Raw genomic sequence first — 116697 nt, forward strand, 5'->3', positions numbered from 1 at the left:
TTATTATAGTTTTTAGGGGTATAAAATTGTTAAATTAATATATATATATATATATATATATAATTATTATAGTATTTTTTAGGGTTATAAAATTATAAAATTAATATTTTGCTTATCGTGTATCGTGTTACCCACATGTATACCCGAACCAACCCGTTATCTTAACAGGTGCTTATCGGGTTACCCAATTCGTTATCATGTCGACCCGAACACCTGTTAATTTCGTGTCATGTCGTTTTGGGTTACTGAGTCGTGTCAAGAATTGTCAGGTCTAGGGGTAGGGTGGGCTATCAAATCAACAAAGACTTGTTTGGGTGGTACATAATATCATCTATGTTGGAACCAAATTTGTGCACAGGCGTGAAGGATGAAGATGTACAAATCCAAGTAACTTGTAAAACAACAAAAACCCGTGAGTTAGCCAAGGATCGAGGGGGGGAGGTGTGGGTGTGCCGGTCAAAAGTTGTTCGAAGATCAAGTTAGTAATCAATATATGACTCAAGCAGTGGTTAAAAGAATAAGTATGCAATAATTGTGTTACCAAATACTCTACAAGGGTGCATATACCAGTCGAGGATGAGACCGTTTAAGATAAAGAATCCTTATTAAACCGGGAGAATCCCAGAGAATATATAGGAAGTAGGTATTGTGTTCTCTTAGGAATGTAACTACTTGGGGCGCACGTCAATACTTAGATTGTAAAGATTCCAAGATTATAGGAAACTTATTGATTCCTTGCTGGATTAGGTTTCCGTATCTTGTAGAATAAGCATGGTCAATCTCAGCAAAGTCATAGGACTTCGCCCACTGATTCTAGAGCAAAATGATAGTGGCATCAATGCTCTGTTTATTTAGCTCTATTGTGGAGGCTGTCGAGTTCGTGACTAGACTTCTGAGGTATTTGTATTCCGCTTCGCCTTACTCCCACCCTTGAAAATTATGGTCCCACAATTGCCCCTAACTATGTATTGAAAAGACTTGTTCCCCTTGAGGATGGATATAATCCAAAGACTATGCCTTTCAGTGTAAGTCATAATACGTACCATTTTAATTCTTCTTACAATGGCATATTGGCTTCATAACCCTTAATTTTTTTACGTTCCAGATTCAGACATGCATCCTCAAGAATCATGACACATGTAGCAATGATGAAGCATGTCATGTTGCTTGTGAACATTTTATAAGGGGCGACTTTTTGCATCACCGAACATCTTCAACTTTTCAAATATACAAATCTCTAGGTGAAACCTTCCATATTCAACAATGAGATTTCTTAGTAGCTTATCTTTAGTTACTCTAGATTTGACCCTATTTTTCCAATTCATTCATTCTGAGTTCTAAGCTTCCATAAATCACTCATGTCTTTTTTATGCTTTTGCCTCAAACCCTAACTCCACTTAAAGCCTTTGATGATTAGGATATGTAACTAAGCAGTTTGCCACATCTGCATCTACTCTTGTCAAGCAAAGTCAAGTGAAATAGGGATGAGCCATAACCTTCAATAGCTAACCTTGATTCCCTACACGGCTTCCGTAGCCTCCATACTTTGCCCCACAACCAAAGGCAACATTCTCCTTGCAACTTTCACACTCGAGTTCAACTTGAAGAGAGTATAAAGACTCTTGAAAGAATTCTTCTTCATTAGAGCCTTTGCAACTTGCTCTCGATGCATTGTTCTTCTTGATAGACCTGACGACAGATTGAACCTCATCAGAGTAGATGATCTTGAAATAGCATATACATGTAAAAGTGTACAACTGGCCAGCCCAAACCATGTACAATGAATTATGGACTTGATTTATGATTTTGATTGATTTTTATAGGTTACTATCAGAACCCTGTTGAGATTTTGCATTAGAAGATCAACTTGTTTAGGTGACTTTTTTTATTTTATTTTTTATGATCAACTTCTTTCCTCCAACTTTTGATCCCCAACTATTCATAGCCATTTTTTACTCTTCAACCATCTGCTTTCCTCCAACTTTCTATCCTTACCTATTTGTCACCTGTTGAGATGTGTTAAATGGTTTAGATTAAAACTTCAATACATTACATAACTAAGATACATTGGATCTACATATTGTTAACTGAGTTAAACCAATTAATTTTTCTCATGAGATTGCAAGTAAATATTGCAAATACAAGAATTTACCACTTTAACATCTCCTATATCCCTTGAACTTTGAAAATAAATGGGTATACTACCCTTTCTCCATCATATGTGCTACTACTTATCACTTCATGAGCTTCAACAAGCTTTCTAGCATTGTGCAAATAACTTACTACGGTGTTGTATACAATGAAAATTGAATTACAGCCTCTATATTTCGTAATCGTGACCATCCATTATAAACTTTTACAAGCTTAATGTATACATGAATATTCATGTGATGAATGAGACAAGAACATGTGTACAAAATAATATTTGTATCAATGATTTGGGGGTTACAATCTCTTCTACAAATTTAGTCTCTGATTCGATCTTCGTAAGATGTAAACTTGTGGATATTTTGTTGATCCAAGGGCCGTCGAGGCTTGATCTTGGATGAACAATTGGAAGTTTCTTCAAGGGCCTTAGGGGCTTAATCTTGAAGGTTAAGGGAAGTTTCTTCAAGGGCCTTCGGGGCTTGATCTTGAAGGTTGATGGATGAATGGATCTTCAAGGGCTTTTGGGCTTGATCTTGAAGAATGGATGCGTGGATTTGTTGATGTTGTTGATTCAAATGGCCGTTAGGGCTCGATCTTGAATTAGGCTGAAAATTTCTTCAAGGGCCATCAAGGCTTGATCTTGAATTAGGCTGGAGTTTTCTTTAAGTGCCGTTGAGGCTTGTTCTTGAATTTTGTTTGAAGTTTCTTCAAGGGCCGTTGAGGCTTGATCTTGAATGAAATTGGACCACAAGGAGCTTCACGTGGTAGATCTTTGGCTTTAGTAGTGGATGAATCGGCACGTATTTTGTTGCGCTTGTTAACTTTCCCCAACTTTGATCTTGAACTGGGTAGGAGAATTTTCAGCTTTATTCCAATTGTTGACTTTCTACAGGCTTATTCTTGAACTGGGTTAGGGGGTTTCTTTTGCCAGACTTGCACCAAATGTCTGAATTTACTGTTGGAAATGTGCCCTAAAACCAATCATATGATGATACTTTACAGACATTTCACATGTTAAACTAATCTAGTTTAATATCAAGGGCAAAGATTATTGTTTGAGCCGTCTCATATAAATGTTATACGCTTAAACGATAAGTCCAAGAAATATGTGATTGGGAGAATGCGATCTAAAGAAGTTAGATTCATGAGACCATTCTTTGGTAGACACATCCTAAACGTTCCTGATCATAGGATTGCCAATTGGGCATTGACAGTCCGTTAAGATCAGTACGTGCTGTGTCTTCTCTCAGGGAGAGTGACTAGTCTCGAGTCATTGGTGTGTGTGACATCAAGACAAGCATGTAGGTGCTCAATAATGAAAATCAACGAGGAGTTCTCATACTCATGTCACATGAGAACTCATGGTTGGGATAATGCAAAGTAGTCATTTGACCTGAGGCATCATAGTTGTCTTGTGGTTAAGTCCTTGATCTTTGATTATGTCAAAGTCACTCCATCAGGCGGGTGTCCACAGCATCGTCGGGGTTAAGCCACTTAGTCATGGAGGCAAGTGAATGTGCAACAAGGGATCTCTAACCTTCAAACCGTTTGAGGGAGAATACTCTATGATACGATTAAGAATCTCTGGCCAGAGTATGAATGATATTTAGGAAGTCGTTCTAAATCACATTCAAGGTAATCATATAAGCACACGAATCACATTGGATAGTAGACATGAATAAACTATCAATCCAAACAATGTGATCAAGAGTATTGTATTAGAGAAAGACCGTATTGCATTGTAATCCTAAACTGTATAGGTTCTCCACCTCTTCTGATTAGCTTGGGTAACCATGACATACTGCTAGGTGTCACTCATGGTTTGTGGAAGCCCTAAACGTGTATAATCACTAAAGGGAGAATTGAAAGTAAGTTTCAATTCACAATCGATTTGAAATGGTTTTAATCGCCCACTGCCTCGCTAAAAGGAACCTAATGGATCGTACACCGTGTAAGGTGGAGATTGAAGAAACAATGGAGATGAGTAAGAATAATTAAATGGTTTAATTATTCATGGCAAGGATTAATTAATATGTTAATTAATCAAACGAATAAGTTCGTTAAAGACCTCGGGATAGTTTTGGACCTTAAGGCCTAATGGGCTTCGAACGTCAAGCCCATTGACTTAAGTTGTATGACAACTTAATGAATAATGATTCACAAAGGCCCAATTAGCCCAATAATACCCTAAGGCCGGCCATTTAGAGATGGAGTGAGTTTTGGACTTATTTACAAGTTTGCCACTCCAATGAATTAAGGTATAAATATGACTTTATAGCCAAAATTCATTTAGGGTTTTCTTTTGGTGAAAGGATGAGAACATAAGCTCTCATTTCTCTCTAAAGTGGCCGGCCTTCTTGGAGGGTTTAGCTAGCAATCCTACTACTCCAAGGTCACTCATTTCTTCTCCAATCTAACCTTGGTGAAGAGACTTAGAGGTTCTCAATTTTGGGAACTTGGAGAACCATTTCATCCATCCAAATCCATAGATCTAAGATGCAAGGAATGAAGGCCCTCTCTTTGGGTGATTAGCCTTTGCTTATGCAAAGAAGAATCTACAAAGGTATAATTTCTCAACTAACAAATGTTGTTTTAAGTTGAGTCAAGGTTCACCAATCTACTAGGCTTTGAATTTCATGGTTAATGTTTTGTTTTTAAGTGCATACAAGCATGATTCCGCCTTTTAATTGTTAATTGCATGCTTTAGATGTTGCTTAAATTAACATGTTTTTCACAAAATTTCCTTCATTTACTCATTGTATCTAGAGCTGAATTTGATTCAAGGGTGGTGGACACTTGATCTTGAATTGGACTTGTGATTTCTTCAAGGGCCATCAAGGCTTGATCTTGAATTTAAATGGGACACCGAGCGATTTCATGATTTGGACATATAGCAGGCAGGCAAGAGGTAAAGGCGATGGTCTATTTCTTTGTTCAATCTTTCCAATTCATATTGAAGAGGGTCAGGGGATAAGGTCAGAGGCTGCAAAAAGTTTTCTCTGAAAGATCAAGGAAGTTCGCGACATTTTCATATGAACCCCGAGCAGTTTGGTTAACGATATGATCTTCAAGAGTGGTGGACACTTGATCTTGAATTGGACTTGTGATTTCTTCAAAGGTCATCGGGGCTTTGCTCTTCGGCGACAATGCCAACGAAAGGTTATTAAAGCTTATCGAGCTCTTTGATTATAGCAACGATGACGGGCTAGGATTTGACTTAGACTCATCCGTTTGGATTATGTAGTTCTGCAGGGAAGGGGGTCGTGCTATAGTGATTTGTTCCAGCTCATCATGCTGCATCATTCTCAGCATGTTTCTTTTGCATAGCAGAAGTGGTGCGCAACCTTTTGCCTTTAAATGGTCCTTCAAAGCATCACTTCTCAGCGACTTATCCAAACTTGGCAACTTCAGTGTAAAGAGCCGACATCATATCAATTGTCCTGAAGTATTCGCTGAGGAAATTTGAGACCTAGCAATAGCTGAAGACGAGCACTCGAGAGCAATGCTAGGTAAGTAACCAGGCAAAGGTTCTGGGCAATCAGTTCCACATCAGAAGTTTGATTTCAGGTTCCGACTGATTGCTTTCTTTCTCCTTGTTCTACAGGCAAGAGCAAGGGCAAAGGAAATGACAGGGGAAAAGCATGATATAAGATACATTTGCTTTCGACCTTGATGATATGAGATACATTTGCTTTTGAAGAAGTAGCAGATGAATCAGCACATGTATTTGTTGCGCTTGTCTCCACATGCTTCAATGTATCATTTTCACTTGCCTCATCTGTTTTCCTGGCAGATATGGTATCTTCTTTGGAAGTTCATCAACGGTTAAAGATGAGTACTTGAGAGCAATACTAGGTAAGCAATCAGGGAAGGGGGTTCCAGGCAATCGGTTCCAAATTGGAAGGTTGATTCCAAGTGTCGACTGATTGCTCTCTTTCTCTTTGTCCTGCAGGGAAGAACAAGAACAAAGAAAATGACAGGGAGAAAGCATGTTATGAGATACTCTTGCTTTCGACCCTGATGATATGAGATACTTTTGCTCTTGAATAAGTAGTGGATGAATCAGCACATGTATTTGTTGCGCTTGTCTCCACATGCTTCGATGTATCATTTTTACTTACCTCATCTGTTTTCAAGGAAAATGTGGTATCTTCTTTGGAAGTACATCAACGGTTGAAGATGAGTACTTGAGAGCAATACTAGGTAAGCAATCAGGGAAGGGGGTTCCAAGCAGTCGGTTCCAAATTGGAAGGTTGATTCCAAGTGCCGGCTGATTGCTCTATTTCTCATTGTCCTGCAAGGAAGAACAAGAATAAAGAAAAGGACAGGGAGAAAGCATGATATGAGATACTCTTGCTTTCGACCTTGATGATATGAGATACTTTTGCTCTCGTGTGACTTGGTTGAAAAGGTATTTTTAGGGAGGAAAAAAACTGAGTATGTTGAGAGGTTTGGTTGTAGATGTATTCTTGGCAAGGAAGAAGAGTCATGCGTTTTGGATGTTCTTGCCATAGAGGTTGAAGGTCGACATATATAGGGATTTCCAATAGCAAGTGGTGGTGCAGATGCAGCCTTGTCACCCACGATTGTCAACAAAAGTATGGTAGTTGGAATAGTGAACTTCACGCGTTTTCAACTTTATCAGAGATCTTTGACAAAGTTGCACTTGTTATTCGACAAGTTGAGGTTGCGTCTGAAAAGTGTTGATGGACTTTATGCAGGAAAATCTAGCTTTTGAAATTCGGAGAGTGGTGTCTATTCAATTTTTGAATTAGTTGTTGTGTTGCCTCTCCTTTTATAAAGGTATCGATCACATCCAACATGCACACTTTGAAGATTGCTCGTTAGTGAAAATTGTCTCTGGTGTATTTATGAGATTTTACTCCATCCAACCCTTTTCTTTTACCATTTTTGAAAATGGTTTACTCGTCTAACATTTGCTTAGATTTGAGTCTCAAGAATGATACATATGTGCCGCGTCATGGTAATATATGGCGCCCATCCTTCTTATCTTCCAATGGCCCTCTTACAGTTGAAAACTCCATGATAAAGGATGCAACAATGGCTACAGTAGTAGCTAGGAACCTCCTCAATCCTAGAGATAATCGGTTGCTTTCAAGACAGTCCGATGAGTTGGCTGTCCAAGAATCCATGGCTTTCAGTGTTCAGTGCGCGGGTTCTGTGTCCAATATGAGCCAGAGCCTACTTGCTCAAACTTGCCAAGTTGAATCGCTGATGGCCGAGGTGGCAAATCTTAGACAAGAGATTAGACAGCTTAAACGCGAGAATAGAGATTTGCACATGCTAGCAAATAATTATTCGACGAGCATGAAGAGGAAGCTTGATCAGCTGTAGGACTCCGAAGGTCGGATTCAAAATGACCATCAGAGGTTTATGGTTGTACTTCAAAGGTAGTTTCTGCCTTTGTCATCTGGAGTTCCACCAAGTATTGAGGTGCCACATGATCAATCTCTAGTGCCTTCTTCTTTTGGGGTTCTGCTTGGTGATGAGGCTTCACATGAGCAACCTTTGTGAAGGCTCTGTCTTTTCTCTTTTTATTTATTTTTATACATATTTGTAACTTCTCAAAGATATCAATAGACAACCTTTATTTCATTCAACGTACTGTGCCAAGTACAAACAAAACATATATCTCACTAGTACAACCTTTATTTTATTTTATATTTTTTTAAGTGCTTGATGCACCATCTTCCCCCTACTTTCTATTTTTCAATTATTCTGTCGGCACCATCCCTTTTTTTTTTTTTTTTTTTTTTTTTTTTTTTTTTTTTTTACATTTTGACTTTCCAATAGTTGCATGCAATGGGCTTGAAGATGGCACGGCTGTTCCTCAATGAGCTTCCTCGCTATACTGCATTCTCCGCATACGGACCATTTTCATTCGCTTATCTGGAAACCATTATTTGCATAGTCACCGCACCAATAGTTTTTTTTTTATGATATATATATATATATATATATATATGCTGCATGGGATGAAAGGCAGCCATCTGCAGCGGGAGAGGAGGACGAAGATGGACGGAGAGCTTTGGGTGTGAGTTAACAAAATTTGGTTTTGTTAATCACATTCAAATGCAGCAGCCATGGCGGAGGTGCAGAAGCAGCTGGAGCTTGAGGCAGAGTGAAGGCGTCAAGCTTGAAGTGGAGGAGTTGCAGCGGAGGTATAGGAGAACTGTAACTGTGCTCAATGGCAAAGATGATGTCTACGGCAAGATGCACGTGACTCAACTTGGTGGCCCTGATAAAACAGCATAGATTTATCGGCCGAACCTTGTAGCAACGACCTAGATTTACTCAAATACTCGAACTGACTCAAAGCATTAACCTGGCAATGTCTCTAAAGATGATGGAGATGGATTTTATCTTGGAGCTTCTGGCGGCACTGAGGGACCTAGAGTTGCTCGTTGGGGAAGAAACCGGACTCCTTCTACTATTGTCCTTGTTGCTTGAAGACGGTGAGGACTTGGGAGAGCTGGAGTTGAACTTAAAGGTGGTGTCGATCTAGAGTTTGAGCTCAGTGGCGAAGACGATGTATGCAGTGAGATGCAGACGAAGACGACGAGGTCGAATCCGAGGAGTACTCAGCCAACGATGAGGACGAGGCCGCCATGTCTCAGAGAGAGAGAAGGCTGGAAAATCCAGGCAATAATCCAAGACCAGCTCATCCTTCAGCTCCGAGGCTGCTGCTGCAGGTCTTGGTGTTTCCGGGTGGAAGCCAAGTTTGAATCAATTGCGATGGTGCCAATCATGACATTGATTGGAGGAAGACGACTTGCTTGCTGCTCTTCAAGTCTTGATGTCGTTGACTTGAGCTTCAATCATCTCATCGGCTTTCGCCTTAACCGCAGTCGTGGACGCGTCGGCATCAGTCACAGTTCCCTCATCAAAGACCACACCTTTCGTCGAGAATTGTGGGTTGCTGCTCATTGTCTCTTCTGTCAGATGTGAGAGAGAGCTGCGGTGGGCTCATAGTGGGCTGTCAAATGAATGTGCTGGTGGTTACCAGAGAAGGTCTTGTGGTGGCGAAAGTCAGTGTTTTTTGTGACTTCCATAACTTTGAGACGTTTCAGGCTTCCTACATTTTGCACTGCATTTATGCGTTCTGCCTCCGAACTTGCTTTGGGCTACTGTCTTCGAACCTGCTTGCTGCTACTTGAAGCTTTTATTTTTATTTTTATTTTGTTGATGCACCTGCTGCTGTCGTTGCACCTACTCGCTTTTGCTACCTGCTTCTTTCTGAAATTGGTGGTGTAGAAAGAGCAGCTGGGTAGTTATTCGGTGTAGGAGATGGAGGTCTGCGATTGCTGGGCTCCTTGTTGAAGTGGACGCCAATGTTGGGGCGACTAAACTCCATCTCCAAGAAGGATTTGTTCTTTATCACGATCTCCCAGATAGTTGTCCCAGAATGGTAGCCATCATGCTTGGATTCTGTTTAGCAATTGCAGAAAAACTGAGTGAGAGAGGAAGCGGTTACATGGGTTTCAGCCGCATAGTGAAGAAAAGCTTCAAGCCCAAAAGAAAGACTTATCATCCCCATCTCCCCATGGTCTTGTATCAGAAGTAAGCCCATGATTTTTTTTGAAGCATTTTCTGGGTCCAAATTTTGTATCCTTGAGAACTCAGTTCTTGTAGCTTCGTAGGAATCCATGGCCGATAAAGAAGTTGGGTTTGCTGGTTTTGGAAGGATGGGCTGTCCCCCTTTTTTTTATATATTTTTAGTGGAAAGACCCCACTTTAATATATATATATATATATTTTTTTTTTTTATTTTACAAACAAAATGTTTGTATTTGTAATAAAAATTTACTCTTAATAGTCAAATATTTAATAAAACCTTATTTTTTATTTTGATGTGACTATACTTGAAGTTTTGATGTTTTGAAGTTTTGAAGTTTCAAGTTGCCTACGTACCCTTGGTTGAGAAGGGATCAAGTCATGACGTAGTTCAAATACATTGTTTTTTTTTTGTGCCGTACGCATTCTATGCTCTTACGGGCCAGGAGCATTTTGATGCCGTTTGCAGTTTCAGCTCGTGCAAGCATTGAGCGTTTGGTGTCGTTTGCAGTTTCAGCTCGTGCAGGTAAGGACCATTTGGTGCCACTTGCAGTTTCAGCTCGTGCAGGTAATGAGCATCTTAGTGTTGTTTGCAGTTTCAGCTCGTGTAGGCAATGAGCGTTTGGTGCCGCTTGCAGTTTCAGCTCGTGCCGTGTAGGCAAGAAGTGTCTTAGTGTCGTTTACAGTTTCAGCTCGTGCAGGCAAGGAGCATCTTGGTGCCGTTTGCAGTTTCAGCTTATGCAGGCAAAAAGCTTTAGTTGTCGTCTTTTAGGCTCGTACGAATGAGGAGCTTTGGTTGTATCCTTTTAGGCTCGTGCGAATGAGGAGCTTTGGTGAATTTGTCAAACGATTTTGGAAAGGCATTCCTTGCAATCTTCATAGCAATGAGTCTTGACCGAGTGATTGAAGAAGTCTCCGGGGAAGAAGTCGCACATCGTGATGGTAATAAACGATCTTCGTGTCTCAATTTCATTATCCTCAACGGTTTCATGTATCATTAGAGGTTGACAAGAGTTGCTTTGCCCCATTTCCTATTGGTGAACTTGTGGAGGAGATGTATGCTTCTTGTGCTGTTTCTTTGGAGTGACATGGGTCCATCCTTCAACTTCACTTGAATTAACTGACATGGTTTTAAAGCATACCCCCAATGGTTGAGGTAAAGATTTTGAGTTGAAAGAGCCAGAAGTGACGGTGGTATAGTTTGACTTCACCACATCGTCAAGATTTAGCTCGATGATTCCTTTCTGAGCCAGCTTTATGATGAGATCTTTCAACACGAAGCACTTTTTCGTCGGATGACTGATGAAGCGGTGGAATTTACAATACCTTGGAATGTCAGTACGATTCATCTCTTCCGGCCGTCTGCACTTAGGTAGGTCGATCACCTTTTTGTCAAGCAAGTCTTTCAACATGGCAACCAAATCAGAGTTGGGGAATGGATAAGTCTTCTCCTCAAGCTCCTTCAAAATGCGTCTACGCATCTCTTGATCACGAAAAGCTTCGGTTTGAATCGCCTTACCTCATGTAGAGATTTTGACGGGAGCTATGTTGACCGTCATTGCTTCCTTGGTGGGTTTACATGTAGCCTTATCCACTTTTGGCCCAAAAACTTTGTTGTTCTTGTAGTCGACGATCAGTTCTTTGTTTATATGATGGGCAATGCTTAACTCCATGTCATGGGTGCGGGTGGCTAACTCCTCGAAGGTCCGTGGTTTGATGCCTTGAATGATGTAGTGTAATCCCCATTGCATGCCTTGAACACATATCTCGATCGAGGAGGTCTCCGAAAGTCTGTCTTTGTAGTTAAGACTTTGAGTGCGTCATCGGTTGATGTAGTCAACAACTCGCTTATCCTTCCACTGCTTTGTATTCGTGAACTCTAGCATGATTACAGTTCGGCGGATGCTGTAGAAGCGGTTAAGGAATTCCCGCTCAACTGCTCTCAGCTGTTGTGGACTCAGGCTCTAGGTCCGTGTACCAGTCGAACGCATTCCCATCCAGAAAGCGAATAAACTGCTTTGTAAGGTAGTCTCATTCAGTCCCCGTGTTGTTGCTAGTCTCGACAAAATGGGCGATGTGTTGCTTTGGGTTTCCCTTTCTATCAAACTGCATACACTTTGATGGTTGCTACCCCGTCGGCATCTGTAAGCTATCAATCCTCTTGGTGTATGGCTTTGAGTACAGCAGTGCATTCTGCGAAGTGCCTCCCATCTGTGTTCTGACGGTGTTGGCAATCATGTCCTGGATATGATGTATGGAAAGATAGCCTATGAGTATCGTTGCTTGGTCTGGCTTCTCCTCGACTTTCTCCACTAGAGGCTCCTCTTATTCGTCGACTTTATTCTTTAGTGGATCAACCTTTGGGTCGCGGTCAACTTTTTCAACATGTTGCGCCTCCAATTGGTTAATGAGTACGGTGATTTACAAGTCATTCTCCTCAGCGATCCTTGTGAGCCTTGCTATTGCTTCACTTAGTTTAGCCAGTTGCTCATTGATTAAAGTCGCTTATGTGGTCATGACTTGCATGACTAAGCTGCTGCTTGAGTCAAAGTCGGAGAGTAGGGACTCGGAGTACTTCTTCGGACATTCTTCCCTTGGCACCCTTAGCGAGGCCAGGGTGATCACGGGCTCGTGCCTCAAGTGCTCTTGTTCCCTCAGCAAAGTTAATGCAGGGGTGAAAGCTGCGGCAAAGAGAGCTCTTGTCTTGCTTCGGGTTGTGATGCCTAAAGTGTCACCACTTACGGCGAGGATGTTTTGTTCTTCGTGTTGGTTGCGGGAACAACTTGAACCTTCTTTGATGTCATTTGTGTTTTTTATGGATTTGAAGATAAAGATGAGAGGTAGAGATAGTCTTACTAGGCGTGCCAAATTTGTACACACGAATATTCCTGCGATGAATGAGATAAGAACACGTGTACAAAATAATATTTGTATTAATGATTTAGGGGTTACAATCTCTTCTATAAATTTAGCCTCTGATTCGATCTTCGTAAGATGTAAACTTGTGGATATTTTGTTGATTCAAGGGCCATCGAGGTTTTATCTTGGATGAACGGTTGGAAATTTCTTCAAGGGCCTTAAGGGCTTAATCTTGAAGGTTGAGGGAAGTTTCTTCAAGGGCCTTCGGGGCTTGATCTTGAAGGTTCATAGATGAATGGATCTTCAAGGGCTTTTGGGTTTGATCTTAAAGAATGGGGATAAACGGATCTTTAAGGGCTTTTGGGCTTGATCTTAAAGAATGGATGTGTGGATTTGTTGATGTTGTTGATCCAAATGGTCGTTGGGGCTTGATCATAGGATGAATGGATGATGAACGATGAACACTTTCTTCAAGGGCCGTCGAGGCTTGATCTTGAATTGGTGGAAGTTCTTCAAAGGCCGTTGGGGCTTTGATCTTGAAGGATGAAGTTCTTCAAAGGCCATTGGGGCTTGATCTTGAAAGAGGATTTGACGAAGAATGAAGAAAGCTTTCTTGATCCTTCGGGATTTGCGTGGGAGCTTTAGAGTTTCAAAGCTTCAAGGTTGTGGTGTGATGTGAATTGGTGAATCAAATGAATGCCTTGGCTTCCTATTTATAGAATTCCAAAACTTGATTTTTGGATTTAAATAATAAGATGAAATAAATCATTTCTACCAGGTGTTGACACGTGTCCTATTTGATGACTTTTCCGATGATTTTCGATTTTTGTTGAGTCACATGATACATGTAAAATTTACGTGATAGGTGAACGTTGGAATTTTAATTATTGATCAACATTTATTTCACCGAAATTTCGATGTCTACATTTAAACTTAGAACAAATCATGCAATCCTAAGAACAAAATTTAAACTTTCAACGATCATTTCTTCGATTTTTTGTAGCTACACAACTTAAACTTCCAGCCATCATTTCTTCGTTTTGCCAAAATTTTCTTCCTCGCTATCCCACATTCTTGTGTCGTGCTTGGCACTTCAAAGAAGTCATTGTGGACACCAAACTCTATATTTAAAACCCAATAAAAGTGCATTTAAGCCTTCGATGATCAGGATATGTAACCAAGCAGTTTGCCACATTCGTATTTACTATTGTCAAGCAAAGTCAATTGAAATAGGGATAGGCCACAACCTTCAATAGCTAACCTTGATTCACTCCACGGGTTCCGTAACCTCCATACTTTGCCCAACACCCAAAGGCAACATTATTCTCGCAACTTTCGCACATGAGTTCAACTTGAAAAGAGTATAGAGACTCTTGGAAGAATTGGAGCCTTCATAACTTGCTCTCGATGCAATGTTCATCATGATCACCTTGACTATTCAAAGTAAATGATCCTGAAATAACATAAACTTGTAAAAGTGTATAACGGGCCAGCCTGAACCATGTACAATAATTTATGAACTTGATTTATGATTTTGATTGATTTTTATAGGTTACTATCAAAACTCTGTTGAAATTTTACATCACAAGAATATCAACTTGTTTTGGTGATTTTTGTTTTTCCTGTGATCTACTTCTTTCCTTTAACTTTTCATCCCCAACTATCCGCAACCATGTTTTCCTCTTCAACCATCATCTTTCCTCCAACTTTTTATCCCTACCTATTTGTCACTTGTTGAGATGTGTTAAATGGTTCAGATTAAAAGTTCGCTAAATTGCATAACTGAGATACCTTGGAGCTACATATTGTTAACTGAGCCGAACCAATTAATTTTTTCTTATGAGATTGCAAGTAAATATTGCAAATAAAAGAACTTACGACTTTAACATCTCTTATATCCTTTGAACTTTGAAAATAGATAGGTATACTACCCTTTCTCCATCATATGTGCTATTACTTATCACTTCATGAGCTTCAGCAAGCTTTCTAGCATTGTGCAAATAACTTACTAGGGTGTTGTACATAGTGAAAATTGAATTACAACCTCTGTATTTCATAATCGTGACCATCCATTACAAACTTTTCAAGCTTAAACTTAGAACAAATTATGCAATCCTAAGAACAAAACTTAAACTTTCAGTGATCATTTCTTCAATATTTTCGTAGTTACACAACTTAAACTTCCAACCATCATTTCTTCGTTTTGCCAAAATTTTCATCCTTGCTATCCCACATTCTCGTGTCGTGCTTGGCACTTCAAATAAATCATTGTGCACACCAAACTCTATATTTAAAACCCAATAAAAGTGCATTTAAGCCTTCGATGATCAAGATATGTAACCAAGCAGTTTGCCACATTCGTATCTACTCTTGCCAAGCAAAGTTAACTGAAATAGGGATGGGCCACAACCTTCAATAGCTAACATTGATTCACTCCACGAGTTCCATAACCTCCATACTTTGCCCTACACCCAAAGACAACATTATCCTCGCAACTTCGCACACGAGTTCAACTTGAAGAGAGTATAGAGACTCTTGAAAGAATTGGAGCCTTCATAACTTGCTCTCGATGCAATGTTCATCATGATCACCTTGACTATTCAAAGTAAATGATCCTGAAATAACATAAACTTGTAAAAGTGTATAACGGGCCAGCCTGAACCATGTACAATAATTTATGAACTTGATTTATGATTTTGATTGATTTTTATAGGTTATTATCAGAACTCTGTTGAAATTTTACATCACAAGAATATCAACTTGTTTTGGTGATTTTTGTTTTTCCTGTGATCTACTTCTTTCCTCTAACTTTTCATCCCCAACTATCCGCAGCCATTTTTTCCTCTTCAACCATCATCTTTCCTCCAACTTTTTATCCCTACCTATTTGTCACCTGTTGAGATGTGTTAAATGGTTCAGATTAAAAGTTCGCTAAATTGCATAACTGAGATACCTTGGAGCTACATATTGTTAACTGAGCCGAACCAATTAATTTTTTCTTATGAGATTGCAAGTAAATATTGCAAATAAAAGAACTTACGACTTTAACATCTCTTATATCCCTTGAACTTTGAAAATAGATAGGTATACTACCCTTTCTCCATCATATGTGCTATTACTTATCACTTCATGAGCTTCAGCAAGCTTTCTAGCATTGGGCAAATAACTTACTAGGGTGTTGTACATATTGAAAATTGAATTACAGCCTCTGTATTTCATAATCGTGACCATCCATTACAAACTTTTCAAGCTTAAACTTAGAACAAATTGTGCAATCCTAAGAACAAAACTTAAACTTTCAGTGATCATTTCTTCAATATTTTCGTAGTTACACAACTTAAACTTCCAACCATCATTTCTTCGTTTTGCCAAAATTTTCATCCTTGCTATCCCACATTCTCGTGTCGTGCTTGGCATTTCAAAGAAATCATTGTGCACACCAAACTCTATATTTAAAACCCAATAAAAGTGCATTTAAGCCTTCGATGATTAAGATATGTAACCAAGCAGTTTGCCACATTCGTATCTACTCTTGCCAAGCAAAGTCAACTGAAATAGGGATGGGCCACAACCTCCAATAGCTAACATTGATTCACTCCACGGGTTCCATAACCTCCATACTTTGCCCTACACCCAAAGGCAACATTATCCTCGCAACTTTCACACACGAGTTCAACTTGAAGAGAGTATAGAGACTCTTGAAAGAATTTGAGCCTTCATAACTTGCTCTCGATGCAATGTTCATCCTGATCGCCCTGACTCTTCAAAGTAAATGATCCTGAAATAACATAAACTTGTAAAAGTGTATAACGGGCCAGCCTGAACCATGTACAATGTTTTATGAACTTGATTTATGATTTTGATTGATTTTTATATGTTACTATCAGAACTCTGTTGAGATTTTACATCAAAAGAATATTAACTTGTTTGGGTGATTTCTTTTTTTCCTGTGATCTACTTCTTTCCTCCAACTTTTCATCCCCAACTATCTGCAGCCATTTTTTCCTCTACAACCATCATCTTTCCTCCAACTTTTTATCCCTACCTATTTGTCACCTGTTGAGATGTGTTAAATGGTTCAGATTAAAAGTTCGCTAAATTGCATAACTGAGATACCTTGGAGCTACATATTGTTAACTGAGCCGAACCAATTAATTTTTTCTTATGAGATTGCAAGTAAATATTGCAAATAAAAGAACTTACGACTTTAACATCTCTTATATCCCTTGAACTTTGAAAATAGATAGGTATACTACCCTTTCTCCATCATATGTGCTATTACTTATCACTTCATGAGCTTCAGCAAGCTTTCTAGCATTGTGCAAATAACTTACTAGGGTGTTGTACATAGTGAAAATTGAATTACAGCCTCTGTATTTCATAATCGTGACCATCCATTACAAACTTTTCAAGCTTAAACTTAGAACAAATTATGCAATCCTAAGAACAAAACTTAAACTTTCAGTGATCATTTCTTCAATATTTTCGTAGTTACACAACTTAAACTTCCAACCATCATTTCTTCGTTTTGCCAAAATTTTCATCCTTGCTATCCCACATTCTCGTGTCGTGCTTGGCACTTCAAAGAAATCATTGTGCACACCAAACTCTATATTTAAAACCCAATAAAAGTGCATTTAAGCCTTCGATGATCAAGATATGTAACCAAGCAGTTTGCCACATTCGTATCTACTCTTGCCATGAAAAGTCAACTGAAATAGGGATGGGCCACAACCTTCAATAGCTAACATTGATTCATTCCACGGGTTCCATAACCTCCATACTTTGCCCTACACCCAAAGGCAACATTATCCTCGCAACTTTCGCACACGAGTTCAACTTGAAGAGAGTATAGAGACTCTTGAAAGAATTGGAGCCTTCATAACTTGCTCTCGATGCAATGTTCATCCTGATCGCACTGACTCTTCAAAGTAAATGATCCTGAAATAACATAAACTTGTAAAAGTGTATAACGGGCCAGCCTGAACCATGTACAATGTTTTATGAACTTGATTTATGATTTTGATTGATTTTTATAGGTTACTATCAGAACTCTGTTGAGATTTTACATCAAAAGAATATTAACTTGTTTGGGTGATTTCTTTTTTTCCCGTGATCTACTTCTTTCCTCCAACTTTTCATCCCCAACTATCCGCAACCATTTTTTCCTCTTCAACCATCATCTTTCCTCCAACTTTTTATCCCTACGTATTTGTCACCTGTTAAGATGTGTTAAAAGTTCGCTAAATTGCATAATTGAGATACCTTGGAGCTACATATTGTTAACTGAGTTGAATCAATTAATTTTTTTCTTATTAGAATGCAAGTAAATATTGCAAATAAAAGAACTTACCACTTATCTCTTATATCCCTTGAACTTTGAAAGTAGATAGGTATACTGCCCTTTCTCCATCATATGTGCTATTGCTTATCACTTCATGAGCTTCAACAAGCTTTCTAGCATTGTGCAAATAACTTATTAGGGTGCTGTACACAGTGAAAATTGAATTACAGCCTCTGTATTTCATAATCGTGATCATCCATTACAAACTTTTACAAGCTTAAACTTAGAACAAATCGTGCAATCCTAAGAACAAAACTTAAACTTTCAGCGATCATTTCTTCGATATTTTTGTAGCTACACAACTTAAACTTCCAGCCATCATTTCTTCGTTTTGCCAAAATTTTCATCCTCGTTATCCCAGATTCTCGTGTCGTGCTTGGCACTTCAAAGAAGTCATTGTGTACACCAAAATTTCTATATTTAAAACTCAATAAAAGTACATTTAAGTCTTTGATGATTAGGATATGTAACCAAATAGTTTGCCATATCCATATCTACTCTTGTCAAGCAAAGTCAAGTGAAATAGGAATGAGCCACAACCTTCATAGCTAACCTTGATTCCCTCCATAGGTTATATAGCCTCCATACTTTGCTCCACAACCAAAGACAACAATCTCCTCACAACTTTCACATATGGATGAAAAGAGTATAGAGATTCTTCAAAGGATTCTTGTTCATTGAAGCCTTGGCAACTTGCTCTCGATGCAGTGTTTTTCTTGATCGGCCTGACGACGGATTGAACCTTATCAAATTAGATGATCCTGAAATAGCATTACTTGTAAAAGTGTACAACGAGCTAGCCCGAACCATGTACAATGAGACCAAGTGGGCTACAAGCCATGCTCTGATCCTGTCGTCCCAACCCATTTTTCTTGACAAATCTATATTGGGTCACGCCATATTTTTGTCAGCTCGTTGTGACAAAATTTTTGTCCCAACTCATCCCAATTTGGCAAAGGTATGTAATTTGATTATACGGTAATTCTCACTTCATTACCCTCAAGCATCGTGAAATTTCAACTTTCATACTTAAAAGTTTTTTGAAAATTTAACTTCCTCCTCCAAACTTATTTTTTCTAGCCTATAATCCATCATATTATTTTTATCCGAATAGAACCCAATGATTAGGATCCAACGAAACAACTTACCAAATTAAGTTTGTGTATTAGTTTTCATATTTTTTTGGATACCTAATATACCCCCAGCTAAGCCATTTATGTAATATGTATCTTAATATAGAAACTAATATGCAAGGTTTAGTAATTGGTCACGTTCACTCAAGTTTGGCAAGCATCTTGTAGCCATGAAATATGTTTCTAGTTGATGTAGGAATTAATTTGATTTTTTTTCTTTTATTTTAACAATATATTTCAATTTGAATATCCCTAATTTTATTGAAATAGTTTATCCATTAATCTTTTCTTATCACAAAAATAATGTATTTAGGGCGGTCGTCAATCTAGGATTTAGGAGGATTTTAAAAGATTTTAGAAGTAATAGATTTGATAGGATTTGAAATCTCTTACAAATTTCATATGGATTTTTAAGGATTTCTATATGGCTTTTTAAGGATTTTTATGGACTTGATTTATGGCTTTGATTGATTTTTATATGTTATTATCAGAACATGTTTAGATTTGCATCATAAGAAGATAAAACTTGTTTGGGTGATTTTTTTTTTTTTTTTTTTTTTTTTTTTTTTGTTTTTTGTGATCAACTTCTTTCCTCCAAATTTTCATCCCCAACTATTTGCAGCCATTTTTTGCTCTTCAACCATCTTATTTCCTCCAACTTTTTATCCCTACTATTTGTCACCTATTGAGATGTTAAATGGTTCAGATTAAAAGTTCAGTACATGGCATAACTGATACACCTTGGAGCTACATATTGTTAATTGAGTTGAATCAATTAATTTCTTCTTATGAGATTGCAAGTAAATATTGTAAATAAAAGAATTTACCCACTTTAACATCTCTTATATCCATTGAACTTTGATAGTAGCTAGGTATGTTGTCACTTCTATATCATATGTGTTATTACTTATTACTTCATGAGCTTCATCAAGCTTTCTAGAATTGTGCAAATAACTTACTAGGATGTTGTACACAGTAAAATTCAGATTACAACCTCTAGATTTCATAATCGTGACCATCCATTACAAACTTTTACAAGCTTAAATTTAGAACAAATCATACAATCCTAAGAACAAAACTTAAACTTCCAACTATCATTTCTTCGATCTTTTTGTAACTACAAAGCTTATACTTCAACAGTTGAGATGTCTTTCAACAATCATGATATATTATAGTGGTTCTCCAGCAACAATAGTATTAGCTCAACCTTATGGTAAACTTAAGGGTTTCGCTTGGGTTTGGGTGGTTAGAATTAGATGAGGGTAGAAGACAGTAGGAAAAATAGTTGATATTGAGCTACGCAAGGATGGAAGAAAGGTGACCCTTTTCGAGGCCAAGGTTTGATCTACATAAATAAAAGCTCCTCATTCCTTTCCCATAGATGTTTTATTTTAAACCTAAAGCCCAACATATCACAAGACTGAATATTATACGAGTGTGTCATGCCTAAAAGGATGGTTCGATTATCCAATTACTTTAAAAAAAATTGTGTCCTCAAATTTATGTTTGCTCGTTTTTCCAAAATCTTCATCCTTGCTATCCCACATTCTCATGTCATGCTTGGCTTAGCTCACCAAAATTTGTGTTGTGTTATGTTATCTCAACTTTAAACAAATTAGGCTCATGCATATTGTTGTGAAAACCTGTATTTTAAAAATAAGTGTAGTTATTGGCACTCCAAACTTTCTATATATAAAACCCAATAAAAGTACACTTATAAATAGTACACATTGACTTTTTGGAGTGCTAATACATTTCTCTTAAAAATCCATATTTGAAATGAATATTAAAATACGGGTCTTCAAGATTCTTATCAAATCGTCGTGTTGTGCACCTCCAATCTGTTGAAAGGTGTGATCAATTAGAGCAACTCCACTAGTGTCCAAATGCATAGGCAAATGGACCTTTTTCTCCAAAACTTAGCTCCACCAGTGGACAAAAACCAAGCTAGTGGAATCAGATTCAAGGGAAACCATTTTATGTCGAAAAGCAGTCCATTCATCATGGCAGTTGGGAGGCATTTCCTACACTGAAGAAAATTATTCATTTGAGAGAATCCTTTCAAGTTTGTTGTTGGTCTTGGATAAATAAGTTAATATAGCAAGGGATATATTGGTGTCATTTAAGAATCTTAAGATGAGCGTTGGCACATGGATCCTGTAGACCGCTATCTTCATTGGTGCACATTCTCGACAAGGATGGATTGCCTTGTCCTCTTTCTCATTAGTGTTTTCGAATGTTTGTGGGGTGACATTCTTGCACAAGGTGGATCGTCTTGTTCTCTTATGCACCTTAATACTCATTTGCTTGTAAGTTGTTGTTGTCTATGTTTGTTAGTCTCTTTCTTGGCTTTTGGTGTTTCCTCTACCATTTTGCCCTGGCAATGCATACCCAATTTACCAAAAAAAGAAGAACCAAGCAGGTGGTGCAACCCACGAAGCATTGGAGGATGTCGAAGCAAATCTAGCCCAAACATCTACCTATGAAGACGATGGGACTCAACGGACGTCAACGCAAGTGGCCTAGACAACAGTCTACCTCCACCGTTTAATATCCTCGTTCTTAATTTTGTCATTTCTCGCATGCCCACACATCCAACAATACATTCTCATCTCCGCTACATTAACTTTTGCACATGTTGATGTTTGATTGTCCACCATTATGTGCCGTAAAGCATTGATGGCCTTATTATTGTCCTTAATAATTGTCCCTTAAGCTTTTATATCGTACGACGATCGTACAACACCCAATGCACTCTTCCACTTCATCTAGACCTGGCATTTGTGTCGTGTTTTCTGTGTTCGTGTCGTTTTCGTGTCATACCCGATATCTTAACGGGTCGTGTCGTGTAACACCCGTTAAAATAAACGGGTAAAATGACATGACCCGAAATCGACCCGATTATATTAACAAGTAATATGACCCGACCCGTTACCCGTTAAGGAAAATATAGTTTAAACCAATAAATAATCAAATGAAAAACATAATACTAAATAAGTATATACATGCCATATTGTCACATCCAAAACATAAAAGCTCATTTTTCTTTTAAGTATATTTTCACTTACCTAAAGTCTTTAATAGTTTTTTAATTAATGTAGAAGTGTAAAAAATTATAGAAAAAATATATAAACGCTCGTAATGACAAGCTTTACAACTTTCATGAAGAGCTTAACTTCGAAATTCGCCACTATAATCATATAAATCATAGATCAAAATTTAACCGTTGATTGTTGTTTACATTTACGCTTCATTGTTCTCATCAAATTTTGTTTTTTTCAGATTTTCTTTTTTGAAAACTTGATCTATTAGAGGATGCAGGAAGATGAACGGTTTGGATCATTGATATTATATTCAGAGTTTTACAGGTAGTGAAAATATTGCTTGATGTTTATAAAGTTTCTACAAACTATATGACATCGACTCATATTTCAGTTAACCGTAAATATCGAAACGTGATACCAAAGATCTGAGCCGTTCATCTTCTTACATCTGCCAGATGATCATGTTTTTAAAAAAGAAAATTTTAAAAATGAAATTCAGTAAGAAGAATAAAGTGTAAATGACAATTGACGGTTAAATTGTATGTCTTCTTAGTTCTTGTCTATACAAATACTATATTAGTTTACTTTAATTTTGGACAACATGCTAAGTAAAATTTATCTTAGTAATGATAATAAGGAACTCTCATAATAAAAATAAATAATGACTAAAACTTTTTTTTTAAAACTTATATAGAATAATAATACAAAACTATATATTTAATATAGAATATATTGTATATATTAATGTGGCTATTGTATTTTATAATAAATCTTTTAGTAATTAAACTTTAAAATTATCAAAATAAATTTTTTCGTAACGGGTCGAAACGGGTTACCTACGTGTTATTGAGAAATAATCTTTTTCATTAACCTTTGATTATAATACAACCTGTATATATACAAGTATATGGAAAACCATCTAACAAACTTAACTTTCTATCCAATATCTAAGTAGGATCTTTATTACCTACATTTACATTTATACCCTCAATATCCCCCTTCAAACTGAACTGAGGGTGCCGAAGTGCAAGTTTGGACCGGAGAAACAGAAATCAGGATTTGGACAGAGCCTTGGTACAAATATTAGCTACCTGATCCTGGGAGCAAACAAAATGCAGAGAAAGGTCATTTGCCAAAACCTTTTCCCGGATGTAGTGATAGTCCAATTCAACATGCTTAGTGCGAGCATGGAAAATAGGATTCTTGGCAAGAGAGATAGCCGATATATTGTCACACCACAGCCGTGGTACACAGGGTAGTGGAAGACCAATATCACTAATAAGTTTGCATATCCAAGATAATTCGGCAGCAGTGTTAGCCAACGACCGATATTCAGCCTCTGTAGAGGACCGAGCCACGATGGATTGCTTCTTAGCACTCCAACTAATGATAGAATTCCCCAGAAAAATGCAGAAACCACCAGTTGAACAGCGATCTATGGAGCAGCCTGCCCAATCAGCATCGGAATAAGCAGTGATATAGGGTGGTGAAGAACTTTTAGAAAACCAAAGTCCACACTCAATGGATCCCTTGAGATAACGCAGAATGCGTTTCACAGCTTGAAGATGAGACATACGAGGACAGTGCATAAACTGGCAAACAAGATTCACTGCAAAAGAGAGATCGAGCCGAGTCCATGTGAGATACTGAAGAGCACCAACAAGAGATCGATATTCAGTAGGATCATCCAAGAGAGGAGAAGAGTGATCAAGATTTGATGTACTCAGGGGAGTGACACAGGGTTTGGCACCATCCATTTTGGCCTTGTGCAACAGGTCCAGGATGTATTTCGACTGAGAGATGAAAATACCCTGAGAAGAACGCTTGACTTCAATGCCAAGAAAATAATGTAAAGAACCAAGATCTTTGATGGGAAAGAGAACACTGAGTTGATCAATAACATGCTTGCAGGCTAAAGAAGAAGGGCCTGTGACAAGGATGTCATCAACGTAGACAAGTAGAAACACCAAGTGAGGATCCTTCTTAACAAACAATGAATGATCCGATTGTGAGCCAACGAATCCCAAGGAGAGTAAGGCACCATGTAGTTTATCATACCAAGCTCAAGGAGCTTGTTTGAGGCCATACAACGATTTATGAAGTCGGCAAACAGAGTCAGGTTGTGTAGAATCCTGAAATCCTGGAGGTTGTTGCATGAATACAATTTCTGTAAGAGTACCATGCAGAAAAGCATTGCTGACATCAAGTTGGTTGAGAAACCAATCATATTGAGCAGCCAAAGTGAGTAAAAGACGAATGGTGACAGGTTTGGCAACAGGACTGAAAGTCTCTGTGTAGTCTAGCCCTTCCTGTTGATGAAAACCCTTTGCAACCAATCGGGCCTTATACCTATCTATAGATCCATCAGGCTTGCGTTTGATACAAAATACCCACTTGCAACCTACTAAATTTTGAGAAGGAGAATAGGGAACCAAGGACCAGGTACCATTATTGAGAAGAGCGTTGAACTCTTCTTGCATTGCCTGTCTCCAGTGGGAATATTTGGATGCCTGATGATAGGTAGTAGGAACAAAGTCAACACTAAGATGAGATGGCAGAGTATGTTTAGTTGCAAGCAAGGCTTTAGGTTTGAAGATGCCAGATTTGGAACGAGTCTGCATAGGATGAAGGTTGAGAGAAGAAGAGGTCAGTGGTATAGAAGGGATATGTGGGTGTTGGGATGAAATATGTGCAGAAGAGGAATTTGGTAAGGAATGTGAATTTGGAGATATATGAAGGTTTTGGGATGGAGATGTAGATGGGGGATGAGATGAAAGTGGGAAAGGAGAGGTATGGGGTGATGATGACTGGGAAGTTTGAAAAGAATTGAATGTGAGATGAGATGGTATTGTATGTACTGGTGAGGAAGATATAGGCTGAGAGGATGCAACGGGTAAAGGATTATGGAAAGGGAAATTGTGCTCATCAAAAATGACATGCCGGGATATATAGATTAGGTGAGATAAAGGATCCAGGCATTTATACCCTCTGTGATTTAAACTGTACCCCAAGAAAACACAATGTTTGCTCTTTGGTTCTAGCTTAGAGGTAGTGTAAGGCTTCAGCCAAGGAAAGCAACTACAACCAAAGACTTTGAGAGAAGCATACGCTGGAGCTTTCTTGAATAAAGATTCCCATGGAGATACAGTATGAGCAGTAGGCATCCGGTTGATGAGATAAACTGCTGTAGAAAATGCATGATCCCAATATCGATGTGGAACTTTAGATACTGTCAATAGAGTACGGGCAGTTTCAACAAGATGTCGATGCTTGCGCTCAGCACACCCATTCTGCTCAGGGGTGTGAGGACAGCTGAATTGGTGTGTAATACCATGGTCAAGTAAGAACTGTGAGAACTTGGAGCTTAAGAATTCTCCACCAGAATCCGAACGAATAGAGATAACTTTGACACCCAACTTATTTTCAATAAGAGACTTGAAGTGAACAAATGTAGAAAGAACATCAGATTTGAACTGCAAAGGATAAAGCCAAGAATACTTTGTATAGTCATCAACAATGATCACATAGTATCGAAAACCATGTACAGAAGAAATAGGAGCTGGTCCCCAGACATCCATGTGAAGAAGCTCTAAAGGCTTGCTTGTAGTACAAGAACTAGAAACAAAAGGAAGCTTAGAGCTTTTGCTTACAGCACAATCTGAACAAAAAGTGTTATTCATAGTATGAGACATAGAAATACATGAAGTAGAAGCCAATTTATTTAAAATTTTGGTAGATGGATGGCCAAGTCTCTTGTGCCAAAGATCCTGAGAAGCCATTGTTGTAGCAGCAAACAAGTGTGGAGAACTAGGAGCAGGAGACGAAGGATGAAAAGGGTAGAATCCATCACGAACTGGTCCACTAAAAAGCATCTTCCCCGAAGAAATATCCTTCACAGTGAAGTGAAAAGGATAAAGATGCATGGAACACCAGTTGTCAAGAAGAAATTGATTCGCAGATAATAAATTTTGCTTTAAATCAGGCACATGAAGAACATTTTTCAACTGAAAACAATGGTGATCAGTATTTAAAGAAGAAGAACCAGAGTGATGAATGGGCAAACCTTTGCCATCACCAATGTAGACCTGCTCAGGACCACGATAAGGCTCAGGATTTTGCAGATTTGTGTAGTTATTTGTCATGTGAGAACTGGCGCCAGAATCAACGAGCCAAGTAGAAGCAGATGAAGTAGAAGTAGTATGAGCAACCATAGCAGAGTGAGAAGAAGATCCAGTGTAGCTAGGATTCATGCGTTGGGGACAGTCAAAAGCTTCATGATCATATTGACGGCAGATTTGGCAAGAAGGACGTTTGCCAGAGAATGACCGACCACCACGAGAAGAGCGCTGATTATTCGACCGGTAATAGGTGCGTTGAGAGTTGCCTCTGAAATTGCCCCTGCCTTGGAAATTTCTAGGGTTTGAAGAACTGCCACGATTTTAAGAGTAAGTAGAAGAACGACCTTGAGAGAAAGGCTGTGAAGAATAAACCGGAGCAGTGAAAGCCTGATGAGCCATAGGTGGTGTGGGAAGAATACCCGTAGAAGAATTAAAGCCTGGAAAGGAGCAGTGAGAGGCGATTTCTTGCGATTATTCAACTGAATTTCTTTACTCAGAAGAAGACCATGCAGTTTATCAATGGTAGTCGATCCGATACGAATTGAACAGCATCAACAAAGGAGTCATACTCCGATGATAGGCCATGAAGTGTGACAGAAATGAGCTCGGAATCGGCCACCGGAGCGCCAGCACTGGCAAGAGCATCTGCGATTTCCTCAATTTGTTGGAGAAATTGAGTAGCAGTAGATTCACCTTTTGTAATTGTGCATAGACGCGATCGAAGATCATGAATGTGAGATTGAGAAGCAGCACCCAATCGTGACTCCAATTTTGCCCAAAGTTCGCGAGAAGAATTAACTCCAACAGTGTAAGGAATTAGGGTTTCAGACAATGTGGAATTGAGCCAAATGAGAATGTTTTGATCATTTTCATACCAAGAAACATAATCAGGATTGATGAGAGACGTGCGATTGCCAGAGTCATCCAATAGCATTTGAGACGGCGGAGGCGTTGAGCCATCAACAATGCCGGTGAGATTGTAGCGGCGAAAAATTGGAGCAAACAAAGCACTCCAGGTAAGGTAATTGGTAGTGGTAAGCTTAATTGGTACCATAGATCCAATATTTTGAATTGTGATGGAGGAAGTCACCGGAGGAGAGACCGTGACAGAGGACGGAGGTTGATGACCATGAGTAGTAGAGTCAGACGAAGAAGCAGGAACCGCCATTGATGCACAGAGTTAGGGTTTGGGAGATCAAGACGGCGATCGCAAGTAGAAGAAAGGAAGAAGAAAGGTCGCAAGGCGGTGAAGCGTGTTTGGATCAGGTCGTAAGACAGAAGGCGGTTGATACCATATTGAGAAATAATCTTTTTCATTAACCTTTGATTATAATACAACCTGTATATATACAAGTATATGGAAAACCATCTAACAAACTTAACTTTCTATCCAATATCTAAGTAGGATCTTTATTACCTACATTTACATTTATACCCTCAATACGTGTTACCCACGTGTATACCCGTTATTAACGGGTTGTTAACGGGTCACCGGATAATGACCCGATAAGTTATCTTGTTGATCCGAAACCTGTTATTTTCATGTCTTTTTCACATCGTGTCAGAAATTGCCGGGTCTAACTTCATCCATCCATCTTGTACTTTACAAGGCTGCAGCAAAAAAATAATTCATTTAGAATCTGCTAATGTTTAGGCATCTAGCAAGTGATGAACTGCTTTAATAGGTAGGGCATTTATTTTTAACTCATTGTGTTCCAAACTCAAATATAAATTAGTATAGAATACCATTTACACTCGTAAAAATAAAATTTTCTAGGCAGCTATTACCTAAAAGTATCATCAGAGCACCAAGCACATAATCCTAAATGATAAACCCACCAAAGCATTGTTTGGTGGAATGAAAGACACGTGTATTAAAGACAGGTGTACTACTGGCCAAGTAAACGTAGCCTTTGTTCCTGCGGTTTTCCACAACTAACTTTGCATGTTCATCTCATCATCTCTCCCAATACAAACCTTCGGCCACAAACAAAAAGCCAATAATAATTCAGTGAATTAATAAGATGGGATCCGAGACATTCCTAGAAGTCTTGTGTGCCATTTTTCTTCCACCAGTTGGTGTCTTCATTCGCTATGGCTGCGGGGTAAGTCACATCATTCTTACCATTTGTATTGAGATCGAGTTCTTTTACATTTACTATCTCAACTAGCGATCTAGTAATCTATCTAACCGAAGTTAGAATTTGTGATGCACACATTTGAGAGAAGAAAAAAAAAATTATCATTAGGTACATACAATTATGTATCTATCTTCATTCGGTAATTTGAATGAGTTAGTTTCAAAAGTTACGAGGAAAAACAACTTTTGTTTATAAAAATTATGTGGTTATATTTCAGTCACATGATTAGAATTCATTGCATATAGTTTTATCTCTATCCTCACGTGGCTAGAGATAGTACAAAATAGTTTTATCATCGTCATTTTTATTTTGGGATATTGCAGGTGGAGTTTTGGATTGCCGTATTGCTGACGCTGTTTGGATATATACCAGGAATTATATATGCAGTTTATGTCTTGGTTGTATAAACTTGCTAATTAATTATTCAAGTTTTTATTGGATCAAATAAATGGCTTGTTTAGTTATAGGTATTAGATATAGTACAATGTACATTCATTTTTAATTAGTGATCAATTTGTGTGATGTGTGATCTGATGGACATATTTTAAGATCAAAGTCTTTCATTTTTGTCAAGTTTTCATCTCCCGCATGCTTATAAAAAACGCAAGAAGGTATGGGCTGAATGAAGCTTTGTGAATTAACCATCACGGGTGTTTCAGTAGTTGGGGAGAATTTCAGGCACACGTTGGTCTTGAGTTCGATTTCTAGTGTTGATGAATTACACACGATGTTGGTAAGAGAAATGCTAAAATGTCTCTGTAAATCTTTCCATAAAACTTACACATTATACATGTTTAATACTAATTGAATATTTTTTTCATCATTTCTTTTCTGATCAACGGATTCAAATTTGAAATTTTTTTTATACTGAGAAAAAAAAATATTACTAAACTCGAGCTACAGTAATACTGATATGATGATAGTGACAATATAAAACAATCATAATGCAAAATGCAAGTTCGTTAAGCAAAGGCATTATTTTGTTTCCTTAGCAGTTGGAGAAATGATGTAATTTACAGACAAAGATCCCCACCTCCACCCTCCTTCCCTATCTCATTTTGATCATTGTACAAGCAACAAACCAATTTACGTATAAAAAATAAAAAACCTAATCGGATGAATGGATGACTGGGCTATGATACATCAAGTTGTTGTGGACATGTACGTACTAAATGCCCTCTCCCTTTCAGAGAAGTCTTAAAGTTAAAACAACAACCGAAGCCTTAGTTTCTAGTGCAACTTTTGAGCAATGAGTGCGACTTTCCCTTTGCTTTTCCAGATCGATCTTTTGCTTTTACCTCGTTCTGTTCGAGGATATGAACAAAATTATAACCTATTTTTATGATATTTATAAACAGGCGACCTTTTGCTTCCACTTACGTTTGACATGATAGAATTAAAGAAATGAATGCACCATTCTTTAATTTATATCGACTCATGCCATGCACACTGCGAGGACACTTGACAACGCTTTGATATAATGGGAAGGCTATCTTCTTTGTTTTTTTTTGCATTTTTATAAGCTTTTATTGTGGACTAAGTTGGTTGCCCATGTGTGCGTTTGGTGAATCCTACCTTTGGATATACTGTGGGTCTTGCTTGCTTCAATAATAAGTGTGATTCAATAATAAGGAATCGCACGCCTGCGTACGAACAACTGATTGTAGCATTAGCACAAGATAATTTTGTGTTTGGTTATTCATACGAGGCACCAGACACAAGGAGGATGAGAGGTTTTGTGTGTGCAGTAAGACGATCACGTGGTCTCTGGGCGTTCACACCTAAGAATTCACTCAATGCTGTTACTTCAAAAAAATTAGAATGCTCAAAGCAAACATATACTCCATCCTAACACGAGAATATAGTGATAATAAATAACAATACTGAGATCTATGAGTTTGATCATTGGAATGACCGATTGTAGCAATAACACGAGAGAATTTTGTGTCCGAACACTTGTTTAGGGCATTAGACAAAAGGACGTAGGTTCACAAAGGAGGGGGGGGATTGAGCACTTTGAGTGTGTGATCAGAAAACAACATGATCTACCCATGAATTTCTCCAATAACGCTACGATTCATCATGCAGAAGGAACTATTTTCTAAACCAAATGCATTACTCCTTAATAACTGCACTGACTTGACAAAGCTAGAAAGCCTATAGTTTGAGCATACTAATAACTGCAAGTACAAAGTGGTTTGCCCATAATTGGTGCAATTTTTTTTTGTTGGGTGGGGGGGGACCCCATGGAAGAAAGGACCTAACTAGTTAGCTAATTACCAGCCATTTGTGTCTCGTAAACCCTAAGTAAAAGACTTAGCACATGTGATGGTTGAAAATGCATCCATAGCCTAATCAATCTATGTCTTATCAGTCATTATATATCAGTTGCATTGATCGGTTGCATTGACCAAACAAGAGTCCTAGGTCAAAGGAAGGACAAGAAAGTTCCAAGTAACAATTGGGGATCAACAAATTGGTGAGTTTATAGCATCCAATGGGCTCTAAAACCATTGAAGAAAACTTGAAAAAATTGAAGCTTTGAAACCATTGAAGAAAACTTGAAAAAATTGAAGCTTTGACAAATCCAAGTGTGTCCCAATTGCTTGTGCAAACCAGCCGTTTAGAGCTGTGGATATGTGAAGGATGATATGCCTTAATTCAATGAACTAAATTGGAAACATGGGAATTGAAAACTGAGAAGAACTAACATCTCTTCATTATTTTAAAGTAGTTATAATTTGAAAGTCTTATAAACACTATTGAAAATTGGGGTCATGAATAATCTCCGAACCTAATTAATCATGAATCTTTATTAAGTAATATTATTTCTGTCACCCCTAAGCTCTTTCACACTGGGCAGAAATATTGGGTTTGATTCTAATTTTATAAGAATCAAACTCCTGCAGTAGAACACAAAATTAGTTTTATGGGAGTAAAGGTTGGGGATTATAAAATAGTAGAAAAAATAGATGGGTTCCACTATGTTAAAATGTCCCACATCGACCGTATCAATGAGAAAATAAGAGTTTTAATATCATAACCCCACTTCAACTAACATCGAGGCCTTTTGTGATAAAACCTCACACCTGACGGATTGTGTAGGTGGTAATTACTAAGTTGGGAACAATATCGGTGTTGTTAGAAGTGGGCCGTATGGTCCGTCTCTTTGATAATTATACATGGTATCGGCCAAGGAGCGAGCCCGTACTATACTGCCACATGATGGGTGGGTCCCGTGTGTAGGGTGGCTCCACGTGGTTGTCGATGTGTGGATCTCCCATGTGTGACCCAATGTGTTGAAATGTCCCACATCGATCGTATCAATGAGAAAATAAGAGTTTAAATATCATAACCTCACTCCAACTAACATGTGGAAACAAATTATTGGGATTACCTTAAGGGTTGGTTTGGTATTGTTTGATAATTCTACATGGTATCGGCCAGGGAGCGGGCCCGTACTATACTGCCACATGATGGGTGGGTCCCCTTGGCCCCGTGTGTAGGGTGGCTCCACGTGGTTGTCGATGTGTGGATCTCCCATGTGTGACCCAATGTGTTGAAATGTCTCACATCGATCGTATCAATGAGAAAATAAGAGTTTAAATATCATAACCTCACTCCAACTAACACCTGGAAACAAATTATTGGGATTACCTTAAGGGTTGGTTTGGTATTGTTGTGCTTTGAAAAAAAAACTATTTTTGCTGTGCTATGAAAATAAGCACATTTTTGCTGCTTCACGTTTTTAACTTTTTTTCACCCAAAACTGTGAAAATAAGATGTTTTTAAGTGTTTACCAAATATTTTTTTTAGCTCAGTTTTTTTTATACCCACTTTTTATAAAAGCACCTCAGTACCAAACCAGTACGAGTACGCTATATATAATCACTAATCCACCCCATTTTTTGGATGTTGGAACTTGAATTAAGCTTTGCTCTTCACCCCAAACCAAAACTATTTGGGTAGCTGTAGCAATCACATAAGGTATACCCATGTGATTGGGGCGTGAAAAGCGTGTGAATTAATAGGCGCGTCAGGCATTGCTTTGTTCTGCTGCTCGCTTCCCTCCCTCCGCTGACAAATACAAAGAAATGGAGTAAAAGAGTGTCACTCACTTGGGAAATGGACACCCAGAAGCAGCTACCAAGCAAGCTCTAGGGTTTTCTGGCATTTTCAAAGCCAACATCTGCTAATTAGTACTATCCAACCTTTTGCAATATTAGCCACCCCAGTGAGAGGCAGAGATCTTTCTGGTAAGACCAAATGTCATGTTTTTTAATTATGTGAACGATATTCTAATTTAATCTAAACTAGGGAGCGAGGGATTCAAATTATATTTTTGTGTCATGGTTTTCATTGCAAAACTTTTCCCATTTTTATACTATCCTTTCAACTTGATTTTACTCTTATTTGTTCCCTTCTGTTGAAAATGTGTTTCCTTTTCTGGGTTTCAAGAGCTTGTTTTAGCCTATGAATTTCTGGGTCGTGTTGCCTTTTTATTGAAAATGTGTTAACTTTTCTGGGTTAATAGCCTTTTTCTGGGTTTAAAGAGCTTGTTTTAGACTGAATTTATGGGTTCTGTTGCTTTTAGTTTGTTGTTACGTTATATTTGTTTTTTGGTTTAATTTACATGTTTGGGAACTTGTGGTTCTGAATGAAAATGTGGGTTTGTGGTATTTTAGCTCAAAGTCTCTTACTTTGCAAGCTCTGGTTTCAAATGCAATCTCTGGTTTTTTTAAGAGTTACTGGAGAAGAAGAGCTTAAGCTTCTTCCTTTTCCTTAGTTTTTTTCTTTTAAAATGTTTTGGTCCAGAACATTTCTTTTTTCCTATTTTGCTAACCATGAAGCTCTGTTCCCAGATTCTCTCTTTAAGTTATTCATGTATTAATTTTCTGTAGATCTGTTGTTCGAATCCATTGTTTCGTAAATCTATGGGTTTCATTAATATATTGGTTCTGTAATTTACTATAATTTAAGAACACTTCTAATTTCATTTGCTTGCATTGCTGCTTTTTAAGGATATTATGTCCTAGTTTTTAATTTGCAGAAAAGGTTAATCAAGAAATATTTGGGTTTTTCATCAAACAAACAGAAATGGGGTTCATCTGTGCTCTGCTGGGCCCAGTATGCCCACAGTTAATCAGCTATTAACACAAAGACCCTCCTTTAATCATTGGCAATTTGGCATTATTGATGCAAAGTAAAAATTAACAAGCGGCAATCAGACGTGGCTAACTTTTGCTGGCCCCTTGTGTCTTAAATCATTTGTTTGGAACATAGTATAAAGGTGGGCAAAGGAGAAGGGCAATTGAAAAGGTTGTGATATAGCTTGCTTAATGATACTCAATGAATCTTGAAGCTGCAGCTTTCTTTCTTACATACACACACACACACACACATATATCTATTGACTGTTTTGTGGGATTGGTTGGTAGTAGTGGTGTTAGTTTTAGTGGGATTTCTTTGAAGGCAGGTATTTGTTTGTTTGTTGGGTTTTGTAGTAAAAAGGGATCTAAGGTGGCCATCTTTTGTGAGCCATTTTTCTTGTGTTTTTATTTGCATATATATATATATATGTATGATATTCTCTTTGATGTTTCTCTCTCAGCCAATGATTGTTTCTCTGAACTACTTCAGGTGTTGTGGGTCAGGGGATTTGAAAGGGAGATCGAATTAGGACAACACAATCAGCGGTTATAACAAATAGATGTCGAAGATGCAGACACCAAAAGCAAAGTAAGATCAACATCTATTTGCGTCTTTTATAAGAACATTAACATTTGTTTGTTTAATGTTGTAGTGTGCTAATAATCACTATTAGTCTTCGAATCTTATGTCCTTTTTTGCAAGTATTTTGAAACATTGGCCGTAAAAGCAACGGCGACACAATAAGGTAAGAAAACGAAACAGGATAGTCTTTAGAGTGATACATATCGTATTTGTATTTGGCCAATGCGGAATTCGTGCTATGTGCCAGTATCACCAGAATTCGTGTTATATTGTAAGAATCTTTTTTCTTTCCCTTTTCTGCCTAAATTATTCTCGCACTGTATCTGAAAGATCCTTGTTGGAGTTAGACTGCTATGGAATTTCTTCGTCATTTTCTAGTATATATCTAAGAAGCAGCTTGAGCAATGCTTGGGTGACTTATGCTTAATCAGTCCAGTTATGGGTGAATCCACTTGAAGCAAAATTGTATTTGCATCTATAAGTTGAATCTATCTTTTTTTTGTGTTTCGTGTTCTTGATGCATCAATTTGTGCAATTTCTCTTTATTTTTATTTTTTGATGCATGTCTTCTAATATTTAAATGCCTTTCCTAATCGATAGCAGAACTGGCTCTTTGGAAGTGCCTCAAAGGAGATCTCCAGTAACACCTCGAACTACCAAGACACCTGGATCAGAGCCTGATTCGATATCTTCTCCAAATATGGCAAAGAGGACTCCGAAAAACAGAAGTCCAAAAGTCATTGAGCGCAGGTCACCACAAAGCCCAGTACCTGAGGTATTCTTTTTGAGAACTTATAGCTTTGTGAATTATGGAAGGTTCTCTAGTGTTGCTTCTTATCATACTTGGAATAGCTAATGCATCCAAAACTGTTGAAGTGTATTGATCGTCTACCCTTTGATATGAAAATATCATAGTTTTAATTAGTTTACTGCCCCTTTCTCTTGTTTTGAGCTTCAGAAAAAACAACAGAAAAGAGTTTCAGAGTTGGAAACACAACTTGCTCAACTCCAAGAGGATCTGAAGAAGACAAAGGACCAGTTGAACTCAACTGAGTCACTGAAGAGGCGATCCCAGCAGGAGGCTGAAGAAGCGAAGAACCAGATATTAGCCATGTCTGCGAAGCTTGAAGAATCCCAACAGCAACTTATGGAACTTTCTACTTCTGAAGATGCTCGTCTTCAAGAACTTCGTATACTGTCTCAGGATCGGGATAGAGCATGGGAGTCTGAACTTGACGCTGTCCAACAGCAGCGTGCTATGGATTCTACTGCCCTGGCTTCTGCTATGAATGAAATTCAGAAGCTAAAGGGACAGCTCGAAAGGGTGGCTGAGTCTGAGGATGCCCAAAACAGGCATGCAGAGTCAGCATATGGTGAGATCCAGACCTTGGGAATGGAACTTTCCGAAACTTTATCTCTGGTTGAGAAATTGAAGACTGAGCTCAATGAATGCAAAGAATCTGAATCCCAGGCCCTAGAAGTTATACAAAGCACTCATATGCAATTGGAAGCCGCAAATGCAACCATAGAAATGCTCAAATCGAATGGGATGAAAGCCATGGAATCTTACAACTCCCTACCATTGGAGTTGGAGCAATCCAATGCTCGAGTTAAATCACTGGAGGGTCTTGTGAGCAAACTTCAAGCAGAACTGATTAATAGGAACGGAAATCATTTGGTAAACTCTGCAGACAATGTAAAACTTGTCAAGGAAGGTGAAGAAAATGAAGAAAGAAAACAGTTACAAGCAGAACTGAATTCTTTGAAATCCGAAGTGGGTCAATTGAGATCTGCATTGGATGCAGCTGAGGTCAGGTACCAGGAAGAATACATACAGAGCACATTGCAGATTAGGAATGTGTACGAGGAACTTGACACTGCGAAATCTGAAGCGTTGGAGAGGGAAGCTGAGCTGGCAGCAGAAATGAAGAAAGCAAAGGATCATATTGAAGACTTGAGAGCACAGCTAATGGATAAGGAAACTGAATTAGAGAGTACATCAGAGAAAAATGATGGGGTTGCCGTGAAAATTGAGAAAAGTATAACTGAAAATGAATCCAAAATTGCACTGGAGCTAAAGAAGTCGGAGACTGTAATGGTAGAGTTGAAGGCGAGTTTGTTGGATAAGGAGACAGAATTGCAGAATATAGCTGAGGAGAATGAAATGCTCAAGATGGAACTTAAAAACAAGGAAACGGAGAGGAATAAAGTTAATGACGATGCTGTTGTTTCGGCAGAAGCTGCAAGGGCTGCAGAGCGAGAGGCTTTGATGAAACTTGGCTATGCGACAGAGGAAGTACATAAAAGTACCAGGAGAGCCGCACGGGTGACTGAGCAGCTGGATACAGCACAGGCTGCAAATTCTGAAATGGAGGCTGAGTTAAGGAAGTTAAAGGTGCAGGCGGATCAGTGGAGGAAGGCTGCTGAGGCAGCTGCTGCCATGCTTTCAACTGGAAACAATGGGAAACTTGTCGAGAGAACAGGTTCTCTTGACTGCAACAACTACAATCCCTTGAGTTCACCTTATTCAGAAGACATGAATGATGACTCGCCGAAGAAGAAAAACGGGAATATGTTAAAGAAGATCGGCGTCTTATGGAAGAAGGGCCAAAACTAGTCGGAATTATGGGACAAGTTGCTTATCATTGCTCGTTATTATTTTGTTGGATTCAGTATGTTCTGTTGTAATCTTGACAGGTATTTTGGAGGGTACCCAAGTTTCGTATGGAGGTAAAGACCATGTTTGCAGACTGTATGTGGAAACTAGCGAACTTTTTAGAAGTCCTATCTCACCTGATGTATCGCTATGGATTAGACTTGATTAATGTTGTATTTTACTTTGAGTATTTCCATATATGTTAATTAAAGCACAATGCAGTTCGTATTTCATTACCATTCAAGGTTGCATTATGTTAATATTGACCTAATGCATCCAGTCCCTTGTAACGAACGGACCTTCCGGATTCAAACCGGACACTGTCCCTTTTCAGGACTAAAGGGTTCAAAATGCACAAGCATCTTTTCGCCTTTGCGCTAAATCTTCCGCCTTGTCACATAAAATCCGGGGTATGCTTTGTGTTGTTTCAAGTTTTGCATCTATGTTTCAAGTTAGAAAGATGAAGAAAGCAAGTGGTGGATTACCCTAGTGGATAGGACATTCCTCTTCAAATCACTTGGTCTCGGGTTTAAACCCTTTATGGCTCCTCTCCTTAGTGTAGCTTGGAGTTAGAGTAGTAATATCGCTTGTAACGAAAATTTAAAAAAAAAATGATGAAATGGATAACAATAGAAGAATATTTTGAGGGTCAGCTTTAAGCAACCTTCTCCTATAAATATAATAAAACGTAATTGAGAATTCTAACCTCAACGATAAAAGCATATGCTTCTCTCAGCAATCATGGGTAACAAAAGACCTTAGCATGAAATATTGTTCTCATTAATGATGGATATCAAAAGACCCGAGCATGCATAAATTATTATGCCGTCTACTAAAAGCAAATTAAACACAAAATATTTGGAGTTATTTTAATTCTTGGCGGAGAATTAGATGGAGATCTCAACCATAGAATACAAGCTGGATGGATGAAGTAGAAGAGTACATCCGGCGTGTTGTGTGACCGCCGTATGCCACTGAAGCTCAAGGGAAAATTTTATAGGACGGCAATAAGGTCGGCAATGCTGTATGGCACAGAATGTTGGGCGGTGAAGCATCAACACGTACACAAAATGGGTGTAGCGGAGATGAGGATGCTTTGTTGGATGTGTGGGCACACGAGAAATGATAAGATTAGGAATGAGGATATCCGAGGTAAAGTATGAGTAGCCGAAATTGTAGGAAAGCTGAGAGAAAATCGGTTACGATGGTTTGGACATGTGCAAAGAAGGCCTACTGACGCTCTGGTTAGACGATGCGACTACGGGACAGAGGTTCAGGGCCGAAGGGGTAGAGGAAGACCTAGGAAAACTTTGGAAGAGACTCTAAGAAAAGACTTAGAGTACTTGGATCTAACGGAGGACATGACACAAGACCGAGCACAATGGTGTTCTAAGATTCATATAGCCAACCCCACTCAGTGACTTGGATTTTTCAAGTCTCCAACCGAGAAGTTTTCCTCACTCGGGAAATTAAGGGAACACTACCTCAACCTACATGCTCAACTCACAAAGCTTTAACATACAAGCTTCAACAAAAGAAGAATTCAACGAACTTAATGAAGAAGGCTTTGGTGTATTTAACACAATACGTTGAAATGAAGCAAAACTTATTTATTGATATCTCCGATAAGTTACAAATATGTACATATACATGAGTCAAAATAAACAAACAAGAGAGAGCCTTCACAAAGGTTGCTTAGGAGAAGTCTCAGCAGTCGGTAGAGCCCCAGAAAGAGAAGGTACCGGAGGGTGATCATTCGGAGCCTTAGTACTGGACAGAACCCTAGAAGGAGGAGGCATCGGAAGTTGATCATTTGGAGCTTCATTACGCGGTACAGCCCCAGAAGACAAAGGCAATAAATGTCTTTGGAACAAACCCACAAACCTCTGATGATCAAGTAAAATCTGACCATCAGATTCCTTCATCTGGTCAAGCTTCCTCTTCATGTTTGTAGCATAGTCATGTGCGAGCCGGTGCAACTGTTTATTCTCATGCTTGAGCCCTCTAATCTCTTGTTTGAGACTTATCACTTCAGCCGCCAATGATTCAACTTGGCGGGTTCGAGCAAATAGGCGTTGGGCCATATTAGACACATAACCTGCACACTAAACATTAAGAGCCAGAGAATCCTTAACAGTGAACTCATCAAACCGTTTGGAAAGTAGTGTGTTATCTTTGGGTGTAAGAAGATTCCTGGCCACCACCGCAGCGGTCATATCATTCTTCATCACGGAATCCCTAACGGTAAGAGGACCAGTAGGGGATAAGAAGGATGGGCGTCATATATAGTCTGGAGAAGGCGTGTCTGCCTCTTCAACAAGGTTCAAGTCAAAACGACGGTCGGAGGGGCCAGACATTTTCAAAGGTGTTGAAGAGAGAAGAGGTCGGACAAATCAAGATCTTAGAAGTGCAAGAATGGAGCTTCTACTGGTGGAGATTCAAGTGTGCTTTGGAACTTAATGCCAGCCTCTATAAAAATCTGCACTCGACGGAGCTTCAGAAATCGAAGAGGCGCTTGCTCAGAAATTGAAGAGGCGTTTACTTTCTCAAAAGTTGGGCTGCTCAGAAACCACGAGGGCCAATCTCAGAAATCGAAGAGGCGTTTGCTTTCTCAAAAGCTGGGCTGCTCAAAGACCACGAAGGCTGATCTCAGAAATCGAAGAAGCGCTCGCTTTCTCAAAAGCTAGGCTGCTCAGAGACCACAAGGGCCGATCTCAGAAATTTGAAGAGGCACCTGCTTTTTCAGCCTTGTCAGCACCTGTCACATGCACACTCAGCTTTGGGAAATTACGGGCATTCTGTCGAAGATTTCTGGTAAAGTATAAAGCACGTGAATCTTAATGTTCAATCATCCACTTTCCACACGCAACATCAGCTCATGGGTACCACAGATAACTTTGCCAAAGATCTCTGACAAAGTTTAGACATGTGAAGCTTGCAGCTCCCACTACATCGCTATGACCAAGAAGGGTAAAAGAATAGCAAAGAAACAGCACTAACAAAGTTTAGACACATAAATTTTGAAGGTCTAGCTACCATATTATTACCCACAAGGGTAAAGGAACAGTACCACTACTGGATAATTGGAAAGTCCCTGTGTGTCAACCTCTGTGCTCCATGACAAAGTAGACTAGCAAACATGCCCAACCTTTACTCATAGTCGAGAAAACACTCCCAACAAGATTGTTTACTCCAAACTTGAAGAGGCACCGCCCTCCAAATCTCGAGAGTCAGACTCCCAACATAATTACTTTCTCAAAAATTGAAGAGACACCGCTCTCCGAATCTCGAGAGCCAGACTCCTAGCAGGATTGCTTTCTCAAAAATCGAAGAGGCACCGTTCTCCGAATCTAGAGAGCCAGATCCCCGACAGGATTGCTTGTTCGAAAACCGAAGAGGCACCGCTTTCTCAACTTAGAGAGCCAGATCTTCTTGGATAAAGCTTGTCTGTAATCTTCACACGCAACATCAGCTTTCCAGATACCACAGACCACTTTTTCAAAGTGCTCTGACAAAGTTAAAACACGTGAAGCTGGCAGCTCCCACTACAGGGCTATGACCAAGCAGGGTAAAAGAATAACATTACTACTTGTTGTTAAGGATACTCCTATATATGTCGACCTTCATCCTCAACGGACAGGCAGACCTGCAAAAATGCTCAACCCTTCCTCATATCTAAGAGGGCACTCCCAACGAAGCCTCACGAAATACTCAGCTTTCTTTCCCCCTCGATAATACCTCTGCATACAAGCTACACCAGAGCAAAAATATTTCATATCATCAGGGTTAAAAGCAAGAGTATCCCATATCATGATTTTTCCCTATCTTTTCCTTTTGCCTTGTTCTTACCTGCAAGACAAAGAAAAAAAGAGCAATCAGTCAGCACTTGGAATCAAGCTTTCAGTCAGGAACTGACTGCTTGGAACCCCTTACCTGATTACCTACCTGTCATTGCTCTCGAGTAATCATCTTCAACATCTTATGCTTCCAAAGAAGATACCACATCTGTTTGAGGAACAGATAGGGCAAATGAGAAGGATACAAGGAAGCATGTGGAGACAAGCGTAACAGAACACGTGCCGATACATCCACTACTCTGTCAACAGCAAAAGTATCCCATATCAGCAGGGTCGAACGTACTCTAGATTTGATGGACTTGTTTTGACCTTCAAATTCCTCAGTCAGCCTTATACTCTAGAGGAAACCAGAAAACCCTTCAACCCAGTTCAAGAATAAGCCTGTGGAAAGTTACTTCTTCAAAAGAAAAAATATCTCATATCATCTCTTTTCTTTTTTCTTCTCTTTATCCTTCATGCTGCCTGCAAGATAGAGATAATGAGAACAATCAGCCGGAACTCGAAATCAAACTTCTGATCTGGGACTGATTGCTTAGAGCTCTGATTGCTTACCTTATCTGTCATCTCTTTCAGCAGATCCCCTAGCTCGGCGACTTAAGGGACTCCTACTACATGGTTTGTATCGCGCTTGACCAAGCCTGAAACTACAAGTAAGCTTCAAGTGAAATTGATACATTACCTTGTGCATCTCCAACAATTAAAGATACCACCCTTGGATGGAGGAAGAGTACTTCCAGAGAAGATGCCACATCTACCTATGAGACAGATAAGGCAAGTGAGGACGATACCACACTTCGGTACTTAGAAGTTCGTGATTACTCAACGGCTTGTATCTTGCAAGTCCCCAACTGAGGAGCTTCCCTCACTCGAGAATTTAGGGGAGCACTGTTTGTACCATACTTGACCAATCTCGAAACTACCAAGCACCGATCAACGTTACACCATCAAGGACCCAGAAGAGTTTCCCTCCAACCATGAGGCCAATCACGAAGCAACATGTGTCGACATCAGAAGCCAATCATAGCACGACATGTGCCAACATCGGAAGCCAATCATAACACGATACGTGTCAATGTCAGAACAAGGTTAGAAACTCTCTTCTATAAAAGGAGATCATTCTCCCACAATATTTCCTAATGTCATTTGTACTAAATCATTCACTTGTACTCACTAAAGGAGAGCTTGAACCTATGTACTTGTGTAAACCCTTCACAATTAATGAGAACTCCTCTACTCCGTGGACGTAGCCAATCTGGGTGAACCACGTACATCTTGTGTTTGCTTTCCTGTCTCTATCCATTTACATACTTATCCACACTAATGACCGGAGCAATCTAGCGAAGATCACAAACTTAATACTTTCTGTTGTACCAAAGTCCTCACTGATTTTGTGCATCAACAATCCTTAAGTCCTTACCTTTTTGCGTTGGTAATGGATAAGTTAACATGATATATTCAAGATGATATTCCTTGGTGTATGCTTTTCCCAAACGATATAGTGTTGATAGATGAAACTCAGAAAGAGGTAAATGCGAAGCTTAACCTTTGGAGAGAAGTGTTGGAATCAAAGACAGAATATATGGAGTGTAATTTCAGTGCAAATGGAGGCCAAAATAAGATAGGGGTGAGGATTGGAGATCAGGAAATACCAAAGAGCGACCGTTTTCGCTACCTAGGATCTATCTAGCAAAAGAACGGAGAATTAGATGGAGACCTCAACCATAGAATACAAGCTGGATGGATGAAGTAGAAGAGTGCATCTGGCGTGTTGTGTGACCGTCATATGCCACTGAAGCTCAAGGAAAAATTTTATAGGACGGCAATAAGGCCGGCGATGCTGTATGGCACAGAATGTTGGGCGGTGAAGCATCAACACGTACACAAAATGGGTGTAGCGGAGATGAGGATGCTTCGTTGGATGTGTGGGCACACGAGAAATGATAAGATTAGGAATGAGGATATCCGAGATAAAGTAGGAGTAGCCGAAATTGAAGGAAAGATGAGAGAAAATCGGTTACGGTGGTTTGGACATGTGCAAAGAAGGCCTACTAACGCTCCGGTTCGAAGATGTGACTACGGGACAGAGGTTCAGGGCCGAAGGGGTAGAGGAAGACCTAGGAAAACTTTGGAAGAGACCCTAAGAAAAGACTTATAGTACTTGGATCTAAAGGAGGACATGACACAAAACCGAGCGCAATGACGTTCTAGGATTCATATAGCCGACCCCACTTAGTGGGAAAAGGCTTTGTTGTTGTTGTTTGTATTTTAATTCTTGGATTGAAAGTGGAGTTATGCTAAAGCTAAATCGAATATTAAATGAGAAATGATAAACACACATCTTTTTTTCTCTTTTTATTCACTTTTTTTTTTTATATCTTGATGTTGGATTAAATCAATTAAACATGAATAACGAACAAAATTAAACACGACTGTGCAGGCAGATGAGAAAAAGTGTGTTCATTTCCCATTCAAATTCTTTTGTAAATATATTTTTCTTCTCAATGCAGGAATATTTGGTCCCATTAAGTATTTGTTTGATTGGGATCAAATTCCTAAAGTATTTATTTTGACTTGATTTCGAACTTGTAGTTTGTTTGAAGGGATGTGCTATTCACACACCCATTTTTACTTCTCACACAACCTTTGTTAATTTCTTCCATTTGATCTTCTTTAATTCAGTCGATCTGATGGCCACAAATTAAGAGGGTGTGTACGAAGTAAAAAAGGGTGTGTGGATATCACACCCCTTGTTTGAATCTTGGAGGACTTGTTAGTAAGATCAAACTTGTACATACAATGCCTCACTCTTGTTATCAAATTTGAACGCCAACAGAAAATGGTATTTCTTATGTTGGATATAGCTTAGTATGATTGTAATTTGTACGGAGATTGCACAATTGCAGGGTAGTTCAGTAGGACATATGTTTCTCGTTCGTGTTTTGGAACTAGATGTGGAAGAATGTTGCAAACAAACGACAATCATGGGCACCTTCAAGGTAGTGAAATTCGATCTCCTGATGCTGTTTTTCAATTGTATGTCTTCTCATATGCTAGGGATTGGTTTCCTCTTAGTTTTTCGATTGCATCTCTTCTGAACGAAGAAGACTGAGAGCTTTGCGGTTTCTTTTGTGAAGAGCAAGACCACCAATGACAAGGGCAGGTTTAGAAAGGAAGAGATTGAGAGATTTTGCAGGAGGCGGAGAGGTAGAATGCTGAAAATGAGGAGGATAAGAGGAAGTTGGATGCCAAGAACTCCTCGAAAAATACACCTACAACCTGAGGAACATCGTCAAGGATGAGAAGGTTGATGGGAAATTGGACCCGGCAGACAAGCAGAAGATTGATTGAGCCAGTGATAAGATAAATCGAGACCGTACAACTGTACCAAAGGCAGTTAGGCAGGCTGCTACAAGCTTTGAATCCCTTGGAGAACTTATCAGCAAGATGAAGCTTGCATACACATTGTTCACGCTTCCTCCGTGGCAGAGGTATCAAACTGTATCAGTTTTTGTGTGAAAAAACTGCAATGATTTCAAAAATGCGCCATGAGGCACGCCAAGACGACTTTGGAGGCGGGGAGGGTGAAAAAGCCTCTACCGAGTGGGAGAAGGCGAAAGCTCGCCTAGATGTGGTCGAGGTGCGCCTTAGGGCGTCCTTGGGCGCTTTTTTTTATGGAACATCCTCTCAGCTTTCTTCGTTCGACACTCGAGTCCTCGACATCCTCGCCTTCTTCTTCTTCTCTGTGAAACACTCAACGCTCCTCTTCTCAGCATGACACCACCAACTGAGGAGCACCGCCACCGCCCAGCGAAGAGGGAAAGTGAGAGTGAGAGATGAGAGATGAGGGAAGAGGGAAAGCGAGCGAAGAGGGAAGAGGGAAAGTGAGAGAGTGTACCTAGAGAAAGAGAGTGGGTGGAGGTTGTACGTGGACCATATTAATGTTGCAAATTAATAGATATTAACGAGCGAGAGAGGGAAGAGGGAAAGTGGGAGAGAGAGAGAGAGTGTGTACCGAGGGAAAGAGAGTGGGTAAGGAATGTATGTGGATCATATTAATGTTGTAAAATGAATGGATATTAATGAGAGTAAAAATATGTTTGTCACATTTTTTTTATTTTTTATTTTCAAAGTATGTGGACCATATTTGGATGAATGATTTCTTTTTGTTTTTAGTTTTTTTTGTTTTTTTATGTTTGTGAGTTAAAATTGTTTATGACTTGTGCACTTTTGAATGACAAATAATATTTGTTCAAAGTATTATATTTTATATATGAAATAAAAATTATAGGACCCGTACCATAAGGGTTTGCCTCATGCCTTAAGGCTTTAGCCTAGATAAGGCTATCCAAGAAATGTCTCACCTACGTCTTCGCCTATTGGAAAATGAATTTTGTTTCTTATGCACCATAGATTTTACAGTTTTGACTGAAATAAAAATCTTATTTTTTCTTTACCCACTTACTACATGCACTACTGCCCTGCTTTGACGGCTTGATCTCCATTATTTGGTCGACAGATTAACAAATCAAGAGTAAATTTACTTAAAAAACAGATTCAAGTAACTACTGCCAGTGCCGAATATTGATTGGTCGACCACATTGTCAAAGTTACCTGGATGATAAGCTTCTCCTACTCCTCTATCAGCAACGATTCCGGCGGTAAAATGCTTGTACTAAACTTGGATTCTGAGGTTCCTGTTCTTGGGTTCTGCAAGCCAATATTCCTCTACTAAACTTGGATCCCAAGCTTTCTCTTCTACCGCTCCATCTTAAGCGATTCTACATGCTGCGGCCAAAGGCATTTCTTGGGTTTATTTAATTAACTCCTCTAACATACTTGAATTCAAAGCTTGCTCTCCATCAGCAACAACGACCCCAGCAGCAGTTGGCAGAGGCGCTTCTTGGAATTCTTGACCCAATAGTTCTTCTAGTTCTTCTAGTTCTTCTAATTTGGCAACGTTGATTGTCATTTTTTCGTTAACTTTCGCATCAATGTCATAAACATAAGCAGCAACATCATAACCGACCGTAAACTCATTGATCTGATCATGATCAAAAGCCACAAGATCATTAGTTAGACAAGAAGTGCCTTGTGGTCCTTCCTCCTCAACAGCATTGATCGCATTCATAATTTGTTTTGATCCCTCGTGATCATCATCTTTTAAAATCTTTTCGTCATCGCACTTCTTCTTCTTTGAACTCGTCGCTTGATCCTCTGAAGTTGAACACTTTCTCTTGTTAAGTGATCCGTCCTTCTTCCTCAGCCGACAAAGCACATAATCAAAATCATACCTAGAATCCCTGTAGTTCTTTCTATGACTGGCGAAAAGACTGTATTCGTCAAGTAACCACCTGCCGTTGTCCTCCGAGCCTTCATTCTTGTAACAGAAGGTTCTCTTTAGTCCAATGGGCGAAGGGCTTCCATCAGTCCCATTAACCCATGTGGCAACTGCCTTGCCAATATTCCAAGTACCTCCGCTTCCAATCTTTCGATCAATGTGGGAACCCATGGGGTTTAATTTCTTGAGCTCGGAGAAGAAATACAAGGATTGATCGGTGAGCTGAGCTCCTCCTTCATAGGCTTCCCAAATCTCAGAGGGTTCGGATCTGTTGCCAAAGAGATTGCACTCCTGTATGATGGTGTTGTATGGCTGCAGCAGTAGCAGCTGTCTGTTCGTCAGAAAGTCGCGGAGGAAGTGATGGATGAGTTCTTGATCGGTGGGTTTGAAGTGGAAACCGCACAGCACAAGGGAATGATTGTCCATTAACACCGGAGAGAGAGAGAGAGAGAGAGAGATAGATGGAAACCCCCGTTTCTTGATCTGTCTGTTAGTGTTTGCCCTTGCGTTTTGATCGGACAAAAGCAAGAGAGCAAGAGTGACGGATGGATAGATATATGAGTGGAATATTTATAGATATGGAGGGGGCAGTGAGTGAGGGTTTTGGTATAGGGTTAAGTAGTTGCTTGGAGAGTAAGAAACAGAAACACTCAGTCCCGAGATAGAGTCCTGACTCTTAGAAAATAGCCGTTACTCAATTTTTTTTTAACAAACTATATTATTTAGACGGGGCGGAGGAATGGGCTAAGTCATTACGCACTTTAACCACGTGTTTAATTTGGAGACGATTAAATTTTTCTCTTTTTTTAAGTTACCTTATTGGTTCAATTATGACTAATTGGGATGGAATTAGATACAAATTTCTTAATTATAGTGTTATTTCATTATGACCCAAACTTTGGATCCTTGTTAATATTAATATTAATTAGGATCAAAGTTTTTTTAGGACTGATATTAATTAATTGAAACTTTGGGACATTCCAATCGTTCCTTTTGGGAATTATGCTCACTCTTCTGTTCCGCCACGGCAAATGTGTCGTTTCTTTACATTTCGCATGAACTGAAGGTTTTGCTTGGCCTCAAATCTTGTAGCTGTTGATCTGCTACTTATCTGAGGTTTTTCATCTTCATTACAAAACTCAACTTGTGTCAAAATTCTGATATTCTCTTGGTAATTTTGACGAGTCTGTCTGAGACCAAGTACACGAAAAAGAACGTCCACAAAATTGCTTACAGTGGCTCGTATTGTGGATCCGCCCAGTTCACTTCAATTCATAGTTTGCCAAACAGGAACAAAAAAGAACGTCCACAACAAAACAAACACACTATAAATATATGACTTAATAATATCGAATAAGAGTACACGAAAAACCATTTAATTGGCAACTGAAGTGCGTTCTTCTTCTTGATATATGCACCAAAGAAACAATTTACAATGCAAAGTCCTACACAACAATCCTATGTAACATGACCAGCTTCTACGCTACTGCCCTAATTTCGGCTCGTTCTCCCTTCAGCACAGTTGATCCTCTTGAATCATCAACAAACCCACATGCTTTTTCCGGCCTTAATTTAAGGACTTACTCCATTTTGGCACAATCAATAAACATCATCTGAATCACAGTTCTAGCAGCACCAGCATTATCTTCACTAATGAAATTGAGTTGACAAGAGAGAATCACCAACCAGCATTTACTGAGTCTCTGTTTTTATGTTCATGGCATCTACTTGTTTGCTCAAGTCACCAACCTGATCTTCGAGATGGGATCTTTCCGTCTACTTGAAATCACTTGGTTCGTATGTTGCATCACCCATTTTATCAGAAAGGGTTATATTGTCAGCATCAAAAGTGGAACTTGTATCAAAGATAGTAGGGGACCCGCCATCAATAGGAGTGACTTTCGCAGCCTTCCCATGGGAATGAACCTTCGATTGTGGGCTCACTTTATCTTTCGAGAAAGCAGAGCTGTCCTTCAACTCTACAACACAGTTTTCTCGCTCATTAATGTCAATACCATGTCCTTCAGTTTCAACTTTCTCACCCTTCAAGCGATTTTCTCTGCCAGATTTATGAAGCCCTTTACTTGGAACTGTAGGAGAAACGCTGTTCCTTGAAGGACTAAGGACCTTCTTTGCAGCACTGGATGCTTGCTGGAGTGGTACTAGAGAATTAGGTTTCGTGTTAAAGGAGGTTTTTTGAGCATCAGGGGTCTTATTCCCCAATTTAGATACATTTCTAACAGCTTGAAGCTTTCCCACTTTTCCCTTGTTTTGTCCCGCACTCAGGCTAACATTTCGTGCCCCACTTTTAGGCAAGCCACTACGTATGACAGGATGAGGCTGCATACTTCCCTTCGGGGAGGACACCACTGACTTTGCCTACATAAAGTAAAATACCAGGTGGTTATTTAAAAGAGAAAACAAAAGAAAAGTAACAAGGTGATTTTGCTGACATAATTTTCATCACATTCACAAAAATGCTACTTTCAAGTTATTTAGCCTAGGCCTTTCATTAACAGTATAGTTTATCTTATTCAACTTAGGGAGTGACTGGAGATAATAATTTCCCATCTAGAACACAAGGATCAAAAGAAGCAAGGAAAAACAAACCCCATCAAAGAAGCCAATTTTGGGTGATGGCAATCGTAGTCCGGAAGGTTTTGAAGCTGGAGGAAGTGCACTATTTTCAGTTGAAGCTTTCACATCACAACGACGAAGCACCCCAGTCACCTGAGTTTCATCTCCAGTTGAGCTTTGATCATAGGCATGGTTCTCCAAATCCATAGTCTCTGGTGCATCACCTTCTACAGAACCGCTTTTGGAAGATCTTGTGTCAAGGCTAGCTCTTGGACTGTATGACGTTTTGTTTAAAGTTGAAATTGATGATGATGATGATGACGACTCTGAGGACCATGAGCGAGCAGGGGATGTAATAGTAAGCAGCTTTGTCCCAGGCACCTTGTTAGTTGACAGATGAGATTTTCCAGATTGACTTTTATTTCCTGGCTTAATTCGTGGTGGTGTTTTGCAGGTAGAACCAGAGGAAGGTGGATTGGAATCAGTTTTTCTTTTGGAGTTGAAGGGACCAATGTTGTTAGAAGTGCTGCCAGAATTATCAATTGAGGAAGAAGCTGCTTCTCTCTTAGTTCCAGGTGAAGCATCCAAGGAGGAAGATGGTCCAGGCCTAGGTAGAACTCGTGAACTTGAGGGTATTTTTGGCAATGGAGCCCCTCTACCTGCAGTGATCAAACTAGGATAAATGATTATTTTATATCATGTGTAAACACTTCTACCTTCAAGGGAAAAAATGAAGAAATATAATCAAATAGAAGGTCTTGTTACCAGTTGTGCTTTTAACGTTATCCTTTTCCATTTGGATAAGATTGCTACCCAGAGAAGCCCTCTTGGTTAAAGGTGTTGGGCTAGGACTAGGCTTCCCTAATAGCTTTGTTTGCTTCAGAAGGGAGGTTGCGTCTCGATGTACAGAAGCAGACTTCATTTAGAGAATATAAGTGATGCGTCAATTAAAAATATCATTATCAGATATATTTTTAATAATGTTTAAATGACTAAATCAGCATAAAGAAGAAATACGTTCTCTGTATCGTTGAATTCAAATAGCATTAAAGCTTGATAAGTTGGTTAAATTGTCGTTACAATATTACGAATAGATTGGTTTCCCAGTAGTATATGTTCCAGATCTAACTGCTTGTATGATTAGTGAGTCATTTGCATGGTATAGCATAATTAGCATTGATATCTGGACATGTAAACACGCCATCTAGAGTATATTTTGTTTTACATACCTGTGATACTACTGGACATGTAGATGGCTTTTTCACTTTCCCTGCTTTTTGCACACTAACAGTTGGCTTCTTAGAAGCAAGTCTAGGCATCACCTGAAACTCAACACATTATCTCAGATATTCTTACGATCGTATCAAGGAAACTGAAGCAGTCACGCATTAACTTGACATACCTTGTTTTGAGAAACAACATCTACACCCTTCGAAGCTGAAAAATGAAAGGGCCTGGTTAGTATGGAAAATAAGTCTCCTAAGAAAATAGGCTGGTATGAGAAGTGTGAAGGCAGTGGCACCACAAAGGTTTCAAAATAATTCCAGAGTTCCTCAACAGAGGAATATATGTTATATAGCAACACCACCTTTACTTCTCTAGAGAGAGAGAGAGAGAGAGAGAGAGAGAGAACGAGAGAACGAGAGGCTAAACAAAAGAATTGGTTAAATTCCCTCTATCCCATCAACTTCAATTTATTTCTACAGTTAGATTGTATCAAGAAAAGAGACAAAAAGAAAGAAACAAGTAAAAAGTGTGGCACTAAATTCCATTTCTGCTTCCAATCCTCTCCATCAAGCACAAATTTACGAGCTTATAAACTAGGCTAATTCACAAATTTATGAGGGTGTCCGATTAAACAAGAGATCACCGTTTGGTCCAAATCTTTGTCACACATGATCAGTATCGGTAGGTAGGTTTCGGGATTGGTGAAGTATGGTACAGACAAAAGTATACTTACAACTGCTATTGTTGGTTTCTGTTACTCCCAAACCATCTTTCATACTTTCATTCACTGCTTTGGATGCTTTACTTGATTTCTGGATTGAAGCTCTCACATCTTCAAACAAATTAGCCTCAATACTTTCTAGTGTCAAAGTATCACTTTCTAATGTGGAGATTGAATCAGAGGATCTGTGAACTTCCTCTTGAATTCCAGGTAACATCTTTTTCCCAGTCTTATCTCCTTCAATCATGCAAGACAGCTCCTCGGGATCCAGAACACCTGAATTCACAAAATGTTTATCCCCGCTATTAATTGGAATGCACATGACAGAAACAACCTAAATCACATTGCCCTAAAAACTTCTGAATATCAAATCTACACACAAGCGTACCTGCACTGGTGAAAAACGCACTATCCCAAGCTAAACTTTTGCGAAGATTATACTTCCCACTTTGCTTTGTCATTTCAGGTTCCAATGACTCAGAAGGTTCAGTTACTTGCTGGGTTAGCTCAAAATTTTCAGGCACGTCCTCTAGTTTGTTACCGGCCATACCCTCAAACAACTGAAAATTTCTGTTTTCCTGGTCTTCTGCATACCACATCACGAAAGATTATATTAAATGTGACACCAACCACAGAAATAATTGAAAAGCATTCAGTAACAATAACAGCAATCTGGAAATTGTGAAATTGCGAAGGGTACTTTTCTTTTCCTCTCATCGCTCCAGGCACAGCCTTTGCATTACATACTTGTACAGCATTACAAATTCAAGACTTGTGAGAAAATCAATTTTTCATGCTTCCATCACACAAACTTAAGCTTTCACTTTCTGATTTAATACTGAGCAAAAACAATTTCCCACCTTCCCCTTTTTCAATAAGAATACCGATGCCAACTTAATCAGGTATCGAATGAACGAAAAGAACAAAATGCACCAAAAATTCATATACTTTCAAACAAGAAGAAATCAGTTCAATTTCAACCATTCCGAGCATTGCGCGAACTAGATCAATATGCCTCCAGAAAAAGCTCCAATTACCTATAAATCCGAAAATAAATCGAAAAAATTCCAAATAAATCGTAAAATTGAAAGGACCTGAAATTGAAAACATGTTGTCTCCAGCAAAGGAATTGAGGAGCGAATCGTCCTCGGCCGAGACGTCGATAAGGCTAAGACGCCTCGATTGGCCGGCATCGGTCCTCTTGTTCGTCGACTCGGACTTGTCCATTTTGGAGCTCCAGCGAAATCGAATCGGATTGGATCGGGGTTGCTGCGGTGATGGAAAAAGCGCAGGTCGTTCTATGGAGAAAGTAAAATGAAGTGAAATATTTGAACAGCGAAGAAGCGGCGGTTCAAATTTGGAATTATAATAATTAAATAAATAAAAAGGGAGTTTTTGTTTTTGTTTTTGTTTTTGGGCAAAATAAAAAGGGAGTTTGTATGTGTGGGGAAGGATAATGGGAGCGTGTTGTGTATACTTTGCTCAGACCGGATTAATTTTGTTTTACTTATTGCATGGGCCCAAAAAGTTGGTGATAGGCCTAGATAAGACCCATACTCATTCGAGGTTTTTGTACACTACTCGGAGTATGCGATATATCGAGTGTTTTAATGATAAATTTTTATTTAAAAATATAAAATTAAGATCTAATGGTTAAAACATTTAAGATAAATTTTAATATAAATTGCTCGAAAAAAATATTGCTCAAAACGAGTGTTTTAATATAAATTTTGTGCGACCATTTCGCGCAATTTTTTAGTGCGACCATTATTATATTGTCAGACTTTTACTAATTCACATATTATATACAAATAGTTGATCTTACGTTTTTTTTACGGGAAGGGATTCCTATTTTTTGGAAAAAAAAGGGAATTAGTTGTATGATTTACTCCACATCGAATTTCAACGATCCAAACAGTTTATTTTGTAAGTCTCAATTCATAGATCATCCTTACAAAAATTCAATTCAATCCGAAACCATTTGCTTATTTAATTATCACGATGAAATTACATTGTTTCTTATAGAACAAAGTGTTCGTCAATTTTTTGAAGTCAATTAGATGTCTCAAATATTTTTGATTTGACTAATATTTCGCAAAGATTATGTATGAGGTGCAACTTGAAAAACAGACGGTTCAGATCGTTGAAGTTCGATGTGATGTGAGCCCCACAACTAATCCTCATTAAAAAAATGAAAGTCCATTCCTTTAAATGGAAGGGGATCATCTCCGGATCCACTTGTGGAGATCCTAGGGATCCCCACATCCTAATCATTTATCGTATATCATATAACCAGTTTTCATCAGATACTATTTGTGTTTAATTTTAAATAAAAAATGTCAAATAATTTATAACCACACGATACACGATGAATAATTAAGATGTAATCCTAAGATCCGGATGGGATCCAATTCCCCTTTAATCTATCATCTTCCAAAAACGAGGAGGGTTTTATGATTGATGCTCCCATATTCAAGGGGCGACATATTCACGGCTATGCTGGTCATCCTATTCTAGACAAAATGCAAGTTCTATACTTCTAGATAGTTTGCTAGAATTTTGGGATCATGTACTAACTACTTTGCCTTATGGCCAAAAAAGAGTTAACCTTTGACCCAAAAAAAAAAAAAAAAAGAGTTAACCATAAACAAATTACCCTCCATGTTGGCTATAAAGGAAGTCAGATTGAAACCAAATGAAGGAAAATGACAAGATTAACAGAGGGTAGTCTTCAGCTAGCTGAAAGTTAATAAAGTAATAAGCCACAAAAGAATAATAATAAGGTAACTCTAAATAGTTCACACAGAACAAGGGCAAGAAAAATAATTTTCCCCTTGGACATTTTAGGGTCGATTGTCTTAAGCATAGGAATATAAGTAGAAGAAATTGATTCTTTGATTCCATTCAAGTACACTTAACTACTACGTATTTGTCATTTAGTACTACAGTCTAGTGATATTCATGTTCACTTATAAATGAGAGGTTTTAGATTCAATTTTCACTAAAGACGAATTTTAACTACATTATTGTTAGTTCATTGTGTGACTAAGCTCACCCCCCTTTAGTGTAGATAACCAAAATTTAAAAAAAAAAAAAAAACACACACACACACACAATATTATATATGTTAAGGTGTTTGTAAATTAAAGTATTTGTTTTGTGTATAAGAGTTTAATTTAATAGTGTAATTACTATTCTTTTGTGAATTATGTATCAAAGAAAATTCGCGAGGTACAAAGGTTCATAACGATCAAGAAATGGTTTAATGTCAAGATATTTTTAATAATGATCAAGTGGAAGAAAGATGTAATCAATGACCATGATACTGATATGGTTAGCAATGTGCTATAAGATTCCTCCGCCAAGCAATGACATCATTACTCTTTATCAAATTCTGTGTTTTAATGACATATCTCAATCTCAACTCCATCGTATTACGATATTGTCTGCTTTGGACCCCGACCACACCCACACAGTTTTATTTTTGGGAACCCATGAGCAACTTCCCAACTTCCCAGTGGGTCACCCATCTTAAGATTGCTCTCACCCAAACTCGCTTAACTTCGGAATTTCGATGAAATCTGAAGCCATTGAGTTTCCAAAAAGCCTTGTGTTATAGGAGGTGGGCATGTACATATAAGGCGATTTGGGATGTTACATTTAATTTTTGTCATTCAAAATCAATTTAACATTATCCTTATTTTTTTTACCAAGCAATTGTCCTTAACATTACTTTGTTTAATTTTTTTTTAAACCTAAGAAAAATAATAATCATACACCATTTTTCTTTTCCTACACATACGACTTTATTTACTACAAAAATTAGTATAAGAAGAATAAGGTTGTGTGTGTTGTAGGCCTATTTAATTGAGCAATCTAAGGTTTAGAGAGAGAGAGGGAGGCCGGCCACTTTAGAGAGAAGAGAGATTGATTTAATTGTGAGGTGTGGTTTGATTCACCCCATTGTGCCTTTATTTATAGTAGTTGGAAGGGTAAATACCTTTCCCTTTATGATTACAACATTTAATATGTAATCAAATCCTAATACGAATATATAATACTTTCCCATATTCTCTAGGATTTACATAATCATATTCCTATTCTAAATAGAACTGCAACACTCCTCCTTGAGTGTGTAAATACTCAACAAACCATCGCATCAGATTTTCAGCAGAGAAGGTAGAATAGTTGATGAAGTCATCAGCACAACGGGTCATCGCGAGTCTCAAATTTAATTTGAAGTGTACATTTGTAAAAACTCACAAAACCTCGCTATGTTAAAACCCAAGGAATGGGGAAAACCCATAGATTAAGGAGAAAAGTAAGAAAATATGCATAATGTCTAAAACAATCGTCAAAATGGACAAATATAGTGAACTCAACGGAGTATGATCATCCCAGAATGGGTGCCTCGTTAAAACCTAGTTAGGTAGCAAAAACCCAGTGGGAAAAATGCTCCTAATCGTAGGGAAAAATAGTACATTAAGATCATGTGAGTATGCTTCTAGATACTCCCCCTGAGTTAGACATAACTTCTTAAATAAGAGAACTACAAGCGATTTAATTCTGATAATTTACGCATACCGATTCCTTGGACGAGCTTATGAAATGTAGACTTGGGCAATGACTTGGTGAAGAGATCGGCCAAGTTGTCCTGGGAACGCATTTGCTTGACTTCAATGTTCTGATGCTGCTGCTGTTGGTGTGAGTAAAAAGAACTTTGGCGCTATGTGCTTGGTGTTGTCTCCCTTGATGTATCCCTTCTTTAACTACTCGATACATGTTGCATTGTCTTCAAAGATCGTCGTAGGAAGGTCAACGACTGATGTAAGACCACTAGTGCTTCGAATGTGTCCCATCACTTCTCTCAGCCAAAACCATTCACGCGATGCTTCATGTAGGGTGAGAATCTCAGCATGGTTAGACGAAGTCGCAACTAGCGTTTGCTTGGTAGACCTCCAAGAAATAGCGGTGTTTCCAACGGTAAGGACATAAACCGTTTGAGAACGTGCTCTATGTGGGTCAGACAGATATCCAGCATCTGCGTAACCAACAAGACGAGAATCAATCCTAGATCCATAAGGGGCGACAACACTAGGAGATTTGTGGGTATAGAACAAGTTCAAATCCGTAGTACCCTTGAGGTAGCGGAAAATGTCTTTGACACCATTCCAGTGCCTGCGTGTAGGTGCATTGCTATATCTAGCCAATAGATTCACAACGAAGGAGATGTCGGGTCTAGTGCACTGAGCCAAGTACAATAAAGCACCAATTACACTTAGGTAAGGAACTTCGGGTTCCAAAATCTCTTCCTCATCCTCCTTTGGACGAAAGGGATCTCGTTTAGTATCTAGAGTCCGAACGATCAAGGGAGTGCTCGAAGGTTTAGCTTTATCCTCATTAAAGCAATGTAACACCTTTTGGGTGTAGTTCGAATGATGTACTAAGATTTCATCTGAACAATGCTCGATCTCCAGGCCGAGGCAATATCGAGTTTTCCCAAGATCCTTCATCTCAAATTCCGATTTCAAGTGTGCAGCAATTTCCTCAAGCTCTTCGGGAGTACCAATAAGGTTCATGTCATCGACATAAACTGCAACAATTGCAAATCCGGAATGTGACTTCTTTATGAATACACATGGGCATAGTTCGTTGTTCATATAGCCCTGACTTGTCAAATATTCACTCAGACAGTTATACCACATCCGCCCGGATTGTTTCAATTCGTAGAGTGACCTCTTCAACCTAATTGAGAGAGTGTTCCGTGGTCTAGAACTATTTGAGCCAGTCAATGGAAGTCCTTCTGGAACTTTCATGTATATTTCCGTATCTAGATCCCCATAGAGATACACAGTTATCACGTCCATAAGCTGCATATTCAGTTTTTCGGAAACTACCAAACTGATAAGGTAGCGGAACGTTATAACATCCATTACGGGGGAATATGTCTCCTCGTAATCAATTCCAGGGCGTTGAGATAAGCCTTGCGCTACGAGGCGTACTTTGTATCGCACTATTTCATTCTTCTCATTACGCTTCTTCACGAAAACCCACTTGTAGCCAACAGGCTTCACGCGTGGTGGTGTAGGGACGACAGGTCCAAACACTTTACGTTTCGCGAGCGCATCAAGTTCGACCTGGATTGCTTGTTTCCAGTTTAACCAATCGGTTCTACGTCGGCATTCATCGACGGAACGTGGTTCAATGTCATCGTTAAGCATGATGTCAGTAGCTACTGAGTACGAGAATGCGTCGTCGACGATCATCTCATTCCTACTCCAAACCTCATCCAATACTGTGTAATGGACCGAAATCTCGCGATTCTCGGGAGGCCGGCATGTTTCATCTGAAGCATCATCGTAATCTAGAATAACCTCATGCGTTGGAACGGATGAGTCAGCGATGGTCGGATTCAAACTAGGGTCACTAGTTGATGCCATTTTCCTCTTCCAGAGTTGTGAATCCTTTGAACCAGGGGGTCTGCCATGCTTCAGGGTCGGAGTAGATGATTGGCTAGCCGCCAATGTACCATACTGTGTGGAGGGTGCGGCCTCCCCACCTTCGGGGACGGCTCGGCCTTCCCAGACGGGCTGTTGATGTACGCGGGGTACATCTATCCTTGCAGGTGTGTTTGCAACGGGTATATGTGATCTGGTCACCTTTGCTAGATCATTAAAAGCATCCGGCATGCTTTGAGCAATGCTCTGAAGATCTATAATTCGTCACACCTCAGTTTCACACTGGGCAGTGCGGGGATCTAAATGAGACATAGTAAAAGCATACCACGACAATTTGCGGCGTTCTACAGGAACGTTAGCATGCTTATCTCCCCCTAACGACAGGAAGACTGTCTCATCAAAGTGACAATCCGTAAAACGTGCGGTAAAGAGATCTCCTGTCAAGGGTTCTAAGTATCGAACAATTGATGGCGAATCATAACCGACATAGATTCCCATTTTTCTCTGAGGACCCATTTTGGTACGTAGCGGCGGTGCTATTGGCACATAAATGGCGCACCCAAACACCCGTAAATGCGAGACGTCAGGCTCGTATCCAGTGACCAACTGTAACGGTGAATGTGGTTGGGTAGCGATGGGCCTCAGGCGAACCAACATAGCTGCGTGCAATATTGCATAGCCTCAGGCAGATACCGGCAGTTTGGTTCTCATAACCAAAGGCCGAGCTATCAATTGAAGGCGCTTTATGAAAGCTTTTGCCAGGCCATTTTGGGTGTGAACATGGGGCACATGATGTTCTACATTAATCCCTACTGACATGCAATAATCGTCAAAAGTTTGTGACGTAAACTCTCCAACATTATCCAGTTGAATCGACTTAATAGAATAATCAGGGTGGTGAGCCCTTAGCTTAATGATTTGAGCTAGGAGTTTAGCAAACGCGACATTGCGTGTGGACAACAAGCAAACATGTGACCATCTTGTCGATGCATCAACCAACACCATAAAGTATCTAAATGTTCCGCAGGTTGGTTGGATAGGTCCACAAACGTCCCCTTGAATCCTTTAAAGAAATTTAGGAGGGTCTTAATTAATCTTTGTATGGGAGGGTTGAGTATTCAACTTCCCTAAAAAACACGTTATGCATGGCGGGACTCCAACGTGTGGATGTAACTTATGCCCGTGTGAAGATTTGAGGATACGACGCATCATGTCATGTCCAGGATGTCCTAAACGGTCATGCCAAAGCAACAAAGTGTCCTGGAACTCAGGCATAGAGCCGGCCACACTGTGGGCCTCTATGCTACGAATGGTTGTGATGTACAACCCATTCGGCAGACGTTCCAACTTCTCGTGTATATGCTTTTGGCCATATTCGTATGAAGTGATACAAAGAAATTCAGAACCATGATCTTCAGTGGTTTCAAAATGATATTTATTACCTCGAATATCTCTAAAACTCAGCAACGTTCTTCCGGAATGTGGAAAATAGAGTGCCTCCTTAATGGTCAAGATTGTACCATTAGACAACATGATACGTGCCTTTCCGTATCCTTCAATCAGGTTGGATGAGCCTGAGAGAGTTGTCAAATGAGCTTTCTTGGGTATGAAGTTAGTAAAATAGTGTCGTTCACACAAAATGGTGTGCGTAGTTGCACTATCTGCCAGACAACTAACTTCCCCACTAGACATACCTAGAAATAAATTGATTGAATTGGTCACATGCATAAATATAAGTCCATTCATTCAATTAAGCAATTCGAGAAAATAATATATATTCCAATAACAATCCATAATTCAAAACAAGCCCAAACCAAACAAATGATTCCAAATACATAGAAAAATTGTTCAAAATTAAACCATAAACCTAGCAAAATAAGGGGTAGGGGCCGGACACTCATAGTGGGTTCGGCCACTAGGGGCTAATGCCCTAAAACATGCCTAATTTAGTCTTCCATAGGTGCTGATGCCTCCTAGAAGTCTGATATCTCCATTGATGTGGTTGCATCGTCCGGATGATCCACATGTGCAAAGTTAGACTCACGACGGGAATGATACTTGGCAATAGCCTCAGGGGAAGCTCGGCATACGCGTGACCAATGATCATTTGATCCATAGCGATATCACATATCCAGTTCAGTAGAAGCGCCCTGAACGGGAGCTTTTCCCTTGTTCTTGAAGTTTGGGACCTTAGGTGTGAGTGGTGGACATTGTTGGGTCGCAATTCTTCCCTTAGGTGCGGCACTCTGTTGACCTTGGGCCCGTGGTTGGGCTTACCGCCCATTTCCACGTCCACGACTGTTCTTTCGTAGTTTATGGCTGCTAAAATTGGTCGCATACGCTTCAGGCGCAGCGTTTGAGCCATTGGGTCGAGCTTGATGATTCCTCATCAAAAGCTGGTTCTGCTTTTCAGCAAGAAGTAAAACATAGATCAAATCCGAAAACTTGGTGAATTACTATGCCCTATATTGTTGCTGCAGGACAATATTGGTGGCATGAAAGGTCGAATAGGTCTTCTCCAGGAGATCTGATTCGGTTAGTTCCACTTTGCAGAATTTCAACAAATAACGGATTCTACAAACTTCAGAGTTGTATTCATTCACGGACTTAAAATCTTAGAAGCGAAGATGCTGCCAGTCATGTCATGCTTCAGGCAAGTATATGTCTTTCTGGTGATCGAAACGGTCAGCCAAAGCAAGCTAGAGGGTGCATAGGTCTTCCTCAGCGAGATACTCAGTCTGCAATGCATCATGGATGTGTCTTCGAATGAAGATCATTGCAGTAGCCTTCTAAGCTTCGTCGATAAATTTGTCGACAATAGGTGTCTCAATGGTGGCTCTAATACCCTTTGCAGTGAGATGGAGCTCCATGTTTTGAACCCACTTTAGATAGTTTCTTCCAGAGACTTCGAGAGCGGAGAAATCGAGCTTGTTCAAGTTCGACATGTCCCTAAAACAGAGGGAAAAACGTGATTAGTCATATGGTAAGCCATAGACATATATCGTAGAACATACAGGTTCTATAGACATGTATTAGTTTAATTTATGCATGAAAACTTCAGGTTTCATGTGGTATGTTTTGAATGAAAACTTCAGGTTTCAAAGGCACAAATTTTGAAACTACAGGTTCAAATTAGTTTTATGAACGATTAGTTCATAATGAGAGGTTCCTGCAAGAAATACAGAATGCAATATACTAACTAAGTGTAGTGGATTTGAGTTGGCTTCGGGAACTCAAGTGTGAGAGCTTCGGTACTATGAAAGTATGTGACGGTTCAAAGTATAAAAATAAATTATTGAATCATTAATGTCCAAAAGTGATATTCAGGTCAATAATTTTGGATTCATTATCAAATTAGTGGACTGCAGGTCACTTTTAATTAATTCAATAAATCGGGCCATACAGGGTCGATTGTAGAAGCAAATAATATTCACATACTGGTTAAATTATTTAAAATGCTAAAATAATAGCTTGTGGGTGGAAAAATGCCCCAAAATAATTTGGGCATGGGTGCCGTGGGTAAGGGAAGGCACGGGGTGCCTTGAGTAAAAACGATAGGGCCTAGGGTATGGCTGCAGGCCACAGGAGGGACAAAACCCCCAGCCGTAGCTGGTTTAGGTGTTTTGGTCTAAGGGGTCACGGGGGCAAGCCCAAGGCTTGCAGGTTGGTCACGCAGGGAGCCCAGCGAAGCTGGAGCCTTGATTTGTGGCGCAAGAGGCCCAGCCCGAGGGCTGGCAGGTTTTTGATGTAGGCCGAGAGAGGCCATGGGTTGCAAGCCCAGCAAAGAAACCAAAATCAGGGCGAAGCCTGTTTTCCTTTTTGTCACAGGGATGGTGCGATGCACCAAATCCCATTCCCCTTTTTTTTTTTTTTTTCAATTCCCTTTAGGTTTTAGGAAAAACCTAATATGCTTCTAATTTAATTTTATACATTGACTCACAAATTCTACATAACAATTTAATTGTGAGATGCATGAAACAAATATATATAGTGACAAATATATGAACATATACAATATATATATATTGGAAGGATAATATAAACATAGGGGGTTCATGCATCATGGGGAATGTTTTCATGCTTCATGGGTCGTTTCAAATATCTTCCTTTATTTTAAGCGTACCTAAGCAGCAGAAAACGAATAAGCCTTTGAATGTGGTGGATGATAGCCTCATCCTACGATGCTTCAGTTCCTCAGCTTCTGGCAAAAGCGTGCTGATAACGTGTTATAGGCCTATTTAATTGAGCGATCTAAGGTTTAGAGAGAGAGGGAGGCCGGCCACTTTAGAGAGAAGAGAGATTGATTTAATTGTGAGGTGTGTTTGATTCACCTCATTGTGCCTTTATTTATAATAGTTGGAAGGGTAAATACATTTCCCTTTATGATTACAACATTTAATAGGTAATCAAATCATAATAGGAATATATAATACTTTCCCATATTCTCTAGGATTTACACAATCACATTCCTATTCTAAATAGAACTAGTGTGAATAAAATTAAGAGTCATTTTGTAAAAATGAGTGAAAATTTAATGTAAGAATAAAAAATAAGAAAGAAAAAAAAGCCTTAAAATAGGGCGATCGCAATCGTATACTCGCAAAACGACTTCAAATCCACCACCGTATCGGACAACTCTTTTCATTTCTCCCGCCAAAACCCAGGGGGGCCGGGACTTTCAACACCATAAGCGCATAAGCAAAACCCCAAACCGCTGCACCTGCATTATCTCTCCACCGCCATGTACGGAGCACAACGGAGAAGCTTAAGCTCGAACTACGGCTCCTCCTACGCACCTGATCTCCACACCATCTGGCCTCTCTACTTTGCTCAAATCGAGCTCGGCGACGACAAGCCATGGCTCAGTCTCACACACTCCCTCATCGGCTTCTTCTCCACGACGCCGGGGCAAGCTCTCCTTTCCCAGGTCTCATTTCTCTCTCCTCCTTCTATAAAATCTGTTAATTCCAACCAAAATGTATAATTTGATTACACCGATTACTTGGTATCGGCCATCAATTGCATTAATTAGGGTTTAGGGTTTATGAAACATTTGATTTGAGGCTAAATTTCGTAATTTGTACTTGGAATGACACTTGGTGCAGGTGAAGGATGATGGTGGTGTGGCGGTGTTGCCGATTGATTTCGAGCAATTTCGAAAAATTTGTGATGTTGAGGAGTTTTATGAAGCTTTAGAGGAGAAACCCAAGATAACCCTCTTATGCATGAGTGCTGCAGTTCACAAAGTCCTGCTGACTCAATGGGACAATTGCAGGGTAGAGGACGGTACCAAAATTAATATTCGATTGCATAACTACCCCGAATCCATGATTGCCTTGAAGAACTTAAAAGCTGCATGTATTGGTGTGTATACTATACTCTAAGGCCTTTTTTTGGTTTTCACGTGTTATACATTTGGTCGATTGTATAGAATTAATGTGGAGGTGATTACATGACAGACAAGATTGTATCTGTGCGTGGTACAGTAGTAAAAGTTAGCAATGTCAAACCTTTTGTGGTGCAAATGGATTTTGACTGTGTGAAGTGTAAAACAAGTATTACACGCATGTGTCCTGATGGGAAATTTTCACCGCCAACAACATGCGATCTAAATGGGTGCAAGAGCAGAAATTTTGACCCCATTCGATCTACTGCTGTGACGATAGATTTTCAGAAGATAAGGTAGGCACTTTGGATATGAACCAAATTCACAATTTATATTTTCCTTTATTGAACCTTGTTAAAATTCTTTGATGCTTCTTAAGGATACAGGAGCTACTAAAGCCTGAAGATCATGAAGAAGGCAGGATGCCTCGAACAGTAGAATGTGAACTTTTTGAAGATCTTGTTGATGCATGCATCCCAGGAGATGTGGTGACTCTCACTGGGATTATAAGAGTCATTAACAATTACATGGACATTGGAGGAGGTAAAGAAATTCTTCCTAATTCAATCCAGTATCCTGCATGCACATTCAAGCTTCTATGCCTTTGGAAATAATTTTATCTGATTCATAAGTGTGCAACTGATCAGAAAAAAGGATAGTTCCAATTACATGAATGACAGACAATTGCAGTTCTTGAACCAATTCCCACCACTAATATACATTGGATTTTATTTTTTTATTTTTTTATCATTTCAGGCAAATCGAAGGGAAAAACTCAAGGAATTTACTATTTGTATCTAGAAGCTATTTCCATTAAAAACACAAAGTCACAATCTATGCCCGAGGATTTACAAGATTCTAGTTCTAATGACAGACCTATGGCACTTGTTGATCTTTCCTCATTTTCCCCAAGGGATTTGGAATTCATTGTGAAGTTCACAGAGGAACATGGTCCAGATACCTTCAGGCAACTACTTCAATCTATTTGTCCATCAATCTTTGGTCACGAGCTTGTTAAAGGTAACCTTAATACTATTGTCCATATTGTGTCCCTAAAAATTTCATGCTATTTCATTTTTGGTTATCTACTGATTCAGTTTCCTCAATTTTCTTATATTTTATCCCTGTAATTGTGATAACATTGCACCAACTTATTCAGAACTAGATGAAAAGGAAAATATCCAGAAATATCTCTATTAATAATGTCACTACGTCCATAGTTTTCTTTCACAACTACTAGTTCTTTTAAAATTTCACTGAACAAGGGTTTTGTTTTTTGGTAGAAAATCAGATGCCAACAGTAATATAAGTCACTTATGGATGATGAAACCCACCTAGTTTCTCAAGTTCCACATTTGACTCCTCACTAAGAATATCTCCTGAACTTGATCATTAAGCGTTATGATGATGCTAATTTACATTTTTTTTTTTTTTACAGCGGGAATATTGCTGGCACTCTTTGGAGGTGTGCGGAAGAATTCAAATGATCAGAACAAGGTTCCTGTTAGAGGAGATATCCATGTCATAATTGTTGGTATATTTGAACCCCATCATGCTCTTAAAAATGGTACTAAACCTGGTAATTTGTGGGTGGAAAACAGAAGATGAACATGTACCTCCTCATTTTTTTAGGTGATCCCGGACTAGGCAAGAGCCAGCTTCTCCAAGCAGCGGCAGCCATTTCTCCACGAGGCATTTATGTGTGTGGTAATGCCACAACCAAAGCTGGCCTCACTGTTGCTGTTGTAAAGGATCCTATGACAAGTGATTATGGTTTTGAAGCTGGTAATTCTTTTCTTTCTTTCATTCATCATCCTTTTTTGCTGCTATTTTCTTGGCAATAAAGATATCCTAATGCTATCTTGTAATTGAATGCAATATCTGCTTATGAATGTCTACTTATGATTAACTTCATAGTTGATTGGTGAGACTTAACTAGTAATCCATCTCTCTCAAGGGAAAGGATAACTATTCTTCTTCCAGTATGTGTTCTGCTGTTATAGCTTCAAACGATTATGAACAAAATAATTAATTTGGTAGTCCAAAGCAATAACTCAGAGTTTTTCCAAGTGGTACGGCCACACATACTGGATGAGAAAGAGAAATATAATTGATCCGCTTCTCATCTATTACATAATTGTACTAAATTTTTAACTTTTAGAAATGCTATAGGTACAGAGACATCTAAGTCCAGATCATTTGCAACCTATGACTCGGTCAGTAATGAACAAGTATAAAATGCTGTGCGCTAATAAATGATAATCAAATTTTGGATTAGGTGCAATGGTAATTGCGGACAGTGGGTTGTGCTGTATTGATGAGTTTGACAAAATGTCTTCAGAGCATCAGGTTTGTCCCCAGTTGTTCTGTATTATTTTCTATTATTTAATTTCTGCAAGAAGCTTCTTTTACTTTGACATTGCTGCAGGCTCTACTGGAAGCCATGGAACAACAGTGTGTCTCAGTCGCAAAGGCTGGACTGGTGGCAAGTTTGTCGGCACGAACTTCTGTCTTAGCAGCTGCAAATCCTGTTGGTGGTCATTATAAGTAATGCTTTTTAATTTTAACTTGGTGGTGAGAGCACTGTTACAATTCTGATAATGGATTAAGTTTTGATCCCATTGTCATTTCCTACACTAAATCCACATGAAACTTGTTTCATACCCCTTGTAGTTCATTTCAGAGAATTCTATATCAATCTGCGAATTCCCATTCGTATTTCCCTTCATTAACAAAATAACATATATTTTGCTTTGATATTGTTACATTTCAGTCCTGCATTTTTTGATACCATTAACATTTCAAATTTGCAGCCGTGCAAAAACAGTGAATGAAAATTTGAAAATAAGTGCTGCTCTCTTATCGCGATTTGATTTGGTTTTCATATTACTTGACAAACCTAATGAACTTTTGGATAAGCGAGTCTCAGAACACATCATGTCAGTAAGTTCTCGTATCTGATCCCTACCTACAATATGTCTTTTTAGTTATTTGCTAGTGTTTTGATACTACGTATGTGTAATGAAATTGGTTGAGTATGGTAGGAGCTTAGTAAACCGGGTTCTCAGGAACTTGTAATGGCAGTAACGAAAAAAGATCAAAAGAAGCGATAACAGACTACTAGGTAATTTTCTTTGTTCAGTGTTTAATTCAAGGATTTTGGTTGTTTATCATGTAGCTTCATGCTGGATCTAGAGAAAATTCGCCAGCTGCAAAAAAGATTCGTAGAGGTAGTGTCTAACATATCCAGACATATTAGTTCTTTCTTGTAGAGCAAGGGAGTCATTTCATATCATAAAATGCAGTTCCGCATACAAACAATTCTCTATTTAACAAGATATTGCCTTTTGCATCAAAAAGTGCAGCATCACAGAGTGCGGAAGGCATAGATATTAGTGGAGAAGGTGGTTCTTTGGTTTCAAGATTGAGGCTTGACCCGAAGAAGGATGAGGATTTTGTTCCATTACCAGTACAACTCCTCCGCAAGTATATTGCTTATGCAAGAACTTTTGTGTTTCCTAGGTGATTTTCACATGACTTGTGTGACTCTTGTGCATCCAATTTCTGTTGCAAGAATTGCAATTCAATTCTCCCATTTTTTTCCTTCAAGTTTTCATTTTGGGGTGAACCAGGATGTCAAAGCCTGCAGCAGAAATCCTGCAAAAGTTTTACTTAAAACTGAGAGACCATGCGACATCTGCTGATAGCACACCAATAACAGCAAGGCAATTAGAGAGTCTGGTGAGGCTGACCGAAGCTCGAGCGAGGCTAGATTTGAGAGAAGAAATAACAGCCCAAGATGCAATGGTTACTTCTTATTCTTCTATCTAACAAATGTTTTCAGTTACCCTGCTCTCCCAATATAGGAAGGTCCAGGATCCGATACAAGTATACATTGTCATGGAAGACTTAGTATTCTGGATGTGAGATTCACTGATCCAGTATTTTCAGTAGTCCTATTGGGAAAGAATTTGAATGCTAATCATTGAGCTATTCATGTGCTAATGGCCTACTCCACAATCGATAAAAAATTAAGACAACTGAGTTTGGATAGACCTTCTGAATCATTCTATTTTGCAGGATGTGGTTGAAATCATGAGAGAATCCTTGTATGACAAGTACATTGATGAGCATGGTGTTGTGGATTTTGGTCGGAGTGGAGGGATGAGTCAACAAAAAGAAGCAAAACGGTTCTTAAGTGCCCTCAATAGGCAATCAGAGTTGCAGCAGAAAGACTGTTTTACAATTTCTGTACGTCTGCATGCTTTTATGCGATTTTGCAATTATTCATGCTCCTTTAGTAACTCATATTCGAGCAATCCTCTTTTGTTTCAGGAAATATACAGTTTGGCAGATAGGATTGGTCTAAGAGTTCCAGACATCGACACATTTGTTGACAACTTAAACAGTGTTGGTTATCTACTGAAGAAAGGAGCAAAGACATACCAGGTACCACAACCTGCAGATAACCATAGGCAACCTATTTGGGTAACTCATAAGATTCCAATGCCGACAACACAAACAATTACCCCTATTAAATTTTTCAATGTCGATGATGATTTTTATGTCCAGCAGCTCTTATTTAACCATGATTTTTGTTCAGGTACTATCATCGTCTTATTCTCGGAGTCAATCGTCCTCAAGATCAAGAGGCTAAGGTTAGTGCAGCAGTTCACGCCACATCGAAATTTGTTCATCTTTCTTGTAAAGTTTGTTTCAGAAGCAAAAGCACTTGCAGAATCTAAAGCCAAATTGTATTAGATTTTCGAAATGGATAATTTTGTAGTCGAAACAGTGGCCTGGATATTTAACACACACATATCAAATGTGTTCTGTGAAGGACCAAATTATCTATTGCCTATAATGTAACATGATTATATTACATGGGAATATTTCTTTTCACTGGAATTACATACCAGGTTTTTCAAAAGCATAATATCATTCATCTCCATCTATAGGTTCTAGCCGCCATTCGCTCCCGTAGTAAGAATTTGGCAAACCCAACCAAAATTTGAAAGCCTCAGCTGCTCTCTTCCTCTCGCTCCTCCGGTCCTGCCTGGCTTGCGAGGCATGCTTGCTAGTAAACATCCTGGAATGCATCTCCACATAAATCTTAGTGAACTTGGTTTTATTCGGAGGAATCCCGTTCTCTTCCATACAAGCCACAATCTCCAAAGCCTTCTTAAAGAAAGCAGCCCTGACACAGATATCAGCCAGAGTATCTAATAGCCCTTCATCCGGTTTCAGTGTTGGCGGGTCGGAAGCACCTGAAGTTTCTCCCTCTTCTTTCACCCTACATCTCTCCTTCACTTCATTCCAGAGCAAGAGCGCCTCTCCAGGTTTTCTAGCCAATGCAATTCCATTGGCAAGGCTGCCATAAGTTGCCACATCGGGGTGAAACCCGTTATCTTTGATTCTCTGAATGATTTTCTTGGCTTCTTCAACCAACCCGAGTCTGCAGTACGCTTCAACCAACATATTCCAGGCAACCAAATCAGCCTTCACCCGAGGATCATTAAGCATCTCATCAAACACCTTGTTTGCCAGCTTCGGCTGACCCGACAAGGCAAACGCTTTCATCAGTGTGGTGTAGCTGATCTTGGTGGGTGCAATTCCTTTCGTTCGCATCTCGTTGAAAAATGCAAGTGCCCCAGCACTGTCATCAACCAGTATGCATCCGTCAATCAAGATGTTATATGAAACCACATCAGGCTCGATCCCCGCATCATCAGCCATTTCTCTAAGCAGCTCCTTGGCCTGGTCTATCTGCAGCTGCTGGCAATAACCCTTGAGAAGAATATTATACGTAATCCGATTTGCAGGCACACCAACTCTTGTCATCTCTGCAAGCACTCGACGAGCACGGTCCATGGAGCCAGCCTTCACAAATGCAGAAATAACAGTTGTATATGTTACATGGTCAGGATGGCTTGCGCTATCATCCTCGTGCCTCAGTGCCTCCAGCATCCGAACTGTGTCAGTAATGCGACCGGCATTCATATAACCCTTCATTAGAGTGGTGTAAATTCTAGAGTCAGAAGTATACGCTGTAGGCAACAATGGCGGCTCCGAATCATTTCCTCTAACCGAATTAGGAAGCAACTTTTCGAAAACATCCCCATTGCTTAGACTCGGATTTGAACTCATCGAATTCAAATTTGAATCCCTTAGAATCTTGCAAAGGTCTCTCCTCCCTTCCCTCATTGCCTGAACCATCTTCTCCGCGGTTTCCAAATCACCAAAACCGACAAGAGCCGCCACAAGTGAGTTCAACGTCGTCATACACAACGCAATGCCCTTGTCAAGAATGCTCTCCAACACGAAAACAAGCAAGTCCTTCCTTCCAGCTCTGGCGCACAGCTTGATCATAACATTGTAGGTGAGCACATCGGGCTTGGCGCCGTACTCAGGCATTTCATCAAACACCTTCAAGAACCTCTTAGTGTCCCCCAAATTGGCACAAGCATTAAGCGCAGCATTGAAGGCTGCCGTGTCCGGCCGCGAGTCCGCCACCAGCTCCGGCTCTGCAAACCGCCGGACACGGCGTGTAACTGAGTAGAAGAGCTTGAGCGCATCGGAAGGCCCGTCATCGGTGGCGGCAGCGAGGCGGCTCACAACAGCGCTCCAGGCCTTGACGTGAGGGAGGTAGCCGGAGCGGAGCATGGACTTGATAATGGATACAGCGTAGCGGGTCTGGCCGGCCTTGGCGGCGGAGACGGCCAACAGGCCGAGGGAGTTAGCATCGAGGTGGCGGAGCTGGCGCTCATTGCGGAGGCGCGTGATGATGGACTGGGCGCGTGTGAGGCCGGAATGAGAGTTCTGGTAAGACAGTTGAGAGAGCAAACGGCTGAGGCAAGTGGGATTGGGTAAGTGGGTAGACTGGGTGTAGGCAATCCAAGCCTCTTCTGTCTTCCTCTGGCGGAGGAGCGTTAGAAGCTTGTGGTCTTCATTGGGCGGCGCTGCGGCGGGTGTAAGAGAGAGGTCGGAAGCTGGGTTGGTGGGGCTGGCGGTGGCGAGAAGGCGAAAGGGGCGCGTGGGGTTGGAGATGGAGGGGAAGTAGGGAGGGGAAGAAACCCAATGGAGAGTGAGAGAGTGGTGGGTTACAGGAATTGGGTTGTTAGAGTTGGGGGCTAGCGGGGAAGAAGATGGTGGTTTGAGGTTCATGTTTGGTCCATCTAGAGAGAGAGAGAGAGAGAGAGAGAGAGAGAGAGAGAGAGAGAGAGGAGAAGATGAATAATTGGGGAAGGTTGAAGAGACTGAAGGAGGAAGAAGAAGAAGAAGAAGAAGATAATGGAGGTGGAGAAATGAGAGATTTGGGATTGGGAGGGAGTTTTGGGTGAGTGGAAGGGATAGTATGTACGTCCACTATATTTCTATCCTCTTGTTTATTTTGTGTTTGCTGCTGCTGTTGCTACTTGCAGATATTTAGATATTCAGATTAGGGACAATTACAGGTTGGTTTCTATTTTTAGCCAGCAACACTGACAGTTGAACAAAATGCTATTTATGTGACCAACAGGATCCTCTCTGGCTTTTGGCGAATTATTTTGGGAATTAGTAAATCGTATTTTCTCATCGTACATCGTGTGGTTATATTTTGTCAAATATTATTTGTATTTAATTTTAATTAAAAACATTTAAAATGATTTTTGACCGTATAATCTACGACGAACGGATATGATTCACAGATCCTCGAAATCTTCACAAAGAGAATTCGGAGAGGATCCGGATTCTTTATGTGACGAATTTCTCAGCATACTAGCTAGTATAGAATGTTTTAGATATTTTAACAGTTAGTTTTTATTTTGTATTTTAAACTAAAAATCAAATGGTTAAAAAATCTAGAGTATCATATTTTCTGGAATACTAACAAGTGGCCATTTACCACAATGATAGAAAAGTGTTGAGTTTTTGTATGACGACGTGGGTTCAAACCCCATCGGTGGTTAATCTAACATTTAATATAACAAAATCTACCATTTGACAAAAAAATATATATATTCTGGAATACTACAAAAAGTTCTATAAATTTCTAGTTGAAATCAACATATCCTGTTTATTTATTAGTGGCCGAAAGTAAAGGTAATGCTAGAGATACTATCTACTTGAACTATATATTTCAGAACATGTGATGTAGTGGTTGATGGTTGGATTCTTTATTTAATTATTTAAATAAGAAATTCAATCATCAATCATCACATCATGTAATCTACAAAATATGGTCTAAAAATATAGTTTCTTTAATAATTTCTGAAAATAAATAAGAGTGCACAAAAACGAAATATGATGTGCATAAATTACTCTTCTAAATTTAAGGCAAGGCAAGGTGGTTTTGAAATTTTAAAATTTGCAAACATCACTTGGACTGTTAGAGGTGTGCACAAATACCAACCAAACTAAAATTTTGTCAATTTAAAACTCAAACTCCACTTATTTAGAAATTACGTCTAAATTGATTATATGTTGAACACGAGACAAACAAGAATTTCATTGACTACAATTTGCCTTCGAGCAAATAGAAAATAGGTCTCTCAAGCTTTAGCGAATTGAATTTTCTTCTTAAATCATCTTGTACAATAAAGCTTTATAGTTTATAGTAATACTCTATAAGTGAATAACCTCCATGTATTCATATTTTTTTTTTTGGTCGGACCAGTTATATATAAGAATAAACCTTGAATTATAATGTTACATCTTTCATTGGGGAAAAGAAGCATTGGTTGTTCTGTGTGTATTCATAAAGTTACTTGGAAAGAGAAGCATTAAAAAGAGCACTATATACATATATGAACTAACACTAAGCATTAAAAGAGAAACATAGAATGTAAAGAAATTTTTAGTGTGCCGATCACACGGTCCAGTACATCAAGTGTCATAATAAAGTGGTTGAATTTTAATTTTTTCAAGTATTCAACCACTTATATTATGAACACTTCATATACCAAGTCGTATTTCCGACACACCGAAAAATCTATCAAAATGTATGTCGACTATATTTTATCGGCTTGTTTATTTTGTGTTTGTTGCTGCTACTTGCAGATATTTAGCTAAAATGGGGACATTTGAGGTTGGTCTCTATTTTTGGTGAGCAATAGGGACAGTTTTTTTTTTTTTATTTTAAGAGGTCATTCCTCACATAAGGATGTAATTACTGTTGTTCTTTTAACACAAAGATATATTAACATTAAGAAATGAAGATTAAGCAATGTCACACAGTGACCTACCTATAATACGGTTTGGACTCATTATCCACGAGGTACGAAATCACAGCACTAGTTGGCACGACTTGATATTATTTTTTTGTACAAACATCATAACTCGAACTCGTCATTCCTTTCGTCGTCTCTAGAAACTTTCATTTGATTACCTTTTAGTCATTCATATAAATCAAATAAATTGATGGTTAATCATTATGAGAATATTACTTGATATCATAAATTGTCGATGTGTTCCACACATGATGGACAATGATCTACAAATAAAATGAACTTTTTAATGACGATCTTTTAAATGAAATAAACTAATGACGGCGGTCAACAAAATTAGCAAAACAAAATACGATTGCAAATGTGTTCAAGATTGAAATCAAAAGTCAGGAATTGGCAAAGCGTCAATCTAAACTTCCATTGCAACCAAAAAGGTGAACTGTGTAATAACGAAAACCTGTGTCTAGAGCTCAGTAAGAAAATTATTAAAGTCCAACGTATCAATCTAAACTTCCCCTTCCTTTCTTTTGTACAGCTACCTGAAATTTCCCAACAACCTAAAACTTTCCAGGTATTTACACGTCCTACTGATTAGTCGGTCAAAGAAGCCTCTTGTTTCACCAGATTTAGCTCCCCTTTCAGCAATCAGTTCCACCACCATCACCAGCCACCCGTTCTTTTTGTCTACACCGGCAAAGGCCTACTCCAATAATTACAAATTTACAGTTGAACTGATCCTTCAGATTGAGAAATGGAAGGCTATGAAAGGTGGAATGATCCCTGCCCTTCTGTAATGGCATATAAGAGCTTCTCTCTCATCGTCTCCTGAAAACGGATATGAAAATATGTAAGCATCTTGTCGCTGCAATGTTTCCCTACAAAAGACTTCTAGTAACACGAAAAGCTATAAAGAAACAAAGCTCACTTGCGAAGAGTAAGGTGGTAGCTTAAGATAATTTGCACAAGTCATCACGCTTGGGAGGTCTAAGTCTTCGCAGTTGCCAGAGTGCTGTAAGAGAGACGAAGCAAACAATGATCAAATGATGCCTATACAAATAAATAATAAAGAGCAATCAGGAAAAAAAAGATGTTTTTCTGATAGGGACCTTTCGAACAATAGTTAACTTCGGACTGAGAGATGCAAAACCTCCAGGAGGTAAGCGAGGTGCCCCGGTCACAAATTGCAGAAACGCTCTTCGCTGTTCATGGTCAAACTTGTGTATGATTTCCAGCAACTGAAATTCAAGGAAATGGTAATATGGAATTTCTTTAAATGCACGTGAAATATCAAAACAAACCAAGGACAAGAGAACAGACTAACATTGATAATGGGAGGACTGCTAACTGTGTAACCATGGTCGAACTTGATATGATCAAGGAGCTCATTGAACTGCCAAAATAAAAACTTATAAATTAGGAATATAGTTAATAGCCTTTAAAAAATAAAAAATAAGTGGTTGCAGACATACAGCCCAAGAATCACGTTCTCCACATAGCAAACGCTCTAATTCTTCTTCAGTGAAAATCTGAAGATGTTCAATAGGGAAAACCTGAAACATCATGATGAAAGAAATCATAAATTTATACCAAAATTAAAAGGCATTGAGGTAGTTTAGTCAACGTCCTTCTTGTACTGAAAAGCCACTTCATAATGGTACACACCTGATTAAAACCAGATCTGAAAGCTTCCACTTGTCTAGAAATACCAGCATGTACCGTTGTATCCGCAACAAGTGAGACGTAATCTTCCAAGTTTGTCATATTTACCTAAACAATGGGGTAAATTAAATTTACGGTTCACCAAATGAAAAACATGAAACAATAAATGGGATCATAGCTAGGTGAGACTTACCATTTTATGATCAGGCCGAGAGGAAAGAACAAAATCAGGATAACCAGGAAGTGTAAAATCAAGACAAAGATCCTCAATTTGGGTTTTCCGAAAGCATGAGTCGAATTCCAATGTTGTACTTCCTCCAGGAACAGATTCCGAAAATCTTTTCCTGTCTACTAGAGCCTTAAACTCTAGCAGTGTCTTCCCAAGCTCAGGATCAAATGACAGGATGTCATACACACCAAGCTCCTGCAATATGAAAACATATGTTTGAGAAGAAAACTTGCTTCGTAAGTGATGATGATTGATGAACATTCACTTTCAATAATAAGTCATACAGAAATTGGGAGAGTACCTTGCCAAGAATAAGCTTATAGAAGGCTTTGGAGAAATGCACATCCAAGACCCGCCCATCTTGGAGCGCTCTACCTACGATTTGCCCCAAAAGAACAAACTTCTTAATTACTTCATCAGATGTAGCCAACCATGGACGAGGGAAAAGACCAAAAGGACATATCAAAATTCCAGTATTCCCATCACCAGAGGCAAAAGACCCATGATCCTCTCTCCACATGCCTAGACCAGACTTCTGAAACTCATGACTAACCAGGGTATAGAATTCCAAGGTTGGACCAAGGCCAGTACCAACTTCTTCACTGTATTCCACCTCAAGGAGTACCTTCTGACTGGCATGCAGGTCCATCATTTGGGCAGCAGAATCCAAAATTTGGTTGCGGAAAACCAAAAACTTTTTTCGAGGCATGCTTCCAGAGCTTGGTCGCCTGTCACTTGTCACCCCTGAATCCCTATAAGATGGTGAATGAGGCTGAACTAGCAGTGGACTAAATGCCACCAAGCGGAAGTACTTACATTTAACTTCAAAACTAAATAAAAAGGGACACGATTCCATTAACTGATTACACCACAAAGGCATACCACCAACGGACACTGCTAAAGTATCCCGCATCTGTTGTTCCAGTTTTTCTGTCAATTTTTTGCTCACAAACTCATTCTGTGGCACTGGAATAGCTGCTGTCTGAAAATTATCCAAGTCATCGATTTTCCTTTTAGCAAAAGCACATATTCTTTCTCGAGATATCAGATGAAATATAAACTTATTCATGCCTTCCAAGCTTTTGAGGATATATATTATATCATAAATAGGACTTGACTTATCCAAGTCAGAAGCAAGCTCATGAGCAAACATGCTGGAGAAAAATGAAGTGTACAACTCATGTACCCCAGCTTTCTCAGCAGAACTTTCTGTACGTGTACCATGATGACCTTCAGCTTTTCTGTATGTTAATGTGTATTCTTGACTCCACAGTTTTGAACCAATGACAATTTCATGTTCCTTCATTTGTTGTTGTAGAATTGCTTGGTATAATGTCAATGACGGCTCCAGCTGTTGCCCTTCAAGGTAAAGTAACAGTTTCGAAGAAGAATCTTCATTGCTAAATGATGCAGGATACTGTTCTTCCATCTCAGTGTCTTCCTCTGAAGGACATTGTGCTTCTCTTTCCACAGGTTCCTAAAACATTACACAACCGAACAAAAGTAAGAGCATTTGCACCACCTTAGAGCTGATTAGAAGAATCAATCATGACTAAATTTATCCAAAGTTTTCCCAAGAAAAATAAATAAATATATTTTCTTAAACATAAGTACATTAAAGATTTCCTGGGCTTGTCTATCCTAAGCTTATCGCTTGTTCAAGCGAGGCCAGTGTTAAATTGACCTCATCAACCTGGAGAGTAAGGCTGAGGATGAAGAAATGCACCCAACAGGAACTCAAAAAAATGAAATGCACCCCTCAGTATAATTAATTGTGAGACAGAATAAAAACCTGCAACTCAGGCAAGTCTGTCGACATGCTTTCAGGCTCCATAGGATGTGGACTTCGCCCTTGACTAGAGCATGCATTTGATGGTGATTGATCCAGTGGACTTTCAGATTGGTCATTAACTTGTGTAGGTGAATTAATGTGGCCGGTTGTTTTTGCATTGACTTTAGGCCACAGAAATTCTTCAATGGCATGCAATGAGGAAAAAGGGTCCACAGTCAGAACATCTTCACAGTAATCACAAAGGCATGTCTCTGCTTTGTCTTTCACAAAACGAACTTCAATACATGGATATGGTGTGCGACGCCCATGTGGAACTGTAGCATAAGAACTTATTTTGGGCACATGGCTCAAAATAACAGGGAAGTTTTCCAAAGAAGATAGCGCATTTTGCAGTTTGCGTATTAATGTTATCGTGGGCAGGTCAGCAGGGATCATGTCTAAAGGAGAAAATAACAGCCTTGCAAACACCTCAAATCTTTTTTCTACAGAATAAATATCACTGTTACCACTACTAAGCTCCCCTTTTTGTTTCAAGTACTGGCCATTGGACAGGTAAGTCATTAAGGACCTTAGAATTCCAGATTCAATAAATTCAAACGTGGAAATGGGTTCTCCTCCACCAAGCTTTTCCATTACTTGATGCATGATACTATAGAACCTTTCTTCATGCTGATCAAGAGCGTCATCATTCATGGACATGGTCAAATCACTTAATGCAGAAGAACATTTTCTAAGCTTCTGAAGGACATCGGTTAACGCTTTCTCAGGGTCACATAATTCTTGTGCAAAGTACTTGGTCCTTATATGCTTTGCAAGATTATAAACAGAATCCTTTTCAAGCATGCAACTTCCTTTTTCTGACACTGATGGTGATTTATCAGTAGCAAAAGCATAACATAAGCACCTCAAGACCTCACTCGAGGCAGACTTCTGACGAGGATCCAACAAAATCTGTGAGCCACTAGACACAGGGAACAACAACCTCGAGCATTTTTCCAGGGTCACCAATTGACACTTGTCCGGTGTTAACAGTTCATCGATGGCAAAAAAGACGCCTTCTTTTATGAAAGAGTCCAAGAAATAATCAGAAAGTTTCTGCAGGATTAGCTCAGCAATCTGTAGAGCTAATATCAACACATGGGGATCCTTTCGTGTAAACACTCCAGCCAAAAAACTGCCACATTAAGAGGATTTAATAGAATTAGCATAATTTGCTGATCTCTATTAAAAAAATTACAAGGAGACCAAATCACCTTGAAATGTTGGCCTTCTGAAGCAGTTCTACAAGCATGCCAGGTGTGCTCAAATAAATTAACTTGTCGATAACAGATAAGCAGCCATAGCAAATATATAAATTGGCACCGGAGTTTACAACCTGTTGAGAGGTGAAATAAACATTACAACACTATTCATTTGTTGGATGGACTGCAATAAAGTGCCATATATTTATCAGAAACAAAACCTGAATCAACAATGGAAGTATATCCATCCCAAACTTCTGCAGAAGATCAGGTTGATTAACTAAAAGAGATTCTTTATCTGACAACTGTGGATTCTCTTGATCTCTGGTCGAAGTTGGAAGAAGCTCATTTAGCAATTTCAAAACTTCATATACCTGAAGGAGAAAAATAGAAACAATGATCCCATTCACTTTCCTCAAGTTATATAATAAGACAACACATGCTTATTTTGTAATCACAGATGAGTTTTACATTTATGTTTTTAGGAAGTCGGTAATTATCTCATAAAACAAAAAAGGAATGGTAAAGTCACAACATTTTCATAAACACAATTGACATTCCAATGATTCAATAAGAATCAGTAACCCTGGAAAAAGAATAGAACCAAAATATCCACTTGTAAACCTGATTGCAATGCCCATCCACCACATGATTAGAGAACATTCCATGCGAGAGGTCATATGTAGATAAGATATCCTTCAGTATGCTGCTAATATTAAGCTCATACAGCGTCCTGAAGGCTACAACTGAACCAGAAGAAAGTTTGACAAGTACCCCCATCAAACCCTGCCAACCAAAGTACAACAGTAAGAACATAGTCCAAGACAGTAAAATACAGAAGCAGCGGATCTCATGAAACATGATTAAGTTGCCTACATTACTAATTAGCTGGGATACAGTTGGCCGGGTATTCAAGCTCATAAAATGTGTGACTTGACGAATCAGCCCATGCTTACAAAGTTCATCCAGCATCTCCGTAGACTCACTCACTCGTTCTGTAATTTTAATCAAGCAAACAGCAACATTTTCGACAAGCTGAGAAATTAAAACAAAGGCTGAGTACTAAGGTCATATGAAATCTATGCAAAAGGCTTAAAAATGCACTTCACAGTCCATACCTGTGGATCCTCACACTGGAGAAGATTGCAAAGAATGGGAACAGCCTCCATGACGGGTGAAGGACATTCGGAAGGAAGTTTCTTACATATGTTCACCACAGTAGAAAGGGCAACTCTCTGATGCAAATAAAGTATAATTAATATACGAACCATTAAAAGAGCAATGATCCAATTTCCAAACAAGAACACATCACTGATTGAATTACCTGTATACTTGTCGAAAAGAAATCTATATAATTCAGGACAGCCATTATTGCCCCAGACTGTAAGCACTCAAGTGGCTGCTCCTGTGACATTTTTTCCAATGCTTGTAGGCACTGCATAAAAACAGTAAAAGAATCCCATGCAACCCCATTCTTACATTGTATAAACAATCCCATAAATGTCATGCCTGGATAACATAAATATGACCAAGTACAGAAACATTACCTGTTCAGCTACATCCAAGTATTCAATAGCCATTAGTCTGTCGCAAAGAGCAGGAACTGCATCATGCCTAACAAGGAAGCCCGATGAATGCGGATACACATCGCATAAATAAGTTATAGCCCTTATAGCCAATAGCATGATATTCGGGTTAGTCTCATGCCTAGCAAGTCTAACAAGAAGCGGTGATAATGAGTCTGATGTCATCCCGGATAGTGAATCCTCTGTACAAAATGACAGGAATTCACATAGCTCGGTGAGCACAGCTAACTGCCCAGAAGGGTCAGTCTCTTCACTTAAAGATGATATGAACCTCTTAAACTTTCCATGATCACCCGAAGATCTCCGTCTCTGGTAGTCCTTGAGTTCACTGTGTCTTTCGTCTGCATCATCTGAATCACAAGACCCATATGCTGAATCCCTCTCACGTTCTCCCTCTGAGCGACTATTAGCCGAAGCAGAAGAGGAAGTATCCATATCATGGCCATTGGTTTCAGGTGTGGAGTTCACAGAATTCATATGGGTTTGAGCTGAAGAGTTCGATGAACTAGCTCTAAACTCCATTGAATTACACACCCGCTTATCTGCGGGCAATTCATCATCAAGCTCAGTACGCTTTTGACCTCGACTCTCCATTTATAACTCAACCTTTCACAGAAACCCAAAATCTATCTACTCCTGCGTGATCAGAGCATAAATCCACCTTAACTCTAGTTCTAAAACTAAAACTTAATTCAACCCAGAAATCCAAATCAGAATTACCAAACTATTAAAAAGAAACAAACTTTAGCATTAGATATCACTTCAAACAGACAGAAGCACGAAATACAATCTTAATCCGAAAAAATTGAAACCTGAAAACAGACGATCGTCAAAAAGCACCCAGATGATCAGCAAAAAGCTGGAAGCAAAATGTATTTCACTAATGTGAAAGCTTGCGTTTTTATCTCATACCCAACACTCAAATCTTCAGCAGCAATACAAATTCTCCAAAAACTTGATCATAATCCAAAAATAACCGACTCATAAAAAAATATATTAAAAAACCCAGAAAAACAAAAATCCACATGCAACAAAAAAACAAATCATTGGTTCTTCATATCAACACGGATAAGAGTGATCATGTATTTAAAAAGCAACAGATTAATCACAAAATAAAAATAAATAAATCAATCAATCAAACTTGCGAATTATGGTTGTTTAATTGTACCTGAGGTGCAGTAGTTGTTGCTGCTGTGGTTAATCGGCCTTCGAGGGAGTCGAAGACCTTGAATTGTAGAGGAAAGCGTGTAGGGTTTTTTCGTAGGTGTGAAGGGTTCGATTGTCTCTGGGTATTTTCGCCTTGGAAATTCTTCTGGAGGACGACGGTGTCACGGTGGTGGGGATGATGATGAGAGTGTGAGGGAGGGAACGGAAGATATGTATGTGGGAGCTGAATCTTTATTAAATTAAAAGATTTGTTTAAAGTTGAAGCCCTCACTTTTATTTTATTTTTAAAATTTCTATTATTCTTTTTTAAATACTTCTAAATTTTAAGCGTGGCCTTGATACTACGTAGCAATTCGATGTTACAGGTGTTTAGCAGCTGAATTTACTTTTTATAATTATTTTCTATTTTCAATCTTAACTATTTATTTTTTGCTATGATCACCGCTAAGTAATCTCGGAAAAAAAAAATTGCTGAATATTCTCGAGAATGGTAATGTGATAATAATCACTAATTAGGATAGATCAAGACTATTTCGAATTGCTAATAAAAAATTTATTGTATTATTATATATAATATATTTTTGAAATTACTATTGGTACTTTAAAAATCTCATTTTAGGCTCCAAACTTTCTATAATTATAAAGAAAAATACACTTGCGAGAAGTGTATAGTAAGATATTTAGAGTGCTAATAACACTTCTCATTTTTAACGTAATTTATACTTAATAATTAAAGATGAGAACGGTTAGTAGCACTCTAAAAATCTCATTATACACTCCTCATAAGTGTATTTTTCATTCTAATTATAAAAAGTTTGGAATGTCAAATGAGATTTTTGGAATGCTAATAATAATTCCCTTAAAGATATTTGATTTAATAAGTTATTAACTTTTTATAGAAAGAAAAACCTTGTATCATGTATACCTTAATCCTTTGTGAATTATTTTGATGAAGAGAAGAAAATAATTGAGGTAGAGTCACATCATATGTGACCTCATATTATAGATTAGCACTACTTAAAACGCATGTTTTTCATATAAAATAGAAATATCCAGATACCCAATAAGATTACGATTATTTAGTTATTTTTTTTCATTTTTTTTTTGTTGAATTAGTTATGTTCTTAATAAGAATTGCACTTTTTAATTGTTAGTGCATTTCAAATGATAAATTAGAGATCTTTAAGGGATGAAAATATATTGGAAAGATAATCTCCCCAAGAATATTTGGAATGCTTTGCTTACCCCAAATTCCTTTATTAATTAGAATTCTAAGGCTGGCAGTTAGCCATTGACTATTGTTTACACGAATCGCATTGTAATGATGCGCCCGGGACCCTCTTCTTAATTATGATTATGATGGATCTGGACCCTCCGATTATTGAGATTCATTAGCTTCAGTGAAACCGCCTTATGAGTGCCCTTCAATTAAGCCCCAATTCCAATGCTAAGTCTCTCTTTTTTTTTTCTTTTCTTTTTTTTATATAAATGCTAAGTCGCACTAGAATAAAAATTGTAAATCTTGCTGTAATTAATATTTAACATAGAGTAATTGTATAAAATTATAAATTTTAAGCAAAGATAGAAAATTCTTCTTCCAAACATAGTGTAAGTTAAAAGTCTTAAAATTTGAGTTGTATAAATAATTAGTTTGATACCAATTTATTTCTCACTTCTTAAACTAAGTTTGGTATAAGAAAATGAATTCATGAGAAAATAATTGCTCGTGTCCGATACTAGGGGATGGAAAATGAAATTCATATTCAAAAATTAATGTTGATGCTAGCTGGTCCAAGGTGACTAAGTTGGGTTTCGCTGGGGTGGTGATGCGGGCAGAGGGGATAGGTTTTTGGTAGCAGCGAGGTACTCTATTATGGCTCCTAATGCTGCGGTGGCTGAAGCTTTGCCGCGCTTTATGGGTGTGAATTGGGTGTCTTTTTGGGTGTTAGCTCTATCATTCTTGAATCAGACTTTCTCGAAGCTGTCTCTTATCTCAGTGATTCTCTTGAAAGTGGTAGTTGGGAGGCTTACCCTATCTTGGCATTGGTCTTGGGTGCCAAGATTAGCCAATATGGCGGCGGATGTTCTTGCGTTGGTTGGTTTTACAGAGATGAGTGATTTTGTTTGGGTTGATAGGCCCCCATCTTCATTGGTACATGTTTTGAACAATGATGGTCTTCCGTGTCCACATTAATTTTGTTGTGGTGGTGATTGGGGTGACACTTTCACTTGGTTGAAGTATCCTGGATGTATCCCCTTTTACTACTTTTGTCTTGGTTTGTCTTTCATGGTGTTTGCCTCTAGGTAGGCTTTCGTGTACCATTTTGGCTTCTTTGCCCTGGAATGATATTCCTAGTTTCAAATATATATATAAAGTGAATTTTATGCATAATACAAAAGCACAGCTCGAATTAATGCATAAATACATGCCTCATTTGTTTTTTTTTTTCACCAAAAACTGCTTCACTTTAAAGTTAAAAAATAAACAAGTTTTTGGTAAAAACAAAATGACCTACTTATTTTAAAAACATTGGCCTCCAGATAAAAAACAGTATGTAGGTTGCTTTTAAAAGTTAATTTAATAAAAAACAGAGTTGAGTTTTTAATGAATATTTCAAATTCTTGTAATACCTTCATTAGTTTTTAAAATGACATTGTTTAACTTTCTACACTCATTTTATCTCTTGGAGCACAAAGTAATCGTCACCGCCTACCATTACAAGCACCAACCTTACACCACTGCCATTACCACCACCATTAACACCACTAACGTCACCACCACCACCATCATTTTCGCCACCGCCAATACCACCACCATAACCAAGGTCGCTGCCACTGCCACCACACCTGCCACTATCATAGGTATCGTCGTCTCACCACCATTATTACCTCTACACTTCAACCACCACACCCACTATTGGCACCACCACCAAACACCCACCTTTGTCATTGCTATCACCACCATTGCTCTTGCCACCGTTGTCATCACCATCACCCCAACTTCTCAGTCCATTTTTGTCATTATACACAATTATATCATTTTTACATTAAATTTTACCAACTATTTTTACACTGTTTTTCAAACTCACAACACTTTTAAAAATACAGTTTATCAAACACTCAACTGTTTTATTTTACAACTGATTATTCTTAAAACACTAAAAGATCAGTTTTTTTTTCTAAAAGCTCATCAATCCCAAATTGACCCTAAATAACTGAATTTTTGTGATCCTTATGATTGAACAGACATGGAAAAGGAAAACTAACCCAACTTGACGAATGGGAATAATAATATACCGAATCGTTAGGTTGGTCCTTTTGACAAATTTGCCACTATGTTTATTACGTTTTGATTGGAAGCCAAGGACCAATACTAAGCATGACCTGACATGAAAAAAGCAATGCCTCATTTGATAATTAGTTGGCAATGTTTTTTAGAAGCGATGTTTCTAATTGCGCTTTTAGATGAATAAAAGCATATCAACTAGCAACAACGTTTGACAAGTTATCTACTAGATACGTAATTTATAGAAACATTTTTCTGTGCTTTGCAAAGAGTATATAAGTGCTTCTTTGTAAAGCACCTTAAAAAAAAAAACACTTACTACCAGAAGTGCTTCATCCGAAAGTAATCAGTATGGAACGGCTCTTAATTAGGTGTTTTACAAGACATATGCATGGGTTACATGAGAAGGAAAGGAGGTTGTAAGCAACCTTTTTATGCTTCTCTAACGACAAGAAAAAAGAAATAAATGGAGCTTAATATCTAGGCATCTTCCACTAATAAAGTTTTTAGGTATGGGAGAAGAAAACGAACAGGATTCGTGCACCGCGCGCAAACCCCGAATCATTCGACGTCGGATTTGGGCGCGCAAAAAGCAACATGTCGACGTGGACCTCCGCCCACAAACACATTCGACCCTCTCCATTTGAATTTTTACTCTCTTACGGATTCTTTTTCCTTTCTGTGCACGATACTGGTATTTTTATGGATTGAATGGAGACATGAGATAAGACGTGAAGTGTCATCGTACAACGAAGATTAACGTATTGTACGGTCCCATTCGCCTAGATTCGGTGGTTCAGAAAAATTATGACCGCCACAATTCGATCTTAATGTAAACAGCATGTAACTTTTGTTATTGTACTTTCTTCTCCACCGTTGAATGAAATTGAACGGCAAGTGACTTCAATTTTCTTAGACCATGAAGTCTAAGAGAATCTTATGACAACATTTGCTTGGCTTATGCAGAGCCATTCTTTGTTGCCAGTGAATACAATCCAGACACATTTGCAATGCAACAGTAACTCGTTAAGATCACAAGAATATTTTCTACACATGTTCTGTAATTTGCCTGCAAAGATGACTCCTTACAAGTAAGAAGCCAAATATTTGGAGGCCTGTTATAGGAGGAGGACGAACATGGCACGGGTCAGCACCAGAATGGCATTCCGTACGATGTAAGTTACTCTCCCGTAATAGGCACAATGCCATGATAAAGTCTAAATCAGAAGAATACAGATCCTCCCGAGATTTAAAATACTAGAAATTCAACTCAAATAAACTCCTTAACATACGAACCATACAGAAAAGAAAGCACTAGTGTAAACAAACGAAATCGCTAATACTACCCTCGCATTATAACTTTCACAACAGATAATTTAACACGTTACTTGTCGCTGTTTGTTCTGGACACTAAAGGGCAGCTGATTTATTGCGTCGATTGAAGAAGACTTGATCTACTCTGACCCTTGCATAGGAGCTATCTTGTATTGGTTCTGTGACGATAAATCATTCGTTAAATCAGATCATCCTGAGTTCAAAAACCACAAAACCAACATACTCACCACCAGCAATAACACTTCTATAGTTTCTTTCATAAAGCGATTCTCGATACCAAAGATAAATGAAAAGCAATAATCATGTACAATAGAATTGTAACACAAGCCAAACAGACGAAGCATAATATCACAAAAGGCAGGCTCAAAAAATCCTTGACATGCAGAAATGTCATCTGAAGATTTAAGAATCTTTCATCAGTAACTTTGCCGCACAGCTGGTATGACATTCATCTCATGTTCTCCCTACCCAAAATTTAACATTATTGAAGCTAGACTCAACTATTGGAAAGCTCGAAGCGGAACTAAAACACAATACAGTGCTCTTAGTGGCTTGCCACATCTCATTATCTCCCCAGCCAAATGTATACATTATAGCGCTAGCCTTAACTATTGGAAGGCACACACCTACCTAGCATGCATTGGGTGAAAAGAAAAACATAGCAGCAACTACAAACTCTGCAGAAACTTTCAACAGACGTTCAGGGTGGCCAAAATTACACTACTGTTTCATGTCAAGCCAAATTAATGTATTGTTACCAGAAACATGTCACTCAAACCATGCATGTTTAAGTGTAGGAGTGCAGCTTTCACTTTATTTTGCATAGAGACAACCTTATCCATTTTCCACAAGCAAATGATCATCCAGCATATACTTGCAATTCTATCAATGACAGGCACAATTATTACGTAAAATTGCAACTCTGTATCTTTAACCCAAGTGAAAAAAACCCAATCAACCAGAGCCAGGAATAAGATTAAATCATGATGTGGAAAAAAATTGTCAATGATTCTTCCTGAAGAACCATCATTTGGCCTTGCACAAATCATGCTCAAAACATGTAAAGGAATAGGGAGCTTTATTTGAGAGTTCCATCATACCACACACTTGGAGGGCCCAGTCCTTATTGTGTTTCAATGATCCAAACCATCAGTGTTTAGGTCTTCCCTCAAAGTTCATCCTTGCATTTACCCACTTAATTAAACAATTGTCATTAGTGTTTTCTTGGGATACCATTTTCTTGGGTACAACTAGATCTCTTAATGGTTTCGGATATGTCAAATTTTATGCAAGGGTGTTGTTCAAGGAAATATCTAAAAAACACAGTTTGGATCTTAAAATACAATCGGAGTGGGGGCCTACAAGGTGTCCTTCAAATAAGGTTATTTGCGGTAGCCCTCAATAAAAGAGAACTCTGCAAAGGAAAATATCATAAATGTATTGCTTATATATAGATGGAAATGATAATAACTTGTACGGAAATATATTGGTGATAAAAGGACAACTGTCTATTATTTGAACACCGATAAGTATTAAAGAAACTTGATTAAAAGAGAAAAAATCTGAAAAACAGATAGGTATGGAGAAATAAAGAGCAAGATATTACTTGAGAATTTGAGTAATTCCCTCCTTGGGAGAAAGAACCTTGGCGAGCAATCTACCATAAGAAAAATTGCCACCATAAGAATAAGACAAACTTCCATATAAATTACAATCCCCTGATAGAAGTAAGCATACTGTATACCCACAAAACAAAAACGACCATCGCTTCATTAATAAGATTAAACCATATTCAACCTGAGGATTTGGACTTGGCTGAGCATCTTTCTTGGAAGATGAATCTCCGCCCTTCCCCGAGCCCTTGGTATCACCCTGTTACCCCACAAACAGAAATCCAATTACAAGCGAAAAAAATGTAAATCAAAGCAAACGGTACAAATTATTAAAACGGCTGCATAAATAGAAAATGACAGTCTTAAGTTTAACTCACCTCCACCTGAAACATCCCAATCGAGCCAGAAGACAACCATTGAAACCAAAACCAACAGTGTATTAGTCAAACCCCAAAATGAAAAGTTACTAACAAATTTACCAAATTCCAATCTACAACAAATGAGATAAGAAAACACTCGTTTCGCTTAGCGAAAAAATCAATATGAAATGTTACTAACGAATTACCGAATTCGAACCAACAACAAATGAAATCAGAAAACACTCGGTTTTGTTTCGCGACAAAATCAAAATGAAATGATGTTACTAATGAATTTACCAAATTTGAACCTACAACAAATGAGATAAGAAAACCCTCCGTTTTGTTACGCAACAAAATCCGGAATTCTGAGATTAATTGAATACAAGTAATTCAAAAAATACCACAATCTAATGAGATCAATACTTTTCTCTTCATTTCATTTGCAGCTAAATTTTCTCAGCATCCAAACAAGTACGGCGCAACAACTTAGCCAACAGAGTTATACCTCTCTGTATTTGGTGAGGTAAACCTTGAGGGGGTCGATATAATCCTCAAAGCCTAAAGTTGCCATTGCCCAGAGCAAATCATCACCGTTGATCGTCTTCCTCTTCTCTCTCTGGCACTTGTCACTCGCCCTGCACATAATTCCACCCCCACACACACATCAAAACAAAACCGACAGATAAATTTTACAAAAATAAAAATGATAATTTACGACCAAAAACTACAAAACGACGTCGTACTCGGAGGTGATGAAGCTGATGAACTCAGAAACGCATTCCTGGACGGTTTCCTTGGCATCCTTGGCGATTTTGCCGTTCGGAGGAAGCGCCTTCTTCATGATACGGCTGATGTTGGCGATCGGAAGATACCGGTCCTGCTCCCGAACGTTGGAGCGCGGGCTTCCGCTCCCGTCGCCGCCGCTCTCGTGGCTGCCGCCGCCTGGACTCACGGGAGCTTCCGCCATTGAGACCCTAGCTCAATTACATCCAAAACGGCACAGAAATCACAAAACGGTACCGAAATCGAAAAAAGCAGAAACCCTAAACCCTCCATAATTAAGAGAGAGAGAGAGAGAGAGAGAGAGAGAGAGGGATGAAGAAGCGAGAGAAAACCTGTTTGATTTTATTTGGCGCGAGAGATGCAGATTGCAGGGAGGATTTTAGATCGGACGCTGGAGAAGAAAGGAGAGAGGAGACGACTGGGATGAGAGTGATGCTTATCAGCACCGTTGGTTTTTCCTTTTTATATTTGCGGAGGAGAGAGAGAGAGGGGAGAGCGATTCCGTGTTCTGCTGCGGGTACGGTTGTGGCGCTGTGTATTCATAACGATTAGACCACGTGGTTTGGGAGTTTCGGGTGGACGCTAAACGACGTCGTAGAAACTCCCTGTTGAAATCATCATTTGTGTGTCCCTGAAATTATCCATCCAGTGATCCAACCGACAAAATCGCGGTGGTAGGTCCTAGTTACCATTTTTTCACCATGACATTTACTGCGGTGGTTGAAGATTTTTAGAACAACGTCGGCATGTATAAGTTAGGTAATAGATTTTATAAATATTTAATAACAAAATTTTAGTCTTTGTAAGATTTTTAGTTGTTTGTGTGGATTTATCCGTTTTAATTTAATTCTTTGAATTTGTTGTTTTTGCCCGTTAAGTTGAGTTCGTGTGTTATACAAGTTGTACTATTGAAATTATTTTAATGAATATTGTCATTTTTTCCAACATTTTCAACTCGTGTAAGGATTGGATTAGATATCAGAGTAGGTTCAAAGCATGTTGAAAGAATGGTGTGATTAAGAAATGATTTCTTCCATTACTAATAAGTTTTCTACTTTTAAATTAGACAAATTTAGAAGTTGACATTTAATTCCTCCTTCAAACTTATACATTGAATCTAGTGAATGAGTGAGCAATCTGATCATAGAAAACAAACAATGCCTTACGTATTCGTTGGTTCGAAATTGTTAATGGTTGTTAAAAATGAGAGAAAAAGGTTATTTGCATCACATGTATATACCCTAATTTAGACAAATTTAGAGGTTCGCATTCATTCCTCATTCGACATGCATTAAATTTAGCAAGTATCCAATCCAACTAAAGACACCAAACAAAGTCCTATGTTGTTTGTCGACTTGAAATCGTTTATATATGTAATGCACAAGAGAGATTCCTTCATAGTAAATTTATGTACTACCGTTAACTTAGACAAATTTGGAAGTCGTCATTTTATCTCTCATTTAACATGAATTGAATCTAGTGAGTATCCAATCTAGCAAGTGGCTCTTTACCACAATGGTGAAAATGTGTTGAGTCTTTGCATGATGGTATGGGTTCAGACTCCGTCGGTATCTAATCTAACAAAGTTTATTGTTTGACCAAAAAAAATAATCTAATTTAGCCATATACACCAAACAATGTCCTAGAGTGTTTGTTGTTCGAAATCATTAATATACGTAAGGAACAAGACAGATTCTTTCATGATAAATCTATCTACTACCTTTGACTTAGACAAATTTCGAAGTTGCCATCTATTTCTCATTCAACATTCGTTGAATCCAAGATCTAAAATATCGATATTATTCCAATGTTTCCATCGAAATTTCCGTGTTTTTTGACTACCGATATTTCCGATATCATCGATCTTTTAGACCTTGATAGGAACTCTATGTGGTACTAAGTCACTCATGTATCTTACCATGCAATGTATAAAGTGTAAAATATTGTACTAATTCATTATATATAAATGATTATGGTGTGTTTAAACTTCTTTCATTAATTACTACATATTTTCTACACTCACAATGTTTGCCAGCTCGCTATATAATCAACTTAAATCAGTTAAATCCATCATGCAATGCATTTCCTTCCAATTTTTTTTTTGTGATAAACTAATAGATAATTGGCTAAATAAACATCCTACAAAGTTTCAATAAAAATTTCCAAGTTTTTCTTACAATTTCCATCGTTTTTATTCAATTTTTATGAATATCGATAATATCCCGATATTTCCGATATCATCGATATTTTATACCTTGGTTAGCGAGTATCCAATTAAACAATAGACAATAAACAAAGTTCTAGAGTCTTCATCATGATAAACCCATCTTCTTCAACTTTGACAAATTGGGAAGTTGTCATTGATTTCTCATTCAACATGCAATAAATCTAATTAGTATCCAACCTAACCATAGACACCAAACACAAGCACTAGAGTGTTTGTTTGTCCGAAATTGTTAATGTATATTATGCTTGAGAGAGATGGATTTCCTTAATGAATAATCTATCTACCTTCAACTTAAACAATTTTGGAAGTGGAGATTTCACTCAACATACATTAAACCTTGTGACTATCCAATCCAAACATAGGAACCAAACTAAACCTAGGACTTTTGCTAGATAATCCTAAAAAGAAGCAATATCTTATGCTAGATATCTTTCAGAAATCTCCCAGTTTAATGTGGATTCAATATCCTAAGGACTCTCTCCCTACTAGTATAAATACACCCACCTAAGGTTCACATGGTAACACATACTTTGCTATCTTGTCTACTGCATAAGCTCTAAGATTTTATACTAGCTTGACTGCCAAATACCCTTTGGCTAGTACCACACTGGTATCTTAGATTAGGCCAAATATTTTTTTTGGTCCTTGTGGTGACACGACATTTTTAATGTGACCCTCGTGGTGAAAACGTTGTTAATTAAAACCTCGTGGTGAGCATAGTTAGCAATTGAGGGCCAAATCTAAACTTCTGTTAGTCTTCCGCTAAATAAACTCATGCGACTTTCACATAGAGGGGTCAAATTGGTCATTTCAATCCAAATTACATCCCATGCCGTGGACATTTAGTATGACTTATGGTTCAACTGAAATTAGATTTCACAGCAAAAAAATTTGAACGCTGTCGAAGAGTGAATTAAACTTGTAAAACCATGTCAATGGCTAAGAGAAGAGGTGAATGTGAAGTCGCGCTTAATTTCTTATGTATTTAGTTTAGAAATCCTAATGCCTCTAATAAACCCTTGTTTTTTTTTTTCTAGTGCCAACATGTCTTTGATCATGAGTTAGAGTCTTAATCTAATTTGAATTTGAATTGTTTTTTTATTTTTTTTTTAGCAATTTATACCAGTTTGAATGCATATATGCCTTACAATTTTGTCTTTAATTGATAATTTCGTTTACCACTTAGTATGACGGTCTAGTGGTATTATTCTTCATATGTAAGTGAGAGGTCTTAGGCTCGATTCTCGCCAAAAGCAAATTTGAACCACATTAATGCTAGTCCGTTATGAGCTAAGCCCACCTCCCCTTAGTGTAGATAATATCGTTTGTTAAAAAAAAAAAGATAATGTGGTTTCATGCAGGCCATGGTCTGGTAGTACACAACCTTTCAATTTTTGTCTTAATCTTCTTTGAATTTTAATTCTTTAAGTTTCTTATGCTCATAAAGTTCATATGAGGAGAGGAGGGCAGATGTGAAAGATGTGATTTTTCCTGTAATGCCTTTCACCCATTGTCTTTAATTCTTTAATTTCTTTCACAATGCATATATACTGCAATATCTTTAACCCATTGTATTTAATTCTTTTAAGTTATTCTTGTGCATTTGTGACTTTTTAGCATTATATAGGTTGAGATACATGTGCTGTCAAATTGCAAATTCTGATTTGTTTACATTAAAGTATGTTCATATGTGGAGGGCAAATGATATATTTTGATAACGTCGATCCAGATTTGTTGTCAACTCATGAACTGAAGTATAGGGTGGAAGTAGTTGGAAAAAAAATGATGAAGCAGTGGGAATTGATTTTATTTTGTGGGAAGCTAGATTATTTGTCTATTTTGTGGAAGATATTTTCAATGACTTGTTATGATGAACCCCATTATATTGTGGAAGACATACTTTTGTCTTTGTATGACTTTTTGGTACGGAAATTTAATTCTAACAATTGATGCTTTCATTGAAAACCAGATTATTGTTCTCACAATAACTGAATGCTCAACATGTCCACTAACAATGACGCTACCACCTAAGACGGAAGCAACTAGCTTTTAGAGAGCGCAACCACTATGGGCAAATACCTATCAATTATGGGTAACCGCGGTTACCCGTCTATTTAAATTTCACGGTTACGGTTATGGGTAACCGTTTTGATAAATAAACGGTTATGGGTATAACCGTTTACCCGCAAAATTTAAATGGGCGGTTATGGGTATTAACCGCGGTTATAAACAGGTAACCATTTACTCATTTATTTTATATATGTAAAATTAACGCAAACCCCCCTATCGGACAAAACTTATATCAATGCTATTGACTATAGTGCATGATTTCTATAGCTAATATAATATAGTTTTCCTTAATCACTTTAAATTTCATGGTCCATTATATATATTATGTTAATATTATACATTCCGAGTCAAATAATCAAAGAATACTGTCTTTTAACAGTTTTCGTAACCCAAGAATACTTAGCAAATTTTATATTACTTTCATTGCTAACAGTTAAAAATATCGTCTGTAAACTATTATTTCAATTATTGGAATAATATACGGACTTAAAAAATTAAAATGCGAAAATGTACGATGAATGTACCTATAACGATGTTTAATTGTTAGAAAAACAAAATTATGACAAATTTTTCTTTTTTAATTTTCAAGTTGTTTACAAAACACGTAGACGGGTGAAAAATTATTAAATGGTAAAAAAGAAATGATAAACGGGTTTAAAAATGATAAATGGGTAAACGGGTACTAAATGGTTACGGTTAAATAGGTATACGGTTATGAGTATGGGTATAACCGTTTAGAAAATTACCCAACGGGTAAACGGTTATGCGGGTATGAGAATAAACGGTTATGGATAAATAACCGTTGTTACCCGCCCACCAGAACCATTGCCCATCCCTAGCAACCACCAAGGACCAGATTTGGGAAGCCCTGAAGAATATCAGCGTAACTGTTGATGATCTCCAAAAGATTTCGAAGGCTTCTAGGCAGAGAACTGTTCGAACATTGTTGATATGGAAAAGCGGATAAAGGACCTGGAGACTGTTCGTGGAACCACTCCTCAAACTTAAGTTTCGACCTCCAAATTCGTATTCCTGAGTACTTCAACCCGGAAGGAAATCCGGTTGAAACCACTCCCCTGGCTTCAAGAGAAACTCCTGACCCCAACTAGCGAGCTAGGTTGCGTGATAATCGGATCGTCACTCACCATTGTTGGATGTATGCCTTCAAAATAATCAATATTAGTGAATTGCTTAAAAGTGATACAATGGTTAGTCCATTGATTAATCACAAAGTCAAGATCACTATAGTAGAATTACTAGATTTATTCTAGGTAATGAGTCCATGAATAACTTTACATACATATGAATTGTGGTAATTTCAAAATGGTAGTCTTCTCGAGCATATAGGTTAAAGAGATTCCCTTCGTACGTGTTATTCTAAACAATGTTCCTAGTCGTTGAATTATGTGAGTTGATATCTTATAATCCGGTAAGACAAGTACACATTATGTATGCACATTGCGTGTTGGGAAAACAAAACTAAGTAAAGTTTGGTTGCAATTCATCGTATCTAAGGTATTCTAGATTATGTTAACACTGATGTGTGTAGTCCTTCCGATAATGCATGTTTGGGAGGAACTATTATTTTGTCTTCTTCGCTGATGACTTGTCTAGAATCTAGAAGAGTATGTGTGTACATTATGACGCATAAAGATGTTGTCTTGGAAATATTATCGAAGCGGAAGAAAATGATTGAAAATCAAAAGTGATAATAAGAAATCAAGAATCTCATATAAGAAAATGGTAGAGAGTAAGTCTGATCCATTTTTTAAGTTTTGTCAATATTAGGGTATTGTGAGGCATTGAAGAAAGTTGGGTTTCATCATAAAATCAATTGGCAACATAAGGAGTACCTCATGCAAGGTCCCTCCTCTCATCAATGCAGATGACGAATTTTCATGTCTAACATGTTGACAATACAACAGGGTGATGTGGAGCGCGTATGGCCGTTTGGCGTCATATATGGGACAACCTGCTCTGATATTATGAAGAAAGTTGGGCTCCACCATAAAATCAATTGGCAATATGGGGAGTACCCCAACTACTTATAAGCCCATGCAAAATCTCTCCTCCTATCAGTGTGAGACTCATTCTCAACAGGCACTCCATGGTTAGAGAGACACCACAACAGAAACGGGACCGAGCGCACGAATCATACTTAGCTTGAGAAATTATGACTAATTACATATATTTGGTTGTCTTGCTTATTTTCATGTCATTTTAAAGCCTTCTTGATAAGTTAGAGTAGAATCCTTAAGAATAGCTAGGATTTTCACAAGCAGATGTCATTCGTTTGATGTTTGACTCTGAATTCTTCTCTGTAATTATTGTCAGTCGTATATTTGTAACTGGTATTTGCATCCTACCTTAATAGGGCTTGTCTTATCCCTATTATATTGTACCCTTACCCTCATTAAAACAAGGATACATAATTCTACATGGTACCAGCTTAAAATCGGGCCTAGGATTTTCGCACTCTTAGGGTTTAGGTCTAGCCGTCATCTTCTATTTCTCACTATGTTTTCTTCCTCTACTCTTCCTGGTTTGCACTTCCAGATATTGAAGATGACAATTCGTTTACTTACAAAGCATAAATTGGAAGGTTAAAGAATGAAGATTTGAATAAGCTACCGTCAAGGTTTTAAAAGACGTCAGGCTTAGTCAGGGGATAAGCTGGAGCCTAGGCTGACTAGGTGAATTTAAGAAATTTTACTATATATCGTACAAATAAGTGTATGCTTATACTTAAGAAATACATAATTGCACTGTCACTTAGTACTACGGTCTAGTGGCATTTCTTTTCACTTGTAAGTTACAGAGTAAATTGTAGCTATGGTCCCTTAACTTTAACTCAATTGGAGCAATGGTCCTACAACTAAAAATCCATTATCATTGGTCTCTCAACTCATCAAAATGTGCAGCTATGGTCCATTAACTAAAAATACATTACCATTGGTCCCTCAACTTTAATTCAACTGGAGAAATGATCCCTAAACTTTAACCCAATTGTAGCAATGGTCCTTCCAACATAACTCACTTTGACAAAAATTTTGACGTAGTTGATGAAAAAGACCATAATTACACACTTTGATGAGTTGAGAGACCCTAATTATATAAATGATTATTCCAACATAACTTATTTTAACAAAATTTTGACGAAATTGATGAAAAATGACTATAACTACACATTTTGATAAGTTGAGGGACCAATGGTAATGGATTTTTAGTTGAGGGACCATTGCTCCAATTTGATTAAAGTTGAGGGACCATTGCTACAATTTACTCTAAGTTAAAGGTCTTAGGTTCGATTCTCGCCAAAGATAAATTTGAACCACATTATTATTAACCCATTGTGAGGCTAAGCCCATCTCCTCCCCCTTAGTGTAGATAATATCATTTGTTAAAAAAAAACATAATTGCATTGGGGAACTAGCATAAAAAGTGTGTTAGTATTCAACAAGTTTCTTACAATTTATTGAAAAATAAAATACAAAATGAAAGCTATATATTTTTTGTCTCAGTGAAAGTCGCGACCTAAGTGGGTTTGGACGGGCTAGATAGGCGCTTAGGCAGGTCTGGACAGGTTAGGTGGGCCTGGGCGGGTGCCTAAGTAGGTTCCATTTCTTAACTTTCAAACACTTAGAGATTAATCGATGCAGTGACTATCACTTAGCACCTAGGCAGGACCTAGGAAACTAGGCGAAATTTTTTACTTGTTTAGAACAGTGGCTACGGGAGAGGAAATGAAGTCTCTTCATAAAAATAAAACTTTGGAATCCGGTTTAGTTACCAAATGGGAAGAAAAATGGGTGCATATGGATTTATGCTAAGAAGTTGGAATCTTCTGTAAGATTCAAAACTAGAATGATAGCAAAAGTTTCGCTAAGAAAGAAGGCATTGATTTTGGATGTGCCATACGACTTTGAGTTGGCTCAACTTGATATTAAGACGACTTTCTTGCACGATGATTGGAAAAAAATTAGTTGCATGCATCACTCGCAAGGATTAAAAGTTTCTGATAAAGCTAATTGACTTCGTAAATTACATAAACGTATTGTATGAGTTGAAACAGTTTTCACGACAATCGGACACGTAATTTGATCAGTTTATGATTGGCCAGAAGTACACAAGAAGTCATGACCATTGTGTTTATTTTTTCAATAAACGGCTTGTCAGGATCGATGACAAGTCCAAATCAGTACACCTTTTGACTCTCTTTTCAAACTTGCTGTTTCAACGTCTCCTGGCACAAATGATGTTGTAATTTGATGTCTGCTATAGTTTTTACTTGACTTCATATTTCACAAGCTGTTGGTATTGTGAGTCGATATATCGATATATGATAATCCGAGGAAAGGACTTTGACAAGTTGCGAAGTGGATTTTACGGTATATTTCGCGTACGGTGGTGTTTTATTATTTCCACGAAGGAAGCTATTCGGCTTCAAGGTTTGGTTCGTGACTTCGGGTTCTTCAAGACCATGTCGATGTTCATTGTGAATGCCATTTCTTTCGTGCGATTAATTGTTGACTAGAGGTGTGAGAGATGTTGGAGTGTTGCACATACCTCGTAAATCTTTGTCAATCTAACATAGCCGAACCAGTATAAATCTCGATGTTGATGTTGTTGTTGTAATTCGTTTACTTTCTCGCTCATAATCTTGAACGTATCAGTTGACGCTTCCGCACGACACTTTTTGTAAAGGGCGCTCAATCAAAAATTCAATACAGCATTCCATTAAGCTAATAATTTTGCACCATCAAAACATGCAACCTAAAATCGTAGCTATTTTGATCCCTTTCTCCTTCCTAGACTTACCGACATGGCTAAGAGTAAGAGTCATACTAATGCAAACTCGATGTACAACCAAAGACTAGGATAGGAGAAGAAAAATATTTATACGTCGTGTATGCCAACCGAATTACTATCGAGCAGTTGGCCGTGCGATAGACTCATCGATCGACAAGAAATTATCATTTCTGCCAAGGTCCAGGGAACCCATGTTCAAGGAAGAATGAATTGAATGGATTGAATTCCTCGATATATCTGAGTTACCTTCTCTTACTGCTCCGGCATCCCTTTCCATTGAGATTGCATCTTGGATTTCTTTGAGAACTTCTGACATGGACGGCCTCATGAATCCGTGTGCTTGAACACACATTAAGGCTTTTTCTGCTATCTTCCACATTGACTGGATGTCGTATTCGCCATCCAGTGAGGGGTCGATTATTCCTTGAATGTCGCCACTCTCAATGTGTAATTTTGCCTGTGACAAACCATTTTCACAGGTAAGAAGGGGAACAACTCATAATGATGGTAATTTTAAGTATTATGCCAATGTTTTACTTTCAGTATTAGTACTGATCAAAAGTTTACGGCCAGTGATCAAAAGTTTCAAATACTTCACTGCAATGCAAAGCAAACTACTCTTACCCATTGCACTATGTTACGGCAGTTAACACCAAAGTTTTCATTAGATATCGCTTCTTGACCTGATATCAGCTCAAGCAGAATGACACCGAAACTGTATACGTCACTCTTGTCTGTCAACTGCTGGGAGATGTAATACCTGAACACCAATGACGACGAAGAACTCAATTTAACGCACAGAAATACGGGGTAAGAGATGAAATTGTAAAATTTACGGTTCAGTTCAATTTTGATCCATGTATTTGACCAAAAAAGCTCTTATTATGTATTTACTGTAATAAACACAGAAGGAAAACACTGAGAACGGCTTTCAATAGAGACTTCTGTGGCAGAAATTATTTTATTTTGATTGCTTTTGTGAGTAGTCAGACATTAAGTATAACTATTGTGCCGTCGCTACCTTCTAAAGCCCTACTATGTATAGCACAATTGAATTACCAATTGGAGCACCCTACCAAAGGAAGGCATTTACCGCTTCACGGTCACTCAACAACAGAAGCAGTAATATATTTAACTTATCTCAATATGATGGTAACTCAAAGAGAAACAGAAACTTCTATGGAAATCAAGGCCTTACTCAGGATCCAGATACCCTACAGTGCCCCGAACTATGCTTGACACATGGGATGCCCCATCTACTGCAAGTTTGGAAAGACCAAAATCTGAAACCTTTGCTCTCATGTGTTTGTCAATTAAAATGTTGCTGCTTTTTAAATCTCTATGAATGATGGCTGGAACACAGCCTGTGTGAAGGTATTCGATTCCTGAACAACCACGAGAAAGAGCATGAATTATTTAATAATATAACTACGGAAGAGTTACTTTGGCTGCCACTTAAAGTGAAAAATAATAACTAACGAGAACTCTTTAGCTTGTTAGACCTTTTGCAGCATCTTCAGCAATCTCAAGGCGTTTGATCCAATTGATACTCTGTTCGTGTGTTAATGGGCCTACATAATACAAACAATTCAAAACTCGTTCGCGGTCCAAATTTCGATAGATTCAATGAATAACAAGCAAGCTTACCATAAAGATGTTCCTTGAGAGTTCCATTATGCATAAACTCGTAAATCAGCATACTTCTTCCATCCTCTTGGCAATACCCAAGAAACTGTACCAGGTTTCTGTGATGTATCCTCGAAAGAAGAGTTACCTAGATGATATTGAAGCATATGTCAGTCCGTACAGTTCCAGTTTTGACATCCAACAGTAAATGTCAAGTGACAGGATATGTCTAGAACAACGAGAGAAATTTTCTTTATGAATGCTCTTCTACACTAGAAGGGAACAGCGGAGAAATTCTAAAAACACCTCTGCTTCATCCCATTTAGTTTCCAAAAGTGATGCAAAATCGGAATATTTTATGATTTAGAGAAAAATATATCAATGCAAATTCAAGGTTATGTGGAAACACTTTAATCCTTGGAACCCCGTCCAACTTAACTTTCTGTTAATTATTTCTTCCTAAATTGGTAGAGGTTTCCAAGCAGTTGTTTGCCACTAGTTTACATTTCATATTTTATATGCATGGGAAACATAACAAAAATACGAAATAAATTTTCGACCCCAAGAAAAAGAAGAATCATCACCAGTTCAATAAATAGAAAGATACAAAAGGCACTACCAGTCTACCACAGTAGCAAACAGACAGGGTTAAGCATCCTCTCAAAGAAAGAAAAAGTAACCTGAAATGTAAAAGATGTCCAATATTACTTAAACTAACCTCATTTGAAAATTCTCGCTTTCCCTGGTAGGAATTGCTGGTTAGAACTTTGACAGCAATTTCCTTTTCATCCTTCATTTTACCGTAGTAAACAACTCCAAAACCTCCGGAACCTATTTTCTTCTCAAACTTTCTAGTAGCCTCTTCAATTTCGGCATAAGAGAAGCAGTGTGCAGATTCATTAGGAGCATCACACTTAGAAAAATGTATTCCTTGCGCAGGTGGATGCCCAAGTTGGTCTGTAGCAAGTTAGAATAATGTCACCACTTTCAAGCAAAGTGAAAATTAAGAGAAAACTAAAACCATGTAAACCTCAAAGTTATTTCAGACTTGTACCATGCTCGTAACATTTCTTCCTCCCCTTCCGTAAAAGTACGCCAGATACAATAGTAGCTATGACCAAGACAGCAGCCCCAACTGACGTACCAATAATAATGTTTGTGCGGCTCCCACTTGTTTTCCCTTTCCGAAGATTAACATTTCCAGTGTAGCTGTCGGAAAACAAAATAAAAGAGCGGTGATGAATACATTGGAGTAAATCCTAGACAGTCCACATGACTAGAGTAGAGAGAGAAATTGGATAGTTTTGGGAGTGAGAGAGAGAGAGATGTGATGAACGAAGATAAGGATGAAGCATGCACTTACTTTAGGACCCACTGATTTCTACTATAATTGAAACAGATAAACATAATACAAGGTTTACACTGATTTTAAGCTTTAAAATTCACATATAGCTTGCTTCTCATGCTCTTCAGTTTTATTTGCAAAAAATGCCACTCACTTCATATTAACCACTTTATCGAGAAGACCCGATGGCACTGTTCCGCTTAACATATTATTTTGAACATACCTGCAAACATCAGATTCGCTAAGATCTTATATAAAAACCAGCATGTCAGAAATTGATTAGAAAAATGGAAAATAAAAGCAAAATGAGCAGCATAAATAATTTCTTAGAGTTACTTATTTTCCAAGTACTTAGTCATAATAATCTTCTATTCGTTTTTCTCAAATAGACATGGAATTTATGGTATGATGTATCTTAGACTATCTTTACATATGAAAATGTTCCATGTACAAACACATCCAAAAACTTAAGTGATTAGGGAATGGCCCAAAATGTAGTTCACGCTAACATCTTATTTCATGTGCAGCCTCTAGTACGTAGAGATGCCAAGCGATGTATAACCATCAGACATGCACCTTGCAATAAAAAAATATGAGGAAACTGGGGAATGGAGGTCCTGAACCCAGGAATCAAGCAACCCGAACTTTAATACCATGTCAGACAACTACTAGAGCCAAAAACTTAAGTTGTTAGTAACGGGACGACAATATATAACATTAATTACAACACTGGCACCCACACATTGAAGGTCTTTTAAGCTGAAAAAAATACCGAAGTCTGTTAATGTATAACTTGTGCCAGAAGCATGTGGTGGAAGCCACACGTTATATACTAATCACTATTTCAGTAAAATCATTTAATTAGTTGATAAAAATATACACAAAGAGGGCCATGTGACTGATTGCTTGAAAGAACAACTGACACACAGTCTCACACATTTTTTTCTCCAATTTTAAGTAAACTAATGTGAGTCCCCGAAAACTTACAGTTCCTTCAAACTTGGTAGGTTTGTGAAAGAGGAGAGTCCACCCGTCAACTGATTGTTCTCAAGATGACTGTATAATCCAAAGCTATTTTATTAGTATTAGCTCTTTAAGAAAAGCATCGTTAGAATAAGTAAGATCACTTACATAATCTTCAAGTCCACACATCCAGTGAAATCAGGTATTGTACCAGTCAGTGAGTTCCCATCAAGCCATCTGTAATTAGAACACAAATACAAACGATGAAACAACAAAGAACAACAGGTTTTACGAAACTAAACTTGGAAACACTAGATACCATTCATAAAAACAAGAACGCAATATGAAACTTACAACTCTTCTAAACCGTTCAACTTTGTCAAGTCTGAAGGGATATTCCCGGTAATATTCTTACTAGACAATTTTCTGCCAAGCAAAGGGATACAAAAGTCGTCGTCAGCTCCAAACTATATACCTATGCAGAAGCAGTAGTAATTCATACTATAACTTTAACTAGAAAAATATAAGCTGTACATTTTAACTATTCTTGGTTGTGGATTTGAGTTACACTCAACCCAAGACCATGGAACTGGGAGGCATGGATCACCGCCTTCCAAAGTCCAATCTGCTGATGAGTAGTGTGAAACAAAACTGGAAATAACAGCTCCTGAAAATCATACAAACCAAGTATCACATAAAACTGGAAAGCTTCAAAAGATTCATTTGAGAGCATGATGAACAAGACCATGTGGTAATAGCATAAACCGTGCAAAAAAATTAGCACCATAGCGTCAAGTGAGAAGGGGAGCCATAAACCATCCAGACACTACTGTTGAACTTACCATCTTGAGAACCATCATTTATTTCCAGATATTTATTTATCTCCATTGCATTCAAGAGCGGCCCCCTGGAAGAATCGGATGTTTTGCCAAATTTGAACGATAATACAAACGGAAAGGATAAGTTTGTATACCCTGGTTCATAGAGACGATATTTTCCTTGAGCATTTTCCTCAATATTAACAACAGCTTTGCTGAGTTCAGTATATCCCGGAAGTACTAGCCTAAACTTTCTAGACTCATCTTCAGCTAAATCTTCAATTTCTGCGAAGTAGGTAAATGCCCATCCAAAACCAGGAAAACCATCCAGGTTCAGCCGGTAAGTCAGTGTTCCATTTGTGCCAACTACAGCTGTCTGCATAACTTTTTCGGGCGGCCTTTCATCGCTATTAATGTCAATTGGCAACTTGGTTGACACTTTTTTGGTTCCAGCAGCAATGTCGACGAGGTAATTTGCTTTCTTGACAGAGTCTGATAACCATATTCTATCGAAGGGGTCATCAGGATACCTGAAATTCACAGAATGCATAACCTTAAAAATCATAAATCTTTGTCATTGCGAAAAGAGTTCAGACTACAAATTTCCCAGCTCAGATATTGAATTATTACAAAGTTTGATTTTGCAGTAGTTTGTTGCACACATTTGGACCAATACCTACATCAAAGAGTAGGCTGTGAAGCCCTTCTAAGAAGATAAATTTAGCATACCTGACTGGCGCTTCATCATCCGCACCAAAATTAATCCTAGCGGAGACACTGAGATAGAACTGTTGCTCAAATTCAGTATAATACATAGAACCATTGAATTGTCGAAGCTCAAGAGTCGATATAAAAGGCTGTCCGGTCGTAGCATTGGACAAACACACACTTACAGTCGGACTCATAGCCAGAAATATAAGCTCTCGCATCTCTATCGTATTGGCATCCGAAATTACAATCGAAGACCAATGCGTTGCCCCAACAGAAATGTCAAATTTGGGATAAGCATTATTGGTGTCAAAGTTACCATACAAGAATGTCGCTCTTAGAAGGTACCTAGTCCTACTTGTGACATTCAATGTGTAACAATATTTTCTCGGATCCGCCGGAAAGTACCTCACCGTCGAGTATTGCTTCCTCGATTCATTTGAAACAGCTATAAAGGCCGTTTCGCCGTAATTGATCTGATCAGGAGTCCACTCCAGACCCAGATCATCAGTGAAAATTTCTTCACCTCCACAATCCAAACTCACAAATCCTGCTTCAAATTACACAAGGAAGGAACTTTATAAAGGAATTTTGACTAACTGAGTAAAACTAAAACATGGGTTTAATAAAAAACGTAGAAACTTGTGATCCATGGCCGAATTCATTAAAACTTAAGCCGATTTTTCACTTCTAAAGTAATTTTCATACAATGGGTTTTTCTAAGAACTAAGAAACAAGCTAAAATTGTACTTAAAATACTAAAAAAATCATGCCTTTTTAGTACAATTGTTCGGATTCAACCAGTTCAACGAAGAAAACTACTAGAAAACTAAAATCATTTGAGTAAAGCGTTAAGATTCAAAAGAGAGAGAAGGGTACCTGGCATTTGGGCAGAGGAGGGGATGAGGAGGAGGAGGAGAGAGAGAAGGAGAGGGGAAACCTCCATGGCGGTGTGAAAAGATGGAAGAGAGATGGAGAGACCATAAAAATTGGCTAAGAGGAATAACTCGAAAAGGTGGTGAGGCACTGAGGGGGATGAAAATTTTTTTGAATAAAAGGGAAAAGTGAATCCAACAAACAAACCCGAATAATGGAACAAAAAATAAAATATAATGAGAAGAACAGAAGTTACTAGTTAGAACACCGTGGAGAGCAAGTGAAAGAGAGAGAGGAGAGAGAGGAGTCTCTGAGACGACAGGGGGTCCAATGTTTTTCTACAATGGGTAAGAGAGCAGTTGGCCAGTGGGGCCCGGCAAAGAGATAAAGTGAGGGGGTTGCGACTGGGCAACTCCCTCTCTCCTCACTGTCTCGATCTGCCTGCGGAGGAGAGAGAGAGAGGGAAAGCTCAAATTTGAGTAGGAGCGATGGTGCGTTGGTGAAACGGTGGGATGGGTTTGCAAGGACAAGATTCCAGTTTTCGTAATTTGGTTTAGGAAGTGAGCTGAGAAGAGTTGGTCCCGCCATTTGTTTTTGCACCATGTCACGTTCACATCGCACACGCCCACCTGTTTTTGCTTTTGCATTCATCAATCATTCCAAACTTCACCAAATTTTAGCGACTTTTTGTCGTTTTTTTATTCTACAATATTAGCTTCTCCTTTTATGTTTTTCTTTATTTTTAAGATTCTATAATATTAATTAGATTATCGAAATCGTTTATGTTATAGACCAGCAGTCTTTAGAGATGAACTATTTAAAAAATTAACAGAATCAAAATTTAGTTAATTTTTTGGATTAATTGTCATGATTTCTTTGTTCAACCATAAAATATGATTATGTTCTTATTGGACAACAAGTTAGATGACTAAATGAGTTTGAATTTAGTTAATTTTTTTGTAAAGACGATCTTTGAATAGTAACTTAAAAAAATAAAAAATAAAAAATAATCGGTTAACATTATCACACTACTAGAAAATCCATCTCTAACGACGAATTTTGAGCCAACAAAATTGATTTTGTCAGCAAAAGAGTTTTCACTAGATGAATTTACAAATGAAATGTAACTAATGTTCAAGTGATATTAAAAGTTCTTAAAAATAAAGAAAATGGTAAAAAGAGAAGGTACAAACAGGAATGTAACTAGCGTTTCCCTTTAAGTTTTAGTGTAGTTAGTTTTTTTTTTTTTTTTTTTTAGTTATAGTGCAGTTTGTATTCACTAAATAGTGTGGCATATAGACCTGTAAACGGGTTGGATTCGAATTGAATCGGTCTTGATCCATATTGAATACATTTATAATCGTATACAAATTCGGTACTTATTCGGATCATCGAATTTGACTTGTCATTCCAGATCCGATTAGGTTCGTAATCAAATTTATCGGATTAAATTTAAGACCTAGAAAAGATGAAAATATCACTAGTAATCTCATTGTTTTATTATATTTTCTATTTTTAATTAAAATTTTCATGATGAATAATAGAAAATATAATATAAGTGTATTTTTATTGCATAAAAAACTTAAATTGCCATTATACAAAAGTGAATAACATAAAAATCAAATAATATGTTATATTAAGTCCAATTTGATCAGCCTCGATTCGTATCCGGGTCCATGTATAATTAGACTATGGGGTTCAGGTCTTGTACGAATAATCAGATTGAAAATCACGATCCATCCTATTAATTATATCGGTTCAAATCAAATTTGGGTCAAAATCCTATCCTAGGGACATATGGTATGTCATAGTATGTGATTATTTTTTATAATTATGACTGTTTCTTATATAAAAAGCAAAATTGAACAAATGAAACATTCGCATACTCATGTTTTTAGAAAGCCTATATATGGGTAACAAAAATTTAAACTAAATTATGAAATAATTAAGTAAATTACGAAGAGGTTTAGAGAATACATTGCTCTCACCAGATTAGCTAAGCCCAAGTTATTTTGAAAGTTATGAACATGAAGAAGAAATTTAATAGTTAAAATTAGCGTGTCATTTAGTTCTTAACTTCTTATTGAGCTTTAGGTCCATCTCGTTTCACACATAGATCTTTTGATTCAAGGACCCTCGTTGCTTGCATAACTACTTGATAGTCCTTAATCACGCCGTGATTCGTAATACTTTGATAAGTTTTGGTGTCCCAACTTTCATATATGATATATGCAATGAAACACTACCAAAGTTTGGTGAAATATATCTAATAAGAATGAAGAAGTTAATGATCCATATTATTGCTTGACATTCCATCTACTTTTGTACTTAGCCACACCTACCATTCCATACTTGATGACCACAAAATTAAATCAAATGCAACATAATAATAACAAGACAAATAATTTGGTCCTATTATTGTTGAGTAAAACATGGTCTTGAATTCTTAATGTTATTTATTTAAAAATATTTATAAAAAAATATTAATGTCAAAAAACTTAAAAAACGACATTAATTTCTACATGTTATTTGGTGGCTTTCTGTTGCTTGGGACGGTTGCTTGACCAAATCGTTGACCATGTTTGACAGAGAGGGCATTGGGTTTTGCTGTTTCGACCAGATGTTGTTATACAAAACACCAACAAAGATTGTCGTTTTACACTTTATCTTTGCTTAAGATGAAATTTCCCATGAAATCATGCATTGTTTGTACTTATTATGAAGTGGAAGAATTGAGCTGGTTCTGTTTGTATTTTTTGCCCTACTTAGAATATTAAACCTTGCTTAAGAGGTGGTTATGGAATAACATACGTGTTTTTGCCTTACAATTGCTCACAGCACCGCACGTCACGTAAAAAGAAAAATGAATTGCTCACAACTATTATTTTTTTGCATTCTACAATCTTGTTAGTTTGTGTCTCTTATTTTTTCTTTGATTTATTCAGTTCAAAGATAAGAAATAAACATGAGTATATTAAAAGGAAGAGCGAATGACTGCATAAATCACTTTTGTATGAAAAAAAAAGAAAAAAAGAGAGAAGGTTTACTTGAGATATTGGAGGCGTATATGAGATTATCTAACTATCGTTAACGATTCACAATCAGGTCATATTTGTGTGCTAATGACAATATTCCATGCGGGTGTGAAGTAAACAACTACCATGCACTAACAGACTCTTTCTTTTCAAGGTATATAATGAAACAAATAAACTGAATACTGAATAAGTTTATATATTGAAACAAAGATATGTGTTATTCAAATTTAAGTACCAAAATGTCAAAAATTAAGAGGTTAATGCGCTCATGTACACACCACAGCAGCAATGATAGACCTAGAATCTTATCTTACCTTTAATTTCTTTTCTTTTTTACCAAAGTGTATAAGTCGAGCTTTGTCCGGATTAACTTTACAAAAAGAAAGCTTTTTTTTAATGGCACGATGCTTTTGCTTGTTGGAGTTTGGAGTGGAATCAAAAGCTACAGACACTCAGACAGATAGTCAAGGCTTAACATATAGTTATATATATATATAACATGTTCCTTAGTATCTAAGTATATATGACTGTACTTCCATAACAACAAAAAATATGGATACGACTGTATTAAACTCCCATGCTTTAAAGTTATCATCTATCAACTGGCATCTCATGATGCAATGGAGAGATTTATGGCTGACACACCCAGATTCAGAATGTCCATCTGGACTCCGAATCAAGTTGTGCTGGCCGACACCAGGAAGGTGACGAAGCCATAAAGTGTAGTGATATGGAAAATATGAATAAATTTAAGCCTAAAAGTGCCTAAGTATAAGAGTGTGCTTTTGAGCGGGAATGAACCCATTTCACACGTGATGTCGAGCATAAGTAAAGTACAGTAAAATAGGATGAGAATTATACCCTCGGAGGTAACCACCTATATTGAGATTTGCCAAGAGTCCTTGTCAACACGAAAGCACAGCTACTAAACCTGAAGGGGCGAAAAACAAGGGTGAGTGAGCCAAAAAAATATAGTTTTATAAAAACCTTTTTGAAAACATTATAACCCTTCGCTGTAAAACAAATATAGTTTCCAAAATATACATACTATGTATAGTATGACAATACTTACCGTAGCTTGCAATATCTCAAGACTCCAATACGCCACAAATTTCGCAGATAAGCATAACTTCTAGAAATCACAATATTTTGCAGAAATAAATATATCACATTGAGTGCTCATTGACAAATGCTGACACACGAGTTCATGCAGAGATATTCTGACATGAAAAGGAATGATTGTAACAATAGTATACGCTCTAGTACTACAATCATGTGAAGACTGGCACTATGCGCAGCACATACGAGTCCTAATTGCCTATAGCAATCTAGGATAGGATTGGCACCTACAATGGATCCAAAGTGAGCATACGGTGCGATGTGCACATACACGTGAAAATTGGCCCTGACCTGGGCGAGTACTAACACCGGTGCAACAAATGATGAGCAGATAGCATAAATATAGTCAATCCTCAATGATTCAATAATTCTAGTCAACGTAATATTATCCATAGCTGTAATTCTAATCAAAGCATCCCATAGGATTTATAATGATTTCCTAATTCTCATCGTTACGTCATTTCCTATAAATGTGAATTTAATTACGGCAGTCATATAGAAAAGACCCACTCACAGTTACTTGCGATGTCACATCCGTTCAAGTTAGGAAGCCGAAGTCTCCGATAGTAATTGCACCTAAGCATAATATTGAGACCCATTAGTAAACCTCAAATTAAAACGTTTGAATTTGGAGAAACGAACGATGGATTCGGAATCAGTGCATCAAAATACGCTAAGAAGCGTCCCGGGCAATTTTCGTAAAAGGTCAACAAAAAGTCAACGGTTAACCCTAAAAAGTCAACCGAGACGCCCTGGCGGTCAACTACGTTAAAACTTTAGAATTTCACTAAATGGATGTCAAAAAAAGGACTCGAGACGTCGAAATTAGCCTAAGAGGATTCTCGAGAAAATTTTGAAAAAGTCAACAAATAATCAATAATTAACTGGAAAGTTAATGGAATATTCATTCCAAGTTCCTAAATGGGTTCGGGTTAGCTGGTTCGGATCCGAGTTTGGATCTAATTTGGCTGGAACTAGGCCGAGTTTGGCTTGGAAATTTCCAAATGCCATAACTAGTTCATTTCTCAACCAAAATCGGGAATTCAAAAGATAAAATGTAGCTCAAGAGGTGAGGGTTCAAAATATACCAATGAGGGACGAAGCTGTGGCCGGAGTTGGCTAGGAATGGCCTGCAAAACCTTAGGATCTCGCCAGAAAAATTGGGGAGTTTTTCCTTGACATGATTCTCTGTTCAAACGTCACTATAAACTCTCTAAATTACTCTAATCGTACTCGAAAGCATGATCCAAGAAGATTTGAAGGGTTTAAGAAGCTTACCTTTGCTGGAGAAATTTTTGAACAGTGGTGGCGCCACTGTGCAGGGAAAGAGAATGAGTGAGGGACCTCACGCAAGTCTGGGTTCGTGATGGGAGGTTCAGTGAGTGGTGTGCTCGCCGGTGAGGTGCATAGTGGTGGTGGTTCCCAACGTCCTTGGGTTTCATCGAGGAAGAGAGGAAGGGAAGTCTTATAGGAGAAAGAGAGAAGTAGAGTGAGGGAGGAGAGGAAACACATGGCAGAAAATGAGAGGAGAGTTTGGGTGAGTATGGGCCCCATGAGCCAAAATAAATGATTTAAATATTTAAAATATCCAATTAGAAAACATTAAAATAATGATATAATAATATAATAATTTTGAAAAATGCATAAAATATAGAATAGTAATTTTTCACAAAAGTAGTTCTCAAATTAGTAGTTCCGTAAAATGTTCATCGCAGCTCCAATTTTGATTCCACTTGCGCCTATGAGTTCGTACCGTCGAATACTTCAGGAATATGGTAAAGTAATAACCTATACGCATCATGACCTAACGGTCAACGGAAAATAATATCGCCTCTAGGACATTTTCATCAATTCACGCTTTCAAAATTAATAAAATCGTAAAAGTAGGGACGGGTTGTCACAATCTACCCACCTTAAAAAAAAATTTCGTCCCCGAAATTTGAAATAACTTGTTATACATAATATACTCCAAAAGATAAGAACAAAGTACACATATAAGGAAGAAATCAAGTTAGAGTGGTTGCATAAAAGAGAATGCCTTTCCATCGCGATCGGAGTACAATGATTCCTCCTTCATGCCTCCAAACTCATATTTTGCTTCTCCTTCAGTACAATACTATAATATAATACTCTTTATAAAAACATAAAGTCGAAAATATTTATATATGTATAATAACATCACGTCAAAATACATATATATAGTAATGTAAAGCCAAAATAACTGTATTGAAATTAAAACTGAACCTAGAATATTTTTCACCTACGCACTCGATGAGTCGCATACTCTGAAGATAAGTGTGTAGTATCTTTGGGGTCAAGCCCAAACAGTAAATAACTAAAAGTGCTAATGTAAAAAAACCTACTTGTCCACTTGTTTAACAAATACAACGAATAAGTTATTGATATTACGGCCTGCAGCCAGTAATATTAGCAGCTCACTGTTGTCTCGACAACTAAGCAACAAATTTCCTAGGATGCAATATTAGCATCTTGCCCCTCTTTGGGAAATATATATAAATCATCTGATTAACACCTCGACCGTGCTCCCGTACTAGCCTCTCAGGTGACAACGCAAATAGCACACAATTTCCTATATTGTAATCTTGATTATTCAAATACATGTTCGTAATACTCCTCTGTCAATCATGTACTGTGCATAAAGTCTCCATACCACATCTCGAATGGTGCTATACCAAAAATCAAAATAGTAATCATAGTTACATGCAATAAAGATAAGTGTCTATTACAATCATGCTAAAACTATGGAATGGATAAACACAATATGTCCACGAAAGTCCAGATAATTCGTTCTAACTGGCCATTAGTCCGAAGGTTAAGTGTGGTATCGGACAACAACTTTGTACTCATAGCCTTCAAGAAGACTTCCCAGGGCTTGGAAGTGAAACACGTGTCACGGTGAGATGTAGTAGTGACACACACACCATATAGCTGAACAATGCAGTTCACAACGCCATAGTGAGCAAATTCACATTGAATTTCCCTCGAATTTAGTGAAAAAACTATGTCGAGAAGGCTAAAAGAACACTCAAGAATCTGAGGGTCAAAACAAGTCTATCAAATCTAGAATACAAGATAACTGGATTGAATGCATAACATCTCACTACAATCATAGTTTCCAAAATATTCAATCACAAACTGTAATGATTTGTTCAACAGAGTATTTGTTAAGTGATTGAGGAATTAATGATCACAACTAAAATTTAAATGTTCGAGCGATTTACCTAAACAGTCGGTCTGCTTCAAAAATAATACAAAGTGCAGTAGGATAGATATGCACTCAAGGTTGACTGGAATGCCTTCCAGCACCAAGAGGTGAATATGGAATCACAATCAGAGTAGATGATGATCGAAACACCAAAAAATCCGATAAATTCATGAATTAGCAATTTTGTCAAGAAATCTAAAATGTAGTCCATCTGGACCTACGGAAAGTGGGTTGATTTGTCAAGTCGGTTAGTAATCACCGAAATATCATCATAATCTCCACATGTACAAGATAACTCGTACCGGGAGCTTATGGTGATATTTCTCCATCTCTATTTGGATACATGAAATGATTATAACCATTTGAACGATTTCTTTATGGTTTGTTGGTAACGCCATATCAATACTCGTGAATTGCAACTGAAATGGAATAGGTGTTCAGTAACTACGTTTGCACAATCGAGGTGATACATGATGGTGCAATTGTAGGCGTTGAATTGATTCTTCCATTGCTGCTGTCAGAAATCTAGCTCATTACAAATGACAGTGCATTTGAGAAGTTTAAGGTCGGTAAAGATTTTGGACACGTTTCTCCATTGAGAAGTGCCATTCGGTTTCAAGTAAAGATGGTAGTTGTTGACTCTAAGTACGGAGTAAGTTGGTTCACTTTATATGATTTCAACTGTTGCAAAACATAAGCAATACTTCGTCATATTGCATTGGTATGCAACCAAATCATTCAAAGAAATGTCATCTTGGATTTCGAGATTCTCAATGTTATTGAAAGGTGTTCGAACAAGGGTAGGAAATAGACAACACCTCAGTTGTCACAACTTAAATCGGATTCCACGTCTCAGCTAAACTAACCAGGTTTAGTAAAGTTTGTGGTTGATCGGAGTCGAAGAAGTTCCTGGCCAAAATTTCCGATGTTCTCGTTCATTAGGTCCGGCAGGTGCAACCCGTGAGCCCACCGGGTAGACCCAACCTGGTTTTAAAAAAAATGCCTAAGCCCAAACTGGCCTAAACAATTGGGCCACTATTCTAGCTAGGCCCAATTATGGAATGGGCTTAGAATATTCTAAGAATATTTTTGGAATATTATGTGCTGACTTTTTCGAAAATTTCTTGGAAGCCCTCTTGGGCTAATTTCGATATCCCGAGTCCATTTTTGACATCCATTTAGGAAAATTATGAAGTTTTAACATAGTTGGCCATCGGGGTGTCTCGGTTGACTTTTATGGTTAACCGTTGACTTGTTTTACGATTGACCGTCTCGGTTGACTTGTTAGCGTATCTCGACACTCCGATTCCAAATCCGCACTCCGTTTTTCCAAATTTAATCATTTTACTTGATTTTTACTAATGGGTCCCAATATTATGCTTAGGTGCAATTACTATTAGAGACTTCGGCTTCCTAGCTCGAATGGATGTGGCATCGCAATTAATTGTGAGTGGATCTTTTCTTTTATATAGTGTGTGTATATATATATACACACACACACACACATATTTTTCTACATTACACCTAGATTAGGGTAACATATATAAAATTACCGTGTTGACGGAATTCATGCAATTATTTATCAAATTATCGGTTTTCCATTGCATGATCATAGTTACGTTGTTTGCTCATCGTGTGCTGCACTGGTGTTAGTACTCACTCGGGCCAAGGCCAATCTTTCACGTGTATGTTCACATTGCATCGTACGCTCACTTTGGATCCATTGTAGGTGCCAGTCTTGTCCTAGATTGCTATAGGCAATTCGGACTCGTATGTGATGCATATAGCGCCAATCTTCACGTAATTGTAGTACTAGAGCATAAGTCATTATTACACCCAGTCATGTTCATGTCATAATATCTCTACATGAACTCGTGTAACAGTATATGTCGATGAGCACTTGATATGATATGTTTATTTATGCTAGAATATGTGATTACGAACGTTATGCGTTTATTTATGAAAGTTGTGACGTATTGCATTCTTGAGATACTACTGGCTCTAGTAAGTATTTTCTTACTAAACGTAGTATGTATATTTTGGAAACTATACTTGTTTTACAATGATGAGTTTTAATGTTTTCGAAAAAGATTTTTATAAAATTGTATTTTTAGGTCCACTCACCCTTATTTTTCTCCCCTCCAGGTTTTAGTGTTGAGTTTTTGTGTTGACGAGGATTATTGGCAAATCTCGGTATAGGTGGTTACCTTCGATTGTATAATTCTCATCCTACTTTACTGTACTTTACTTATGCTCTGACATTACTTTTGAAATGGGTTCATTCCCGCTCAAAAGTGCACTCTTACATTTAGACACTTTTAGGTTTAAATTTATTCACATTTTCCACTTCACTACACTTTATGGCTTTGTCCCAAAAATCAAGTTTTATAAAAACCTTTTTGAAAAACATTATAACCATTCGCCGTAAAACAAGTATAGTTTCCAAAATATACATACTACGTCTAGTATGAAAATACCGACGGTAGCCTGCAATATCTCTTTAATACGTCATGAACAAGCATAACTTCTAGAAATATCTCAAGACTTTAATACGTCATGAATTCGTAAATAAGCATATAACTTTTAGAAATCACAATATCTCGCAGAAATAAATAAATCACATAGAGTGCTCATCGACACATGCTGACACACGAGTTCATATAGAGGTATTCTGCCATGAACATGATTGGGTGTAATAATGTTTTACGTTCTAGTACTACGATTATGTGAAGACTGGCGCTATGCGCATTACATACGAATCCTAATTGCTTATAGCAATCTAGGACAGGACTGGCACCTACAATGGATCCAAAGTGAGCGTACGGTGCGATGTGACATACACGTGAAAGACTGGCCCTGGCCCATGCGAGTACTAACACCAGTGCAGCACACGATGAGCAGATAACGTAAATATGATCATGCCATAGTAACTCGATAATTCGATAATTCTAATCAATGCAATGCTATTCATAATCGTAGATACTATTAAAGCATCCATACTAGTACGCATACATGTGCATCCCGTAGGATGTAGTATAATTGCATGAATTCTGTCAATACGATAATTTACACACACACACACACACACATTACCCTAATCTAGTTGTAACATAGAAAATTCTTTATCAAATATATAAATGGAAACTAACAAATATATATATATATATATATATATATATATATTATAAAAGAAAATACCCACTCACAAATACTTGCAAGGTCGCAGTTGTTTTGAGCTAGGACATCCGAAGTCTCCTATAGTAATTGCTCCTAAGCATAATATTAGGTCTCATTAGTAATACTCCACTAAGATAATTAAATTTGAAAAAAAAAAGAGTGCATATTTGGAATCTGGACGTCGAAATATGCTTAGGAGGGTCCTCGACATATTTTATAAAAAATCAACAAAAAGTCAACGGTCAACCCTAAAAGGTTAATCGAGCCGCCTCGGCGGTCAACTACGTTAAAACTTTGAAATTACACTAAAAGGATGTCAAAAAAAAGACTTGGGGTGATGTCGTCAATAGTACATAATTTCCTACATCGTAACTCGATTATTCGAATACATGTTCGTAATACTTGTCTGGTTTCGTCACCTTTTTGGTGTCGGCTAGCACATCTCGATTCGGAGTCTAGGTGGACATTCCGGGTCGGGGTGTGTCAATGACAGCTCGTTATCGATATTAAGTCACGTGATGAGAGATAATAACACACAGGTTGCGAAGTATATATTTAAATATTAATTAAAGTGTAAATAGTAGTCTGTTGTCCCACATTGACGAAGTGCATATGTAATACCAATTGTAACTCCTGTGTATACTCTACTTTGGAGATTAATGTATATACAAGAAATTCTCAAATATTGTCATATATATTTTTGGTATTTTACTATGTTTAATTCAATTTGGTATCAGAGCAGTTCACTTTTGATGACTTGTGTGCTTTAAATTTGTGCCCACTTTCCTTAGTATTGTTCAAAAAAAAAAAGTGAACAAGGTCGTGCTACAATACGAGAATAGTACCTTGCTGCAGTGTCGTGAACAGTGCAATGCCGGAACAGTGATTATGCTACAGTTCTAGTAAATTGTCTTAAATCTGCTGCATATCTTTTGTGTCTTTATTGTTCATGTTTTAGCTAAATGGCTCAATAATCATGGTGCTGTTATGCATCTTGTGGAACAAATATATAGATAATTGATACTAAGGTAACTGATCATGTGACTGATGACCCTAAAATGTTTGATGAGTTACGTGACCATGTTCATGATCTATATATTACTAGTGCAAATGGAGCATCTTCCCTTGTTAAAGGTGAAGGCACTATCTCTCTCACCCCGACCTTATCACTGGTCCATGCTTTACTTGTTCTTGATGTTAAGTGCAATCTTTTGTTGGTAGGAAAACTACTTGATACCTTATATTGTTCCGCTTACTTCTAACCCACATATTGTTATTTTCAAGATATTCAAACTCAGAAGATAATTGATCATGGTAAAAGAATTGAGCGTTCGTACATTTTGACTATGGAGGATAGTGTTGCTTCAGGTTCAAATAATCATCAAGTTCTAAGTGCTAAAGTAGATGACAAACATCAAATTTAGTTGTGGCATCAACGTTGGGGACATCCACCATTCAGTTATATGAAGTATCTATTTCCTTCTTAATTTCGCACTTGTAGTGATTCAGAGTTCAAGCGTGAAACATATGTCATGGCTAAGAGTCATCGTGCTTCTTTTTCCATAACTGATTCTAAAGCTACTTTGCCATCTAATTTGATACATTCTGATGTGTGGGGTCCGATGAAGGTTACTTATGATGGATTTCGTTGGTTTGTTACTTTTATTGTTGATTGTACTTGATTAACTTGGGTCTTCTTGATGAAGAATAAGAGTGATGTCCGTTTACTTCTTCAAGAATTTTGTGCAATGGTGTTTACTTAGTTTTAGACCAAAATTAAGGTTTTCATGTCTAATAATGGAGGAGAATATGTGAATCACACTTTGGCATGTTTTTTTCATGCATGGTATTATTCACCAGACAACTACTCCATTTACACCCAACAAAATGGTGTCTGAACGGAAGAATTGTCAAATAATGGAGGTTGCTCGCTCCTTAATGTTGGATAAATATGTTCATAATCATTTGTGGGGGCATGCTGTTTTGGCTACTGTGTCCTTGATAAATCATGTTCCAAGTAGGGTTCTTGATTTTCAGACACTGTTTGATGTGCTACGAAAATATGTTTCTTCTATTTCTGTATCCAAACTTCCTCTGAAGGTGTTTGGGTGTGTGGCGTATGTGCATATTTACTCTCTTCAACGGAATAAACTTGATGTATTTGCACTTTGATGTGTATTTATTGGATATGATAAAAATAAAAAAGGCTATAGGTGTTATCATCTTCCAACTCAAAAAATTTATATTACCATGGATGTCACCTTCCACGAGGAAGTTTCGTATTTTATGAAGCCTTCTTCTGACTCTCCACTTCAGGGGGAAATAGGGAGTGAAGTGCAGATTCGAGAAGATGGTATGGACAATGTGTTACAGGCAGAGTTGCGAACGAAACCTGTTATGTTGCGTGATACTAACCAGTTGGCTATAGATGACGATCAATCAACTATCATTCCCAAGACTATTTCTACTAACAACCCATTGGATGTGCCTAACGAGTTGCCTTTTGATGATCAGTTGCCTACTGTTGGTACGACTAACGAGCTACATGTTGATGGTTCATCCAGTGATGATTCTACTAATGGTTTGGTACAAGATGGTTACACACATGAGGTAAATTCTTATGATTATTCTACTTATCAGTTGCCTCCACGAGTTAATTGTGGAAATATGAGCTTGCAATGCATAACATGTGTCTACTCATCGTTTGTCCAAACCATATTCATCTTACATATGTCAGCTATCTAATGTATCAGTCTAACAAAATTGTAGGATGCTTTGTTTGACCCTAAGTGGGATTTGGTTTCCTTGCCAAATATGGAGAAAGTTGTTAGATGGTGGTAGGTGTTCACTATTAAGCATAAAGTAGATGGTTCTATTAACCGGTACAAAGCGAGGTTAGTTGCTAAGGGTTATACTCAAACCTATGATGTGGACTATCAGGAGACTTTTGCTCCTGTTGCCGAACTTAACATTGTTCGTGTTCTTATGTCCTTAGCAAAAACCAGGATTGGCACCTATTGTAGTTTAATGTTAAAAATGATGTTCTTCATGGTGACCTTAAGGAGGAAGTTTATATGGATCTCCCACCCAATATCAGTATATCTCCTGAAAAAGGTGTTGTGTGCAAATTGCGAAAGGCTTTGTATGGTTTGAAACAATCTCCTAAAGTGTGGTTTGGGAGGTTTACAAGTTCAAAGAAGTTTGGATATTTTCAATGTCATTCAGATCATACTTTGTTTCTAAAGTGATGAAATGGTAAGCTAACTGCATTGATTATTTATGTTGATGACATGATAGTGACTGGTGATGATCAAGCGGAGGTACAACACCTTCAAAACTACATAGCTACTAAATTTGAGATGAAATAATTAAGTGAATTGAAGTATTTTCTTGGAATTGAGGTTACACGATCCAAGCATGGTATTTTTATCTCAACAGAAGGATGTCCTTGATTTATCAGCTGAAAAAGGTACGTTAGATTGCAAACTTGTTGATGCTCCGATTGAGCAGAATTATTATCTGGGCTTATTTCCGGATCAAGTTCCTACTAATAAAGAACGATATCAAAGGCTTGTGAGGAGAATAATTTATCTGTCTTACACTCGCCCTGACATTACTTATGCAATTAGTGTGGTAAGTCAATTTATGCACTCACCTAGTAAAGCTCATATGGATGCAATAATCTGTATTTTGAGGTACTTGAAGATGGCTCACGGCAAAGGCTTGGTCTTCTCCAATAATGGTCATTTGATGTAGAAGGGTATACAGATGCAAATTGGGCATGCTCTATCACTGACCGACGATCTACATTTAGATACTTTACTTTTGTGGGTGGTAATCTAGTTACTTTGAGAAGCAAGAAACAAAAAATGATGGCTAGGTCAAGTGTTGAAGCTGAGTTTCGTGGTCTGTCTCATAGTGTATGTGAGTTGTTGTGGTTGAAAAAATTGTTCAGAGATCTTAGATTTAAACCCAAGGGTGCTATGAAACTCCATTGTGATAACAAAACATGTGGAGATTGATCGACATTTCATCAAGTAAAAATTGGATGTTGGAATTATTAATTTTGCGTTTGTGGGATCTCAAGATCAACTTGCTGATGTGTTTACTAAGGCTATGTCTAATAG

The 116697-nt window shown here is 38.1% G+C and overlaps 8 protein-coding genes across 20 annotated transcripts; 3 read left to right on the top strand and 5 right to left on the bottom strand.

Moving 5' to 3' along the window:
* Window positions 1-28148: 28148 nt before the first annotated feature.
* On the top strand, window positions 28149-28935 carry LOC103419311 (salt stress-induced hydrophobic peptide ESI3-like). Its single transcript, XM_008357421.4, has 2 exons — window positions 28149-28326; window positions 28686-28935. The coding sequence occupies exons 1-2, from the start codon at window positions 28246-28248 to the stop codon at window positions 28767-28769; spliced, it is 165 nt and encodes a 54-aa protein (XP_008355643.1). The 5' UTR covers window positions 28149-28245; the 3' UTR covers window positions 28770-28935.
* A 3340-nt stretch (window positions 28936-32275) lies between these two features.
* On the top strand, window positions 32276-36990 carry LOC103411452 (interactor of constitutive active ROPs 2, chloroplastic-like). Of its 4 annotated transcripts, none has more exons than XM_008350080.4 (4): window positions 32276-32618; window positions 34003-34101; window positions 34696-34870; window positions 35054-36990. In XM_008350080.4, exons 2-4 carry the CDS (start codon window positions 34073-34075, stop codon window positions 36710-36712), a joined length of 1863 nt encoding a protein of 620 aa, XP_008348302.2. In that variant the 5' UTR covers window positions 32276-32618; window positions 34003-34072; the 3' UTR covers window positions 36713-36990. The 4 variants fall into 4 exon arrangements, with proteins under 4 accessions (XP_008348302.2, XP_008348304.2, XP_008348307.2 ...); XM_008350082.4 differs by having other exon boundaries at window positions 32277-32618; window positions 34699-34870; XM_008350085.3 differs by lacking the exons at window positions 32276-32618; window positions 34003-34101 and adding an exon at window positions 34116-34258 and having other exon boundaries at window positions 34699-34870.
* A 10261-nt stretch (window positions 36991-47251) lies between these two features.
* Window positions 47252-51895, bottom strand: LOC103433288 (uncharacterized). The gene is made up of 8 exons (XM_029101117.2): window positions 51566-51895; window positions 50860-51057; window positions 50484-50747; window positions 49926-49960; window positions 49753-49845; window positions 49289-49439; window positions 48557-49182; window positions 47252-48325 (listed from the first exon to the last, which is right to left on the bottom strand). The coding sequence occupies exons 1-8, from the start codon at window positions 51696-51698 to the stop codon at window positions 47723-47725; spliced, it is 2103 nt and encodes a 700-aa protein (XP_028956950.1). The 5' UTR covers window positions 51699-51895; the 3' UTR covers window positions 47252-47722.
* A 9635-nt stretch (window positions 51896-61530) lies between these two features.
* On the top strand, window positions 61531-67223 carry LOC103433335 (probable DNA helicase MCM8). 3 transcript variants are annotated; one of them, XR_011580074.1, is made up of 16 exons: window positions 61531-61856; window positions 62035-62293; window positions 62389-62611; window positions 62695-62858; window positions 63072-63335; window positions 63754-63849; window positions 63948-64100; window positions 64594-64664; window positions 64744-64862; window positions 65129-65258; window positions 65494-65545; window positions 65681-65837; window positions 65926-66122; window positions 66396-66566; window positions 66651-66764; window positions 66919-67223. XR_011580074.1 is itself a non-coding variant. In XM_008371584.4 (16 exons), exons 1-16 carry the CDS (start codon window positions 61671-61673, stop codon window positions 66970-66972), a joined length of 2388 nt encoding a protein of 795 aa, XP_008369806.2. In that variant the 5' UTR covers window positions 61531-61670; the 3' UTR covers window positions 66973-67223. The 3 variants fall into 3 exon arrangements, 2 of the variants coding, with proteins under 2 accessions (XP_008369806.2, XP_028956952.1); XM_008371584.4 differs by having other exon boundaries at window positions 65948-66122; XM_029101119.2 differs by lacking the exons at window positions 65494-65545; window positions 65681-65837; window positions 65926-66122.
* On the bottom strand, window positions 67048-69479 carry LOC103433336 (pentatricopeptide repeat-containing protein At3g09650, chloroplastic). Its single transcript, XM_008371585.4, has one exon. It carries the CDS (start codon window positions 69477-69479, stop codon window positions 67254-67256), a length of 2226 nt encoding a protein of 741 aa, XP_008369807.2. The 3' UTR covers window positions 67048-67253.
* Window positions 69480-71914: 2435 nt separating this feature from the next.
* Window positions 71915-79475, bottom strand: LOC103433334 (E3 ubiquitin-protein ligase UPL4-like). Of its 6 annotated transcripts, none has more exons than XM_008371582.4 (17): window positions 79197-79475; window positions 77990-78664; window positions 77767-77877; window positions 77561-77677; window positions 77319-77477; window positions 77067-77228; window positions 76664-76816; window positions 76455-76576; window positions 75202-76375; window positions 73711-74886; window positions 73374-73604; window positions 73184-73288; window positions 72991-73071; window positions 72843-72911; window positions 72628-72756; window positions 72447-72530; window positions 71915-72346 (listed from the first exon to the last, which is right to left on the bottom strand). In XM_008371582.4, the coding sequence occupies exons 2-17, from the start codon at window positions 78620-78622 to the stop codon at window positions 72281-72283; spliced, it is 4572 nt and encodes a 1523-aa protein (XP_008369804.2). In that variant the 5' UTR covers window positions 78623-78664; window positions 79197-79475; the 3' UTR covers window positions 71915-72280. The 6 variants fall into 6 exon arrangements, with proteins under 6 accessions (XP_008369804.2, XP_017187098.2, XP_008369803.2 ...); XM_017331609.3 differs by having other exon boundaries at window positions 72628-72720; window positions 77767-77916; window positions 79197-79464; XM_008371581.4 differs by having other exon boundaries at window positions 77767-77916; window positions 79197-79464.
* Window positions 79476-86111: 6636 nt separating this feature from the next.
* LOC103433333 (nuclear transcription factor Y subunit B-like) lies at window positions 86112-87094 on the bottom strand. 2 transcript variants are annotated; one of them, XM_017331608.3, is made up of 3 exons: window positions 86904-87094; window positions 86532-86766; window positions 86112-86423 (listed from the first exon to the last, which is right to left on the bottom strand). In XM_017331608.3, the coding sequence occupies exons 2-3, from the start codon at window positions 86753-86755 to the stop codon at window positions 86288-86290; spliced, it is 360 nt and encodes a 119-aa protein (XP_017187097.2). In that variant the 5' UTR covers window positions 86756-86766; window positions 86904-87094; the 3' UTR covers window positions 86112-86287. The 2 variants fall into 2 exon arrangements, with proteins under 2 accessions (XP_017187097.2, XP_008369802.1); XM_008371580.4 differs by having other exon boundaries at window positions 86532-86762; window positions 86904-87084.
* An 8490-nt stretch (window positions 87095-95584) lies between these two features.
* On the bottom strand, window positions 95585-102541 carry LOC103433332 (probable LRR receptor-like serine/threonine-protein kinase At1g67720). Of its 2 annotated transcripts, none has more exons than XM_008371575.4 (15): window positions 102017-102541; window positions 101159-101687; window positions 100454-100959; window positions 100146-100278; window positions 99966-100037; window positions 99780-99848; window positions 99636-99704; window positions 98803-98871; window positions 98358-98512; window positions 98022-98260; window positions 97325-97451; window positions 97180-97248; window positions 96876-97062; window positions 96302-96437; window positions 95585-96134 (listed from the first exon to the last, which is right to left on the bottom strand). In XM_008371575.4, the coding sequence occupies exons 1-15, from the start codon at window positions 102081-102083 to the stop codon at window positions 95793-95795; spliced, it is 2769 nt and encodes a 922-aa protein (XP_008369797.2). In that variant the 5' UTR covers window positions 102084-102541; the 3' UTR covers window positions 95585-95792. The 2 variants fall into 2 exon arrangements, with proteins under 2 accessions (XP_008369797.2, XP_017187095.2); XM_017331606.3 differs by having other exon boundaries at window positions 101159-101690; window positions 102017-102484.
* Between the last annotated feature and the right edge of the window lie 14156 nt (window positions 102542-116697).

This window comes from Malus domestica, chromosome 04 (genome assembly GCF_042453785.1).
Source record: "Malus domestica chromosome 04, GDT2T_hap1".
Classification (NCBI taxonomy): domain Eukaryota; kingdom Viridiplantae; phylum Streptophyta; class Magnoliopsida; order Rosales; family Rosaceae; genus Malus; species Malus domestica.

What these genes read in the sequence shown, in the direction of transcription:
- LOC103433334 (XM_008371581.4), bottom strand. Translation starts at nt 78,622, where the DNA reads ATGGAGAGTCGAGGTCAAAAGCGTACTGAGCTTGATGATGAATTGCCC. An exon ending in TCCAGTGTGAGGATCCACAG is followed by an intron (nt 77,478 to 77,560) that starts GTATGGACTGTG and finishes TTAATTTCTCAG; the next exon opens with CTTGTCGAAAATGTTGCTGT. An exon ending in GCAGTCCTCCCATTATCAAT is followed by an intron (nt 72,757 to 72,842) that starts GTTAGTCTGTTC and finishes CTTGAATTTCAG; the next exon opens with TTGCTGGAAATCATACACAA.
- LOC103433336 (XM_008371585.4), bottom strand. Translation starts at nt 69,479, where the DNA reads ATGAACCTCAAACCACCATCTTCTTCCCCGCTAGCCCCCAACTCTAAC.
- LOC103433335 (XM_008371584.4), top strand. Translation starts at nt 61,671, where the DNA reads ATGTACGGAGCACAACGGAGAAGCTTAAGCTCGAACTACGGCTCCTCC. An exon ending in CTTAAAAGCTGCATGTATTG is followed by an intron (nt 62,294 to 62,388) that starts GTGTGTATACTA and finishes ATTACATGACAG; the next exon opens with ACAAGATTGTATCTGTGCGT. An exon ending in TAACAGCCCAAGATGCAATG is followed by an intron (nt 66,123 to 66,395) that starts GTTACTTCTTAT and finishes TCTATTTTGCAG; the next exon opens with GATGTGGTTGAAATCATGAG.
- LOC103433288 (XM_029101117.2), bottom strand. Translation starts at nt 51,698, where the DNA reads ATGGACAAGTCCGAGTCGACGAACAAGAGGACCGATGCCGGCCAATCG. An exon ending in TGCGTTTTTCACCAGTGCAG is followed by an intron (nt 50,748 to 50,859) that starts GTACGCTTGTGT and finishes TTGTGAATTCAG; the next exon opens with GTGTTCTGGATCCCGAGGAG. An exon ending in ATGTTGTTTCTCAAAACAAG is followed by an intron (nt 49,846 to 49,925) that starts GTATGTCAAGTT and finishes GTTGAGTTTCAG; the next exon opens with GTGATGCCTAGACTTGCTTC.
- LOC103433333 (XM_017331608.3), bottom strand. Translation starts at nt 86,755, where the DNA reads ATGGCGGAAGCTCCCGTGAGTCCAGGCGGCGGCAGCCACGAGAGCGGC. An exon ending in ATCAGCTTCATCACCTCCGA is followed by an intron (nt 86,424 to 86,531) that starts GTACGACGTCGT and finishes AATTATGTGCAG; the next exon opens with GGCGAGTGACAAGTGCCAGA.
- LOC103433332 (XM_017331606.3), bottom strand. Translation starts at nt 102,083, where the DNA reads ATGGAGGTTTCCCCTCTCCTTCTCTCTCTCCTCCTCCTCCTCATCCCC. An exon ending in AAATGATGGTTCTCAAGATG is followed by an intron (nt 100,279 to 100,453) that starts GTAAGTTCAACA and finishes TATGATTTTCAG; the next exon opens with GAGCTGTTATTTCCAGTTTT. An exon ending in TGTGTGGACTTGAAGATTAT is followed by an intron (nt 99,705 to 99,779) that starts GTAAGTGATCTT and finishes TGGATTATACAG; the next exon opens with TCATCTTGAGAACAATCAGT.
- LOC103419311 (XM_008357421.4), top strand. Translation starts at nt 28,246, where the DNA reads ATGGGATCCGAGACATTCCTAGAAGTCTTGTGTGCCATTTTTCTTCCA. An exon ending in TCATTCGCTATGGCTGCGGG is followed by an intron (nt 28,327 to 28,685) that starts GTAAGTCACATC and finishes GGGATATTGCAG; the next exon opens with GTGGAGTTTTGGATTGCCGT.
- LOC103411452 (XM_008350080.4), top strand. Translation starts at nt 34,073, where the DNA reads ATGTCGAAGATGCAGACACCAAAAGCAAA. An exon ending in ATGCAGACACCAAAAGCAAA is followed by an intron (nt 34,102 to 34,695) that starts GTAAGATCAACA and finishes CCTAATCGATAG; the next exon opens with CAGAACTGGCTCTTTGGAAG. An exon ending in CACAAAGCCCAGTACCTGAG is followed by an intron (nt 34,871 to 35,053) that starts GTATTCTTTTTG and finishes TTTGAGCTTCAG; the next exon opens with AAAAAACAACAGAAAAGAGT.